Source organism: Sturnira hondurensis, unplaced genomic scaffold (genome assembly GCF_014824575.4).
Source record: "Sturnira hondurensis isolate 20B ecotype Veracruz unplaced genomic scaffold, ASM1482457v3 Scaffold0006413, whole genome shotgun sequence".
NCBI classification, from domain to species: Eukaryota; Metazoa; Chordata; class Mammalia; order Chiroptera; family Phyllostomidae; genus Sturnira; species Sturnira hondurensis.
In genome coordinates, this window is record NW_028079044.1 from 51,562,146 (window position 1) to 51,691,000 (window position 128,855).

At 57.8% G+C, this 128,855-nt stretch overlaps 1 protein-coding gene across 1 annotated transcript; it reads right to left on the minus strand.

The window, feature by feature from the left end:
- Positions 1-53,201: 53,201 nt before the first annotated feature.
- On the minus strand, positions 53,202-111,587 carry KCNK9 (potassium two pore domain channel subfamily K member 9). Its single transcript, XM_037049019.1, has 2 exons — positions 111,305-111,587; positions 53,202-54,711 (listed from the first exon to the last, which is right to left on the minus strand). Exons 1-2 carry the CDS (start codon positions 111,585-111,587, stop codon positions 53,873-53,875), a joined length of 1,122 nt encoding a protein of 373 aa, XP_036904914.1. The 3' UTR covers positions 53,202-53,872.
- Positions 111,588-128,855: the final 17,268 nt, after the last annotated feature.

Sequence of the window (128,855 nt, forward strand, 5' to 3'; positions counted from 1 at the left end):
CTCTGTGGACCCTGCGGGGAGTGGACCTGGGGGCTAACGTCGATTTTGCAGCTGAGCTGGCCTGGTCATCATAGGCAACTGGAGTTGACTGAATTTGACATAATTGGACATATTTGAATCTATGTCAATACTCTATCTTTTTAGAAGAATTTTGGAATTTTCTTTATGTACAGAGAGTTAAAATTACAAATCCGTTCCATCCCTCATGTTAAACAATGTATGTGAAAGAGTTATTGCATTGACTTTATAGATCTAACGAGCTTATTAAGGAGAATAAGCATATTGAACTACTGACATACAGAATAGGTTTTACATAGTCATTTCTGATGACAAGAAGAAATAATAAAGCTATTAAAGATGCACTGATAGGTATGCAAGACAAAAACAATCCAAACTAAGTAAAATTGGTGGCTCTGAGGTAAAAATCCAACGAAAGGTACAGAAGACAATTGAAAGGTAAAAGACAAGGAAATTTCCCTAAAACACAGAAGTTGCGACACGTGAGGGTCAACCTGGAAGGACCCCTCAGGGAAAACTGTCTCCCACCCTCCACTCTCTAGGGCACCCTCCCGGGTGTGCCAACCTCCACCATGGAAAAGTTTTCCAGGCCGAAAGAAATAAGTGACAAAGACAGACAGGACATCAGGCAGGACCTAAGCCTCTTCAGATCAATAGTGAATGTCAAAAAGCAATGGAGTAATGTCTACAAAATTCCAAGGTAAAAAGTTTAAGCCAAGAAAATGATTCAATTAAAGATAAGGTTGCCAAACTCACAGCCAGTCCTCTCGTTGCTGGCTAACGACAGGAGGTTTTTTCCGTGCAGTGCTGTGCCCGTCGGCCCAGGAAATGGGTCCCAGCTGGTCCAAGGTGGTGACAGCAAATGTAAGGGATAGATGTGGTAGGGGTCTGTGGCTCACTTCTGGTTACTGAGGCCGAGGGAGAGTCTGATTAAACTTCTAAGAAAGGTTCCCCTCCAAAGACTGGTGAGGGAGAAGTCCCTTTACCGCTGCCCTTCCCATTCTTCTCTTGGGAGCTATGGTGTGAAGACAGGTGTCTTGGAGCTTCAGCAGCTACTTTGCAACCGTGAGGGAAGAAAGACAAGACCTCATTGCATGGGGGTGACAGAGCGCACAGGCTGCAGAGCCTAGAGTTTAATGACATCCTTTGATTATGAGAATCAATAACGGGATGGCTTGCTTCTGGGCTTCTTCATAAGTGACTCATGAGCCTTCACATCTGAAGCTACCATTAGTCAGCTCTCTGTTTACTTGTCACTGAAGTTATTCTAAGAACCTTCTTCCCATTAACAACATTGTTTGCATGGCCGTGAAATCTAAGCTCCTTGTTGGGAGGGGGGCAGGCATGTTTTGTAGATTTGGTTTACAAATATCTCTCCAATGCCTACCATGGTCAATGGCATAGTAGGCACAAAAATAAATATTTGTTGAATGAATGAATAGCAATGAAAAGCAAAGCAAAACAAACATGTTTTGTGTAGGAATTTAAATAGTAGAAGCATCCCTACAGGGGAATTGTCTTAAAATTTCTTTAGAATGATCACTCCAAGCAAGCAAGCAAGCAAGCAAGCAACCAGCTTACTAATTCAAAACCCATCGTCCACCATCGTGGTAAAAGGCGAGGATGTGTGGAGAGAACCGAGGGACTGGTGAGTGATGTTCCATCCGTGCCGCACACTCCACGAGGGTCAGACCGCACAGACCAGCAGTGCCGGGCTTCTCGCACACTTCACACGCGCTGCAGCTGCTCCAGGTCACCCACGTGTTTCCGAAACAGAGGCCTTCCGAGACATCCACTGTGTGGTGTCCGTAGGTGCTCAGGGTCCTGGGTCTCATTCCCTACCGTGGAAGAAAAACCAGAGGGTACGTTTGGATGATGCGGGACTGGACTAAATCATCTCGCTTAATTTTTAGACAACTAAACCCTCTTTTGAGTTAACAGGCCCACACTCCAGAAATACTGCTTTTCCAGGGCAGAGCAGAACGCGGGAAACATCCGCTACGGCACCTTCTCGGCGCTCCCTGTGGTCCGGAGGAGCCGTTCCGGCCACGGTCGGCTCTCCAGGCTGTCTGGGTGAGCCAGGAGATGCATCCCCGGTAACTGGAGCTTAATGACCGTGAAATGACTGATGGACTTCCAATGAACGATGCACTTCGTAAACAGCATGGGGAACGTTCAAGGTTACCTCCAGGAAAGCATCCCCTCTTGCTGGCATTCTGATGTTTTCTTAAAGTGCTCGGCGGGATATCGCCCACTTTCCGGGGCCTACTCTATGCCCTGAGGCTGACCTGAGTGGCGGGAGTCCACGGATGGTTCGGGAGAGCACCAGCAATGGCCGCAAACTCCTCCCTTCCCCATATCCATGTCCTTTTTGCAACGTGGCTTCACTGCTCTTCCCATCAAAATGTGGAGTCTTTCTCTCCACCTACTCCTCCTTCATCAGCCCCCGGAGTCTGAGTGGGCTGATGACTCAGCTTGACCTTTCAAATGTAGCAAAAGCAATATCTCGGGAGTCCCAAGGCCGGAAGTGGGGGCGGGAGGGGGGGAGGAGGCTGGAGCCTCTGCTCTCCCGGAGAACCGGAAACAGGCCACACAGAGGAGGCCTAGACCGGTGTCCAGGGGATACAGAGAGGGGCCCAGCTGAGAGATGTGTGAGCCAGGCCAGCAGAGACTCCCCTGCCTCCCAGTGACTGTCAGCTGACTAAGACCACACGGACAAACTTGGGAGAAACCAGCAGAACAGCTCCACGGGGCCCATTCCAAATGACTGACCTACAGAATCCTACGTTCCCAGCCATGTTTAGAGGGAAGCTGGACATCACTGACCATCAGGGAGACACAAGTCCACACACTTCACGCTCCCGGGAGACAGGAAACCCAGGGGAAGGGTGACACCCAGGGTGGACGAAGGTGCAGAGAAATCAGAGCCCTTGCACCTCACTGGGCCACACGGACCGTGACACAGCCACCTTCACAGACCGTCCAGTCGCTCCTCGAAACGTGCGGCACAGAACCACCCCGGGACCCAGCAACTCTTCCCCCGGTCCGTTCCCAAGGGGAATGAGAACCCGTGGCCACGCTCAGGCACAGCGGCATCGCTCCGGAGGCTCAGACAGGCCTGGGCAAGTGGCGTGCGACTCACCCACACAGGACACGCGCGCTGGCAATAAGAAGGAAAAAAGAGCCAATAAATGCCACGACATAGATGAACTTGTAAAACATCACGCCAAGTGAAGGAGCTGGTCCTGAAAGACCACGTATTCTGCAGTTCCATTTCTCTGGAACATCCAGGCAGACCGGTGCAGGGCGCGCCTGCCGGGGGCTGGGGGAGGGCCAAGGGGATGTTATTGCTCATGCATGTGGGGTTTCTTTGGGGGTGATAAAAATGCCCTAAAATTCCATGGAAGTGATGGCTGTGGAACTCTGTGGATGTACTAAAAACCACTGAACTATATACACTGGGAAGGGTGGATTTTATGAAACATAAATTATATCCTAATAAACCTTCTCTGTCTGAAAACCAAAGCGTGCCATCTGCTTCCTGCTGGGACCCCGACACTAAGGGTTGGAACAACAGCTGTCTTGGTCTGTCTTATCGTGAACCGGGTCTCACCCACAGGAGTCATTCCCAACCCACATCACCTGCGGGACTGTCACAGCGATAAGAGGTATTGCAAAGGGTCAAGTCCGCCTTCTCAGCCGAGTGATACAAGCGCAGATTGATTTAATACAATCTAAGCTACCTAAAATAATTGTCAATACGGCCACCCTTCCGCAGGCACGCGTGCTGGGCCGACGGGGCTACAGAAGGGGCGGTGCGGTGTCGCAGAGAACCGGGAACCGGGGGTGTGGAGCTGGGGCGTTCGTTTCTTCTCTCAACGCCAAAGATTGGGCCACGGGGTGCAGGCTGAGGGGAGGGTGCAGGAGGGACCCCGGTGGGCTGGGCCAACACTTGGGGCGTTCCCTACGGGGATCAGCGGGGAGGCCCCCGTGCCACTGGCTGAAGGCTCTCCTGCACTTCACAGTGGGGGCTCTGTGGACTGTGGCAGGAAGCCCAGGTGACAGTGACCTGGGGGATCCCTGGAGGCAGCGTGTGGTCTGCTGCCTGCCGCTCACTCACTGGGTGACCTGGGGCAGGTTCCAGTCCCAGCAGGACCTCGGTGCCTTTCTCTGTCACCCCAGTCAATACAGGTGCCCTTACAAAACTGCGAGGGAGACACCATGAAACCCCCCCACATGGGGTCCCTGGCACAGTGTGGGAGCCTCGCTTCTCGGCCTCTCCAACAACAACTCTGGGAGACCAGAAACTATGTCACCAGCTACCGAGCTGAACTCGCATCGGCCTGGGCATCACCCAGGAGCGGGCCTACATCAGAGGCCCCTGGGCCCACACCCAGGTCTGCAGGCCTGGGATAAGCCCGGACAGGAGCTGGGGGGGTGAGTTTGCAACCCAGCCACTAGGACAATTCTGATCCTCAGCTCACCCTACGGCTGGGATTAGAAGCTGCTGCGAAATGACAGAGGCTCCCGGGGCCCGGGCTGCAGCCAGGCGCCGAGGTCACCTCTGCAGTGGTCTATTTTGGGGTCCGCCTCCAGCCTCTGGCAGAGTCGGGGCAGATTACCTCTCCATCTCTCTGCCTCCTAATCTAATTATCCCAACGACCAGATGTGGCAGGCTCCCTCGAAAACCCATTTAACCATCTCCAAAGGCACCTTGGAGTATCCAGGCCTTCTCCAACTGTCCCTGCCTCCTCTCGCCGGGCACCTCAGCTCCTGGCACCCACCCCATGCCAATTAGCAGTGAAGTACCCTTCTGCCGGAATAATCCAATTATGGGGCACTGAAGAGCAACCACAGACTTTCCCAATCAAATCCTCATCTCGGAGAAAAGGAAACCCACCCTCTTAGCCTCCGGCAGGGTCAGCCCCCTGGGCACAACGACCCCTTCCTCTGGTAGTCCCACCTCGGAGCGCTTCTGGGCGTCCGCATCTCTTGTGGTTTCTTTGAAAACGGGGTGGAGGCCAAAGTCTCTTTCCCGGAAAAGTGCACCTGGGCTGATTCATATCGCATCTCCAGAGCTCAGGGCCCCTTGGAGACCATCCCTGGGAACCCTGGCCTTCCTGTGTGCCCTCAGCAGCTGTCGTGACCTGTCCGGGTCCCGCCACCTGCCACGACAGCTTTTCCATTCCCTTCCATGCCTTTCCCCATTCCGGAATTTTGTTTCTAGAACAGTCGGTGGGACCTTACTGTGGCCATTCCTCCTCACTGTGGTCTTTCCCCGGCACGTCAGCCTACCGCCCCTGTCAGGAAGGCCTCGGTCTGTCACTGTTCGTGCTGGACCGGTCCTGCGGGTGGGTTTTTCTTGACTGCTCTGGACCATTCAAGGGCCTCCCCATCACCACCACTTGCAGGCAAACCAGGCATCCCTGGAACGCAGAGAACTAGGAAATCGGCATCAACCACATCCACTGGGGAAGAGAAGACAGTATTCCAGGCCCAGCTGACACAAAGCAAACCATGTGACCCGCAGACCTGCCCCTGGTCCCCATCACCCGGCACACAGCGCGGAGTTCTGGGGATGGCCTGGCGAAGCCGCCCATAACCTCTCCCCATGACTTAGGATTCGAGGTCCTGAGCGCTGTGCCTCTCCCCCATCTGGAGTGTTGGCCCTCCCTGTCCCTGTCCCTGTACAGCCCCACCAGACACATTTATACATCAAAGGCAGAACCACAGGAAAGGGACAGATGCCACTTCCTCCCCCCTTCAGTGGTCTCCTTGCACAGCCCTGGGCACCTTGCCTCCTCGGCGCCACCTCGGGGCCAGGAGGGGGAACAGGCCGGCCTGGCTCCTGCCTCCCACTGCCAGTCCGTCCCCAGAGCCAAGGATCTGCACAAGGGGCAGTCCCGGGGCTGCTCAGCGCCCATCCTGAGTCAGGGACGTCCTCCGGTCAGAGGCATTACTTTCTATCTGTCCAGCAAGCTGGGCCCTCCTCCTGTTCCGAGGACGGACCTCACCTCCTTCGCACCCTCCTTTCCTCCACCGACAGCCACACTGATGGGCTTAGCAAGGCCGATCCCTGGAGTCCTGCAAACTGGTTCGGCCAAGGGTAGGTCACATGACCCAAGTGGCCAATCAGGATTCACCCCCAGGCCCCAGGCACTGGGCCCTAGAAAACAGTGAAGCCCCTGCTCCCCACCACGAGGTCCAGGCCGGGACTTGCCTATGGGGAGGATGGAGGCTGAGGCCACCTTGCAGAGACCCGAGGCAGGTGGGAAGAGGGTGGGGACAAGGCAGGTCAGGTGGGAGGCTGGTTCCTCCAGCCTCCTGGACTTTCCAAGCTGCCCAGACCCCCTCCAAGACATGGGGGCAGAAATTGGAACAATTTGAGTCGTTGGATGTGGGGTCCTGACACTTGCTCAGACATGCATGGCAAACACATGGAGTTTAGCCGTCAACTGGTCTGGGAGCTCGCTGCCCACCTTCTTCACCCAAACCTGGGAGGGCTGTCATCCCTGACAATATGCAGAAGGACACGGCAGGCGCGTGCATCAGCCCGCCTCGCCCAGACTGTCACAGGCTGCGGCTCCAGCATCTAGAGCAGCGCCTGACCTGAGGCGTGGAGCCAGGACAGGTCTGTCAGCGAGCGAGTCTGCGAAGGACTCAGATTTTGAGAGACGACCTAAAATCACATCGAGGCGGCACCACTCAGAAGCTCAGTTTTCCTTGGGGGAAAAAATCGTTTTCTGAGGCTCACTGTTACTACTGGCAGTGGGGGATTTGTTCCTTGAATTAATCGATCAAACATGTGTGCAGTGTTCATCCCAGAGTCCCTGCTTGTAATCAGTGTCCTACGAGTGGGCGAACTTGCGCCCCCTTTCCCAAGACTCGGGTAACTTACCTCCAATGTGAGGATATGAACGCAGTGCCCTCGGGATCTGTGAATTTCTTCTATGGCATCCATCTGTTCGTCCGTTCATTTAGGGAGAAAAGCATGCTTGAGCGTGGGCAGTGGGCGTGGGATCCACAAAGAAAGGGGGGCTTGAGTGCTTGGTGGTCCCCGGGGAGCAGGGAAAGAGAACAGGGAAAAGCACTTGAAACGGCACCAACCAGGAGAAGCCCAGGTGCCAGAAAGGAGCCCCCCCCCACCTGCCGTTCTGAAAGGCGGCTCCAAGGAGCCGAGTGGAATGCCCAGGGTGATGCGTGTCCTTCCCAGAGGGGGATCTATGGGTATGCGCTCACACGTTCCAACATGGGTGTTGCCTCCTGGAGGTGGTGAGCTCTCCATGAATGGAGGCATGGCAGTGGGGAGAAGATGTTCACGGAGGGGATCATTCCAATCTGACTCACCTGTTTCAAAAAGAGAAAAGCTGACTCATGGTTATAAACCGCGTGCCCGGGGGAGTGTGGGCCCCTCCTCCATCTCCCCTGTGAAATCTCCATCCAAGGCTTTTCTGCAGGGGGCCGATTCTGGGTGGCAGGAAGCCACCCCCGATTCTCTGTGCCGGTAGGGATGGGAGACACTTGCACAGTGCCTATGGAAAAAAGGTGACCCCAGTGGGCTGACCTGCGTCCCCCTGAAATTTACAGATTGCAGCCCTAATGCAGGACTTCAGAATGTGACTGTGTTTGGAGGTGGGGCCTTTAAAGATGCGGTTTTGATAAAATGAGGCCATCGAGGTGGCTCCTTACCCAACCTGACCTTCGTCCTTAGAGAAGAAGAGATTGGGACACAGGAGAGACCATGTGAGGACACAGGGCTGGGACAGCTGTCTGCCAGCCTGGGAGAGAGTCCTCACAGGACACCAGCCATCCGAGACCTTGCTCTCGGACTTCTGGCTCTCAGCACTCCGAGAAGTGGTTTCTGTCGTTCAGCGCTCCCAGCTCTCCCAGACTTCGTTACAGCAGGGTCACAGTTGAACGCAGAGATGGGGCGTCTGGGCGGCCTGGGCTTCCTAGCAGGAGAGTCAAGGGCTTCAGCAGAGGGAGCAACTTGCCCCGAGGCTTTTAACAGGCTGTGCCTGTGTCCTGTCTGCTCCTCCAACCACCGTCTCTTCCATGTAGAAGACCACAGCCCCGAGCAGCATGGCTCAGTGGGGTGGGTGTCGTCCCACAAGACCAAAGGTCGCTGGTTCGATTCCCAGTCAAGGCACACGCCTGGGTTACAGGGTTTGGTCCCCATTCGGGGAAACCGATCAATATTTTTCTCACATATTAATGTTTTTTCCCTATCTTTCTCCCTCCCTTCCCTTCTACCTAAAAAGAAGTAACTTCTTTTAAAAACTGCAGAATAGCATACTTGCCACTACAGGAAAGAAGAGAGCTGAATCCCAACCCCATTATTCTCTCAGCAAGCATCCCTTGCCTACTTAAATACCACTGTTGCTAGAGAGCTCACTACCTCCCAGGCCATTTTCACGTGTGAACATCTGAGTTTGTAAACAGAAATATTCCTTAAAAAGAAAACACGAACCCTAGACTGTCCACACATTTCTCTGTGGTTCTCTCTTTGGAGCAGTGTGAGAAGTATCTCTTTGTATCTCCAGGATGTCCTTGTGGCTCTGCTAGAGGACAGCCCCCGTGACACCTTCTCAAGACAAAAAGTACAATATCATGACAGCATCTTCATAGCACAATTATTCCCAGTTGCCCCCTTGTTACGCTAAAATCAAGCTAACCGAGAGTCACCCTGTCCGGTTAGCAAAACCATCTTTTAGACGTGGACGAGCACGATTCGAAATAAGTGGGATTTGGCATCTTCCACAACTCATGGGCCCAGGAAATTATTCACCAACCGTTTGAGCCAGAGACATATTGGAGCGACCTGGAGCCGGGACACGGCCGCCGGTGCGCGAAGCCATGGAGTCAACGCCGCCATCTGTTCCCTGGAAATGAGAGCACCTGGGGGCCGGCCACCCGGAGAAAATGCCGTGTCTCTGAGCAGAGCCGCGAGACTGGTGCCCACACCCCCCGTGGCGAGGGGGCCGGGCGGCTACAGCCCGGTAGGGACGGGGGAGCTGCCGAGGGGCACTAGAATTCCTGGGGGACCTGGCTGTGGTCGCACGGTGGACAGCAAGGAGGGACATGCGGCACCCTCCCCCTCTTTCCTGGGCCGTGGCTGCCATCCCCTCAACTCAAGACTCCAGTCCTTTCTAATCAGTGTCAAGGCCATGTCAAGACGCCTGCCAAGGAGAGGAAGGACAGGCGGTGCTCCCTGAGCCAAGTTGGAACCCAAAGAGGCCGGTGACCGCGGGGATGATGGAGGGGTCACAGAAGCATTTGAGCGGATTCAGCAGAAAACACCAGAAGGTGCAACCTAGGACCACAGGGTTTACTGAGAAGGGTCGGCGGTGCCAAGAGGAGAGCAGGAGAGACAGCTCCACGGGCATTTAAGGAGGGTGACGTCAGCTACAGTTTCGTGCTGCTCGGGCCGTGGGGCACGTGCATCTTACGGTGCTTGTGGGAGGCGTGTGACTTCCTGCTTTTAAGTACATGCAGATATGCAAAGAGAGCCACCAAAGGGATATACAGTCGAGAGCCTCGGAGAACTGGCTTTAATTAAATGACCCCGTTAAGTGTGGCTGAATGGCTTCTTCTAATGCGCCTGAACGTTTACTATGAAGTACATGAAGACATTTTTCTCTCGTAAGAGCAATGAAAAGGATGAAATACCTTGACACACCTAGAATAAATGAACACAACTTATTGAAGAAGAAACCGAATAACAGAAACTAGAAAGACTACCTTCCCACCCGAAAATGTTGTAGAAGGTGATGGGTGGGCCAGCAACAGGTCCAAATGGGGAGGGAGCCGTGCTAGGTGACTGCAAGAGACACGCACCACATGACACAACCGTTACCTGTTGTAGAGCCAGCTTACGTGCCCACCGCTCCAGCTGCCACCCCCACGAGGGACCCCGACATTCAGCCGGGGAAAAGTAAACTGAGGGTACTCACCAAGATGCTTTGAAACAGAAGTCTGTGGGGCAGGTGGGACACGCCCTTCCAGGTGGCAGCGAACAAATCTGCCACCGTCCCGGTGGTGCCGTACCTACACAGAGTGACTCACCAGTGTGGTCACCCACCCCAGTGCCCACGAGGCCCTAAAGTTCCAAGGCGGTGCTGGACGGAGGCTGGCAAGCGTTTCTGTAAAGGGCCAGGTCGTAAGCGTCGAGACCTGGCGGGCTGGCCGACATCCGCAGCAAGCACCAGCTCTGCAGCTGCCGCGTGAAAGGCAGCACGGGCAAGGACACAGAGACCGTCTGCACCCGCTGCTGCGACCGTGCTCACAAAGGCTCAGTCTGGCCCACGGCTGCAGTCGGCCACCCTGAGCTCGGAATATGAGCAGACTGTCCCTCATCTAGGATTCAGAACAAACAGGCACAAAAGGCCATGGAGCTGAGAACGTCCCAGACTTCAGTCGGTAGACCGCGCTGGTCCACTGGTGGGGAGAAGCCCGGCGGTTTGTGACACCGCCCGTCAAAGGCACAGTCCACACCTCCACCGGCCACCGGGTTGGGCCACTGCACTGCTCTGATGGCCTGTCATCCGAAGCCTAGGCCCCGGAAGGAACTGCCAGCCTCCTCTCTCACACTGAGAACCTGGTTTCCATGGCAACGGACCTACTTTTCTGTGCTAGAAGTTGGGATTCCACATGGAGGAAGACCTCAGAGGCCTCCTCCTGCTGCCTCCACTGCTCCCCAGCCATTCTGGGAGCTGGACGCTGGACTCATTGGCAGGCCCCAGGCAAGACCGGCTAAGGACGGACGGAGAGACACGACCACCTCGCGGAGCCCAGCGCCCGTAACGAACCTTGGACTCCCACGGTCAGCACACGATGCTGGGTTAGGCTGCTATGTCCAGAGATCGCTCGTACGTAGCAACGACGAGTGGGGACCATCCTGCCTTTGGGCACATGAAACAAACTTATTTTATGACGCAGACTTTCCAAGGGAAGAACAATCAGAAAATCCACTGTGCTATCGTTTATGTATCTGATATTTGTTCTTAAGGCCTCTTTGCCTCACTGGGTTCTTNCGGACGGAGACACACGACCGCCTCGCGGAGCCCAGCGCCCGTAACGAACCTTGGACTCCCACGGTCAGCGCACGATGCTGGGTTAGGCTGCTATGTCCAGAGATCGCTCGTACGTAGCAACGACGAGTGGGGACCATCCTGCCTTTGGGCACATGAAACAAACTTATTTTATGACGCAGACTTTCCAAGGGAAGAACAATCAGAAAATCCACTGTGCTATCGTTTATGTATCTGATATTTGTTCTTAAGGCCTCTTTGCCTCACTGGGTTCTTCAGTTTTGAAATCTGATTTGACCGCACGCATCGACTCACGCTAAATACTACGGGGACACAGGAATATGATTGGAAAGCTAACCCACAGAGCCTGTTCTCAAAGCAGGATCGTTTTTGGTTATGACCACGGCGACTCCGAGTGGCTGCTGACACTGCACGAACCGCCTCGGACCAGTGGGAGAACAACGAAGCAGGCTGGCGTGTAAAGGGTGTGTATGAACCAGTAAAGGGAAACAGTGGCTGAGTGAGCTGTGTGACATAAAGTTTTTCAGCGGTTTGGCATGAGACAAGACAGAGCACGTTAAGTCACCATGTGGCGATGAGAAGTGAAGGCATGGACTGGTCACCAGAACTTGCCCTGTAACACCCATGGCGATCGGCCCTTAGCCGCTTCACCGTAATGGGCAAACACCAGGAAGCAGCCCCCATGGCCACAGACGGGAGAATGAGGAGGCACGTGTGGGTATGTACGCTAGAGACACGCCACTTAGAATGAGGAGACACGGACTACTGTGTTGTCACACGCAGCGCCATGGATGAATCTCAAACTCGCACACCGAGGGAAGAATGGCAGATGCATGCTACCATCCCCCAAATTCACTGCGCTGGCAGAAGGCAGACCCGCAGCTGGCTGGGAGCTGAGGGAGTGGGGAGAAGGAGAGGGAGTGATGGGAACTCACCTGCAGGGCTTGGGGCGGAGGCAGACAGTGCAGGTGCCGGTGCGGACAGGCAGGGAGGGGTGGGAGCAGGAACGTGGGGAATCGCTTTCCTNCTCAAACTCGCACACCGAGGGAAGAATGGCAGATGCACGCTACCATCCCCCAAATTCACTGCGCTGGCAGAAGGCAGGCCCGCAGCTGGCTGGGAGCTGAGGGAGTGGGGAGAAGGAGAGGGAGTGATGGGAACTCACCTGCAGGGCTTGGGGCGGAGGCAGACAGTGCAGGTGCCGGTGCGGACAGGCAGGGAGGGGTGGGAGCAGGAACGTGGGGAATCGCTTTCCTGACTGCTTCCACCTTTCGAACTAGAAGCAACACTGTCACCTGAGAGGGAGGCGGGGCGGGGGGGGGCGGAGGGGGGCGGGGGGGAGCCCTGAGCACAGAGCACAGAAGCAGGCTGCTGTGCAGGCAGAGGGACAGTGACCACCGCAGGGCGGAGTGTGACGATGCAGAAGCTATGTGAAAGGCCACAGCGTAGAGGTTCATGGGCACCACAGAGAGGGGTGGATTGGGGTGTCCCCTGCCACCTCAAGCTTTGTGGGTGCAGGCACAGAGTGGGGGAGAGCTCTTGTATGGGCTTGGGGACCTTGCAGTCAGGTTCTCATTGTAGGAGGGGTTCTAACAACAGGGAGGGGCTGGCCCTGGTGAGAGGACAACTGCAGAAGCTACTGGAAAAAAGAGAATGGGGAAAGCAGAGGCTGTGGAGCCCCCGGGCCTGACTTTGACCTTGACAGCTTCACTCGCTCACTACGCGACCCTGGATGCTTTACTTAGCCTCCGGGAGCGTCCTTCCTTTATCTGTGAAATGGGGATGGTAACCCTTCTACCAGTACGGTGTGGGGATGAGCTGAATGCCTCACTGAGCCGGCATGACTGGCACTTACTGACCCGGTCCCATGCAGAGCGCTTTGTCTGCATTATCTGAAATGCAGAGAAAACCCCGTGGGGGCGGGCCCTCGCCCTCCAGCCCAGAGGTGTCGCCTGGTGAGGAAAGGGGCTGAAATCGCTGACTTGCCCAAGGCTGATTGGCGGGTGCACCGTGGAGTGGGCACCTGACACCAGCCCCTTCCAGCTCATAGCCACAGGGAAGCTCTTACCTCACTATTCGGGTTGCTCGGACCAGTCTAAAGGGAGACAGGGAAGAAGGTGACTGTGGACCAGACAGCGTGGGGACAGCAGGTGAGGACAGCACAGGGGCAGAGGTGCCTCAGGGCGGGAGGAACAGGGGATGAGGAGGCTGTGTTCCCAAGCACAAGGCACACCAAACCGTCTGCTCTGACCAAGAGCAGAGGGCCAGGCTTAGACCCAGGTGTCCATCTGGGCACCTCGGACTCCCAATGCTGGGACTCTGGGGCAGGCCGTCACTTCCCGAGCTCCACAGGGTTGCTGAGAGGATGAGATGACATGGTGAGGTCCGTGGGAAGGCACCCAGAATGGCACCCATCGCAGACAGGGAGCAGCCGGGGCTCAGACCCCGGTGCAGTCACCAGGGAGCTCACATCCCCCCACCCCCGTGGAGGAAGCCCCTGGCCCTGACCTCTGGGACAAGCAGGACGATGCTCAGAAAGAAGTGGCCGTGTGGTTCCTTCTGCAGCAGCTTCACCCCCCAGCTGCCCTCATGCCCGGGTGGCGAAGCCACGTGGGAAGCCGACGAGGAGGGCGGAGCAGGGCTGCCTCTCCTCCAGGGTCTCTTCTCTGTTTTCACGCAATCTCATAATTCAACACAGACTCGAACGATAGAAACCAATCATTCATGCAGATTGATCCGGAATGAGATGGAAGCGGGCCAAGCTTTCATTTGCCGAGCTCCCGGGAAAGCGTACAGTGGGCGGGACAGAGCCCTGGAAAAACAGGCCCCCTTTCACCTGACACAAGCCCGAGCATTTCACTCTGGGCTCAGGCTCGTGAGCTTTGCGTGTCTCCCGTATGACGGGAGCAGTTTGACGTAGCAGTTTGTGTTAAAACACAATTGCCCATCACAGGCATGCAGGGTCACCCGTGAACTCCCTTCCACATAGCCCAGACTCTTCCGTGGCCTCTTCCGAGACCCTGGAAAAGAACTTGATGCATGAACGACATGTAATCAACACACACACTAAATGCAACCGTAACCGAAGCCCCCAGATTTCTGTGCACGGTCACTAGCTCACTCTGACGTGGGCAGAAGGGTGAGGCACATGTCAACTCTGGCTGAAGCCAAGAGGAAAGCAGTTCAGACAAAAGAAGAGAGCCAGCACATGGGAGTGTGACGACATATGACATGTGCATGACCCAGAGCGACTGTGTGGGCCGTTCTCCTCTCCATACCAGCTCCTCTTGTGGGGACACAGGCAAGGAGGTCGAATAAGTTCAATTTCCGGGTGTGCCCCTTCTGGAGCTCCAGTCCTCCCAATGGCCCGTGTCTTTCCCCTCAACCATGAACACTAGTTCCCTCTATGAACAAAATAGGTAAGGAACCAGTGTGACTTGCATGCAGAACATCTGGGTGATGAGTCGGGGGTTTCCCAAAATATGGCCCCTACCCCGTGACGATTGCAGCTCAAAGAGATGTATCTGGGGTCCCCAAGATACGTCCCTAGGAGGACTCACAACACTCATGGCTGAGGGGTGTTAGAGCAGACAGATACAGAGAAGATTAGCAAAGGGGGAAGGTACATGGGGAAAATCCAGAGCAAACCAGGGGCACCCTTACAAGAGCCTCCGCCCAGGTGAGACACGTAAGAGGCAGTCACTCCCCCAGTGAGGGGATGTGGCCCATGTGCAGTGCTGTCCACCGGGGAAGATCACCAGGGACCAGGATTGTCACTGGGCCAGGTGCTGAGGCTGCTCTACCTGGCACGGGCCGAACTCTGGGCTGCCAGGAGGGAGGTGGGCTCAGCATCCACCGTGTCGTTTGCACAGTCTGGGCACCTGCAGCTCCTCTTATCTGTTCTGGGAAGGCGCCCCTGAGATTCGAGTTCCCATCTGCAGCCACAGACCAACCTTGCAAGAGAACGATGATAATGTTAAAATGAGACCAATTTCTGTATGTTCTTGTGGGATTTTTTTTTTGAGAGAGAGAGACAGACCCATGGAAGAAATACAAGACGGCACTGCCCCAGTGTAAGTCAAACCCATAGACTTACGCAGATGAAGGTTCAAATGCTGGATCTCACACTAATTACCGGGGTCAACTTCTGGCTCGGCTGGCTGGGCGTCGTCCCGAAAATCCAAAGGTCACCGGCTTGATTCCCGGTCAGGGCACAGGCCTGGGTTGCAGGTTGGGCCTCTACTCGGGCACATGCGTGAGGCAGCCGCACATCGGTGTTTCTCTCCCTCCCTTTCTTCCTCCCTTCCCCTCTCTCTAAAAATAAATAAATACACATTTTTTTAAGTTTCCAAAAGTAAATTGTGGTACTATGTATATAACGCTAAGAATATACTAAGACACACGCCTCTGCCTCTCGTACATCACACAGAAACGTCTCAACAAATTTCAATGTATTGATAGTTTACAATCTCTTGTCGCACCATGATGATATCAGAAACCGACTTACAAGAGTAAAACACAGCAGAACCCCCAAAAGTGTGTGCTTTGAAGTCACAGAGGAAAGAAGGTGAAAATAAAAGAGTATGCGTAAGCAAGATAAGTGTCCAACAACCTAGAGAAAGTAGTTAAAGAAATGGAGGCGGTTAAAGAAAGAAATGGCGGAGCCTGGTGAAAGTGCAGAATTCAGAGTCTACCAAGGTTTTGTTCTAAAATTCCCTCCCTAGTTGCTCCCACTGGTAAAATGGTATAACTTTTATTTTTATGCATACACTCAAAATGCTGTTAAATTTATTAAAATGGCGGGACTCATGCCATAAATAGTGGACCTGTGCGTACGTGCTGGGAATACGTAATAGAGATGATAAATTCCAGGAGGAATGGATTATAACTTATTCACTGTCGTGTTCCCGTTCTGTGTAACAGCACTTGGCACCTAGGAGAGGGGTACATATTTATTGAGTATTACAGTGGAATAGGAAGTAAAATGAATCAGAAGTGAACTCTCAGAAAATTTTGCAGAGTGAGACGGAACCGGATTATAATCCTGGTTCTGGAAGCTTCCGGCTGAAGTCTGGGGAAGCTGAATATCTCTCAGCTGCAGTTTTCAGTGACATAAAATGGAAGTGACAATAACTACTTGGCCAGGATCTTGCAGGACTTGGAAACGAAGGCCATGTGCCAACTACGAGATTCTGGGGTCTCCCCTGCTAATGTTCTGTCCTGTGACTCGGACCTGGGATCGCAGTGCGCACGGCTGCTTGGCCGCCTGGTTCCACGTCAAGCCTTGGCCGTGAGGACACTAGGGCAGGACCATCAGCTGGAGGAGGGACCTGTCCCCACCTGTGTGCTGGCCATGGACTTCTGTCTGTGTCCTGGCCCCACAGATCCCTCCACCCTGCACTGGCCACACCCTCCCCTGCAAGTGGCTGAGTGCAGACAGCAATCTCCCCACACTCGCGAGCCAGCTCCTTTGGGACCCCTCACACACACGGAGGGTGAGTTCCAGCTCCAGGACCTGTCCCCCAAATGTCCATGTTTAGTATCAGTCATTCTGGGCTTTTCCCTTTGACTCCAGAACCCTGCGGTTGCTGTGGGCACCTTAGGGCGCCCTTCCCCACCTTTTGGTTACGTGATTGACAGTACTCTGCTTTAAATTCTCTGTGTCCCAGCTGGTCCCACAATGACAAAGTGCTCAACGCCCAGACATGACAGCCACGTCATCACTCGTGGAGCACTTGGCACGCCTGGTCACAGAGGACCCTCAGATCAGCGCGGGAAGAAGTCCCTGTGGGTCGTTCCCTGTTTTCAGATGAAAAATAAGACCCACAGAACCAAATTCCAAGCACTTGCCGGGGTTCGGCCTGGCCCCTGGTTAGGAGATTTCCTTTCCAAAAGGTACTGGTGATGGGGGGGGGGGGTTGCCATTCAGCTCGCTACACCGAGCCACAGGGCTGCCTCTGCACAGCGTCCTTCCAGTCTCCAGCACAGCCCTGGCACCCAGGGAGCACGATAAATATTGATTGGAACTTAATCCACTTATTCATCTCGGCAGCCTCGGCTGGCACTGGGCTCATACCCGTGCGTTACGTCCTGGGCTCCTGGCAAAGGCCAGCCTCCCCACAGCCTGAGCAAGAAGAAAGGGAGCCAACAGGACAAAGAGGGTGACCATGGGGTGGAGAGGGAAGTACAGGGTAGGCAGGTAGACCCAGATGGCCAGGCGGTGACAGCAGGGCCGGGGGAGGGGACAGTGTGGGCCGCAGAGGGGTGAGCGCAGGACGGATGGCGGCTCCGAGTCACCGCTTCCCTGAGTCCCGGCGTGCGCTGTGACTGTCTTCACGCCTGCAGTCACGTGACAGCCCCAAGAGAGCAGAGCTCCTTCCTCCTGAGAAGTTCGCCGTTGCACAGAGGGCACACCTTGCACACCCTCCCCCTCACTCTTCCCAGTGCCCCGTTTTCAGACAACGCGCCAAAGCACTGTCCTCATTGTTCTGTCTCTGGCTCTCACACAGGGGCGACGCTGACATTTCATACTCGCACGTCACCCTCCGACCACGTCCCGGCCTTTGGAATCGTCTGTGTCCTCCAGAGGGGGACTCTGAGGCTGGGAGATGCCGAGTGACTGGTCCGAAGTCACAGTCAGGGTCAGGAGGGAAGGCGTGCTGGGAACACAGGACAATGTCCCCCGAAATGCAGATTGTCAGGAAGAACTGGAGTGCGGGGTGGTGACTCCATCACCCCGAGTCACCAACTCCAGTAAAAGTTGCTGTTTTCATCCTTAAATTGTCCTGATGGGTCTTCACGTGATCCCATTCACCAAAGTTGAGACACTGGACTGTGGACGGCTGGTGGCCCCCATTGCAGGGACCCTGAGCAAGCGGAGGGAAGCGAGGGCAGGAAGTAACAGGAGCTGACGTCCTTGATGATGGCGGCCGGTGTTCCCCTGACCACCCTCTCACTCTGGTCCCTACTCAGCTCACCTTTCGAAGATTATACTCCCCCCTCCTCCTGGGAAAAAAGCCAGAAATGCAGCCCAATATGATGAATGGAAGAGGCTGTGGAAAAGCAGACTTGAACTAGCCCATGACCCAGAGAGCAGGGCAGCCCACGCTCTCCAGCTGCCCACGAGAGAAGGGAGGCCCAGGGACCTGGAGTGACTTGTCTGTGAGAGCGCGTTCAGTGGTGAAGGCGCAGGCCGGGGACTTCTGTCTCCTGATGGCTCAGGCTTCCCACAATCCTGCACCGGGACTCCCAGCGTAAAGTGGCCTAAAACAGAAGTATCTGCCCACAGGCTTTGGGAAAATTGCAAGTAGAATAACTGATTTGGCAACAGCAACAGAGTAATTGTACCTGTCCAGGCTGGGTCGGAGACCAGAGCCCAGAGGGTGTGAGTGTGTAGAGGGTGGGGACGGGAAGAGACGGGGGTAGAGAGAGACCGAGATGGATTTATCACAAGGAACGGGATGACACAGCTCCGGGGGGGGGGGGGGCAGGGGCGGGGGGGGGGGGCTGCACACCATTCTGAAAGTCTTCGGGTGGGCCATCGGAAGGGGAGGCCCCAGGGGGGCTGGAGCCACAGGCACCAAAGGTGGAGTCTCTCCCCGAGAAAAGCATAAGCCCCTTGTCAGGTCTTCCAACTGATTAAGCCAGGCCCACTCAAGGTAACCCCTACTTCAAAGTCAGCTGACTATGGACTTGAACCACATCGGCCAGATTCGTTCATGGCAGCCTCAGAGCAATATTTGCTGAGTGACGGGTGACTCGTTCGGCCCGTCCCAGCCCAGCTGACTTTCCTCCACTGCTGGGCGGGGAGGCAGCGTTTGGGGTTCAGCACGCCTCGTCTGCAGGCGAGAGAAGTGTGACTCCGACACATTAACACACACGCGGGCGGAAACTAGCAGGGCTCAGGGACGCAGAACCCTGGCCCCCATCTTCCTGGTTCTCGGCTGCCCCTTTCCCGCCCATGCCAGACTTCCATGGGACGATCCCACAGACGCCAGGCCCCTTCATGGCTGGGGTCCCCTCACACTGAGGAAACAGGTCCGCCCTTCAACACGCCCTTCCGTGTTGTGGGGAACTACCAGGGACTTTGGAAACGATGCGTTAATGAGGCCTCTTGGGTTGTTTTGCAGACCACCCTTCTCAGAAATCGGTGATACTTAGTCTTTGGCTGTTTTTCTAAGGATGAATTCTTCAGAGGTAATACGGTGCAGCTTTGGGACAGTGGAGGCAGAAATAATTCATGTTGTGAGCCAGGGAAGAGTCCAATGGCCGCCAAAGGCGATCAACTCAGACACCCTAAGATGAGCCTGCTAAGACGGCGGAGCATGTCCCGATCGGGCCCCCTCCAGAGGGGAACTGGGCACCGTGGCCCCAGGAAGGCCAGGAGGACCGGGCGGGGGACAGCTGACCACCCCCGTTCGCAGACAGAGCGGCCTCTGTGACCGGAAGACAGCTCCGAGGCTCTGCCCTCTGCCAGGTTCAGGGGGAGGAGGACCTTGTGCCCCTGGGTCTGGGCCTGCTTCCTCCTTCCCTCCAATGAGGGAAGACAGTGAGAGGTCGAGTTCATTTTGGATTCGTTTCCTATTGCTGTTACTACACACACTTCTAGTTCACTGGCTTCAACAATACAAAGGTGTTATCTCACTGTTCTGGAGGAGGAGGGGTCCGAGATGCACCTGACAGGGCAAAAATTGTGGTGTTGGCAAACCACCTCCCTGCTGCCCTGCCTGCTCCAGCTTCTGGGGGCCGCCCACACCCCTTGGCTCACGGCCACATCGCTCTGGTCTCTGCCTCTGACAACAGTCTCTCCACTGAGCCCGACTCACCTGCTGTCCTCCCTCCCACTGCTTTAGGGGCAAATCCATCACCTTGGTTCCCAGAAGCCACCTCATCTGTTAGCTGGTGGCCCCTTCCTCCGACTTCCAAGGCAGCAGGAAGGTGCTGGTGGCACCTTCAAACCAACCCACCCCTCTCCCCACCTGTCTACCACTCCCACCCCGCTGCCACCTCCTCTCCGATTCTGACCCTCCTGCCTCCCTCGGACAATGGTCCTTGATTACACTGGACACACCCATCTCAGCACCTTTAATTACATCCATAAAGCCCCTGTCCTATAAAGTGACACCATCACAAGTGCCAGGGTTAGGACATGGACATCTTGCAGGGAGTATTATTCTCTCTAACACTCGTCTCAGAAGTTCTCCGGCCATACGGAGGATAAGATGTGTGTCCCACAGTTTCTCAGTGCCCGTGAGACAGGCTGGGATACTTAGGAAGATGTCACACTTGCCAAGGAGAGGAAGGGAGAGGTCACCAGAAAACTCGAGGCGCGAAGAGGCTCCTTGTACACCATGTCGGCTTCCTGTCACACACACCCAGTCACTGCCACGTCAGGAGGTCCTCAGCCTTGACATGCATCCCACTCACCTGGAGGCAGGGTTGCCAGGTTTGGCAAATCAAAAGCTGGCGCACCCAGTGAAGTCTGAGTTCCAGACAAACAGGTCCTTTTTAGTATAAGGATGCACTGTCGCATGAGACATCGTCATACTAACGATGTTGTTTTATAAGGTGTTGTTTTATAAAGTAAATACAATTCTTGAAATTTAACAGCATTCTGGGCTCTGTCTCCCCCTCAGGGGGCTTGCTGAGATGGGGGTGGGGGGCTGCTGTTCCTGGCCCACTGGGCCTGGGATCTGGTCAGCAGACGCCCCTTCCGGAGCATTCTCCGGGTCAGCAGAGTCAGCTGGCCCAGGCTCCCACGCACGTTGAAAATCACTCTTGCAGTGTATCCTTTAAGAATACAAGTCAGACTGCATTGTGCAGAAACTTCTCAGGCTTTCCAGGTCTCGTAAAGGAAAAACCAAAGCCGCAATGAAGACGCTCGAGGGCCCAGGTGCCCTGGCAGCCGCCTTCCCTGCCCTGTTCTCTGATTCCTGCCTCCACCCCCCGCCCTCCAGAAACTGGCCGCACAGCCCGCCCCGGACCTTTGCGGAGGTAGTTCCCCCGATTAAATGACGCCGCCCTAAACAGACACAGGGTTCTGCCCTTTCCCTCCTTCAGCCCGGGCTCAGCACCAGCTTTTCTCCCCATTTTCAGCCTCCTCTGCGCTGCGAACCTCTCTCTGAAGTGCTGTCTCCGGCCCCCAAGCCAGAAAGCGCATCCTTGCTCATTCCCTCCCCCTCTGCTGAACACAGAGGGGCGGGTCCATCCCGCTCCATGTTGTTCCTGTGCCTGCGAGGTCGCAGGGAGCGTGTGGAGCTGTGTGTGAGGAGACGCCCCCGTCTGACCGTGGGCCCCTGCTGTGGGCACTGGCACCAGCCGCCCTGCACTTGGGCCTCGAGGAACCACTGACAGAAGTGATCTCTTTGGCAAAAGGGTCAAGTCACCCACGTGTGTATAAGGGGGATGGAGGAGGGAAGGGGCAGAATAGGATTTCCAAAACACTGTTGAAAAGGCCTTAAAGCAACTTGACTGTTCCCTCATTGCCAGCTGTGTGCTGTCGGAATCCATAATCAGGCAAAGAGGCAAGTGGAGGGTGCGTCCCCTACGCCAGGGAGTTTCCCCACCGTGGTGAGGCTTAGAGTCGATCAGGTAGGCAGACAGGGGCTCACCAGCAAACAAGCCCCTCGAAGCCTCTGTAAGCTCCGAGACGTCCCTGCACTCTGTCCCGAGCATTCCAGAGCCAGGGCGAGAATCCCACCCCCAGGCAAAAGTGTGGACATCCTGGAGGCAGACCCAGCCCAGCTCTCATCTCCCTGGGGGCCTGGCTTCCTGGGCCCAGGCAGGGTGGCTGGGAGGGCAGCGGGTCTCCAGAGTAGCTCACTCTTGCCTCAGGGCTCCAGGGGCAACACCGGCTCCTGGGTAGCTCCTTCGTGGGACCCTGTGGCAGCCACACGGTGTTTCAAGCCAGTCCTGTGGCTTGGCCAGGGCTCCTTGCTCCCAGGAGAAGTTACTTCTCACGTCCCTTAGAAGCAGTTGAAGGTATTTTGGGTGCTTGGCAGTCTCAAGGGTATGGAACCTCATTAACGTCAACGTTAGCCAAAGGCCCCTACAGCATACATAGGCTAAAGGTACACAAACACCTTACGCTGTTTGTAGTCCAATATTTTCATTTAAACTACATGTGACGATGTAGCAAATGTGTATATTAAGTTTAAAATGCATTAGCTAAAATTACCCTCATATGTGTCAGCTAAAATAAAACTTGACAGATGAAATCATTTCAAGATGCCGTGATTTAAACCGAAGCTGACAGCTGAGGCTCATTGAATCAGTGGATTCCTCGTCCTGGGGACAAATAAAGTGCAATAAATAAACCCATGCCCATCGCAGAGTTAAAGGTCCCGTGTGTGAACGTTCTCAGCTCCGACCCTTTCCTGCTTGTTCGCAAGGCTTCGCCTTTGGAATGGCCTCCTCTCTTCTCTGCGTGGACCCAGCCCCAGACACCCGACGCCTGACTCCGCAAACAGGGATAATCAAAGTTCTAAAAAAGCCCCAAACTCATGGACACAGTTGGCGAGTTTATTCATAACTAGCACACAGAGGTCCACATTTAACAAAACTCAGCCTTCCTACCAAGAATGAAAGCGATCTGAATGGAAGTAATAGGCAGCACTTCGCATGGGGATCCGCAGCTAAGTTAGGAAGACCCAGGAGGGTTTAATTGACGCAAAAAGTCTGCTTCCGGCTCCCGGCAACGCCTACCGACCGTTCGGGCCCCAAGCCTGCACCGGCGCCATGTGGCTCCCAACCCTGGGGCCTTCGCCCTGCCTCCTCTGCTAGGGTGACCACGGTCCGGTTTGCCCAGGACTGCCCCCAGGCCAGGGAGGAGCCCCCTGCAAATGGTTTTCTTGTTCAAGGTGAGCTGCTGGCCCTCTGAGGGCTGTTTCCAGGACTCCCCCGAACCCCTGTTTGGCAGTGGCCACAGCCTCAGCCCCTGAGCGCCCCAGGTGCCCCAGGTGCCCCTTGTCAGCCCAGAACCAAACAGGGGATGGTGGGGGCAGGGCAGATAAGGGGCCACAGGACCAGGGGGCTGTCCTTCCCCCTGACTTGGAGGGTGGGGAGCAGAAGGAGCATAAAGAGTCAGGGCGTGCAGCCCCTCTCCTCAGTCGGGCCTCGTTGGCCTGAGCTGCCCCGGGGGCTTTGTCCCTGGGCTACTGGGGTCCTCAGTCTCCCAGGGGTCAGGCTCCGCTGATTCTGGACTAGCTGCTGGGTGGGCAGTGGAGTTGTTTCAGGGTTTTTGAGCTTCACAAAGTGGCTCTTCCTCTGGGTTCCCTCTTCCTGAAGAGTTTCCCGTCTCCCTCCCTCCTGTCCTCCTCCTGAAGCCCCAGGAGACCGCGGCCAACAAAGCCCACCTCGGGCACCCCTCCTCACCCTTTCTGCGGCCTCCTCTGCTGGAAGGCCTTTCCTGCCCCCTCAAAAGACGAGAAACAGCACCTCTGTGGCTCAAGGAGCCAAGGTGCTGCCTTGGTTACTTCATCTCTGATAAAAGAAAAAATGGAGAGGAGCTGGCCGAGGGCCCGGGGGCCCAGCCTCAGTGGGGACGACTGGAGAGGCTCTCTAGTTGCTCTGCCCTCACTGTGAAGGTTAAGGCTAAGAGAGCCTGAGGCAGGACTCTAGGAGGCGCCTGGGTCAGAGGCAGGAGACCAGGATGGGGTCTGTGTGCGACCATTTGGCAGCTGGCTGCCCACCATGAGAGTCAGGCTGCCCAGCAGCCTCTGAGCCCCAGGCCATGTCTTCCAGGTGCCAGCTTGTCACCTCCTCTTGGGGCTGGGGGTGAGGTGTGGGGGGGTCTCTGAGTCTCTAACGAGCCGCTGGGGCCTGAATTGATGACGCAGCCCTCCTGTGGCCCACCCAGCCTCAGAATGAGGTGCGCAACAGAACAGAGAGAGCCCTTGGCCCACCACAGGTGCAGCCTGAGTGTCAAGATGCTGGCTCCTTTCTGGGCAGCACACGGCTGTCACAGAGGCTCTTGCCCTTGGACCTCCTAACTGATCGGACCAGCCCAAGCACGCCGGGTGAAGGAGCTATGAGGGAGGGAGGGGCCGGCACTGGCTGCCCCTGGCCACTCAAGAACCCGCAGGACACACGTGCTAACTCACAGACCCTGGCGGGGGCCACCTCCTGTCCCTGAGGCCCTGCCTGCAGGTCAGACCACTAGCATGCACAAGCCGAGGACCTTGGGTGTCCTTGCAAGTTTCAAGGCCACCCTGCCAAGGCTGAGCATGCAATGAGCCACACTTAATCCAACCCGAGCAAGAACTCTTCACTTCACCCGGGAGCATGCGCGCCCCTTCTCAAACCCAGGGCTTCCCTGCACAGCGCCCACCGTCACACGCTTGAACACTTCTGCCTCTCTCTTCCTTGCAGTTAGGACACATGAGTCTCACCTTAAGAAGGGAAATGTCCACTGGACATTGTCCACTGGAACTTGTTCAAAGCAACCTGGTTGCTGCTGGAGAAGGGATTCAGGCCCAGGTCTGCTCAGCTGGCTGGCTTTCCTAGACGCTGGGGGCCGCGTGCCTTCGCTTCCAGCCTGACTCCTGGCCCCTGGAGCCCTGGGCTCTCCCCACTGCCTTCCTGCTGCCGCCCAAACCTGTACAACAAGGAGCGGGGGGCACCTCCAGTGGGGCTGGGAGTGGAGGTGAGCCGCCAGCTAGGAGGCTGGAGTTGGCCTGGACACTGCTTTGAAACAGCCAATGGGGGAGCTTCCCTGAAGAGCGGGTGACGTCAGTGTCCCCTGAGAACTTAGAAACACCTGGAGGGAACACACCTCTGTGCCTGCGTCCTATAGGGCAAGGGACACCCCCCCCCGCCCCGCCCCGCCCCCGGGGCAGCAGAGCTGGCTCCTGCCCTCCTGCTGCAGGCTCCGCCCCTCTCTGAGACCCTTACAATGCGCTGAGGCTGCCGTCAGAAGCTACTCGCTAAACAGCGCCCTCCCCAGGCCACAAGGCCAGGCATCTACTCCCACCATCCCACTGCCGAGAAGGCCCCTTCAGTGCCTTGCCCACCTGGCAGAACAGCCACTGCCGACGGACAGTACAAGGCCCCTTCTGCAGTCAGACCTTTCCTTCGTCCTCCCGGGAGGCCAGTAGGAGCAGCACCTCTGGCTCCAAGAGCCAAGGTGCACCAGGAGAGTTTCTAACTCCGGGTGAGCTCACGATGCACAGGCTGGGTAGAGCTGAGTCCCTGAGTCGCCTCTCATTTCTTCAGACGGCATTGCCTCACGAGTGTGGACTTGCACGGTGATCGAGTGTGTTCGGACATCAAAGTCTGGCACCTTGCGTTCTCAGAGCGTGCTCCACCCCGCTGCAGTCTCTGTCGTGTGTGACGTGTCGAGGTTCAGAGACGGCTCACGGGAAAGGCAGTGTGCAGTGCGAGGCCCACATCACCGGTGACCTGGCATGACGTCTCTGCTGGGGCCATTTAGCCACTGTCCCGCGGGGGCCAGTGGGCCCAGGGGCCCTGGTGGCTGACATGGGGAGGCTCTGGGTGCCCCAGCAGGGATGCTCCCTCTCCAGGAGGGATGCAGCTCAACCTTGGGGTTCAGGCTCCGTCCCAGGCTCAGAGGGAGAGGGACTTCTGTGACTGTCATCCCCTCCCCTCTCCCATGGCTTCTGGGCGTCTCAGTTCCCTACCGAGGGAGTCTTCGGGGTGTGAAAGACACTGGCCAAAACAGGGTGCCACTCCAGAATGTCCCTCGCTGGGGGGGAGGTCCGAAGGCGGGTCAGTTACAGCGCTCTGCACCCCAGCCGGGGGCTTGCTGGAGTCGGAAGGATGATGCCGGCCGGCGCTCACGGGCACGAGGCTCGTCCACGACCGCTTAGGCCGGCCTCTGCCCCGACCTGTGCTCACTGCCGTTCTCAGGAGCAGCGGCGCTTCCAAGACAGGAACCCACCCTCACGTCGCCTCCAGTGGGACAGAGCAGTGGCCCATGCCCCGCAGAGTCCTGAGGCCACGCTGGAGCTTACCCTCAAGGTCCCTTCCACAGGCACACGAACACCTGCCCAAGAGGCCACGGGGCCTTTTACGAGCTTGTCTTTCTGCATAGTCAGGAGTGTGCCTTTGGGGTGGGTGGCAGGGAAAGGGGCATGACGCCTTAAAAGGACAAAGCGATCCTTGTCAGACCTCCTTCACCTCTCACCACGGGGCCACCTGGCCTCTTTAATCGAGAGCTGCTACTTTTAGGAACCGGGTGTTTTAATCTCAGCTGGGGCATCCAGACTCCCTACGGCCAAGGGGTCGGGGACGAGCCACGTCCCCGGATTATGAGGGTCAGGATTCTGCGTCGAAGGAAAGGAAGGGCTCGTGCTGACAGCAGCAGAGGCCTGTGTCCCAAGCTCTGTGTCCCTGCCTGTGACAAAAAGCTCTAAAAATGGAGAGAGTCAAATCACAGAAGAACTGGTTTAGCAGGTGGACCTGCCAGTCTGACTGTCTCCTTTCCCTGGGGCAGTGGGACAAAGTGCGACCCGACCCGTGACTTCCATCAAAGACCCCAAGTGGCTTCAGATGTGTTTTATAATTTAGAAAGTGGGAACTGGTGTTGCTTTGAAGTCAGGGACAATGTGAAGAAGCCAGAGGCACAATCTGTGTGTATCAGTGACTGGAGCTTAATTTTTTTATGGTAAAAAACAGGGAGCAAAAATGGTCTAAATCTCTCCTGATGGGTCCCGGTGAGCTGCCTGGGTGTCCGAGAGGAGCACACCGTTCGTAACGTCAAGGACCACGTGATCCCACCCCGGAGCAAGTTAGTGCTTGCTTTAGGCGTCTGCAGTTGCTGTTCCTGACTCGGGGCTACAGCACTGGCCGCAGGAGCTCCTATTTACTGTGCATGTCAACTCTAGTAACAAAAGCAGATCACAAGGCCACTGTTCCCAGTGTTCTCACTGTTTCACGAGCGACCAGTGGAGCATGGGCCACCATCTGGAAGAAGAGTCACCGTCACAGCGGCTTATTCTTGGGACGTCACCACCCCCATTCACCTGTCCAATCCCCAGCAAAGCTTGCGGGGAAGGGGGGCAGGACGAGCCCTGTCTCCCAGCATCTCAGCTTAAGTCATGCCCCTCCCAGGAAGATGAGGCAAAATCCTGAGAGGGGCGGGACTCCCCCTGGGGAGCCTGGGGACCGTATTCCACAGGACCTTAGACTGGCATGACCCCTGTAGGAAGTCAGGCTGGGGCGTCTTTATGGCTAAAATGCCACTGTTTCACAGGTGCTGGCCTGAGGGTCGGTGGGCCGAGGAGAGCCGAGAGGGGCCTCGGAGGTCCAGCTCTAAGCACCCCCCCAGTACACCTGGCTGGCACCACTGCGATGGCCAGCGACCTCCAAGTCCAGCTCTGGCGCCTGATTGGAGCTTCGGAAAGCTGGAACCTGGAACGGCTCCAGGCCCCTCTCTCCGGGCTCCGCCGGGGACAACTGGTTTCTTGGTTGCTTGCTCAGGAATCTGGTTCAAACCCAGAGAAGAGCCATGGGTGGTGACCCAGCATGAAGGTGGAATTGCGCAGCCTGGTTCCAGGCAGGCACTGCAGCCAAAGCCCACATTGGGTCCCTTGGCCGGCTCAGGTCAGCTGCGCGGACTGAAGTCCCATGAGTGGGTGCAGCCTCCTCCCACCCATAGCCTGAACACGGAGCCCGTGTTTTAGGGGAGGGGGCAGCACTTCTGGGCAGGACCGCTCCCCAGAATGTTTCTGCTGTAAGCGTGGCCAGGCTCCTGATGGCTTCACTCTGCTGTTTACAAGTTTTCAGCCCAAATCCCAGCCTTCTGGGTGGCCCTAGGACCTAGCTGAGGTCACCTGGGAAAACTGCTCATGCCCCCAAGCCCTCGAACTGCCCAAGCTGTCACAATAGCTCCGTGCACAATCAACAAAAGCTGACAGCTCTCTGCCCCAGAGGACCCCCAGCCAAGCCAATATATCCTCGGTCCATGCCCAGAGCAGACAATTGCCTACACCAAAATTCGGCTGGCTGTAAGCGGCTCACCTTGACGCCCCACTACCCACCCCGGAATTCAGTTTGTCTAATCATCTTTATGTCCATGTTCTCTGACTGCTGGAAAAGTATGATTTAAAAAAAATCTAGCCCTGGCTGGTGTGGCTCAGTGGACTGAGCACCAGCCTGTGAACAAAGGTCACTGGTTCAATTCCGGGTCTAGGGCACATGCCTGGGTTGCAGGCCAGGTCCCCAGTAGGGGGCGCTCAAGAAAGAACTGCACATAGATGTTTCTCTCCCTCTCTTATCTGCCCCCTTTCCCTCTCAAAAAATAAAATAAATAAATCTTTTTTAAAAAGACAAGCAATCGTCACTTAAAAAAAAATCTAGCTCTTTCTAGTTTCAGCAAAAGCTATGACCTCTGTGTTCTACCTAAAGCTCAATAGATACTTTTTAAAAAACAAAACAAGCCAAAGAGACGTGTATTCAGCAGTGTGTGGGAGTGGGGGAGGCGGTTTGCTGAGTCCTGGAAGGAGAGCTCGCTTTCCTGGTTGCTCTCCCTGGAACCCTCCCCATTAGCATCCCCTTCACCGGGCCTCTGTCACACAGCCAAGTCCTGCGTGGTCCGGCAACAGCATAAGCAGTTCTCTCAGCCCTAAACGGGGAGATGCAGACGCGACTCTGCTTAGAGGCCATCTCTCCCTCTGTGCAGTGAGGACACGAGTGCCGCCCTGGTGGTCCCCACAGAGCGCCAGGCGCTGTCCTGGGGTTGTCACTGTGTCCCATGGTTTCCGCGGGTCTGCTGCATGAGCAGGTTCCCAGGGTACGAGGTCCCAGACTTACGGAGACCCCAGGAGGGGTGGCTGCTCCTGTCCCTCAAGGAAATGTCATCGGTCTGTTTCAGTGCAATTTGACGAACTAAATTCTGGTTTTTGTTAGTCTGTCCTTGGCTGCATGGCTTCACTCTGCTGTTTACAAGTTTTCAGCCCAAATCCCAGCCTTCTGGTGAGTTTGGTGGGACTCACAGCGCCGTGAGGACTGTGGTCCCAGAGACCCGGGGGCTGGGGGATTATTCTGTGTGGTGTTGATCACATCTCCTGGTTCAATCCAGGGACATTTAATGGTTGCATAGCTCTCATTCCAGAACTAGGGGCCGAGGGGACTGGGCCTGCCGACTCCCCGCCTGCGTCCCACGGAGAGTCTCAGGCACCCCAGCCTTTCCACTTGTTTGTTTTTCCTTCTCTCCTGAGCCCCGGAGCTGCCGTCTCGTGAAGATTTCTAAGCCCACGGAGTCACTCACCCCTGACTGTTTTATTTAAAAATTCCATTTCCTACCAGGGAAATTAAATTTTAATTAGGAGTTCAATCATATACCTTGTCTCGAACACCGAATATTCAATTATTCAGAGTTTATTTTGTTCTAGGAGGCTTGGAAGCCATCAATCAATGATTTTTTCCTCAGTAAACAGTTAGACTCTAAGATTGTGAAATGTTCGACTTGTCCAAGACACACACGTGTTATAAATAGGAGATTCTAAAATAAGCATCGGACAAATTTAACCGTGGAAACTTCACATCTCCAATTAAGTATCATAATGGATTGTTGAGAAGGCATCTTTCCAAACAATTACTTGCAAAACTCTGCAAGTGCTGAGCGCTAATTTTAACCCAATTATCTCTACATATACTTGAACAACTCCAAGTCCAAAATCAGTTCTTCAGGAAAAACTGTTCTTTTCCTATCCACTGGTCTTGTCAAAACCGGAACCACTTTCCCCCTATGACTTCAGAACCTCTGCATTTTCAAAGCCAACCCACTCAGGAACACATTTTTTATGGAAGCCTTTGTTTCTGTGTGTTCTGAGGGAAGTATGCCAGGGTCCACCTGCTGGGAGTCCAGGCACTGTCCTGGCCGAGTCCCTTCCCGCCGTGCTCCCGGGAAGGGGACCGGATGCAGCACCCACTTCCCCGTCTCTAAGGCGGTCCGTGCCGAGGGCAAGCGTGAGCAGCATCCTCCGCACCCCGCAGAAGAGCGGCAGAGGTTGGGGTGACCTCCGTGAGGACCCACATTCTGGACCGAGTATGTAGTGAGGAGCTTGAGACTCAGGTTCGTGCCTTTAGTTGTCGTGGTGATTCTGCGAGTCTATGATTCCCTGAATTAGATCATGTCTGCTTGAAGCGCCTACAGAGATTTTCTGGTTTTCTGAATTATATGGTATTTGACACCAACAAGGAGGCCGTCTGGCTACTTCTGATTGTGCCGAGGAGATTACGGAACGAAAATGACAGGTTCGGACCTCTGTGTTCAGTGCCCCTGAGAGCTCATCGGAGAACCGAAGGGCATCTGGAACCTAAAACACCCCTGGAAGAACGCCCCCCGCCTCCCAGTCATAGGGTCGGTGGGTCGTGACACCGAACCCACATTCTGATCCGTCATGTGGTGGAGTGATTACAAGGCCAGCCTCACAGCCACATCGGGGCTCGTGTGTGAAGGTCAGAGCCCTGAAAATATCCCCACTCCAGTTTTCAGATAATTGTGTTCAAATCAACCACGAGCCTCCAAATCCCACTGAGGAACGTTTCTGCTGGTGTAGTGCCCCCCACCCCCGCCCGTCTGAGGGCTCAGGCCGCCCCTTCCCTGGAGCCCCTGCCCCAATGTCACCCGGGAAGTCGCCTGGCCGCATGCTCTGAACCTCCGCAAAACCCATCCGGCCTGCCCTCACTTCCCCTAGAACAGTAAGTGCCCTTAGACCCAAACCCGCCGGGGGCCGGAGGCCGAAAATGAGCAGCAACAGCTCACACACCTTCGGCATGGCTGCTGTGGTTGTCTCAGCAGCCACACCCGAGGCCTGTGTGTGGAAATAGATTTGAAAGGGTGTCAGACCAGGGAAGAGAACACGGAAAACTGCGCTCGCCCAAAATGACCAGAAATAGAACACTTGGAAGGAAGGCTCAGACTGAACGTGTAACCTAAGCAGCCAGGAGGAAGCCAGCGGTTGGAGCCCAGATCTCCGTCCACCGACGCAGGCATGATGTGGAAGGGGTCGGTCTGTGCAAGGGGACGCTGGGACGCAGGAAAGCAGTGAGGGACTGACTCGGGCTGCCGCCGAGACACTATGCTAGACAGGGAAGCCAGACGCGCAGACGACAGAGGGTATGGTCCCATCAGTGTGAAGCGTCCGTCCCAGGCACAGCAGTGAGGAACGCAGATGAGTGCTCATCGGGGTGACGGAAATGCTCTAAAAGTCCATCGTGGCGGAAGTGGTGACTTCTGCACTACTTTATGTCAGAAGACATTGAACCGTGCACTTGAACCTGAATCTTATGGTGTGTGTGTATTCTACCTCGACGAAGTTATCTTTAAAAAGCCAACTCGGAAGTATTTTAAGGATTCGAATTCACACAATTTATGTAGATCCTGGGTAAATGAAATTGTTTTCAGATTAACAAAAATCAATACCCTCTTACACTCATCAGCGGTAAGTGTAACGCACGCAGATGTTGGCTCTACGTGTGCGTTCCCCCTAAACGGATACAGTTTCGTTGGTCAGAGGAGCTAACACATTGCAGGTGACCAAGTGTGATCTTCAGCTCCTGATTTGGCTTCTCATTTTTAACTGCTACAGAGAGGCTGCAGTGTCGACTCTGCCAAAACGCCAGCTTCTGCACCGAGAAGCTGGTGAGGGGCGCATGTGGGTGGGCCGGCAGTGTCCCACATCCACGGGCGCTGACCACCAGCTCCATGCTGGTGTGGGACCCCTCCCGCCATCCGCCCCGCCCCGTGTCTGCTCTGTGACATAGTAACTACTCTGGTGTCGAGTAACGAACGTAATCAGTATAGGCGGCTGAGACTGTGCTCAGGAAGGAATGGTGTCAGAGACCCCTGCTCCTGGTCTTCGAGGGCAGGGGTAGTTCTGGTCCCAGACCCCTGTGCACTCCTCAGCACCCCTGACCCATCCGTGGGAAGTCCCGCCCGAGAGTCCTTCGTGAACCCCTAGCGGAGGAAACCGAAGGTGTGCATGACAAATCAACCCTTGGCGCATCTATGCACGTAATCGGGCCGCCGCCCCGGAACGAGACCAGACTTCCTCTGCGATCAGGGATAATTGCTTTAGAGATGAATGTTGACGAAAAGGGGGAGACAGTCAGAAGCAACTTCACAGGAAACAGTGGAAAGCCACGGGTGAGCACGTGTGTAAGCGTGCCCTGCTGAGTGTGAGTGCGGCTTCGTGGGAGCCATCCGACACCTCAGATTTGCAGATAATTCCTGTTGTGAAACACAGCTGACCCCTCTACTCCCCCCCCTTTCCTCAAAAGAAGTGCCCTTTGGCTCCATTTCACATCCATTTCACCATTTCTGGTCTATAAATGTGCTCTTTGAGTGGGCTGTACCAACTCGCCAGTTTTCTCACTATTTAGTTAAGCCAAATAAGTAATAAGTGTATCTTTCTGTCTGTATGACAGCCACGGTTTATTTACTTCTTTGGAAAATCCTTTCAGAGCTTTTCTGCCGTGGGGGCGTGTGTGCCTTGGAGAGCCCACATTGTGGAGAGGCTGCATTTCCGTTCAGCGGGGAGAGGCCTGTGTGGCGTGTGTCTGCTGCTGGTGAAACCGGCTCCCATCAGGAGAACGTGAAGCCGAAATAACTGAGAGTGAGTAGGAAGAAAGGTAGAGAAACAAAGTTACTGACACCCACAGAGGCACTGGCGTTCAAACGGGATGCTGTTTTTCAGTGGGAAGGACATCAGAATGGAAACCTTCTGGGGTTTGAAAAGGTATGCAGACATGAAAAACTCATAGAATGGCCACAAACCAACATTTGAGGAAATCTTCTGGGAGTGCGCAAAAAACAAAGATTGAATAATAGATGAAAGAAGAAACTATTGAAGGCCATCCTAGGAAACACAAGATGGGAAGACTAGGCATTCTACAAACGGAAACCAGAAAAGCCATTGGAAGTAAGTGTTTGAAAAGTTCTCCCAGAAGTGAAGGGCGTGGCTCTCTAGACTGAGAGCGTGGCCGCCGGCTGCACGCTGCTCGCCACGCATCGGCACGAGGTTACGGGGCAGCCGGGCGGGGAGACCACTGTGCGCACTGCCGCCCGCGAGAAAGAAACAGCCCACACAGGGTCAGCTCTCAGAATGTCTTCTCGCTTCCCGGCAGCCACACTAGAGGACAGAGTTGGAAGAATCTGAATAAAATTCATTTTCTGACCAATTCTATTGCCACTCAAATTACTATTAGCCAAATACAGCAGTAAAACCGGCACCTCGACACAGAAAAGTTCTCCGAGGATGTGCGTGCCGCAACCGCTCTGCTCCTAGAAGACACGCCCTGCAAAGCCATGGAGGAGTGCACGGTGACGGGGACTGGGGCGGTGGGATTGGTCTGGGCGGAGGACAGCAGCTGGGCCCCATCAGTGCCAGGCGCCCTTCGTGGGAAGGGGTTTTTGTTCTTCGTGGTCAGGAGATCAGTGTTGCTGGGTCCCGCGTTCTGAGTGACAGATCATGTCCCTCCAAAGTCTCACGAGAAGTGCGGAGCGGGCGGAGCTGAGGCGTGAAGGTCGCGGACACCGCCCTGCCCCTCTGCTCCCTCTCTCCTCCTTCCTTCCGAACCGAAGCTGGTGGCCGGCTCACCGGGCTTTGCCGTCTCAAACCACCTGTGCACACAGCTTCGTCACAACAGTTATTTTTTTTAAAAAAATGGTCTCACTCATTGTTGAGTGGATTGTGTGGTCTACAGTGGCTGTAAATTTTAATGAAGAAAAAATTAGAGAAACTTACAGCTTGTAATGAGGCCGAAAGCTAGTGCGTGACATCTGCAATGCAAGGATTGCCACAAAAAAGGGGTGCTTAGGAAGACGCCTGAACCCCTGAAGGGGTCAGACACCCCGAAGAGTTTGGTAGACTTTTGATTCTGTCCACACACTGCAAGCGCCCACCCCTTCGCTCCCCTCCTATGATCCTGGGGTTGAGGAGCTGAAGAAACCGCCTCCTCTCCTCTCCCACTTGGCCGAGCTCCTCGGCCTTCTCAGTTGCATAAGGTTATTTAAGGTTCCTGTGCCCGTGTCCTCCTGTGACAGTCAGGGACAACAGCACCGACCTCAGAGTGGTGACAATTCAACCAGAGGATGCCGGCCACGCACTGACAACAGTGCCCGGCGCATAGCAGGCACCAGAGGAGGGTTTGCCGTGCAGGCGGTTCGGGAGCAGCGGACGCGCGAGAGGAAAACGTACTGTCCGCAGCGCTGGCTCTGTCCGAGCGTCTGCTCTCCTCCTCCCGGAGGGAGTCACGCTTCCTTCCCGTGTGCAGGCATCTAACCCCAGGGGCACTTTCGTGCCTGCCGAGCGGCAGGTCGTCTGACACTAAGCAGGCCGGATGCAGCAGTGGTGACAAATCCGGGCCTGCTCTCAGAGGGGGGCAGGGGTGTCTTTAGTGGTCCAGGTCTCTGCTGAATGTCTTCCTACAAACCCGCACAAATGCTGTCAAAGAAAAGCTCGGAGCCTGTGAGAGTGTGAGAGGGGTAAGCGGCCCAGGAGGCCCTTGCAGACCCGAAAACTGAGCACGTGCTGACCAAGCAGCAGGGCCCAGGGCCAGAGTCAGAATGCGCATGACCTAACGGGGCCAGGAACAGGGGACTGTGGCTGGGGAGTGGGGGCTAGGCCTTACAAGGCCTTGTGGTCCTTAGCAAAGACTTCAGGCGACAGCCTTCCCCGCCCAGGACTCGTTCACGGGTTCTCAATGATGGAGGGTAAGAGCACACCTGTGGTGGGCGTGTCTTTGCCCAGAGGAGGCGGGCTCATGCGTTGTCGCTGACTCTGGTTGGAGGGCCCCTCTTCAGAGCAGACAGTCGTCCTGGTTCCCTGAGTTTGACAAGTCCCTCAGTGTGTGGGCCCCAAGGAAGGGTTTGTGCCCCTGACACTGTTCTGGTGGGTCTGGGTCTCGTAGGAGCCACGGGTGTGACAGGCTCAGGGCGGTCCCTGGAAGTACTGCCTGCTGCTGGTTTGCACCTGCACTGGGTGCCCAACCTGCAGGACCCCGGGCACAGAGTGAGCCCTGAGCTGCGTTGCTGAGAGTAGGTGCCAGGTTGATCAGGGAGGCGAGCGCTGCCCAGGCAAAGGGGCAGCGCAGGCCAGGGCCCAGCCTGGCACCGGCACCGCTGGCTCCACTTCTGCTCAGCCCTCCCTGTCAGGACTTGGAGGAGGGGAAGTGGCTTGTGAGATGACATTGCTGTTACAGCGATTACACGCCTAGGGGATACAGACCCAATAGCGAGAGGTGCGGAGGAGCGCTTATCTCCTCGCATTTTAATTATTATTAAGTACTGGGTAATTGGGCTGGGCCCTGGGGGTGCAACCTGCCAGCAATCAGACCCAGCCTGGCCTTGGCGGAGACTCACCTGGGAAGTGGCACTTCCAGACAGAGAGCTCCCAGGTGTGGGGGGGGGGCACAGAGAGGGGCCTGCCCCGCTGCCCCCTCCCCTCTGGGCTTGGTCTCAGAGGGTTGAATCACTCTCACCTGCTCCATGAGACTGGCCCAGGGCTCCTGATGACCAGTGCGGGGACCTCCCAGAGTGGTGAGACCAGTGACCATCCTGTCCAACAGCAGGGTGACTTCCCTCTAGGGTGGCCACCTGTTCCCATCTGCCCTGGGTTGGGGGGTAGAGGCAAATCCAAGAATGAGGGATGTTCTGCATTAAAACAGGAAAGCCCCAGGCAAACCGGCATGACTTTGGCTTTGGCACCTAACTCTCTCCCTTCCACGTCCGTGGTGGGAGACCTGGCTGACCCTGCCAGAGGGCCGTGAAGCAGGTGGCCCTTCCACAGGCTGGAGTGGCCCCGCTCACCTCCCTGCCTCCACTCTTGGCGCACACCTTCCACCACCCTCAGTGGGCACCTCCCAGCAGATCTCAGACCTACGGGTCAGACAGGGCTCCAGCCAGAGACAGACGGACTCTCCAGAGGGCATCCTCGGAAAGGGTTTCCTGAAGGGACAGTTGACAGAGGAGAGAGTCAAGGAAGCAGGAGGGGGAGGTGAGACTCCCAGGCCTAGGAACTGTGGGGAGCGTTCTCCACTCTGAGCCTGGAGAGGTCTGGGCGCAGATGGAGATGGAGCGCAGTTGCTCCATGGCGAGGGATGAAGGGGTCAAGGTCAGCACATAGCCTGACACCCCTCTTCCCATCCCCCCACCCCCACTGACCAACTCCAGTGAGAGGCCAGACGGAGCCTGGAGGACGCAGCCCAGAGGTTCCCCCCAGGGCCAGGAGCGGGGCAGCGGAGGACAGGGGTTAGGCTGGAGGACAGCCGGCACACACGCCCGTGGGAGGTGGTCCCAGAACCAAGCCTTGGAGATGGAGTGCAAGAGCCCCGTGTCCAAACCAGGTGCTTCCTCCCAAGTCTTGAAGTCTCCAAGTGGGCGCAGACCCCACGTCACACAGATCTTGGGGGAACGCCTCGCCTCACCAACAGCCCAGTCTCTGTCCTTGACAATCACGTAGGATAGTGGGACTCACGGTTTGGAAGCTCGGAGGGCCAGGGGAGAGGACAGGCACAGCAGGGTGAGGTGGGGGGCTGCCCCCCTGGGTGGGGAATGAGGTAGGAGGGGCCCCACAAGCACAGGGGATGGCTCCGTGCTCATCACTGGAACCCTCCTGTCTGTCTGCGAAGTGACCCTGCAGCACTGGTGGGAAAGGTCACTGGCTTTGACCCTGGCCCCTGCGGCTTCCTGTGGGATGTCAGACCAAAGTTGAGCAGTTTGACTCGGTTTCCCCTTTGATAATGAGGATCAGAAAGTGCTGGCCAGGCAAGTCCATTGTGAGGGTTAAAGCGCCACTCAGCAGGCACTGGGCCATCACCACCTTCATCACCATTGCCAGCGTGAGGTTCCAGTGAGACACTGCCTGTCAATCACACAGCCAACGCCCCCAAACCACGAGCCCCACGGCCAGGGGCCACCTGTGAGGGTCGACTTGGCCACAGCCCCCAGCTACTCAGCCGGACCCTAGTCTGGGTGTGGCTGGGAGGACAGTTTGCAGATGTGACTGGAGGCCACGACCAGCTGACTTCAGGTAAGGCAGGTCGTCCGCGGTAACCTGGACTCAGTCCACAGAAGCGCCGAGCAGGGGCACCCTGATGGAGAGAGAATCCTCCCTGTGGGCAGCACGCCCGAGTGCCGGGTCTGCCCTTCCTGGGCGCTTTCCCTTAGGGTCCCAGACTGGCCGAGCCATGCCCCACAACTGTGCAAACCAACTTCTTGCAATAAGTCTCTTAACGCCTTCTCCTCCTGGTCCTGCCTCCCTGGTGGACCGCTGGCTGGTAAGGCATCGGAGCCTCTGAGGGCCCAAGGCATGTGCCTGCGGCTGCTCAGCAGGAGCTGGAGACCCAGGCCCATCTGACCCCAAGCCCTGCACATCCCCGGGGAGTATAGAAGGCCCAGCGTGGGCCCCGGCCTCCAGGACTCGGGGATAAACGGCCCTGATTCAACCCCCCGGGGCCCTGCACTTCGCACCTGGCTCCTCCTTGGTGCTCAGCTCTGTGACCTGCACCCCAGGTGGGCAGTGGGCATGGGTCACAAGAACAAAAGGCAGAGTGGCAGGTCAGGGTGGGAGGGGACAGGCCTGCACAGGGGGCTGCCCAGACCCGGCACCCCTCAGAGCATACCTCAGGGAAAATTCCCCCCCCAGCCTGTTAACACTTTTTACAAGACACCACCCCCCCTTCAAAAAGCATCTATTCCTAGTGCTGTACTGAGGCGTTGCCATGGTAACGGGGCAACTGGGAGGCCTGGCAGGCTAGCTGGCTTCTCTGATGGTCCTGTGGGGACCTCCTGGTTCGCAGAACCTTCCCTGAGCAGGGAGTGCTGCCCCTGTCCTGCTCCCTTCCTCCCTGGCTTACCTGACCCCACACCCAGGCCCTCAGGCCCAGGCTGACGGGCCAGACCTGAGTAGAAGCCACACAGGTTCGTTTCCATGGACACGGAGCAGCGCGGAGGAAGGTGGAGGGAGCTCAGTGGAGGAAGGAGAAGGCTCACTGCACAGAGTTTGACTCAGGACCCTGGAGGTCCCATCACAGACTGGGAGGTCATGCCGCCGGTGCAGGGAAAATCAATCAGCTTGCACCATCAGGCAGCAGAAAGGGCAGGGCAGCCCGGGCCTCCAGGATGGCTGGATTTTGGACACAAGCACCCTCAGGTCTTCCACGAGGTATCTGAAGTCCGATTTTGTCCTCTCAGCCCGCCCATCCATTCTGAGAGGCCCCGGCTGGCAGCAGACAGAGCGTGTGTCCCCACCGGCTTCTGTTGGGGAGAAAAAAGGCTCAGATGAGACAGTCTGGGCCTGGTGTTCCTCCCTGGAGCCGCCACTGTGCTGGCTCGGGGACATGGTACTCCAGTGAGCCCAGCCTGGGTAGCAGGCCACCCCGTCCCTGGGGGCACGGCCCCCCGGCCTGGTGGGGATCCTGCCAGTGGCTGTGCGCATGTGTCTTCCAGTTCTGCATCCCAGAGCCTGAGACACCCCCACGGCCTGGCTTGGGGGACCTACCGGGCCCACCATGGGACAGCCCTGAGCTGAACTTCTGCAGCCAGAAGAAGGGACAGGCGAGAAGCCACTGGGCACAGCAGCCAGATGGCCGAGGGACCGTGTATGGCATGCAGACAGCAGCTGAAAGTAATAACCCCACAAGCAGCATCTCTGGGCAGAGCCCGGCCCTCCGGGCTAGCTTGTAGCTAACACTTGCTACAAGCATTTTGTACATCGTGTTAGCTAGCTTGTAGCTAACACTTGCTACAAGCATTTTGTACATCGTCTCAGTGGGCACCTCGGCTCACTGGGAGGTGTTGATAACGATAATTCCTCAAAAGAGCCCAGATTTACACAGGAGAAATCAGCAGCAAGCGGGATTAAGCCCATCTCCACCTAGAGCTGTGGGTGCTGAGCCAGGAAGCCGACCTGGTGCCATCTGGGAGGTCCCACCTGCCCTGTGCCTCCATCTGGCCCTGCAGGTGGGCCAGGTGAGGAAGCCCCATGCTCTGGGGTCTTCGGGTTTGTTTATCAATGCAACAATTCTTGGTCTGGCTGGGCTGAGCCCCTCAGAGCTGCCAGGACAGTGGACTTGAGCTTCTTGGGCAATTCTATAGCTGAGTCACTAGACCTTGATCTGGATTTGTGGCGGGGGGCTTGAAAGACTGTCTGGGCTTTGCCCGTGACCCTGAAGGCTCTTGTGAGGCCTCAAGGGACCGGAATCACAGCTCAGACTCGGCAGCTCCCGGATGCTGCCAGCTCTAGGCACAGGATGAAGACCAAACCTGGGTTTTTATCCGCAGCCAGTGCATCCCAGTTCACCTCTGGCCACTGCTGGTTGGGGGAGGTGGAGAATCCAGGATAGCACGTGGCTTCTCAGCTCCATCCTTCGCAGATGGTGACATGAAGTGGCCATCCCTGGCGGGGGGGGGGACGTGCTGGACGTGCCAAAGAGATTATCTTTTTAAAAGTCGCTGAAACGGGGAATGGGCCTGGAGTGGGCAGTGCTGACCCAGACAGCAGACCCCATTGTGGGCACAGTGTCCAGGAAGAGGCCGTGGGCCGGTCATTAACCTGCGGGTGTTCGGTGTGAAGCAACCACGCGCCAGGCACCGAGAGCCTGAGGATCCGGGCCGCCTGGGAGAATCTCTCATCACCTTAAAATAAAAGACGTCCCTTCAGCGGCACCCCAGATATTCTCACATCGCAACACAGAGTGGCAGCTATGTCAAAACACTCCTGCTGCCGCTCCCTTTAAATCACCAGCGTTGGTAGACCTCCTGCGGAGTTGTTTGTGTATGGCTTCCATCAGGAAGCACATGGATTACCATGTCAAAAGTCTGGTTTTCAAAAAACTCTGGTGTTCGGAATGTGCTCCCTGCTCACTCTGGGCAGGGCCCAGGCTGCCCGGGAGGAGCTGCTTCGGAGACCCGGCCCCTGCGTCCGCCCTGTGGCCTCCGCTTAGAGCCCAGGGCTGAGGGTCAGGAGACCGGCCAGCAACCTCTGAGCCCTTCCGAGGTGGATGAATAAAATAAAGGGACTCCGTCTCCGGCACCGAGGTCACCCCGGGTGGGTGCTCCTGTGAGTAGCAGGAGCCCTGGCGCTGGACGGACGGCCTTCAAACCGGGCCCTGTCACGGCCTCCCACCAATGAGAACACGGCGGGCGGGGTGGGTGGTGAATTACCTTCCATGCAGGGCATGGAGCCCAGGACAGGGGTCTGCACAGCGGCCTGAGGGAAGGAATCAGAAGAAGGGACATGGCATTCCAGCTTCCGCCCACATAAAGGAAGGGTTCTTGGACTCAGCCACGTACTGCGTGTGGTCTCTGCGGCTTCCCTGCCCCAGGCAGCGTGGGGCAGCTGCACAGTCCGCAGCGCATCCTGCCTGGCTCTTTCCGGGAAATGCTTGCCCGCACCTGGCCCAGAGGACCCAGCCCCCAGCACAAGGCGCTGGGCCAGGGACTAGCTGCCCAGATGTAGTGTGAATGACTTTGAGTTAAGGTCCTGGGGCGGGGCCTGTTTGCCGCTTGGGCCCCTCTGGGTGCTGGGGGGCGGAGAGCGGCAGGCGGTGCCCCATGAGTGAGTGCTTGTCTCAGGGAACAGGCAGGTGGGCTGCCTGGAACAGGGGCTCCTCAGTCTCAGAGCTAGGATGGTAAGGAGAGGGACCGTGGTTCTCAAGATGTGCCCCCCCACCGACCGCAGCCACAGCCCTTGAGGCCTTGTGGGAAATGCTCCTCACGGCCCCATCCCAGGCCTGAGCCACAGGTGGGTGGGTCTGCACTCTGTCTCCCTCTGGGAAGCCCCACCCCTGGTGTCCCGGGAATGCCCAACACCCTGACTCTGCACAGGGGTGAGGTCCGAGGCCCCCAGACACCCGACAGGCCTACAGGTGCATCCACAGACTGTGCCCTCTGTGTAGAGAGAACGCTGCACACGTTTGCCTGCCTGCTTCTTCTTTTTCTCTTTCCAGACTCAGACAGCAAAAGGGTTTGTCTCTGAACTGCATGTTCTGAACTGCGATTCCCCAACCAAGGAAGAAAAACAAACATCAGCGTAGCAGGTCTCAGCACAGTGGTGGTCTCAGCCAGGGTGAGTGGGGCGAGGCTTCCCAAGGGACATCCCCAAGGACCCAGGGCTCTCCCGCCCCTGCCCACCTGCCCTGAAAGGTCTCCCGAATGAGGCTGGGGTGGAAAGTACCACACCTAAGTGCTCAGTCCCTCTCTTAGTGAAGGAAGACCAAGACACATTTGCAAACGTGCCATAGAGATTTTAATGAAAAAATTAGAAAACGGCATTATTTTACAACACTACCGTAAGTGATTCTTTTTCTGTAAAGACGTTGTAAAATATATACAGGGTTGCTTAGTGCATTCGTTACAAAAGAAAGGTGGGACCTCTTGCATAAATTACATATTTTACATGGGCGGGATGTCTACTTGGACTTGTAAACATTGGTGATACCGTTTGTTTGTGTCATTCTTCAGGTAAGCTGCGACAGTACACACCACGGGTGCTCATCGGAGGGCCACCTCGTTCTGGTCGGCTTCAGAGCGGCATTCTAAGGCCATTTGTGAAGGCGCCCCCCGCGCAGGCGGAGAGGCCGGAGAAGAGAAACGAAGGAAAACAGACAGGAACAGGAACGGGGGGCTGCTTGGAATTTGGTTTGCTGCGGTCCAGTCGGCATCCCTGGTTTTGCCACATCCAGTGTGGCTGCCCACCCCACGCCTGGTGCCTGGAGCCCGGAGCCCAGCCGGGCCTGCCGTCCACACCCCAAGCTCCCACCGACATGGAGGGGTGACTCCCTGCTAGGAGCTTGGGACGACCCCTTCCACCTTCCTGGAACACGGCCAAGCGGGCCCGGCTTGGGGGAGAAATTCCCGATCTCTGTCTCCCAGCCCGAGAGCGTGCCGCGGGACCGCTAGCAGCGGCAAGGCCATTGGGACAAGCCCAGGTCCTCTACCACAGCCACAAAAAATGCCCCCAAAGAGAGAAAAACCCAGAGACCCAAAGATACCCAGTCAGCGCACACACACATGCCCCAAATAAATACATGAGGGTCCACACCCCCTGCCCCGCCCCCCAGAAGGAACCCCTGTGCGTATCTGCCCGTCGTTTCCGTGGGTGTGAGTTCAGAGCTCCTCCGAGCTTCACCTCCATGCCTGGGGTCCCAAACGACACTCGTTCTCCCTGTTCTGAGGTACGAGAGTACGCACCTGGCTGAAGCTCCACCTGTACGTACGCCTGCCTGCGTGGGAGACGTGCAACCTCTTGGCCTGCTGGGAACAGACTGGGGACTCTCCCTCCTTGTTACTCATCTTGGTGCTTTGAAACCTACTTGTCATCTTTGGTGTCTGTGTCACCTCTGCCTCTCTCACAGCGAACCTAGTGGGCACGTACAGCGCACGGGACAACCTTAGTGCCTCCGTGGGTCTGTGTCCCTCGTTAAACATTGCTCAAGAAAGCCACCAGCTCCCCCGAACCCCAGGCACCGTCCCTTCCCCGGAGATTGCTGCCAAAGCCGAGGGTGGACTCAGAGGGCCTCGGCTGGGTCCCCCCCGCCCCCCGGGCCCGAGCAGCCGTTGAGATGCTATTTGTGGGCTGAATAAACAAATATGCAATTAGCCCTTTTCCAGGAGTGTGCTCTCCTCTGAGGGGCCATCAAATTATAGAGAAATCTTGTTAATTGTGGGTTCTGCTTCACTGGGTTCCCACAATTCGTGTTTTTCCTTTCATTGCATTTTTACGTGTCCACCTCACTTCAGCTCAAGAGAATGCAGCGGTTGCCAAGGTGGGCTCTGGTTCCAACACCCGCTCACGGGACTCTGTGCTCTAGACCCCCTGCCTCTCGGGAACATGCGGCCCCTGGGAATCGTGGCCTCAGGAGGCCAACGGCCTCGACACCCAGGTCACCCCAGTGGCCTCTCGCCGTGGCAGCTACAGCAGGCGCCCAGATGCTCTGAGAATGGTCACTGGGATGGTGGGCCCACCTGCAGGCCCCACTGCCTGGGGGGCCCTGTGGACACCCAGGCCCCGCACTGTGGCAGCTCACCTCTGACTGCTCCGTTTCCTCAGGTGAAGGACAGGTGAAGATATTCCATGAGGTTTGTCATGGGAACGGGGGGCTCAGGCTTGCTGGAAAACATCCCACACTCACCATCACCAAGCTCCCGGTCCTTTGGGACCGGACAGCTGGGCGGCAGAGACCCAGAGATGAAGGGCCGGGGGTGCTGGGCAGAGACAAGACTTTTTGGTGTGAAAAGGTCTGTAGACAAACTGTACCTGAAAAATAAGAGGTCCCCAGGAGGGAGGAGCTGGCCCACCCAAATGCCAACCGAAAGCCGAGTACACAATGGCATGAAGTCCTCTCCTCTTTGCCAGCCCACCTGGGATTCATCTGCTTCTCACCTGGCCACTTCATCCTTTGTAGAAGGGGGCAAAAAGTGACGTGCCCGAGGCCATGTGGCCTGATGACGAAGAAGAAGAAGGAAGGAAGTCTGGGCTGGGAGCTTACCAAGGCCCAAGGCCCCCCGACCCAAGGCCAAGGAGCTGGACGGGGCTCAGACTGTATGTTTTCAGTGGCCAAGGCTCACAGCCAACTTCATGAGATGCCCCTGCCTCCAGCCANGTGGGCCCACCTGCAGGCCCCACTCCCTAGGGGGCCCTGTGGACACCCAGGCCCCGCACTGTGGCAGCTCACCTCTGACTGCTCCGTTTCCTCAGGTGAAGGACAGGTGAAGATATTCCATGAGGTTTGTCATGGGAACGGGGGGCTCAGGCTTGCTGGAAAACATCCCACACTCACCATCACCAAGCTCCCGGTCCTTTGGGACCGGACAGCTGGGCGGCAGAGACCCAGAGATGAAGGGCCGGGGGTGCTGGGCAGAGACAAGACTTTTTGGTGTGAAAAGGTCTGTAGACAAACTGTACCTGAAAAATAAGAGGTCCCCAGGAGGGAGGAGCTGGCCCACCCAAATGCCAACCGAAAGCCGAGTACACAATGGCATGAAGTCCTCTCCTCTTTGCCAGCCCACCTGGGATTCATCTGCTTCTCACCTGGCCACTTCATCCTTTGTAGAAGGGGGCAAAAAGTGACGTGCCCGAGGCCATGTGGCCTGATGACGAAGAAGAAGAAGGAAGGAAGTCTGGGCTGGGAGCTTACCAAGGCCCAAGGCCCCCCGACCCAAGGCCAAGGAGCTGGACGGGGCTCAGACTGTATGTTTTCAGTGGCCAAGGCTCACAGCCAACTTCATGAGATGCCCCTGCCTCCAGCCAGAACCACTTTCTGGATGCAAAAGGCCCCCAAGAAGCCGCAGAGGAGCCTGCGGCAGCCAGAGCAAGGATCCGGGAGAAAACGGGAAGACACGAAGAACAGAAACTTCCCAAGTGAAAAGTCACCTCGTCCTCACTCACCCACTCCTGCCCTCCCTCCAGGCCCGATTTCTCCTACACTGGGACTGACGGTCACCCATCCAGAAGGGGCAGGTGACAGGAAGGCCAGGGCCTCCCCGGTGCAGATGGGGAAACAAAGGCTGAGGACGGGACAGGCTCATCGGGATGACATACGGGAACATTACAGGCCTCCCCTAAGTTGTTCTCGTTTCTACCTCCCAGGAGAGGGGCCCTGCCCAGAGACATGGCATAGCCTTGGGGGGGGGGGGGGTTGGCGGAAGCTTGTTCACCCCCTACGGGTGGGCCCTTTGCCCCATGCAGGGGACACTCTGGTTTCCTGGGTCTGGGGGTGCACCCTGGGGTCCACCGCTGTGGAAAGAGCTCCGGAAGACGAAGGACTGTGTGATGCACAGCCCCCAGAGGCCTGGTCTGAGTGTGGGCCCATCTCGGGGTGTTGTCCCCGGTGCTCTGCACAGAGCCAGCTCTCAGAACCAAGCAAAGAAACAGGGTTCAGCAAATACACTTCCTGAGGGCCAGGTACATTCTCCTTTCCAGCACTCAGCCACCAAAACACACCCCTCCCAGAGGATGAAGCACCCACACCCTGATCTGCCTGACGGGTTCCCCACACCCTCGTCGGCAAAACCAGAGGGACCCACCCTCCCTTCGAGCAGACGCTCAGAGCCAGAAACACGCCATCGGGACGCACTTGGCTTTGGGTTCCAGACGGGGGACCTGAGTCATGTGGGGTCTCTGCCGGGCCAGGGGCTCCTGTAGGTGGAGGACATGTCCTCCCAGGAACTAAAGAAGGCCATGGAATAAGGACACGCCAAGAACGAGGTGGGGAAGGACAGGGGTGGGTAGAAGGACCACTGGGGTTCGGGTTTCACCAGAAGGCCCATTCTGGGGACCCACACCCTCTCCTCACAACTGAGATGAGCCCTCTGTGCAGGGGCAGCCCTGGAGGCCATGGGTCCGAGGGCCAAGGCTTTCTCTCCAGAGCAGGGCACCTCGGGCTGGTGGGAGGGACCACCGCCTGTCAAGGAAACGAAGCAGAGACACGGCACACAGAGCTGCCGCCCAATTAAAGCTCCGTCTGTCACTCATAAACCTAAATGGAGGGGACCACCCACCACAGGAGGCGTCTGGGGAAATGCTCCCAGAGGGTGGCTGACACCAGCCTGACAGTGGTCCCCAGGCTGGGGTGGTGGCAGGGGGAACCGAGCACACACGGGGCAGGGGCAGGTCTTGGAAACCTTGGCCAAACCCCTTCGTCTGGAAAGGAAGAATCAAGGGCCCAGAGAAGTGAAGCAACTTCCCCAGGTCAAACAGCAAATCACATGGCCAGGGCTCAAGTCCTGGTTCAACCGCGTTCCCTCCACTGGCCACATTTCTATGCAGCCAGTCGAGCCTCGGCCTCCACCAGCCTGGCCCTCATCTCAACATCGGAGCCCACGCCACGCTGCCTGGGGGCAGCTCCACCCCACAGATGCTACCGCTTGGCCTCGGCAGTGAGTCCTGGTGTGCCGGTGACAGGAAAGGTGTGGAGGACAGACAGCCAACCTTCATTCCTGGGTCCCCAGCACTCACAACAGCAGACTCCCCAGCTCTCCTGTCAACGTCCTCACGCACAGGACCCTGTCTGTCCTCGGCACCAGACCCACCAGAGGCCCCATGTCCAGGGAGAAACACAGAACGAGGGTCAGTGGTCATCCAAGCATCTCCAGCTCTCACGAGGCCTTCACCACACCAGTCCCTGAGGCCCTGGCCGCAGGCAGTCACAAAAGCTCTTGTTCTCGGAGGTGATCACGAAACCGCAAATCCTTCATGCCAACTGAGCCCGAGAATCACCCAGTGTGTTCCTGTGGTCGGTCCTGTGCTGATCTTGGGCAAAACTGCAGAAGACTTTAGGGGAGCAGCCCCCACCCAGGTGGCTGGAGGGAAAGGCCACATAGGTCTTACCCGGAAATAGTTCTGCATGCAGATCAGAGCTCATGTCCAGGGAGAGAGCAAACAGAAAAACCCATGTAACTCCAGCTGAACAACAAGACCCCACAGAATTCAAGTTCGCTGAGACTCCAGGACCTGCTTCCAGCGTTCTGCTGTCAGAGGAAGACCCGTGGGACAGCCAGGGTTGGCGACGCCCTGTGGGAGCCCGGTGCTCAGGCCGTCAGAGTGAAGGGCCTTGAAGGAAGCTTCCCGTGGGGCCCCGGGGAGCCAGGGCAGGCTCTCAAGCAGGAGGACGGCCTGAGTGCCAGCTTGTGAATGGCCTTGACAGTGGTGCGGTCTCGCCTCTGCCACACGTGGCTCTGCGGCAGGATCCCACCAACCACGGGGCGGAAGCTGTCCCCTGCCCTCCCATGCCTGTGCCTTCACCGTGCCTGGCCACTGCCGAAGCAGCACCCACCAGCCCCCTGAGGCTCTCCTCAAAGGTTGCCCAAAGCCACTTCCTCCACGAAGCCCCGCCAGAGGTCCTCCACCAGGATCAATCACTTCCTTTCCACGGTCTGATTGCAAGTCACGTGCCCCAGGACCGACCTCACAGAGGAAGCATGGGCCTGACCTCTGGGGCAGGGGGAGCCTGGGAAGAACAGGAGCCTGGCACCAGGGGCAAAGTGGATGCGCAGTACCTGTCATCACACGCTGTCTCCCAGCCACGGCTGAGGACAGAGGCCCAGAGAAGCAAATATGCCACCCACTGTGTGCAGCCGAGGCAGGTGTGTGAGATGCCCTGGTCTGAGCAGTGCCACCTCCCCCACCCACAACACTGCACCATGAAGGTGGGAAGAGACTGGCCTTCCTCTGCCCAGGGCCCAGAGCCACCAGTGGGCAGGCACAGGGCTCAGGCCAGGGGACCTTCTCAGTCACTGCACCTGTTCCCACACTGCTCAGGTCCTACCAGAAAACTGCTGACTGGGCTCCTGATGACCTTCCCCTCACAGGGCCCACCCGCTGCAGGGCGAGATGTCACCAGCAGACTTCAGAGTCACCTGCTTTGCGGGATGTGCCCAGCTGTGGACAGCTCGTGGCTCCACTGCCCACAGCACACGCAGCTCTGCCCAGCATGCACCACTGACCAGCCAAGGTGGGGCTGACGCGTTTTTGTCACGTGGGTGCGCACCGATTCCCTGGGGTGAGAAGGGCTCGTGCTGACGCGAAGGCGTGCCTTGGCAACGGTGATGAGCAGCCCCTGGAAAGAAGCTAGGTGTCCAGGGTTGGAGGTGCTCCCCTCCGGCCACTGCCCAGCCTGCAGCTCCCAGGCAGGACCACTGGCCTGCTCCCAGTGTATTATCCACGAGAGACAGAAGGACTACAGAGCAGAGAGGGCATCGCTGAATCCACTGGGGCCAGAGGATCAGAGAGCCTTGGAAAGGGTGTGTGGGGTGCTCCCGTCCCGGCCTCCTCAGGGCAAAGCAGCAGGGAGACCTTCCAGGTAGCAGACACAGCCCGGGCGGAGGCTCAGAGGTGGAGACTGCATGGACATCTATTCTTGATCGAGATGGGCAGCTACTTAGCCACAGCAGGTGGACTGCTTTGTGTCGTCAGAACTGAGAAGCTTGCATAGAACTTGCCTGCACAAATGTCTCCAAGGCGCAGGTCACAAAATACAGCCCGTAGTGTCCCAGAGAACTTCCATGGCAACGAACCCCATTTTGCTGAGTATTCAGGACAGGAAGGGCTTGGCAATCACCACCACTCACGGAGAGGCTCCTGGGTGCCCACGTGGTCCGACTCACTTACGGGGACCCTTACAAAAGCCTCCTGGGCCTGACAGCTTGTGACCCGTGAATGCAGAGCCCTGCACTTGGGCCTGTTTACAGCTGGACCACCCGCAGGCGTTTAGGGGCGGACTGCCGACACTCAGCCCAGGAGAGGGGCCCACGTGAGAACTCAAACAGCAGAGCCTCGCTCGGCCTCGGCAATGGGACCCAGCGGCGAGATGTGTGCACACCTGTCCAGAAGCTTCTCCAGCAGAGGAGAACATTTACTGTGACATATTCATCCCCAGTGACATGAGAGAAGTCACCGCGGAGGTCTCCAGAGAGACAACCCTACCGAATGCATTAATCACGGCCAATGTTTTCTTGCCTAAAACTCTTTAACCTGAGGCAACCAGCAGACAGAAGCAGGTCGTGGGCCATCCCACAGGACAGTGGCCTCTGGACTCTTCAAAACGGCAATGTCATGAACTCGAAAGTGTGGAGGAGGATGTCCCAGACATGGGGGGCGGGGGCCTTGGGCACCCAGACCAGCAATGCAGCAGGCGATCTCAGACTGTCTCATACTCACCAAAACCCCCGGAGGACAGTTTTGGGACAACTGAGGAAAGGAGTAGAGGGGCTGTATTCAGGCAATAAATGCTACTACATGAATGTGACATTTTCAGGGGCGATGGTGGCCCTGCCATCTAGAATGCTCCTGTTCCTGGGAGGTTAATTTTGTCTTTGGAGGGACCACCTGAAAGTGACAGGCATCACCTCATCCTCCAAATGCCTCTGAGTGGGAACGGGGGGCGGGGGCAGGTGGGAGAGGGTTAAGCCAATGAGGCAAAGTGCCAGCAGCCAGCAAGTCTCAAGTCTCGGTGGGAGTCCCTCATAGGGTCCTTTCGGCATTTCCGTAAATCCGGAACTTGCAAAACAGAAAGTTGGGGGTGGGGAGGGAGAAAATGTGGTCATAGATTTTTTTTTTTTAGCCTCTACCAAGGTGTGGTTGAGGAAGAGAGGAAGGCCCACATAAAAACGGACCCCTGCCCAGGGCTTCGGGGAAGCCGGGACGCATCGCAAGGAGACCCACTGCTCCTGCCGCTGTTCCCTCCCTCGCCACCTCCGGGCTCCCAGGGCTCTGCCGTGTGGAACGCTTTCCAGTTTTCTTTTTGGTGGCTCCCGCTTCAGATGTGCCTGGTGACCAGAACATCCAAGCCAAATGCCTTCCTGGGTCAAGTTCGCTTCGTGCTGACGCTCATAAACCCTGTCCCCACTGTCCCCTGTGGCTGAGGGAGCTGCAGAGGCTCCGGGAGGGCAATGACTTCATGGAGCCCAGGGACGCAGGTGCTACGGGCCGGGTCCCTGCCAGGGGTGTTTCCAAGGTCCCCCACAAACCGCGATGTTGGGAGAAACACATTAGACCTCCCCCTACCCAAGCAGCGGGCCTGCACGTGACAGGTCTCAAGTCACACTCCTCCACTGGCAAAGCCACAAATGACCAGCACGTTTCTCAGACGATGGCCTCCACAGTACTAATAGAACAGACACACCCCGGGTCCCTGCCTCGCACCTCTGCAGACACCCCTGACAGGCTTCACCTGGGCTTGTCACTGAAAAAGAAGATCGGACACAGAGGCCGGACCGTGAACCTCAGGGTGGCAACTCCCTTCTTCGTGCACTGAGCTGAGAGGGAGCTCCGAGAGCAGACAGCCAGACGTCCTCGAGGTTCCACCCAGCTCCCCGGAGCTGCAGAGCGAGCATGGAGGAACCAGGCCCTGCAGGCTCCAGGCCAGGGTGAGGGAGCAAAACGAGCTGCCTGGGCCTGTCTGTGGGTTTCCGGGGGACTGTCCAGATGCCTCCCAGTCTGGGGCCCCCGCGTGGTGGGGAGAAACGGCGATCGGGTGGCAGGCAGCTTCCCCTTGTTCACAGATGGGTTGTAAGGACCACCTGCAAAGGAGGGCCTCCTGGGCAGCCGTCCGCATCCTCCTGCTTCCTCTCCTGGAAAAACTAGGCACGGAGTGGGTTGTTCTGGGCGGCAGACGTTCTGCTGAGACCGCGCCCAAAGTGTGGGGCACCCCCATCTCGATGCAGCTGCAGGGCAGCGAGCACAAGTGGAAGCTTCAGAGAGGCATTTACAGGCAGAGAAAGTGCCGCCCTGGAAGGGCCTGGACCGAAGGGCGCAGGTGGAAAGGAGATCCGATCCCAGCTCTGGCGCTAAACCAGGTGTTTCAAAACCCAGACAGGTGGGTTTGCTCCTGGGTGAGATGGAGTCTAAGGGCCCAGTGGCATGACAGCACCTTCCACCCAGGGTGGGTGTGATGGAAATAAAAACGGAAGGGTCTCTACAAAACCTTGAGCCCAGAGCTACCCGGGGCCGTCAGTCCCATGGGCACCTTCTCCTGTCTTTGACGGGAGGAATGGGTTGAGGGCTCAGCTGGAGAACACTCAGCAGGAGGCTGGAACCTCTAAGTAGCTACGAGCCACACTGATTGCTGGGCACCCCACCGCCGTCTGAGGATGGGCAGCTATGCGGCTCCTCCCCTGCTTGTCCTAAGGGAGGCAGAGTTCCATGGCCGCACAGCCTCCCCGAGTGGGCGAGGGTAGCTGGGCAGAAAGACAGAAATCGCGGGGCAGGAGCTCAAGGGAGAGACACCTGGGCCCGAGACACTCAGAGGGATGACGGGGGTGTGGTCAACGGTGACGAAGCAGCCATAATGGCAGAAGGGACCATGAGGGACAAGCTGGTTCTGGTCCTCTGATCTGAGACACAGGTGAGGATTCTAATGCCGACCAAGTGGGCAGGTCTCGGGGGCCAAGCTCTGGATGGAGATGCCCCGTCCCATTTTACCATGAGAGAGGATCCCTGGGGACCCTCGACTCTGTGTCCCCATGACAGCACCTCATGGGTGTGCCCAGAGAACTCCCTGGCCAGAGACCATGGTAGGGAACAGACAGGTCACCTGAGAAAGAGATGGCGTCACAAGGGAAGCAAACCAAGGTCCGCCTGCACCCCTGAACACTCCGAGTATAAACAGGAGTGTTTGACTTCCAAAGAGAAGACCCAGGGAGGGTCCTCCAGGGGCAGAACGGGTCACGAGGGCGGAAGAACAGGAGGAAGGCAGAACCAAGACCACTTTCAAGCTGCTTCAGACACCGAGGTGGGTGGTGGCGACACGCACAGGAAACAGCCAGCCTCCTGCGGTCCTCAGTCCCAGGAAGAAGAGCCACCTCTGTGCAAGTCTAGGAGACGGGGAACTTTCCAGACCTCCGTACCACTGGGGGCGCTCCAGCGAAAGCAGGCCCTTCCTGAGCGACTGTGCAGGTATCTCAGCAGGAACCAGCCTGCAAAGGCAGGTCAGGCAGGCATCCCTGGAACTGACTCCAAGGGCCCAGCCCCCTTACCTGTACAGAGAGAGAAGCTGGTTCCCTTCACTGGGGGCCCAGTTAGGAGGCTGGAGTGGGGTGCAGTCAGCTTCTTGGACCCTTTTGGGGTCTAGACTGAGACCATTCTCTCACCTCTGGGGAGGGCCAGCCCTGTGACACCACACAGATCGCTCATCCTCTGGGTGCCTCAGTTTCCTGCAGACCAAAGATCATGGCGTGCACCCCACAGGAGGGCAAAGCCGGGAAGACAAAGCCAAGAAGAATTCCGGGAGAAAGCCTGCCCTCACCCCCAGCAGCCTCCTGCAAAGCCCGGAGCTCTGGGAGAGCACACGGTGGTGTTGCTGCCCCTCGGACCCCTGAGCCGACAGCCTCCCCCACAGGGAAGAGATGGAAAGCGGGACGCTTCTGTCCTGGGCACAAACTTTAGAGCCCTAAAATGGGTGCGTGGAAAAAAAACAAAATCTTAAAGCCAAGTGAATGGATACAGACTGTGAAGCTGATACCTGTGCACCTTGACACAGGGCATTGAGGTCCCCAGACTCCAAGGCCCTGTGTCCTGTACCAAGGGGCCATTTTCAGCACAGATGTGACGTAAAGGACACTCATTTCCACAGGGTCTTGAGGGCTGCATTTCAGTCCAATGGCCCAAATACTTGGGACAGTGGCACTTGGTGATGTCTCCTTTCAGAAACTGTGCGGGTTTACTCTTCCTGGGCGCAAGCCCCCACCCCCACCCCCCCGTTCTGGGAGAGCCCACCGGGGCTCCCGCTGCACCTTCCGAGTGAGGTGGCCAAAGCGCATTTCCAGCCAAGAGGCACAAACGCCCCTTTCATTGAAGGAGCTGGAGGATGTGGATTGTCGGAAATGCAGGGGCGGTGACCGGGGAAGTGAGGGTCCCCTCCGTGAATTCGGAGAGGAGGCTTCCCTCTATTCCTGTCATTGAAAGGGCCTCCAACAGACCATCTACAGCCGAACTTCCCCCAGGAGACAAGCAGGCCTTCCCTTTCGGGTCATCCCCTAGCGGGAGTGGGGGGCATGTCCCCACTCCTCAAACAATCGTCCCCTGAGACCGCTAAGTTCCCAGCAGGCCAAGACACGGCTCCTCACCTGTAAACTCTTCCTGAGACCGACGTGACTTTTCCCTTATTTACAAATCAAATGCAATTACAGACGCTCTTTCTTGAAATATACGTAGATACAGATATAGATTTTTTTTAATGAGGAATGCCCTGTCTTTTTGTGTTTTAGGAGAAGAACCCACATTGACCAACTAATCCACCCCCGTCAGCATCCACCTGTCCCTCACGGCGATCCCTACTCATGCAGGTGAGATGCTCCGCAAACCGCCATCACCACCATCATCGTATAAATCAGAGGGCAATAATAGAGTATTCCGCCGTTCCCACAGTTTTCCGGTGTACCCCGACACTTCCGGTGCACGGGAAATCGCCGGAACTGGAGACGATAAAATTAAACACGTCTTTAATACATCTATGCCACTGTGAGCTTCCGCTTACTCCTCCACTAGCTCTTCTTGTGTTGATAATGCATACCAGTTTAACGAAGTGCATGCTTGTAAAAAACTGTTTTGAACGGGCAAGCGAAAATGATCCATGTTGTCTTGCCCACCCCACCCCCCCAAAAGAAGTTAATATAATTTAGAACCTAGCATTTTAAAAGTATGGGCATGACGCATCTGGGGTCAAGGTGGCTTGTGGAACATGCTCGATTTGGCGAGATGGTAAATCAAAAACCTCGTGGGTTTTGTTTTTCCCTTTTGGTTTGGAAGCAGCCAAAAGCAGGCTATTAACAGAATCGTATGACGGAAAAATGAAAGGAATACACCTGATACTTTCCACGGGGTCGCACAGCACACACGCACGCGCGCGCACACACACACTCGCAGAAGCACGCATGCGCACACACCCACACGTACACAGCTGCCCACTCCTTTGGGGGGGGAAATGAGGGGAGTCCAGTCAGAGACATCACCGTGGGTGGGCGCTTGACGACTCTCAGCCTGGCGTGCAACTTTGGGTCTGTGTCCTCTCAGCTCGGTCTGGTGGGCTCAGCCTCACACCTGTCGCACGGGAAAGTTGCCCCGCGACAGGCCAGCTGGGGGGGATGTAAGGCATACGTCGGGGGAGGCAGGGATCCATGCTTCATGCTCACCTGTGAGTTTTGGAGCAGGGCTTTCCCGCTCCGTCTGCTGGGAAGGTGGGGAAGAAATAAAACCAAGAGGGAGAGAGAGTGATAGTGAATGACAGTACTAACAATAATAATAAAGGACAATAAATAACCAAGGAGGAAACGCCGAGCTGGGCCAGCGTGACAGGCCAGCATGACAGGCGACTTGTGCCGCCGCTGCGGCCCCTCCTGCTCCCTAAATGGACTTGCGCCGCCGGGTGAGCCTGTGGACATCGGGGAAGCTGTGGAGCCCCGGGGAGACGGAGCTGATGGGGGACGGGAAGAGGCTGTTTTTCAGTGTGCTGGGTGAGATCTCCTCGATCTTGTACGAGATGGAGTGGAAGTACTGCGGGCCGAGCTGGGCGCCGAAGGAGTTCCGGTGCCCCACAGGGCGGCCAGCACGCCCCTGCGGCCGGTAACAGGAGCAGGAGCACACGGACTGCAGGTCCCCGTCCGCCTTGCAGCGCGCGCGGCCCTGCAGCGCCTCCTCGGGCACGTGGATGACCATGCTGTTCCGTGTGCCCGCCAGGGATGCCCTCTCCTCCGCGTCCCGTCGCTCGTCCTCACTGTTCATGGTCAAGAACCTGAGGACCACCAGGTTGAGGAAGGCCCCGATAACCGTCAGCCCCACCAGGATGTACATGAAGCTAAAGGCCACGTACAGCGGCTTCTTTTGCAGGGCGCCCTTGGTCTGCAGGGCCACGTAGTCCCCAAACCCGATGGTAGTCAACGTGATGAAGCAATAGTAGTAGGCGTGGAAGAAGCTCCACTCCTCACACTGGGAGAAGGCGGCCGCCCCGATGCACAGCGTCCCCATGCAGGAGAAGAAGCCCACGGTCACCATGTTCTCCATGGATACATCCGTGTTGCGCATGCCACAGCACTTCTTGATGCGCTTCAGCAGGTAGCGCACGAAGGTGTTCATGCGCTCGCCCAGGCTCTGGAACATGACGAGCGTCAGTGGGATGCCCAGCACCGCGTAGAACATGCAGAAAGCCTTGCCCGCATCCGTGCCCGGGGCTGCGTGCCCGTAACCTGTGGAGGGGCAAGAGCACAAGGAGAACCAGTGAGAGGGTTGCATGAACGAGCTCTGGGTGGGGAGGGGCTTGGGGGCACTTCGGTTACCAGATGGGGTTTGGAGGGTCCCCAGGGGAAGAAGGGGTTAGAGCCCACCCATGACCTGGGAGGAGGGGAGAAGCACAAAGGCACCCTGAAGACTGGGGCATGTCAGTGGGGAAGGAGCATGGAGTATGCCCAGACCCTGAGGGGAGTGGGAGAGGACAGCAGGGGAGAATCTGTGAAGACAGGTCCTTTGAAGTTCGGGGCTCTGGGGCAGGGGTGATTTGAGCATTTCCGTTGGAAGGGGAGAAGTTTGGGGGCCATTTCACAGTTCTTCTTAGAGCAACACAAGGTTTTTTAAAAAACTAGAAAAACAGCATATTTGCTCCTAAGAAAATTGCAAGGGTACCAGGCCCAAAGACGAAAATTAACCCTGCCCCCCGTGGACCCACATCAACAGTGAGGACCAGAGCACGCTCAGGGCTGCGCACCAGTCACCCATCACCTCTTTCCAATCTCTTCAGGACCCTACAAAATAAGAGTAATGAGGCCAACCCCACTGAGGAGAAAATTGAGTTACTTAATAGCAGGGTAACTTGATTTCTGGAGAGCTGAGATTTGAACCCATAGTTTTCCGCCACCAAATACAAGGCTTCAATGTAGAGGCTGTGAATCAAGGGAGGTGAGTTCAGAGTGCAACCCAAATACCATGAGTACAGGGACTGTCGTCTGCTCTGTCCCCTGCTGGGTCCCTACGGCCAGAGGAAGGCATCCCATGTGAAACATTCCTCTCATGAAGGAATGAAGGAATCGGTGCCACTGAAGAGCACAGACGTGTCAGAAAAGAAACAACGAATGACCCTGAAAGACCTCGGGTGTGCAGAGCTGTGTGCACACACCTTCATAGCACATCCCTTATTGATCTCCCACACCAACCGTGCAAAGTTGGTCCTGTTTTCCCATGTTCGAAATGAGGACAGTGGTCACAGAAAGGTCATGTTACCTGCCAGGGTCACCCAGGTGGTCAGTGATAATGTCAGAGCCAGAATAAGGTCTACACAACCAGGCAGAAGGAACCTAAGATTTGGTAGGTTCTGGTTCAAGTTCGGGGATTAACACCACCTGGGTCATGGGCATTTTTGGAAGGAGGATTCAAAGGATGAGCATGGCCTTCCAACGTCTCAAATCCTGCCCTATCAAGAAAGGCTTCCCACGCTCTTATGGGTTCATGGTCACTGAACCAGCTGCATTATCTTGGTCTGTTGAAGACTTCTTCCAACCCAGGGTTCGTCATCTGTTAGATGGGGTATATTATAGGATGGGATGGTGTTTGTTTCCAGGAGGTTGGGTTGTTTTCTTTCTCAATGCTTTTACTCTGAGATATGGGGAGAATACTACAGACGCACATGAAAAAGAGCACCTAGCCCAGGGCTGGCACACAGTAGGGACCTACCAGACCCCAAGACCTCCATCCCTCCCACGGTCTCCCACAGAAAGCCCACTCCTCTCTTCCAGGACATCAGCACTTATGTTCAGTCTGCTTGTCTCCCTCTTGGCACGAACATGTGCCCCTTTTCACCTGCCCCAAAAGCCACAGTCTCTCTCCACAGGTGACATCACATGTTTGTCTCCAGGTGGCCTTCTCTTCATCCTCTCTGGCCCTCAGTCCCCCTGAGCCAGCACTGAGCTCTCACCCCTCAGCAACCCCAGGAGACATGACATGGCACAGGGGGTGTCAGGCCAGGCAGAATAGAATGGGGATGTAGAAAGGCTGAAGGGGAAAGCAGTGATATGTTCATAGAAATCACCCAACCTAAAGAACAGACAGAAGACCAACAATAAACAAAGCTTCAGAGAGCTGCAGAACAGTATCGAAAGGCATCATAGAAGACAAATAGAGAATAAAACAAAAAGAAACAGCCAAAACTAACCAAATTTGGTAAAGAAAACAAATGTACAGATTTGAGAAGCCAAGTGAATCCCAGGAAGAACACGAGGAAAACCACTCATCAGAATCAAACTGCTGCAAACCAAAGAGAGAACATCTCGAAAGCAGCCAGAGAGAAACAACGCATCACATCCAGGGGAACAACTCTGAGCACTGCTTACTTCCAATCATGAACAATGGAGGCCAGAAAAACATGGAATAACATCTTTTAAGAGCTTTTTTAAAGGCCTTCATCATTGAATTGTCTATCCAGAGAAAATATTCTTTAACAATGAAGGCAAAAATGCATTTTCAGATTAAAGAAAATTTAATCTACCAGCTGATCTGCACACCATCACTGCTAAAGGAAGTTCTTCTGCCCAGAGGGAAGTGATGCCAGATGGAGACTTAGGTCTTCAGGAAAGAAGGAAACACATCTTGGTAAACAAGTGGGTTTATATTTATACACATTGCAGGGGTGGAAATCCCACAACATCCCCATATAGCTCACCTGTGTAGATGGTGCAAAAGCCAGGTGGATGCTGGAGAACAGCAGGCTGCTAGAAACTTAACAAGGTGGTTTAATATTAGCTAACAGTTCTAAATGTGATATATTTACTGGAGGAAGTCAAAAACAGCATTTTCTGGGTCAGAAACTGCACCCACAGTACCCAGGCCAACCCCACCCCCACTGTGGTCAGTGAAGATGACCAGAAGCAGCCTCTTTCCCATGACCGGCACAGCAGTACACCTGGAAGCCTGTCCCAAGGATGTGTCACTTCTCCTGTTTTCTGTCCCACTACAGAATGACAGACCTTTGTGGCAGTGATGCCTCACGGTGTATCTCCCTGGCCCATCACAGTGAGGACATCCCTCACCAAGACATGTTCAGGAGACAGTGTGAGAGGGGACACCACCCACGTTGAGGGCCTTCCCGCCGAAGTAAACCTCCCTGTGGTCCAGGGCACAGGACTATTCCTGCCACAGTGAGAGATGAGCTGCCGTGTCTTCCAGAAAAAGCAGGCCGGGCAGGATGTCTTCAGCTTCCCACCCAGAGGCACCTTCTCCCCCGGTCCTCTGCCCAGGAGGCCAGTCTATATGAGCCACACCAAGTGGTCCTTGGTCCTCTGGTTTCCCGTTAAGTTCACCAGTGGACAGCCAGCCCCAAGAGCAGGTCTGAGGAAGGGAGGAAGTAGAGGGCCCTGGTAATGAGCTGTATCAGCCAGTGGGCTCACGGCACGAGCTACTGTCCATGAGTTCTGGGAACTAGTTCCCGGACAGCCTGCTGGCTCCAAGTTTGCTGGCCCTGGGGTACTGTGCCCTCCTGTCCCTCCACCCTGTCTGCACATTCCAGAAGATGTATGAACAGCCCGATAAGTAACTGCTCACACTGCGGGGCTGCTTCCTGCAAAGACCCTGAACGATAAACCACACAGGTCCTCTGTTCATAGTGTCTGCCAAGATGCTGATGGAACTCCGTGGGCCCTGTGTGCGCAGGGGTCCATGCACACCCAACGTTTATAAAGCAACTGTGTCGGTGTGGCGTCTATGGGTCCCTCATAGGAACACCCACGTGTTCACTGGAACTTCACGAACACAGAGAATGTGCCAGGTGGAACACCTGGATGTGTGCACATGACATGCGGGCACAACACACACGCACAGCTCCTGTCCACTGCCCCCTGGCCAGATCTGAAGCTCCAAGGAAGGCAGAGCCCCCTCTGGACTCACCTCTGCGGACCCCAGAGCCTCGCAGAGAGGAAGCACTTGGAGGGATGCATCACGTGCGAATGATATCCATCTCCTGGGGCCTGCCTGGAAGCCCCAGCCGACCACCCAGCCCGGAGTGGCCGGGGCAGCTCCCCCAGGCCCTGCGGTGCCCAGCCTGCTGTGCGTGGCCCCTTTAACACATCTGGTGGGTCTCTTTGGTCTGTTGCGGGAGAAGCTGTGCGGAGAAGAGGCCTGCATTTCTGGGCTGCAGCTGGCTAACCAAACAAGACGCATGGGGACGCATGGGCCCCAGAGGGGAGAGACGCAGAGTGGGAGGGCATCGCAACCAACTGGGTCTGGGCCTCCCCAAGGAGCCAGCGGTGGCTCCTCGCTGGCTCCTGCACGATTTTGCAGAAGCGTAACAAGGCCACACTAAGAGACACATCCCAGGCCTGGCTCAGCACCTCAGTGAAGAGGCCCCGAGGGTCCAGCAGACCCTCCCCACTGAGGAGAGTGAGGGAGGCCACGGGGCCACAGGACCCTGACACTGCGCTGCTCGGGAGCAGTCTGGGGCCCCTCCCTGCCCTCTGGGAACCCGGACCCGTCCACAGCTGGGAGCGAGTTCTCCGGACTCGCACAGCACTTCAGTTTGTGAAGCTCCCCTGGCTGTGGGCGCCCCTCCCCCAAACCTGCCTGACCCCAGCTCCAGCAGCAACCCACCCAGCTCTGCACCCCCACTCGGCACTGCGCGTTCCTGGACAAGGCTGTCCCCGGCAGCAGGCCAGCCGGCTGTGAGCACTGACTCTGCCCCTGAGGGACTGTGGGTGGTCACCTCCCCGCCTCCGGGGCTCCCCAATTTCTGCCAAATTCGCCCCAATCCTGGTGTCCCTGGGATGCTCGGGTGCTCCCTGAGCAGAAGCAGCCGCCAGGGCCAGGTGCCAGGTGTGGGTGGGCATGACTGTCTCCTCCTGCCCACGGCCATGGGGCGCGGNTGACTCTGCCCCTGAGGGACTGTGGGTGGTCACCTCCCCGCCTCCAGGGCTCCTCAATTTCTGCCAAATTCGCCCCAATCCTGGTGTCCCTGGGATGCTCGGGTGCTCCCTGAGCAGAAGCAGCCGCCAGGGCCAGGTGCCAGGTGTGGGTGGGCATGACTGTCTCCTCCTGCCCACGGCCATGGGGCGCGGGGGACAGACTGTCAGTCCAGAAGAGGAGAGGGCTGCACAGGCCTCTGGGCATCAGGAAATCTGCTGCCATAAGAGAGTGAAATATTTATAAAGGACACGCAAGGATTTTGTGCTGGTAGGAATTCAGCAGCACAAATTCCATTACAGAATGACTCAGGGCAGCTTCGGAGAAGGAGGTGCAGGGGCAGAAAGCTGCCCTCAGCCCCACGCTTCCTGGCTGGCCCCCCACTCCAGCCCGTGGCACGCACCGGTGCATCCTGTCCAGCAGGGCCCCGCTGCACCCCCGAAGGAACCACACGTGATCACTGACTCGGTTCACAAAGCTTTTCTGCACTCATCCTTTCATCTGAATGGACTATCCAGTGTTGTGGCTGCCTTGGGTCAAGTCACCCTTCTCGAAATACAACAGACCCTTGAATCCTGTGGGTACCACCCCTTGGGCTTCCAGGCAGGTCTCCGTTCACTCCCAAAGAGGGGATGATGCTTCTTGTGGGCTCTGATTCGGTCACCAGCCAAGCCCTGAACCAAGGAGGCTTTGTGCTTTTCTGCCAGAACTAAAGGGACTCAGAGTGTGATGTCTGGAGCCACTGGAGTCATTGCAGCACCATGAGGATGTGCCCACCCACAGAGGAGGAGGCTATCCTGAGACGGGGTGGGGCCATTGTTCTACCCCACGCCTCAGCGCAGCAGCCGAGAGTCAGCCCCACTCACAGACATTCCAGTCTGTCTCCCAGTAAGTCTTTCGGCTTCAGCCAGTGGTTTTGGTGGCAACTGATTACCACTCAACATGTCCTACGCCTCAGCGTGACCACAAATAATAAGTTTTCTATTAGTAACAAAGCCCACTGCTATTCAAACCCCACTGCACCTTACAAGGTCTCTCTCACAGGCCACCCCAGATCTGAGGAGGGACGGGCAGGTAAGGGGAACCAGGCAGGAGAGGAGAACCGGGTGTTCGGGCAGACAGGGGCAGCCCGGGGTTGGGGGGGGCCAGGTCCCCTCGAGGGACTGCTGTTCCCAGCCAGGCAACAGGGGCTGCCAGCCAGGGTGAGCCAATGTCCTGATTTTAAAAGACAAGCTGGAAATACATTTTTTTTAACTGTGGGATCTAATTGGTGTCTAATTAGACATTTTTAAATGTGGCACAGGCCAAACAAAATAAGACAAAACAGACCATCTGTTTGCCTAAAGCAAAGGTCTCCTGCAGTAAAGAAAAGGGGGAGAGCCCAGGAGAGACAGGAGGGGAGGGAAGATGGTAGGGGGCGGCGGTGGGGCAGGGCCTGCGGGGGGGTGAGTGAGCTGCCCGCCAATGCTGGGCTCCCCACGCCCGAGCCCCTCCCCATGCCCCCTCGTTTGCCTCCTCTCCACTGCTGTGAGCCCACAACCAGCTCTACACAGATGCACAAACAAGGGCAACAGGAGGCGACTCACGCTGACCCCTCCCCCAAGTGGGCTGAGGTCAGCCCTGCCCCACTGAGCACAGAGCAGAGCCACACCCAGGCAGGCTGGGTCCTTCTGGGTAGACTGGGGCCCCTTCCCACAATTCCCGCGGGGAGCTGCACCCCACAGGATGTGTGAACGCATCTCCCTGATGAAAAGCCAAAGCTCTGCCCGGAGCCCGCAGACTCCAGGCCCCAAGCCTTTCCTGCAGTGCCTGGAGGCCCCAGCGGCCTGCTGGCAGGCAGCTGGGTGCGCTGCATTCTCCAGAGCCAGCTCCGGAGCCCCACCTAACAAAAGAGCAGCCCCCTCATAGCCTTTTCTATTACTAATTCCTCCAAACATTCCTTCTGGTTTCCCTTCATTTTATGTCTTAAGGGGTAAAGGGGACCTAAAAATATTTTTTTTTTAAAAGATGCACAAGTTTGCAAGGCAGGGGTTCCTGAGACCGGCCCATGATAGGCCTTTTTCTCCTCTGTTCCCTGGGAGGCTGTGTGTGAAGCCCCCTTCCTGGAGGGCCGGGGATGCTGGGTGGAGGAGCACCAGGTGAGGGCGCCATTAGCTGGGGTCCAGACTCCCCAGGGCCTCTCCCTGGGGCTGCATCTCCTGGGCCCCGTGTCCTTACCACCCTGCAGATCAAATCCAGTGTTATTATCCCCATTTAGTGGATGAGCACACTGAGCCCTGGAAGCCACATGGGCTTCCCCTCAATCCCCCACAGTGTCCCCGCCAGGCAGGCATTGGGAAAGCCCTCAGTTGGGGGTGTAGACACACCAAGGGGCCCCGAGGGTGGGAAGGATGTCCGACCCTGGACCGTGCAGCCACCACAGACGTCTGGGAGAAAGCCAGAGGCAGGCCCTCACCGTGTGCTCAGCCACGTGCTCCACTCCCAGCTCAGACCCACGTATCGAAGAAAACGCTCTTCTAGAAGTTTCAGGGACCCCACTCCTCGGTGCACAAAAGGACTAACCAAGGGTGTTTGTGTGCCTCACCCGACTTCCCAGCAGCCCTATCCACCACCGCAGTGGGGAGGCAGCACCCCCCGATGGGCACCTGGACAACAAGCGTGGCTCTCACATGCAAGTGGGGCACCACAGGCCTAAAACGAAGATGCTGACAGGCCGCACTGTGGACAAGCCTTGGAAACACTATTCAAAGTGCAAGAAGCCAGACACAGAAGACCATGTGTGGTATGCTTCCGTTTACAGGGAATGCCCAGGAGAGACAGATTCACAAGGACACTAAGGGGTTGGTGGCTGTCCCAGGCGGGGGAGGGGGAAGAGCCATCACTTGAGGGGTCCAGGCGTCCCTTTGGGGGGAGGAGAGTGTCTGCAACTAGAAGGAGGCCAGCAGAGGCTACACCACACTGGGGATGTGCTCGGCGCCACTGGGCTATTCGTTGCAAAACACGAGTTTCATGTGATGTGAATTTTACTTCAGTGGAAACTGGGGAAAGCTGCTGTTTTAAAAGCCAAGCTCTTTTGCATTCAGGGAACTGAAGCCTTGAAGGATGAGGGCACTGGGGGATAGGCCAAGGTCCTGGGCTTTTGGGGGGTCCTGGAAGGGGCCAGCTGCCTGGGCTTCTCCACACATGGGGGGCACTGAGGCTGCTCTGCGAGGTCCAGAGTCTCTGCCCCTCCCTGCAGGTCTCTCTTGGAGCGCCGGCTCCAGCCCTCCCCCGCAGGGGGCACTCCTCACAGGGACTACTGTCCCAGAGAGCGTCCACAGCTCACGGCCCTCCCTTGACCAGCCCCCCCACTCTGGCTTCTGGACACAGGCAGGGGACAGCAGTCATCAGCCAGGGGCCACCTGGGAGGCCTGCGGAAGCCCACACGTGGGCTGGAGTGCGGGGTGGCCTGGACACAGGCCGGACCAGCCCCCCAGCCAAGCCCTTCGGGGCAGGGGGTGGAGGGTGGCAGGCCGCCAGTTTTTCCACCCCTGAGATGCTGAGGTAGCCTGTTCCGAAGGCCTGTGGGGCTCCTACAAGGCACCCACTGGGATCGGCCCTTCCTGAGTGGGCCGGCCCCTCCCGGCCCCTCCCGGCCCCTCCCGGCCCCTCCCGGCCCCTCCCGGCCCCTCCCGGCCCCTCCCGGCCCCAGCCATCAAATATAGGAGACGTGAAAACACAGAAGCCACTGGAAGTCCTCCGTGCACCAAATGAATTTGCTTTTGAAGAGGTGCGCATGTGTGGCCCATAAGGAGTTTAATGGGCCGAGACGCTGAAAGCCCAGGTCCCCAGCTCTTTTCAGGCCCTCTGGCTCCTGGAGACCGCGGGCGTCAGCGACCAAAGATGCAACAGCGCCCTCTGGCGGGCGCTCGGGCGACTGCGGAAACCCCTGCCTGCGGCAGAGCCAGAGGGAAAAACCATCCATCCTGGTCAGAAATGGTGCGCTACGTGGAGAGTCCTTCCCTGGAAGTTGCCATCCATCGATGGCAGCTCTGGCAAAACATCATGATGATGATGAGGATGATGGCCACAACCATTTCCTGAGGGCTCCCACTGTGCCAGGGACTGAGCCAAAATCTTTAGTCTTTAAGTCATTTACTCTCAGGACAAAGGGACCTCCCTCCGCAGGTGAGCGGTGCTGCCCCCGGTACACGGGTGGAAAACGGGGCAAGTCGTTACCTCTCCAAGCCCCAAGGTGAGGCTGACCTGGTGCCAGTCCTCAGTCCCTGCTGCCCACCAGCCAGATCCCAGCAAGGACCATCTGCATGGGGCCTGGGCTGCAGCGCCCCCCCCCCCCCCGACAAACCCTCCACTCTCTCCTACCCACAGGGCATAACTCTCCCACCCAAAAACTACCAGAAAATAGGGGGAAACACGTCTAAATTTAAAGTTCACGGGCCCTGGCTGGTGTGGCTCAGTGGACTGAGAGCCAGCCTGCAATCAAAGCCTTGCCGGTTTGAATCCCAGTCAGGGCACATGCCTGGGTTGCAGGCCAGGTCCCCAGTAGGGAGCATGTGAGAGGCAACCACACATCGATGTTTCTCTTTCTTCCTCCCTTCCCCTCTCTAAAAATAAATACAATCTTTAAAGTTCATGGGGAAAATTATATAAAATGTGGCTGACTTCTGAAGTCTATGGCAGAATGAGGAAATTTTAAGTCAAGCTTAATAGCCAGTAATACCCACTCATTAATTATTGACCCTTGTGGTGACGGAAGTGACGCCGAGTCTCTGAGGGATAAGTAACCTTGGCGTGTGTGAGAGGGAGCTGGGGGGGGGGGGTGACATTCACACCAGAGAGACCCTGGGGTCTGCGATCCTGAAGCTGCCTCCCTCCCTCGGGGCCCATCTCGATACCATCCTCCCCAGACGGCTCCATTGTCTTTCTCTGAACTCCCAAAGGGCCTCTGGGCACGGGGACCTACATGACGCGGCATTAGAGGCCTGGCACCAAGCCCTGCCTCCTCGTCTGTGAAATGAGCGTGGTTCAAGCCCATGGGGTCAACGGGGCCAGGAGACCGAAGGCCATGGCGCTGTGAGCACTGAAAATGATAAACTTCTAACGTCCATGCCCCCGAGAGCCCGGACTCCCGGAATGGAGGTAAGTGACGCTGCGTTTGCGGGTTCGGAAGCTGTTTCCCCAAAGGCGGCTCCCACGGGTGGGTGGGACTGGCTGGGTCGAGTTACAGGACAGGTCCTGAGTCAGCGGCCCAGGCCTGGGACTCTGCATTGTAATGAGCTTCCCAGACCTCCTACCACATGTGAAGGGATCAAAAAAGAAGCAGGGGCACGTGGAGCTGATCGGGGGCATGTGGAGCTGATCCAGGGAACGTGCAATCCTGGGCAGGGCTTGGCCCCTGGAGAGGCACCAGCCTGTGCGAAGCACGTTCAGGCAGTTAGAACTGAGCTCACTTCCTGCGTGCCGGGTCAGCGCGTAGTGGAGTCTCGGGGCAGCAGGCTCGCTTCCACGGCCTCGCATGTTGAAAGATGCTCGTTTGGTCAAGAAGCAGCAGGAGCAGGTAGTTCTAGCCAAGACTGTCAGTGGCCACCCACATGTTGGACCCCCTCCTGCCCCACCCCCATCCGGCCACAGCAGGACTCTGTGCCAGCCAGCAGGGCTCCAGGCCTGGCCCACAGAACAGCCTCATGATCGCTTCCCCTTCCTCCCACCCCTTCCCCACCGACTCCCGCAGCGCCCCCCTCTCTCTCTGCCTGAGGGCAGACAGGTCTCAAGGAGCAGGCGCCCCAGCAGCCATGGCAGGAGCAGGGGTCCCTGACGGCACAGCTCCCAGCACGCACTCAGGGAGAGGTCTCTGCTGGCAGGGGGACCAGACACACAGCAGGTCTCTGCAGACTGACATCGGGACACTGGTCATTGCATCCAGCAGATGCGGAGGAGACCGTGGGCTTCAGCACAGATGCGGACAGCCTGCCAGGCCCTGCTCTAGACCGCCCTCCTGGCCACCAGGTGGGGTCGGGACAGGGACAGTCACAGCCCCACCACAGGTGAGAGAACTGGGTCTCGGGAACATGCCGGCTGTGCGGTCTTGCAGGCATCCCATCAGTAGTGGGATGAGGCCTGGGACTTGGCGGTGACTGTACAGGGCAGCCTGCTACACAGGGCTGGTGGTCCCGTGCATGTGCGTGAGCACATGTGCACATGCGTGTGCACACAGGCACACCTGCAGACACACTTGAACACCTACACAGACCCAAGTGCACACAAATAGACACACACAGAGATACAAATGTACACAAACAGACACACCCACACCCCTCTGTGGCCCAAGACTCTGCTGGAAAGTCATAAAAAAGAATGTGAGGGTGAAGAATATTGGAAGTGGCCTCACTCTGTGCCTAAATGTTAACAGCACACAGTAAACGTGCTCATAAAAACCGGGGAGCAATGCTTGGTGCGCGGCCTTCGGTCCTGTGTTCCCTGCTGGAGAGGAACAAGAGTACGGCTCCTGGACTGTGACGAGTGACTGATTTTGGCCCAGTCGCTTGCCCAAGGACACACAGGAATATGTGGCCCCCTGGGCTGACCTCCCTCTGCAAGGGCTGCGGCCGGCACCTGCAGGGACATCCCCTCTCCTAACCATGGCCCGGTGCCTCTGAGTCTCAAGGCCGAGTGCAAACACCAGCTGAGAGGCAGACCCGAGCGGCCAGCTCCTGTCCCTCTGCGTGACCCCAGGGAGACGCCTCAGTCCCTCACCCCAGGTCTGCCTTGCAGACCGGCTGGCTGTGAGCACCGCTGGGGACAGACACCAACCAGCAGGTACGGGCCTTCCTAGCACCAAGACCTTTACACCATTTTTTTTCTTTTCCCTTTTTTTTTCTTTTCCCTTTCCCGCACCCTCTCCTTCGGCAACCATCAGCTTGTCCTCTGTATGTTTCTGGTCGATCTGTCTGTGTGCTTTTTTTACTTTAGATTCCATGTAGAAGTAAAACCATATGATATTTGTCTTTCTCTAAATTATTTTACTGAGCATAATACCCTTTTTGGTCCATCCATGTTTTTGTCAATGGTAAATTTGCGTTCTCTTTAAGGCCAAGCAATACTCCACTGTGTAAAGGTACCGCAGCTTCCTTACCCACGCACCGATGGGTGGGCACCCAGGCTGCTTCCTGGCTGTGGCAGCTACTAAAAACGCCGCGGTCAACAAAGGGGTGCAGCTACCTTTTCGAGTTATGTTCCCATTTTCTTGGGATAAATGCCCAGCCGTGGAATTGCTGAATCAGAAGGTAGTTTGGTTTTTAACTTTCTGAGGAACCTCCACACTGCTTTGCACAGCGGCTGCACCATTTTACACACCACCAACCGAGCACGGGAGTCCCCTGCTCTCTGCCTCCTCGCCAGCGCTTAGTTTATCGGTTTTATTGAGGAGGGCCCTTCTGACAGGTGTGAGGTGATAGCTCACGGTGGTTTTATTTTGCATTTCTCTGATGATTAGTGACATGTTGAGCACCTTTCATGTCTATTGGCTATCAGTATGTCCTGTCTGAGAAATCTCTATTCAGGTCCTCTGCCCATTTTTTAATTGAATGGATTGAACTTTTGGGGTATTAAGTTTCGTAAGCTCCTTCTCCATTTTGGATATTAACCTATTACTGGATGTATTATTTGCATACATCTTCTCCCGTTCAGTTGGTCTTTTTGGCTTTTTGATGGTTTCCTTCACCATACTAATATTTTTTAGTTTGATATAGTCCCATTTGTTTATTTTCCATTTATTTTCCTTCCCCAAGGAGACATTTTCAAAAAGATATTGCTAAGAATGATGTCAAAGAGTTTACTGTCTATTTTTCTCTTCTAGGAGTTTTATGGTTTGGTTTCAGGTCTTACATTTAAGTCTTTACTCCATTTTGAGTTTATTTTTGTATATGATGTAAAAAGGAGGTCTAGTTTCATTTTTGCACGTAAGCAGTTTTCCCAACATTACTGATTAAAGAGACTGTCTTTACCCCATTGTATATCCTTGCCCACTTTGTCATCAATTAATTGCCCATATAAATGAGGATTTATTTCTGGGCTCCCTAGTCTATTCCATTGATTTATGCCTCTGTTTCTATGGCTGTACCATACTGTTTTGATTATTATAGCTTCACAGTATAGTTTGCTTGTAGGAAGTGTGATACCTCAAAAATTTCTCAAAATTTCTTTGACTGTTCAGGGTCTTTGTGGTTCCATATAAGTTTTAGGATTAGTTGTTCTAATTTTGAGAAGCACGCCATTGGTATTTTAATAGAAATTGCATTGAACCTGTGTATTGCTTTAGGTAGTAAGGACACATTATTAATCCTTCCAGTCCATCGATGTTTCTTTTTTTTAAGATTTTATTTTTAGAGAAGAAAGAGGGAAACATCAATGTGTGGTTCCTCTCATGTGCCCCTACTGGGGACCTGGCCCACAACCCAGACACGTGCCCTGACTGGGAATCTAACTGGTGACCCTTTGGTTCACAGGCTGGCATTCAACCCACTGAGCCACACCAGCCGGGGCATCGATGTTTCTTACATCGAGTGCGGGTTTTCAGAGTGCAAGTTTTTCACCTCTTCAGTTAAACTTATTCCTAGATGTTTTATGCTCTTTAATTCTTGTTCTAATTGTTCATTATTGCTGTAGAGAAAAGCATTATTGGTGTATAGATTTCTGTATAATAATTCTGTACCCTGCAACTTTACTGAATGTATTTATTAGTTCTAATAGTTTTGTTTGTTTGTTTCTTTGTTGGTGAAGGCTTTAGGGTTTTCGTGTCATCTGCAAACACCGAGACTCTTCCTTTCCATCTTTCCTCGTCTCGCTGCTGTGGCGAGGACTTCTGATACTGCAGTGAATAGAAGCGGTTACGGTGCGAACCCTCGCCTGCTCCCCAGTCTTCGATGGACAGCTGTCGAGCGTCGATGTTCGCTGCGGGCTGGTCAAACATGGCCTTTGTCCTGTGGAGCTGTGTTTCTGCTACACTGGCTTTGTCGACGTCGAATCTTGTGAAATGCTTTGTCTGCATGTGTTTAGAGGATCGTGTGGTGTTCTGCCCTTTCATTTGTCACTCTGATGCAGCTCGCTGACTCATCCAGATGTCGGGTCACCCCCGCAGCCCCGGCATGAATCCCACGTGGTCGTGATCTGCATCCACGTCCTTTACCGTCGAGTCCAGCTGGCTCGTGCTTTGCTGAGCGTCTGCGTCTGTGCTCACCGAGGACACCACCTGCAGTCTCCTCTTATTGTAAACTCTTTACCGATGTTGGTATCGGGGTGGTGCTGGCTTCGTGGGGTGGGTCCGGAAGCATTCCTTCACGTTCAGTTTTTTTAAATAATTGTTTAGGAAGGATAGGAAGTTTAGGGAGGATAAATATTCATTCTTCCTTGACTGTTTGGTGGAATTCACCCGCGAAGCCTCCTGATCCTCCCGATCCTCCCAACGCTTATTTCTTGGGAGGTTTTTTCATTGCACTTAATAAAGAAATAATGGCCTTAAATGCCACCTTAATATTCTGTCTGGGTGACCTACCCACGGATGTGAGCAGGGTATTAAACCCCGACCACCACGGGCCTGGGGATCCCCGTCCACCAGCAACTGCTCCAGCCCCACAGCCATCCCTCTGCCGTGTGCGAGGGTGTTTCCCGTCCCCACCTCCTCTTCTGGGACTGGCCCCTTCCAGCTGTGGGAGGTCCTTGTCTTTCTCACATTTGTTTTTGTTTGTTTTACAGTCTATTTTATCTGATGCCAGTATTGCTACCCCCGCTTTCTTTTCACGTCTGTTTGCAAGGGGGTCACCTTCAGCCCCCACTTCCGGTCTGTGCGAGTCTTTCAACTTACAGGGAGCCAGCCTCCTGCAAGCAGCGTGCAGACGGGCCATGTCTGTGCTCCAGACGACCTCCCGTGCCTTCTTATTGGAGCGTCCCCTCCAGTTGTGTCTAAGGTAATTATGGACAAGTGTGTACTTACTGCTGGTGTGTTGTTTTTCGGTTATTTCCTCACCATTCTCTGTTCCTTTCCTCTTCTCCTGACCCCTTCTCTTGTGGTTTGCTGGTTTTCTTTTTTTCCTAAGATTTTACTTATTTATATATCTTTAAAGGGGAAGGAGAGAGGGAGAGAAACATCAATGTATGGTTGCCTTTCATGCGTCCCCTGCTGGTAGTTGGCCTGCAGGGAACCAGCCTGCAACCCAGGCATGTGCCCTGACTGGGAATCGAGCCGCGATCCTCTGGTTCGCAGGCCCGCGCTCAACCCACTGAGCTACACGAGCCAGGGCAGTTTGCTGGTTTTCTTTGGCACTTGGTTTGGGGCTCCTCTGCTCTTTGTACGTCCTCTTCGGGTTTGTGTGCAGGTGGTTTAGGCAGGTGGGGGACAAGTGGCAGCAGGAGGCGTGCGGGACCCTGGCCTGAGGAGCCACGGCTGTTTTGGGTGGGGAGGCCAAGTGTGCACAGGGACGCCATGGCTCGCCCGCCCCCTCTGCTGAGCAGAATGTGGGCTGGATGTGTCCCAAACCACTGCACTGGCCTTGCAGGTAGGCCGGAGCACTTGGGTGGGGCCCTGCCCACCCTCCGGCTATAAGCAGGGCACTCAGCAGGCCCTCCCACCCAGAACATTCCTGCAGCCCGACAGCTCCCATGGCTCCCAGCCTTACTGACATGGCTCTGTCATGGCTGCTTAGAAAGTGCCCTCCGCGTGGGCTTCGGGTCCCACGTGGCTCGAAGAAGCTGGGTAGAGCCAGGCAGGGACTTCCTGTGCCTGGAGCAGTGGCCTGCTGGGCTGGAGCGACTCCAGGAGGGAAGCCAGGTGCCCCTGCAGCACCCTGGTGTTCCTGCTTCCTCCCGGGGTCGGGCAGCGCAGGCTCAGTCCTGCAGGTAGATCCGGCCCCCGTGGCAGCCTCCACCAGCGCCAGAGCTGAGGGGACAGAGACGGCCCACTCCCCAGCCTTCTCTGTTCCGCAATGTCTCTCCGACATGTGAGGCTGGGGAAACAGGCCAGCGCTCTGACACCGCACACCAAACTGCCGCAAAAGGGGCTTGAGACTCGACCCTAGGACCTGAAAGAATGCAATGCATAGAAGAAAACATAGGCTCTCAACTTAGGGAACTCGGTTCTTGTGGCCTTGACCCCAAAAGCAAGGAGAGCAAAAGCAAAAATGGGTGGGCAGGACTACATAAGCTAAAACGCGTCTGCTCAGCAAGAGAAAGCAGCAACACAAAAAGGCGGCCGCTGAGTGGGAGAAGGTGTTCGCAGCCAGTATCTGGTGGGGGCTAATAGCCAGAACATACAAAACTCACACAACTTAACAATCTGATTTTAAAATGGACAGAGGAGCTGAACAGACGCTTCTCCCAGGAAGACGTACAGAGGGCCGGCAGGCACCCGAGAGGATGCTCAGCGTCACTATCAGGGAAATGGGACCCAAAGCCACAGTGCGGCACTGCCCACACCTGTTCGAAGGGCTGTCATCACCAGACAGAGAGTGAGTGTCAGAGCAGATGTGGAGAAAAGGGACTGTCAGCTGGTGCAGCCGTGCTGCTTAACCAAGACACATCCGGAGGAACAAGTCCTGGGGCAACTCCACTGCCGGGAGCACATCACAGCACACACGGCACAGGTCTGCAGGGCACAGGTCTGCACGGCACAGCCCCCTGCACACCGGGCTGTGTGCTGGGGCCCTGTCCTGCGTGCCGGCTGTCATGGACCCCAGTGTTGCTCCATGATGCTGAACTGGGTCCCTCCCCGCCTCTGTAGGGACAGACAGTCCAGGAATGCATCTCCCTCCATGTCTCGGGGGATTAAAGGGTTGCCTCTCACCTGTGCACGCCCGGTGCCTGGACACCCTGTCCGTCCCAGCGCTCAATCAACAGGCCTGCTCAGCCCTGCCGAGGGTTGGGCCCTGTACTAGGCACCAGGGAGCCCAGGTGAGTGATGACAAGACCACGATGACGAGGGAGAACACCCACAGGGGCTGTGAATCTGCAGCCCTCCCAGCAGGAGGAGCGGTGACCACGGAGGTGGCATTCGGGCCGTGAGAGGAGCCTGTTGGCGTGCCCTGCCATCGCCCGGCCTCACAAACGAGGCCCGGAGACACAGAGAGAATGCCCCTGGCCCAGGGCTCCAGTGCGCCCAGCACAGGCGGGCGGTGGGGACCCAGCCCTGGGCTTGGCCTCGGGAGAAGGGGAGGTGCCCGTCCCCCCCATTCTGTGGAGCGGAGCCTGCGTGCACCGCCACTGCTGCAGGGAGTGTCTGCAGACGGAGCTGGCCTCGAGTCCTGTCCCCAGAGCCATGGAGCCCTTTTAATTAAAGCGGCTGCCCAGCTGTCTGCGGATGAGGAATGGCCCTTGAACCACAGAGCGGCCCTGCATCTGTCTGGTTAGCAACTCAGCGTCCCGAGCTGCTGCGCTGGCCAGGAGGCAGCCTCTGCCAAGGCCGCCAGGCCAGAGAGCCGCCTGCCCCTCGGGGTGAGCTGGCTGGCCTCCCCCACAGCCCTGCTCTCTGCCACAGGGGGTAAGGGGGGAACTCTGCACACTCAGCCCCCCAGGGAAACGCAGCTGGGCTCAGCCTCTTGGCTGCAGCATGGGGCCCTTCCCAGCTGCCCAGCGGTCTGCTGGTAACTCCTGAGCACTCACCACCAGGAGGCCCCACGTGCAGAGGTGGCCTCCCATGGACAGGCCTGGGGAGAGCACTGGGCTTAGCTCACAGGAGGGTCACCCACCTCTCAGGGACTCAGTTTCCCCTGGCACATGAGAACGAGACTGGTCCTGCTGCCGGAGGTAGCAGGACAGCCCAGTGGGGTGACCCAGCAAAGCACCTGAACCCTGATACCACGGTGCCAGCTCTGCAGAGATCGCTGCATTACACCGACTGGTACAACGCTGCCATCTGTCCCGTGACCCCTTCCTCAGGGTGCCGCAGTCCACGTGATGTGACAGCACTGGCGAAGAGAGCTCATAGTAGGCCCTCAACAAACAGGGTGGAAACCTGATTCCCTCCTCCCCACCCCCCGTTCAAAACCTGTCCCCAGAACACTGTGCCGCCCCAGAGGACCAGCTGCAAGAGCCTGGTCAGCGCTGCAGGAAGAAAGCCTGTCCCGCCATTGCCAACAGAATGGAGGGGTCGTCAGAGGAGGCCTGCGCTGGCTGGCCTGAGTGGGACTCGGGGGACTCGCCCGTCACCTGACTGAGCCACGCTGCCAGAATGAGCCTCCGTTTCCTCCTCTGTCACAGCAAAGGAACCCCACCCCCTTTCCACAGCTGTTGGGCTGCAGGAGAGGGAGATGCTGTGACGCATGCAACCCAGGACTGAGCACACGTCCCCACGGGGGTCACCTTCTCTCCCAAGCCAGCCCCAGGCCCCCCCCATCTTCCCGCAAAACCATGTCCCTTCCTTTTGTAGTGCCAACCGCTCACATGCTCCCTACCAAGTGCTTCTCAGAGCACAGCCAGGGACCATTCATGGCGCTCCCTGGGGTGCCAGTCCAATGCAGATTCCGGGCCCTGTCCCTGACATGTGGGATCAGAACCCCTGGGCAGGCCTTGGAATCTGCATTACAGAACCGCACAAACAGGGTGGAGAGTGGTGGCTGAGAAAGGGAGGTGGCTGAGCCCAGCCCTAAGGCTGGGCTCCCCTTTCACACCCATGTCTGGGCCTGGCGGTGAGCGGGGAAATGCTGAGTGGACCTCCGAAGGCTGTGCCGTTTGGACGGAAGCCCACAGGGACCCCCGAAGGCGAAGACCCATTGGTCTGTGCTCCTTCGTCCCAGCCCCACGGGGAGCAGCCATTCCTGCCCTGAGCCTTGCCCTTGATACCCCTCCCAAAAAAGTCACGTGGGACCTTCACTGGGGTGAACTGTCTCCTGAATCTGTCGCCTCCCATTTTCATCACTGTCCAGCATCAGAACAAGCTTTATGCTCATAATTACCGTTGTAACAGTTAGAAAAGCCCAGGTCCCAGCCCCACCGTGTCCTTGCGACCTTGGGCCAGTCACCGAGCCCCACAGAGACCAAACTCTGAAACACAGAACAGACGGAAACTCCACACCGATCTGCTCCTCCGTGGCTCAGCCCCTCAACTTCCGGCCACTTCACCTGTTTTATTTTCTACTTCTTAGAGGTTTCCATTTCATAAACTGCTAGTTGTAGGAATGGCACTCGCTCACTGAAGAGAATCACACAGTCCTTTTAAAAAAGTCTGCCGAAACAGGAAACCATCCCCCACAAGCCCACCACCACCCGCTGACATGTCCTCCGACCTCTTCCTCCAGCACCTCCCCGCGCGGCCGGGAGACCAGACATAAGCAGTGACAGCCTTCTCTTTTCTACTTAAAGTGTTTGTGCCATGATTTGGCCATGAAAATTTCTCATGAATATCATCTTTCATTCTTCATAAACTTCAAGTGGACGGGCTCTAATTTCTCCAGGTAACCAGGCAGTCACCTGCCCCCCACCCCATCGCCAGTGTGTCTCTGAGGAAGACAACGGCTGGCGCCCTGGCCACAAGCACCCCAGCTCCAGCCCCTGGGGAGATGGTTTGAACAAACACAAAGACCAGACCAGACACACAAAGACCAGAAACCTAGGCAGCACCTGGACTAGGGCAGCGATTCATAACTGTGTCTCCTTCCCAGGGGCCGGCCAACAAAAGCCTCGCTCCCAGCACGCCCCCCTGCAAGCATGACCTTCATCCTGGGGTGCTCGAGAAGCCCAGTGGTCTGCCCTGGCCGCACGGCTAGTGACCAGCAACGCCAGGACACCGTCCTCAGCTCTCTGGCCTGGACGCCCCAGTGGTTTTTGGGCCAGGGCAACAAAGGTCACAGCCAGGGTGCCGACACCAGGCTGGGGCGAAGGGGCCGGCCATGCACACCAGGGCAGTACCAACTCCCCGGCCTCCTAGCCGGTCGGTGCAGAACCTCCCCTCTCCCGTGCAGTGCCGCCCTTCCGCCAACATAGGCAGGTCCTGCCTCCTGCTGATGAACCGAGCCCCCCTCCCGGACGGGCCTCCTGCTGCCACAGAGCCTCATTGGCCAGCAGCCCGCCACGCAGACAGCATGGGGAGGGCCTCCAGAGACCTGCGTCTCGGTAAAAGCCGTGAGCGTGCCCAGAAAGGTGTCAGCACCAACCCTGCCAGTTCTGGAAAATCGCAAAAGGCTTGCAATGATCCCATAAAGAGTTTGCTCTAGAAAAGTGAGCAAATTTCAGTGAGAAGGGAAAGCCTGGCGGTGTTTGAACGTGTCCTGGTCACATCTCCCTGTCCTCAGCCCCACGGCAGCCTTGAAAACCAACAGCCCAGCGATCACGATGGCTGTGAAAAACCGCATCTGAGCAGCCAGGGATGGGGGTGGAGTAGCCCTGGAGCTCCCGGAAAAGCCTGCCACCGCCCAATCTGTTCGGCAGCTCCCCGGCCGGCTCCACTCCCATGGCGCATCCTCACTCAACCTGACTCAGAGCTTCCCCAGCGAGAACCATCCCTGGGCAGGGGTTGGCCACAGAGGCCGTTCCTGACAACTGCAGCTGCCCAACGCGGCATTATCAGTCGGAGCTCGGGAGAGGCTGATCAGAAAAACAGGAAGAAGGAAAACCCAGGAATGGGAGGCTCGGAAGGGTCTGCCACATCCCGGGGAATCCAGAAGGCTACGTACAGCACTGTGCACATTACCAGGAGACACTCAACATGTCCCTGTCGCTCACTTCCGCTGACCTTGACATTCTGCACAAGCAGGAAGTCAAGTCTGAGCTGGAGCTATAAACAGCCTGCCAGAGCACTGTGCACCCCAATACACACAGAGGTGCCCTCAACAAATACTGGGTGAGTTACGGACTCAAGGCATCCACAGAAATCTCTGTCCCATAATTAGCTGACCCCTGAGCTAACAGGGCAGAGACCCCTCTGGCCACATGTGAACCAATGAACCGACTCCCTTCCAGGAAAGTCTCTCAACACGGACTGTGGTGGCGGCGGCGAGAGCAAGCACGTGAAACGCTGCGGACAAGGGGGGTTTGATGTCCAGAGCTGCCGCATTGTGTCATCTTAAACATCTGGTTTTCACAGGAAATTCTAAGACAAGAGACACATAGAAAAGTACAGCCCATCAATGGGAATAAGAAGAGGTCAGGGAAACTGTCCCCAGGGAAACTGTCCCCAGGGAAGCCCGAGATTAGCAGAGATACTAAGTCAGCTATTACAAACACGTTCGAAGAATAAAGAAGTGGTGTGGAAAGGATGAAGGGGAAGTGTGGGGACCATGTCCCACTGAATTATATCAGTAAAGAGACAGAAATTACTAATCTGAAAAAAAACCCCAGAAACTCTGGAGATGACGAGTCCAAAAACCGATGTGAAAAACCCACCAGAGGGCTCACAGCAAATTGGAACTCACAGAAGAAAGAATCAGTGAACTTGAAGACAGATTGAGATTCCCAGTTTTGTCCCCCAGTCTGAGGAACAAAAAGGAAAAAGTATTAAAAAATAAACAGAGTCCCCAAGATCCGTGAGACTATAACATAAGATCAACCATTTACTTCATTAGCATTCTTAAAGGAAAAGACAGCAAAAGGCAGGAAATATTTCTAAAGAAATAGTGGCCAGCTCTGACTGCTTGCTATAGCTCAGTGGATTGAGCACAGGCTGTGAACCAAAGAGTCACCAGTTCGATTCCCAGTCAGGGCTCATGCCTGGATCACAGGCCAGGTCCCCAGTAGGGGGTGCTCGAGAGGCAACCACACATTGATATTTCTCTCCCTCTCTTTCTCCTTCTCTTCCCCTCTGTCTAAAAATGAAAAATAAAATCTTTTAAAAAAGAAATAGTGGCCAAAAACTCCCAAAATTTGATGAAAACATTTATCTGCACATCAAAGAAGGTTAACACATTCCAAACAGAATAAACCCAAAGAGCTCCACACCTAGACACATCTTAGTTAAGCTACTGAAAGTCAAAAACAAAGACTTTAAAAGAGGCAAGAGGCAGTAACCCATGACGTACGCAGAATCCTCCGCAAGTTCAACGGCTGACTTCTCAAATGGAACCGAGGAGGCCAGGGGCCTCAGGATGACATGTTCACAGTGATGAAAGAAAAAGACTGTCAGGTAAGAATTCCGTAGCCATCAAAACTGTCCTTCAAAAACAAAAAATAAATTAGATGTCCCAGATAAGCAAGAGCTGAAAGAATTCATCGCTGGCAGATGTGCCAGGCGGGAAATAGCACAGGGGTGCTTCGGCTGAAACAGAAGACAGGCGCTCAGATCCTCACAGGGAAGAAAAAAGTGTCGCTGTGGCAGAGGCCAGTCTCCAAGGGGTAGGAATGTGTTCTATTTGTAACCTTTTCTTCGCCTAACTGATGTAACACATCGTTAAAGAAAACAGTGTCGAAAGGGCTGCCAGTACTGTCAATGCCATGTCAATTTCCAGGATACTTACATGGTATTAACACAGCAGTAACAGAACAAAGGACCAGCGAAGGAACCAAGTTACGAGTTACGATGGAGCAAAGTTTCGCTTACCACTGAGTTAAATTGGTATCAACCCAAAGTGGACTTTTAGAAATTACACGGTTAATTATAATCCCCAGGGTGATCACTGAGAAAATAATTCAAACACATAAATATAGGAAAGCAGTAACCAAGGAATCAGCCAATTGAACACTGGAAACTATCTCAACACCACATACAATGATGGGAGAGTCAAGTCAGGAAAAAGACATGGCCCATAAAGAAAACCGAGGGACAAATGGTAGGCTCTACTCCTACCTTGTCATTAGCCCTGACCGGTGTGGCTCGGGGGTTGACGGTCGTCCCACACAGCACAAGGTCGTTGCTTCCATTCCCAGTCAGGGCACGTGCCTGGGTTGCAGGTTTAGTCCAAGGTTGGGGTTCACACAAGAGGCAACCAATTGAAGTTTCTCTCCCTTTCTCCCCCAAGCCCTTCCTCTCTCTCTAAAATTACTAAATTCTTTAAAAAACAATAATTACATTAAATATAAATGGATACACAGCACAATCCACAGGCAGAAGCTGGCAGAATGGACCACCAAAAAGTGACCTAACCATAAGCTTCTATGGGAGACACGCTTTAGATTCAAAGACCCAAACTGGCTGAGGGCCGAACGGACTCGGGGAAAAGGCACAGCGTGCGAACTGACGCACAGAGCTGGCGGGCTCTGCCACCAGCAGACAGAACCGGCTCTGCGAAGGCAGTGGGGCACCCCCGGCAGAGCGGAACCGAGAGTTGCCACAGGAGCCGGCAATTCCTCTGTAGGTCTGTACCCCGAAGGGCTGAACACAGCTCAAGTGCCTGGACGCGCGTGTTGCTGGCAGCACTGCCCACCACGGCCCAAAGGTGGAAAGGACGTCCATCTGCAGGCGATGGCCAGGCTGAGAGCCTGGTCCGGCCCCACCGTGAGATGTCCTCCCGCCACAGGTGGGATGGAAGGTCTCACAGAAGCTGCCACGTGGACAAGCGCGAACCAGGACACCGAGTGACAGGGGCCAGATGCAAACGGTCATAGTGTACGACCCCATTTACATGACATGTGCAGAACAGGCAGGTCCACAGAAACAGACAGCAGACTGGAGGGGGTGCCGGAACGGGGGGCGCAGGAATGGGTGTGAGTGAGTGTTCCAGGGGCCCAAGGCATCGCTGTGGGGGTGACGACATCTGGAAGTAAACAGAGGTGAGGATGCCTGACACAGTGGACACACTGGGTGCCACTGAACTGTATACATTGAAACTGGTGAGTTTGTGTGAATTCCGCCCCAAAGTGGGGGGAGGGGAGGCCACGTCACCCCCAACGTGGATGTGGGCTCCGCCTCCCACCCCCTAACGAAGGGTGGCCACTCAACCCACGAAACCAGGAGCTCCACTGTTCCCCGTGAACCTGCGATGCCACCAGCAGTCCCTGGAGCCTGGTGACGGCAGCAGTTCCAGCCATGAGCACACCCCCGTGCTGGCCACACTGGCCACCTGGTCCCCATCTTCCCCAAGTTCAACCTCTACCTCCCGCTGCAGCCAGCGGCCACCTACTCATGAGGGGAAAGCAGCCCCCGTACACCCAGGGAATGACTTCGGCTGCTCTGCATGGGTCACTTCTGTGAGCCGTCCCCCCGACAATCGAAGGCTGAGGCGCTCCCCTCCCCGAGAACAGGCATCAGCCACAGACGGGCCGGCGGCTCGCTTCGACGGGGGACGGAGGCACTGCAAAAACTGTCCTTTCTCACTGTTACTCAGCTGGTGGGGAACAATGGACTTTTCAAGTAGGACCCGACCTGGAAAAGTGGCCAAGGGGCGGCGCATCGGGAGCGTGCGTTTCATCACACAGACGCTGCCGCTGGGGGCGCAGAGGCTGTGCCCGGGGCGGGCAGCAAGCAGACGCTGTGAGTGGAGAAAGAGCCTGCATTCGACACAAATGAAGAGCCACCGGCAGGGGCCAAAGTCACTCCCAAATGTGTCCCACACGCATGCCGCCCCCCATTGGCCCCCCTGTCTTCCCCCTGTACTCGGCTGGCGCCTCTGATGGCTCCCCAGGACCTGCAAGTCAACCAGCCCAGTTCCAGGGCTGTGTGTGTGGCTTCTGACTCCTCACCCCCATCCCCCCTTCGCTGTGTGACCCTGGGCCAATCACTTAACCTCTCTGCTACAATCCTTCCTTAAGAGAGCCTTTACTGGGCACCTAGTCTGTTCTAGATCTGGGGGTACAGCAGAGAACAAAGCAGCACCTGCTGTAGGCATTAAACATCGTCCCCACAAAAATGGGGGACCCACACATGCTGGGCAGGGACTCTACAGTCACCGGGGATGGGGGGGAAGCAAGGCCCCTCTGTTCTCAGCTCCCTGAAGGTGGTGAGACAGCAAGCCCGGCAGGTGCCTGGGGGAAGAGCACACAGGCAGAGGGATGACATGTGCAGAGGCCCGGTGGCAGGAGCAGCCTCGCCAGGTGGGGCAAGACCCCAATGGGGCTTTGTGGTCACAGAGGAACTTGGCTCTACCCTGGGGAGTGGTCTCTCATGTCACCCAAATAAGATGCAGAGGGGTGACTCTGAGCTTAATTTGCCGGGGGTCATTCTGGCTGCCGTTTGAAGGAGGGACTGCAGAGGGCAAGGTGGGGGCACCTTCCGTTCCCACAGGTAAAGCCTGGCTTGTGCCTGGTGACAGGTCACTGCACAACAGCTCCACGGGACACCAGCAGTTCCCAGCCCTCCAAGCCTCCATCCTGCTGTAGCCGGGCACAGACGATGCCCTGCAAAGCCCATGGGATGATCCCGGCCCCAAGAAGCCCAAGTGTGGACAGGGTGGGGGCAGGTGCTGACCTAGGACAGGGGAAGGGGCTGAGCAGAATGGGTCCCCTGTGCTGGCCCTCTGCTCACCACTCCTCCTCCCCATCCTCCCCACAGAGGGGCCAAACCCCAGAAAGGAGGGTGAGCAAAAGGACCACATCCCCTCCTGCCTCGGGGTCCCTGCTGTGTGACCAGAGCAGCAAGGGACAGACTGGCTTTGGACGGATGCAGAGTGAGCGTCCGCCAGTGGCCCAGAGAGACGGTCGATAGCCAGGGTCCCTCGGAAATGCCATGTCCTGCCCGAGATGCTGGTGAGGATCCTCGGCCCAGTGGGAGGCAGACAGCCCGCCACAGCTGGGGACAGCCTTTGGGAGCAGCCTCCCCTGGGCCCCGAGTCGAGCCTGGACACCCAGCAAGCCCCTCAGCCCCGCCTAAGGGGTGAACCTGGGTAGGTGGCCGTCACTGTCCACCCGACCCTGGAAAGTTTTGCTCCTGTGAACATGCAGAGCTCCCTGCATGGTGGGGTAAATGCAGCAGCAAGAATGCCAGGCTGCGGGTAAGCGAGCGCCTTTTAATTCTATCTGTGCTTCTTTCCAGCTGCAGGACCCAGGGCCCCTCTGGGGCAGGGTGGAGGGGGGGCTGCACGTGGCGTGGTGGCGTCAGACTCCCTCCAATCCCACACGGGCTCTGCGACCAGGTGCCCCTGTCCACAGGGTCAGAGACGCACCCCAAACTGCTGACCTGACCGGTGGGGGCTTCCGGTGGCAGCCGGAGCCTATCCCTGGCACTGCCCAGAGGATGCCACCTCGGCACTCCAGAGCCGTTCGCCGTGATGGACTCGCTGGGCGAACGCCGGGCTCTGAGCCCTGGAGTGTCTGTCCTACCTGCCAGGTCCTCCCGGCGGCACCCAGCTCCCCTGAACCCCCACCTCACAAACCACCCGCATCCCCAGTGGGAGTCTCCCACGTCCTGCCCTCTCTCTCTGGAACACCACAAGCTGGTTCACACAATCCGTTTCTGAGATCAAGGAAGGTGACGGGATCAAAAGCACAGGCCTATGGGGTGCAGGTGACAAAAGCCCACCCCAGCCCCAGCGGCTGTGGCTCAGTGGACTGAGTGCCAGCGTGCGAACCAAAAGGTCACTGGTTCGACCCCCAGTCAGGGCACGGGCCTGGGTTTTGGGCCAGGTCCCCCGTCAGGGGGCCCCGAAAGGCAACGACACACTGCTGTTTCTCTCCCTCTTTCTCCCTCCCTTCCCATCTGTCTAAAAATAGATAAAGTCTGGAAAAATAAAATGCCACCCCAGATGCCCCACAAAGTGCCAGCCCTCCCAGAGGACCGGCACCAGCACAGTTCAGAACCAGGCACACGGGGTGCTGAGCCCCAACTTCCCGAACGTACAGCTGTGTAGGTTCATTCGCTGGTCTCCTGACCCCACGCCCACCCGGCCCCCAGCCCTGGATCCTCAAACGTGAGAACACGTGTCCAAGGGCGAACCCCTGAGCAAGCTGGGCGCAGCAAGCCAACCACGTGCACCTGGGGGCCGCCCAACGTGGGGGAACCGCCCTCCCTCCCTGGTCCCTCGGCTGTTCCAGGGGCCTAGTGCCATTCCCAGCTCTGCTGCTGGCTTGCTGCCTGTCACCTGCCGCCAGCACCCTCGCTGTGAAACACAGGGCACTTCCTGGGACGTGGGTTGGGGGGTGGTGCCCTGGCATCGTCCTAGGACCCAAGTCTCATGCTGGGAGCTGGAAGTCAATTAAACGGTTGTTTCTTCTGCTTTGCAAAGAGGGGAAATATGGGCCCTGAGAGCTTTCAGGATGGAAAGTGTTACGTGACGATTATTTAATGTCTCACAAGTCCATAAATACACCGAACGCTGCGCGGCCCAATGCTGTCAGCCGCTGGCTGCCGGGGCGCCGGCCCACCGGTGACAGGCAGGCTCTGGACCGTCCTGGTGCCTGGTTGTCAGTGGGCACAAGCAGAGGGTCCCTCTGAGGCTGGTTCCATCCACACCTCTGCTCCCGGGGTGGAGAGCTCAGTACCTGGGAGCCAGGGGTGACCAAGCCACAGCCCAGGGGCGCAGTGGGCCCTGAGGAGAGTTGCTGCTGGTACCTGGGGGCCACCTGGGGCCCTCCTTCAATGCCCCCACTCAGTCCGTCCTCAGATGTCTCCGTGATGCTGGGGGGGCGCCCCGCACACCCCTGCTGCTCTGTGTTCACTGCGTGAAGCGGGATGAGCAATGACAAAAGCCACCAGCCCTGTGGGCCTCTGACTCCAAACTGATTTCCAAGGGGTCAGCAGCCAAGACTCTTAAAAATATCTTATTCTAAAATGAGATTACAAATACATGCCAGGCAATAGAAGATGTTATAATTTACACACATGCGGCTTTACCTTAACCTCAGAGGAAAAACATCCCAAATCTGTTATTTCTTTGTGCTCCATTTGCCTTAAATCACACAGACAGCCCTGTGCCCGGGGCCCCTGCCTGATCTCCCCTGCCCTCTGTACCCCACCTTACAGGTGACCCGCCTCCCCATTTCAGGGTCCATACTCAGAACCACCCACGAGGGGCCCACCCTTACACTTGCTCTCTGCAGACATTTCTGGGGTACAGCTAAGGCCCCCATGGAAACTCGAGGCCCCGGGGGCAGGGCCATCCCCACCCCCTCCAGGACCACGGTCCACCAGGTGCAGACGTTTGTCCGACAGACACTTAGAACTCCACCCAGATGACACAGGGGAACTCCTCTAAAACCCACAAATCGCTGCACAAATACAAGGCAGCATTATGGCTCTCGGAGGATCAGGCGCGCACGCCAGAGGCCGGGAGCTCCCTCCTGCCCACGCCAGCCCCGTTCTCCGTCCACTCCCTCCCAAGAATGCCGGCGAGGGACTGCGGGGGGCCTCCCCGAGCCCCAGGCCCCAAACCCAGCACCCCAAGGCAGAAGGGCCAGATCTAACCCCATGCCCCGCTCCCCAAGGAGCTGAAGAGGCCCAGAGTGGGCAAGTGTGCACCCCCAGGCGTCACAGCAGGTCAGAGCCCGGGCCAGGCTGAGCCCCGGCCCACAGCCCCGAGCTCGGGCACGGCTTTCCAGTATAATGTACTTCGGGGGCAGAGGATGGTGCTTTTGTTAAAGAGGGCCATAAACACGACCAGGCATAACCAGGGGTGGCTGAGGTGCACCTGCATGTTCTGCTCCTGGCTCAGGGAATGCTTGGCGTGTGTGCACGTAACACCAGATCGCCCCGGTGCCCCAGGGTCCCCGGGCCCCAGTCCCCTTCGTGCAGGGACAGCTCTACCTGGTCAAGAAGCATTTACTCTGAGCAGGAAGTGGGCTCAGAGCATGTGCCCACATGTGCAGACCCCTCTAAATGCCTGCATCCCAGGGGCAGGCAGACCCGCTCCAGCCCCCAGCACCCATCCTCCGCCGCGGCCCCCAAGCCCCAGGCCCAGGGCTTTCCAACCACAGCCCCTTCCCCTCACGGACCCCCAGGTGACCCCTCAGCTTCGGCCGCAGTGGCTGGAAGTCCATGCCAGGCAGACCCCTGGACCGTCCTCGGATCACAGCGGAAATGCCACTTCCCCCAAAAGCCTTTCATCTCTGTCCCCGTGCGGCTCCCTCTCATTGCTGCTGGTTCAAATCCTTCTAAGCACCCAGGGACACGCCAAGGTCCCGCGGGACAAGCATTACATGCTGTTAGCCATTCGATCATGGCCGGTGGTGGGTCCAGCAGGCAGNGACCCCTCTAAATGCCTGCATCCCAGGGGCAGGCAGACCCGCTCCAGCCCCCAGCACCCATCCTCCGCCGCACCCCCCCCCAAGCCCCAGGCCCAGGGCTTTCCAACCACAGCCCCTTCCCCTCACGGACCTCCAGGTGACCCCTCAGCTTCGGCCGCAGTGGCTGGAAGTCCATGCCAGGCAGACCCCTGGACCGTCCTGGGATCACAGCGGAAATGCCACTTCCCCCAAAAGCCTTTCATCTCTGTCCCCGTGCGGCTCCCTCTCATTGCTGCTGGTTCAAATCCTTCTAAGCACCCAGGGACACGCCAAGGTCCCGCGGGACAAGCATTACATGCTGTTAGCCATTCGATCATGGCCGGTGGTGGGTCCAGCAGGCAGCCTCGGCGAGTCCTGTTGCCCTTCTATCCTGCCAGCGCACCTACGGCATCTCCCACGAAGGGGTGGACAGCTGGGTGGGCCGGTGGGGAGACGGAGGGGTGGGTAGGCAAGTGGGTGGGTGACTGTGAAGAGAGCAGAGGATGACTTGGTGGGTGCTGATGAGGTGGGCGGGCGGGTAGTTGGATGGGTGGGGAGAAGGCCACCTGACCGGCAGCTGGATGACCAGGAGGAGGGAGGGGTGGCTGGGTGAGTAAGAGATGGGTAAGTGGGTGGACGGGGCGGGGGGGGGGGGGGGGCCGGGCGGACAAATGGATGGATAGCGGATTAGGTGAGTGGGTGGTTCAGATCAACAGCGGGCGGGCGGGTGGGCGGATGGGTAGGTGGCCGGCAGGACACCTGGGCAGGGGACACAGCTGGAAGTACAGCTCTGGAGCTCTAGGGTCCGAGTTTCCTGCACTCTCCCCCCGCCCCTCCTCCACTCCCCTTTGCTCGGGCACAGCTTGAGAACAGGCTGACAGTGACAAGTGACGGGGCCAGGCCGCAGACCCATGTGGCCTCTGGCTGTCAGGAAGTCTGGCGGCCCTCCGCCCCTTCCCATGCCACCCAGCCCCCCCTCAACGTTCAGGGGGGCAGGGCTCGCCACCTCTTGTAATCATGAGCAGCAAACAAAACAAAACACTCCTTCCCGGCTGGCTCCCAGAATAGCCTCTCCCGCCGCCCAGACACTCCGGCTGGCTGGCTCCCCTCATTCAAACCTGACGAGGCAGATTTTCTACAGCCCTGGGCCTGAGGAGGGGGGTGGGAGAGGCTATGATTCCCCCCCAGGTCCCAGGGAGAAGATGGCAAGGGTGGGCGCCCCCTCCAAGGGGGAGCAGGGAGCTGGGCAGCACACCAAGGCCCATGCTGGGGGCTTCTCAATCAGCAAACCCCAACTCCGTCCTGTGAGGAGGTGGCGCCATCTCCACTCTCATGCAAGCACATTAAGGCCCGGAGTCGCTGCTGCAGGCCCTGCAGGCCTGGCCTCCCCGTACCCTGGGCTCCAAGTCCCAGGGCTCGGCCACCCAGAGTTGAAGCAGAGAAGGCAGACGTGGGAGATCAGCCCAGAGTAGTCCAGGAAGGCTGCCTGGGGGAGGAGGCAGGGTTCAGAAGAGGATTCCACCTACAGCACATGAAAGGCAATGCACCAGAACCTCTGCAGGGCCTTGGGGAGTTGCTGGAACACTGAGCCTCAGCTTGCTCGTCTGCATGATGGGAGCGAGAAGCCTGGGAGGGCACCAGGGAGGCCAGTCCGGTATGACTCAGACAAAGAGCATAGGGGGAGGGAGAGCAGAGCTTTGACGGCCACTTCCCGTGGGCACAGCCAGGGAGTTAAATGCGCCAGCACTGGGGCTGACTGATGACCCCGTGCAGCTGAATGAACCCTGCCGGGTGCCAGGCCTGAGCCGAGCGGCAGCCGCTCTGGGGAACAGGGAGAAGAGCACAAATGGGGCCACCTGAGATGGTCTGGCCGGCATCTCCCCGTGCCCCGCTGTCCAGGTGCAGCAAGCTTTCTCCTCTCTGGGCCTTCACCCGTGTGGTCCCGTGCCCAGAGTACCCTTCCTGCCCTCCTGGGCACACCTGCCTCTCCCCTAGCACCTCAGGGAGGGCCGGCCGCAAATGGGCCCGAGAGGCTCCCGGCCCGGAGGAGCAGACAGGGGAGCAGGCAGCTGGACGCACAGAGCCCCGTCAGAGGGCCCCTCTCTAGGAAGACGTCTGCTCCCCGCCCAAACCCCAGAACAGCAGATAACTTTCTCCTATGGGCCCAATTTTGGAGGGGCTCAAACCCACCCACTGCTCTGCCCACCACCACAAATACTTCCAACATGGTCAGGACCCTCTCCCAGACCCGCCTCTGCTCTCGGTTTCCACGGGCCAGCCTGGTGCGGGCCAGTGCCCCCTCTCCCTGGGCACAACCTCCTCATGGCCTCCCCTTGCTGGACCCCGACACCAGACCAACCTCTGCCGCACAAACCGGGTCATGCCCCGGCCCTGCTCATCCGCTGCCCGCCCCTCCGCCCTGCACTGTCATCGGGACCACCCTTCTTCCCCTTCCCGGGCTCAGCCCCCACTCCCACCTCCACCCCAGCGCACTATGGCCCCCACCCCCTGTTCCAGCCACACCTTCCCACAGCTCTCCGACCCCGGGGTCCATCCAAACCCCCATTCCCCGTCTGCACATGCGCGTGCTGTGTCCTCCAGTGGAAACTGCCCGTCCTCTCTGGCCTGGTCCTCCCAGACAAGTCCTGCTCTCGTCGACCTGGGACTCAGCGCTAAGGCTGCTGCCTCCAGGAAGCCTGCCCTGTGTCCCCAGGGAAGCCAGGCTGCCCAGAGCCATGGGAAGTCAGGTGGTGGTGTGAGCCAGGACCCAACCCGGGCATCCTGGTGCTCTGAGTGAGTTGCGTGACCTGGGGCAGGCTGCTCAACCTCTCTGAGTTAAGCCTCTCACGGGTCTGATCAGGAAACAAGGACCCACAGGTGTGCACCACGCAAAGCCCTGGTCACAGAGGAGCCGGGGAAGCTGAGGCAGCCAGGAGTGGGGAGTGCAGAGGCTTCCGTGAGGCATGGGCTGGGCGAGGAGGCAGGCTGGGGTCAGGCCCTGGGGCTGGAGCAGGAGCCAGGGCATCCCAGGGTGGAAGGGTGGAGTGTGCGCCCTCTCAGTGCCCGCCCTTGAACTTCAGGCTGCCTCCCCCAGGCTAAAACCCCAGGCCACAGTGTGAGCCAGTGAGCCCAGGAGGAGTACCTGGGCTGACGGACGCAGGAGGAGGGGCAACCGGGTCTGAGGGCCACCAGCCACGCAGTCCCTTCCCCACCTGCCGGGTGGAGGCAGTCACCACTAACAAGGCCAGGCTGGGAGCTCCGTGTGACCCGCCTGTGCCGTCCTGTGGGGTTGAGGGCCTCTCTTCCACCTGTCCCACCGTGGCCATCCCAGCAGCCGGACCAGCTGGGCTAAGGACAAGAGCCAGCCCTGTGGCGCGGTTACTCCAGGGCGCTGGGTGGACACAGGCTGTGGCTTCCTGGTGGGTTTAGAATAACGTCAAAGACCTCGGCTGTCTCCAGTCAAGGTCATGGCCTGAAACAGGAATCCGCTCAGATGGCCCTTGAGTGACGCAAGCCAGCCCAAGCAAGGGGAGGGTCAGAGCACCATGGAGGCGGTGAGGCCCAAGGGAGGAGTTGTTGCGAAGCTGTGACCACCTGCGGCCCCGACTGCCAAGGGCAGCCCAGTGAGAGCTGGAGGGACAGGAGGGACAGGAGGGCCAGGGACACGGGCGGGTACTTGGGGTGGGGGGCGGGCAGGAGCAGCCTGTCTCCAGGTGGGATGGACCTTCCTGGGAACCACCCCCAGCTCTTTCTTCTAGAGCTCCCACAGTATTTCAAAGAACACACTGGAAGCTGGATGGGCACCAACCCAGGCCTCTGGCCACACGGGCCCAGCCGGCTCCCTGGCCACCTGGATCTGCGGCAGACCCTCCCACACGGGAACGTGCCCACGGCAGAGCACAGCTAGGCTCTCACCTCCTTGGGGTCAGCCATTCCTCCCAGGAGCAAGGCCTCGGCTCCGGCCACGACTGTCACAGTCCAGGGGGAACTCAGGGGCAAACAGACTCCAGGGCCCAAGTGCAGAGAGAGGCACAGCCTCCCCGGCTCCGAGGGGCGCGTCTGTGACCGGTCACCTCTGTGTGCCCACCAGCGAAGGGGGCAGCCTTCCCTCTGGCCTGTCCTACCAAAGTGCCAGGCTTGTTGCCGCCCTGGACCTGCCCTCTAGGTCCCACCTGACTTGGGGGCTGTCTGAGGTGCTGAGACCCCCAAGTTTAGAGATTAACACAGGCTGGGAAGGCCTAACATTCTCCAAGGAGGGGAGGAGCAGTCCTGGAAAGCTCCTCAAGGGAGTGAGACCAGAAGTAACTGAAGATAAAAAACTGCAACATCCAGGGAGGACCGGCTACCGAGGAGGGCATTTTGGGGACAGGAGCGGCGTGTGCAGAGCCGCCTCAGCTCGGCAGCCTCGGAGGGGGGCGCCAAACAAGTTCACGGACAAGGGACTGCTTGTGAGCCAAGGTGCCCCATGTGGGTAGGGGCCCTGACTGTCACAGGGGACTAGTCCAAGGTCCCCAACCCCCTGCCAAGGGCAGCTCCAGGCTGGAGCCAGGACCCCTGAGACAGACCCAACCAAGCTCACCTCCCCAGGCTGACCTTGGGAATGAGGCCTGGACCCCACTGTCCCCAGGGGGCGCCCAAGAGCTGAGCCTGAGGAGGCTGAGCCCATCACCCCACCCTCCAGCCCTACAGGAGCCTGCCCTACAGAAGCCGGCCCCACCTGCTTCCCGGTTGCCCTGGAAACCACTTTCCAGCACCCTGCTGCCCAATGGGAGGTGGCAAGGTGGACACAGCCCCCACCAGAGGGCCCAAGCTGAGGCTGCCTGGAGTTCAGAGCTGGTACGGCAGCCCCAGGCGGACATCCCGCACACAGCAGTCAGGGGCCCGTCCCTGGGGGCCTGGGCTCAGCACCCAGCAGCCTGTCTCACCACCTCCTCCAGTCCCTGCCCTCAGACAGTTCCGAAGCCCCACCCCCTTGTAGGGAGGGACAGGAGGGTGGCCCTGGGGCAAAGCAGGCAAGGCTGGGTGCTGCCCTCCCTGCCCAGGGACTGGGCTCAGCATGGCCCTAACCCTGCCCTATGGCTGCTCCCATCCTGTGGCCCTCCCAGCACCTCAACCTGAATGTGCTGAGGACCCCGCCAGGGGCCCAGAAGGGCCCAGAGTGTGCAGGCCAGCACAGGACAGGATCTGTGGGCCCAGGCCCTGTGCCCTCCCTAGCGTGGCCTCCAGACACACCTCACACCCTTCCCACGGTACTGCTGTGGCTGGTATCAGCCGGGAATGCCTGGACCTCCCATCAGGCCCATGAATGGCACCGGCACCCAGAGTCCTTCCTGGACAGTGGGCAGGGCTGGAACCAAGGATGGCTCACCACCTGGGGGCACACAGGTGTGTGAGCCCCTGACTCCCCACCTCGGGGGGATGGGGATGCCTGGGCCATCAGAGCCCTGACCTGTCCCCGGGGTCCCCACACTGCGTCTACCTCTTTCTCCTCTTTGGGAACAATTGGGCCCCCACCAGCGGCCCCCACCTTTCCCTCCTCAGTGAAGGCAGACCAGCAACCCCAGACTCTCGGGCTCCAGGGGCCTATGACCCACCCCAGTGATGACCCCATTTTTGCAGCCATGGACCCAGCTGCCCAACAGGGCCCCGTTCGCTCTCCTCTCTGAACAACCTGTAGGAGCCCCGGGCGGCCCCAAAGGTGCGGATGGGGATGCAGCATCTTCCCCTGGGACCCACCCCCACAGGTCATCCTGGCAAAACCCCTTCGTGGTAAAATCGGCCTCAGACCCTGAGGGTGCCGAGTGGGGTGAGCCACTCCCAGGTCAGCCCTGGGTGGGTCGCCTGTGCAGATTCCCTGTGGGCCATGCTCCGTCTGGGGCTGGAGGAAGTGAGCGCCCAGCGCCCACCCCAAGTCAGCACCTTGTCCTTGTCTAGAGGCGGCCCAAACACTCTCCTTAGAAAGGCCAGCCCCTGACACCACGCAGACCCAGGTGCTGGGAGATCCCTCCCACAGGGGAATGTGCAAGGTGAGCCACAAACACCTTGGCGGAGACTCTGGCTCTGGGTCACACGCATGGCTGCCCTGTGGGCCCAGAGGCTTCCCAGCTGCTGGGGGAGGGGCCCCTGCACCATGTGGCGAGCCCCCCACACCCTCCCTGAAAGGGTCCAGCAGAGGGGCCCAGTCCAGGTGGCTCCCTAAAAGCCTCTCTGTGACGCTGGAGGGGCACGGCTTGCAGGGGCGGTTTGTGACGCTGCAGTTGCACCCCTAGGAATGTGTCCTGAGGAAAATCAGACACTGCTCGAAGTGCCCCACCCAGGTGGCCATCGCTTCATTCCTCACAATGGCGGACCGTCGCATGTCCATGGCGCTAAGTGGCGATCGTGGCTCAGATTCCTCCTCGCCAGTGACCGCCAGGGCCGCACTGCAGGTCTCAGCACGGACTTAGGTCTGGACACAGTAAGAGGCAAACAGCAAAGTCACAGGAAAGTAACTGTCATAGGAACCTGGTTTCAGTCGACTAAAGAAGCAGCGGCAACAGCCGCCGCTGACAGGGACACCAGCCGTGTGTGTGTCTGGGAAGAACAGTGGACCAGTATCACCCGGGGTCGGAGGACATCAGTGCTGGGAGGGAGCGGTCAGCACACCTTTCTCCTTCACTGGCATTTACCAACTTTTCTTACAATGATGATGTGCTGTTGGTTAAAATGTTTCGTTGTGAAAACTTGGGACCACCTCAGTGGGTCATGTGCAGGCAGCCTGACCTCCCGCCTCCATCTCCCCCAGCTCTGGGAACTGGTGGCCACCCTGGGGACGTGCCCATGGCCAAGCGGGGACAGGCCGGAGCTGGCCAGGGGCACTGCCTGCAGCCATATGGCCTTCATCCCTGACACTGCCTCCTAGGAGCCACCAGACGAGGGTGCGTCATCACCCTGCCCAGCTGCACGCCCTGCTCATTCGTGGGTCTCCCTCCTGGGTCCGCCACCTTTGCCCTAATGAAATCAATAATGAGAAGAAAGTCCGCCCATGAGAGCAACAGCCAGTGGTATGGGCTCAGGTGGGTCACCTGCCATTGGCTCCCACAGCCAGAGGCAGCAAATCCAGCCCCCTGACAGAGGGCACCCAGGCTTCTGGCCCTGACTGTCTCCACAGGGTCAGTGCCCCTCCTTCCCTCCCCCTCCTGGCTCACCCCTCCCAGGGGACCCACTCCCTGACCCCCCTGGGGTGGGGGTCTCTCACCGGTCCCAGAGGGTCCAGGCCTGGCTCACTGATGTCACCCCACAGGCCAGAGGCAGGAGCTGGGAGAGGGGCATTGTGTCACCCAGGCTGAGCGGGCTGGTCCTCACCAGGCCCGTCACCTGTAACCTGACCAAACCCTTCTGTCTAGGCAAATTTCGTTCACAGGGCAAAGTAGAAAACTCAACAGCCAACACCAGGCAATATTAAAAATCACGCTACAAAATGGTCTCAAAATAGATTCCAATATGCAATTCCCATGGCAACGGCCCGAGCCTGAGGGCTGCCTCCCAAGAAGCACGGAATAGAGGGGACATGGGGCAGGGTGGGCCCAGGCTCTTGGGACCCGGCCAACCCTGGGAACAGAGAAGGCACAGTCCCCTTTCCAGCTCCATGACCCAGCGGGCACGGGGCAGAGCCTGGGAGCCCCCAGTGGGCCTGCATCTTCACCCTAGAATATGGGACTGGGAAGAGCCTCAGGGAGCAGCTTTCCAAGCCCAGAAGCCGTCATGGATGTTCCCTGACTGATCCTGCCGACATGGCCGTCACAAGGCACGAAGGTGGGTCAGTCGGGAGGCAGCCAGTCCAGTGGTGGGGGCCAAGGAGGGGGACACAGACAAGGTGGGAGAAACGAAGAAACAGACATGGATTCCACCAGACCCCACGGACAGGGCCCCGCACCCCACCCAGCGCGGAGTAGGGTGCAGGCACAGAGAAAGCCCTGGTCCCTGGCCTTCGGGACTTGATCCCCCGCTAAGTGGCCCCGTGGACTACTGGCAGAAGCAGGACCCATCCTTGCCGGACAGCAGCAGCCTGGGGTGTGCTGACTGCTCTAATCTGGGGGGACGGGAGGCGGGGCGCAGGGGACAGCTAAAGGCACACAGTCTTCTTTCTGAGTAGGCTCCCGAACTGACTGTGGAAACAGAAGAAATAAAACCCCGCCAGGCCTGTGCCAGGAATCAGGAGGGGCCACCTGGGCAGCACCTAGCAGGTGAGCACCTTCGCCTTGACAGTCAGTATCTGCCCACCAGCCCTGAGGCGGGAGCATCTGGAAACAGCTGGAAGGAATGACTCGGGATGGGGCGAGAGTGGCTGAGGAAGGGAGACAGCCCTAACCACCTGCACGCCACCCCCACCACTGCCCTGGGTTCCTTGTCTCCCCAAAGGGGCTGATGCCCTTTCTGGAGAGTATGTGTCCCTTCCCCACTTCCTACCATGTTTTGTAGCCACAGTCACCTCCGTGACTCCCAGGAAGCCTCCTGTGACCGACCCTGCTGGTATTGCCCAAACCACAGGGGCTTCCCCTGGGCACACAGCCTGACTACATTTCCCAGGCTTCTTTGCAGTAAGGCAGGAGCATGTGACTGTGTACCGGCAAATGGGATGTGAGAAGAAGTGAAACACACCAATCAGGCCTTTCCCATGACGAACACCCTACATAAGGCTCCATGCTCTTCCTCCCATTGACTGGCTGAATGGAGAGGACACCAGTGACGTGAAGGAGGGCAGAGCCACGAGATGGAAGGAGCCTGGGGCTCTGAGCACCCTGGTGGAGCACAGCGGAGTCTCTCCCTCCCTGCATCAGTTTGACAGTCAAACAAGGGGATGCTGAGCTGAGCCGCTGACATGCGGGGGTGGCTGTCACGGGGTCGGCCCAAGTTCACAAGTGCGCATCCCTGACTCCTCCCAACAAACGAAATGTTGGGGCGTGGCTCCCTCCTCAAGCCCCTCCTAGACCTTGGCCCCCCCAGACGGTCGTTAGCCGGGTCCTGCCCGATCCCCACCCTGGCTGTGAGCCCTTGAGGACCGACCTCCGACCTGCGCCTTACTCACTTCTGCCCCGCTTGCTGGGGTTGGTGCAGTACAGGCCCTCATAAACTTTGCCTGATGCATACATCAGAATTGCTCAAAATAGGGCCACCTGTAAAATGAGACGTTTGTCCCCGGAGGGCCCTCCAGCCTTAGTTTGCCCCGGTGCTCCAAGAGTAAGCGATGACCAGTATGAGCCACACGCCAGGCACCACTGTATGCTACTCCCAAGGCCACGTTCACTTCACCCTTCATAGACCCCAGACATGCGTGGCCGCAGCGCACGGCTGGCAAGTAGCAAAGCCAGGGTGCAGGCCGAGGCCGGGGCTCCAGGGTGCCCGCGCCTCCCCAAGAGGTGGGCCAGCATCATGCTTGGCCCCTCCGTCCCACCTCCTCCTGTGGACACGCCCAGGGGGTCCTGGGCAATCGAGCCCGAGAGCTGACGGTCCCCAGAGCCGCCCTCGTGAGCTGCTTGCCCACAACTCCGTGGGGTGTGGATTCTGGGAGGTAGGAACAAGAGCCGCCCCCAGCCGACCAAACGAGAGGCAGCCAAGAGAGGAAGGGTGAGCCCCCGACCCTGGGCCCCTCTGCCCAGGGTCCCATGGGGCTTGAGAACAAGGACCCTGCCCAAGAGCTTAGAGACCAAAGGGGACCTACAAGGACCCTGCCCTCTGCATGCAAGATGCCTCACAGGCACCGCTGTCCTATCACGGCGGGCACCATGTCATTAGCAACTCTCTCAAAGCAGGAGCCCCACAGTGGAAACGCTGATTCCCCGCACCCCCGGGAACAGCCACCCCTCACCTGCCCTGGCCCCCGCCCCTCACATCCGCCAGCTACAGGCTGTCACTAGGCACGACAGGTCGCACAGCACCTGTGCCGGCCCTTAGCTGCTCTCATCATCACTGTGGGCATGTGAGCCCCCTTGCAGCAGATGGGGAAACTGAGGACCAGGCGCTGAATCTCACTTGTGAGCAGATCTGCCGAACCCCAGGGGCCACGGCTCTTTTTGTAGCATTTGTCCTGGGGGCTGGACTGACCCCAAATGCTGAGAAGTGTCCACCACCAACCGACCAGGCTGCTGGTTTGCTCAGACCCCAAGAGGCAGCTGGAGACCAGCCAAGGCCACGATTCTTCTGAATGTCAAGCACTCAGCCAGGTGGGGAATGTGGGTCGGACCTCTTGGAAGAAAAAAAGCAAAGCAAATGCTCCCAAGTCCCCGTGGCCACTCAGCAGCTCCAGGGGCCCTAGCCAATCGCCCACCCATTCCTGCTCCACCTGCTCCCTGTATTTCAGGACCACAAGAACCCCTTGGAAGCCTCTGGAATCGGGATCCCACCCTAGGCACGAGCTCCCCTCCTTTGGGGTGGAAGGACTCCATGGCATCTTGGAGAAGCCTCTCCTGGTGGGCACACCTCTCAGGCCAGAACTCCCAGCCGCAGGGCCAGTAGTAGTGCCTCGGACCCCTGCTCCATGGGGACAGTGCCTGCGGGCTTGGGGACGCCGAGCTGCCCGCTGGCCCACGGGGCCATGCTGAGCCCACCATGAGGCCCTCGCTGGGGTATCAGCTCCCGTCCTCGATGCAGCCACGAATCCCGTCCGCAATGCAGCCACGAACAGCCTCTCCCCAGAGCACGGCTGCCCCACGTTGGACCTGCACAGCAGCCAAGGCACAGAGCCACAGCAGCCTGGGACAGCACACGGGCGCACTTGCGGGGTTGTTTTGCGAGGAGCCCACTTCAGAGGTGCGAGCATTCGATTCGGGGGTTGCACACAGGCCGTCTGCCCACTACCTTACCCCGTTCCCCACTGAGAGAGCCCCAGTTCCACGTGAAGCAGCCGTGGGCCCAGCCAGACGTCCCAAGGGTGGCCACGTGGCCCCAACCTGGCCAGTGACCGTGGAAGTCTGTGCCAGATACACAGGGCTGGCCCCAGTGGCACCTGCCCTTGGTCCCCCACTCTTCCCACCGGGAAGGCAGGACAATGAATGGCCAATGAGAGTCACTCCCTGAGAGTGGGGGTGCAGGAGGCCTGGGGACCTGGTCCTGGGCAACTTCCCCGAGGAGCTGTGATAGCCCCACCTGCTGACACCCAAACTTCCTGTTCTAGAAAAATCCCAACCGCTTAGGCCACTGGGGCCAGAGTTTTCTTAAGAGAAACTTCGGATCGGCCATTGGGCCTGGGGCCTGATGGAGCAACTGCCCGTCAGGAAGCCACAAAGTCACCACAAGCCTCACACTGAGAAGCCCACCTTCCAGATGAGAAAATGGCTCAGAGAGGTTCCCGAGCTTGCCCAGGGTCACACAGCCTGTGCAGGCAAAGGTCAAGATTCAAACCCAGGCCCCCTTCACAGGAAGGGGGACAGAAGCAAGGAGGGAGGTCGCTCACATCCGGAGCACGGCCGACTCCCAGCAGAGTCCCTCATTCACAGCAAACATTCATTAAGCCCTGAAAGAGGACCCAGGGGCAGGAAGAGGGTAGGATGGAGGCTGCAGCCCCCAGCGGCCGGCACGTCGCCTGCAGCCAGAGGCTCTTTCTCAGTTGTGCCACCTGGTGGGTGACAAGTGTCCTGGGTGAGGTGGGCACCCCACAACCTGCCAGGTTCAGGGCCTTCCTGGGAAGCATGGTCAGGGGCCTGTGGCTCCTGGGTCTCATCTCCTGTACTGCCTGGGCCCCTCACGGCTGCAGGGACTCGGCGCATCACACCCAAGGCCATCGAGAGCTGGCAGCTCCCCTCCCGGCTGGCACGGCCTCTACCCAGGGAGAGCCAAGTGTGGCTCCTGGCTTGGCCAACAGTGCAGACATGGAGGGGCCAAAGTCCCAGTGCCTGGTCCTCTGGCACAGGGTGCAAGCAGGGCCCGGCTTCAGGGGGCAGCCTCCACCCAGGCCTCCCGACTCCAACCCCCCCACTCACATCCCCAGGGAGTCAAAGTGAGTGCCCTGTCCCAGGGAGAGGCGGCAACTTCAGAGGCGGGCTGGGGCCTGCACATGGCCAGAGGGGCATGGTTGGACAACACGAGGGCCACCCCTGGGATGGTCCTGGGACAGGGGGAGAGGCAGGAGGCAAAGACCCCTCTCCTGGGGGAGCTGCCCTGCCCTCCTGTGACCAGTGTCTCGGGACTGCCTCTGTCCCCCCCCTACAGCCGCCACCCCACGCAGAACCCCTGGTGGAACTCACCCGACCGAGGCGTGAGGGCTGCCGCCCCACTGCCTCACCCCAGGTGTGCTTAACACAGCGGGTGCCACTCAGCCGAGCGCTGTGAGCCTTTAGCGGAGGCGAGGCTCCGCACCTGTTCTCTCTCTCTCTCTCTCTCTCTCTCTCGGAACCCACACCCAGTCCTCTAAGTCGATCCTCCTGCCATCCCACCCTGCAGCTGAGAAAACGAGGGCAAAGGGAGACAAAGTGTCTCGTCTGGGGCCACTGGGTTAGGAATGGCCCAGCCGGGATTTGAGCAGAGCTGTGCGCATTCTCTGAGCCCAGAGCTCCGCCACCTCCCCCTACTCCTCCCAGGCGCCCGGCCCCCAGGCCAGGGCTCTCTCCGGCCTCCTCCCCATTCTTCTCCTGCTCCACCACCTTGGCACAGCCCACACTGGTCCTCGTCCTGGCAAGAAGCTTCTCCCTCAATCGCCGGCCCCCAGCCTACACAGCTCTTCCCCAGGCCACCGTCCTGACCACTCGCTCTCTGCCCTCCACAGTGCAGCCCACAGCTTGCAGCTTAGATTGTGTCCTTACTGTTCCATAACCCTGTCCCCAAACACATCCTCGGGGCCTCCCGTCCGCCCCACCACCTCTGAGCCGCAGCCTCTGCACATGCCCAGCACAGCACCTCACCCAAGTACCTGCCAGTCCGCCATGTGCACCTGGTGTGGGCCTGGGCCAGGGCCCCCCCCCCCCCCCCCCGAGCATCCCGTCTACTCCTCCCTACTCGTCCAGGAGGCGGCCCCAGCTCAGCTGTGTGGCCTGTGACAACTCGGGGCTACACAGTCCGTTCATGCCACAGGACCAGCAACGAGGACTGCGCCTGTGCACACAGCAGCTCCAACCATCGGGCTGTGCTCCCCGTCCACGCCAGTGAAGAGAAGGCGGAGTGGCCTGGAAGACACGCCGGGCAGAGGGACAGGCCTGAGCCAACGGGAGCCAGGAGGCAGGGACCAGGCTGAAGAAACCAGAGCTCAGCGTGAAGGAGAGCAGATGCTAGCGGAGGGGCAAGTGGGGCGGACCACGCTTGTTGGACCCTTGGACTTGACCCTGCAGACCTGCCAGAGCCCCGAAGGTTTGGGAGCTGGGTCAGGGGCTGCTGGCTCTAGGAAGGTCACCAACTCCACAAGGCCTTAGATGGTGCAGCTGGAGCCCAAGCTGGACCACTCCCTTCGTCAGAGTGAAGGACAGTCCAGAACCTTCCCTGGTGCGGCAGCAGTGGGTAAACCCTGCATCGAGGGGTCGGGGGCCGGCAACCTGGAATAGACGCCTGGACCCACCTGCTTAGAGAGGTCAGCCCGAAGAACTCTGCCCACCTGCCCAGGGCTGGTGCGGGGTTCAGGAGAGGGGGTCCCTGGACTGGGACCAGCCACAGGTGGGAGCAAGGGCTCCCTCTCCAGGCCACTCACAGAACAGCTCCTGGCAGCCCCGGGGGAAACCAGGTCAGGCCCTGCGGGCTCCCTGGGACCTGGGAGAAAAACAGCAAACAGGACAGGCCCCAGGGAGGGAGCAGGCGGCTGCGGGTGCGGGAGAACCCTGACGCCCACACAGCGGGACTGCCCTCCCAACTGGAGTGCCCACCACTTCTCCCAAGCACCTGCTGTTCTGATTTGTGGGCTGTTGCTTTTCAAGCGTTTGCTTTTCAGAAAGAGCTGGAGAATATTCCAGAACAATTAAATATAGCTCCCATGAACCTGTTCCACTTACATGCCTGTGTTCATTCAACAAACACTCTCCGAGGCCCTGCTGGGTGCCAGATGTGGGCGGACCAACGTCTGGGCCACAGCGAGGAGAGGAAGGCAGTCCCGGCCCTGGGGGCTCAGGGGGAGCTGGGCACAACACGGGGTGACAGGCGCTGAGCTGGCGGGGGCCCTGGAGCTGGCGGCACACAGGAGGGGCACCCGACCGACCAGAGGGGGTTCTCAGAGGGGGCTCTCTGGTGGTTGGGTGGCTGGGTCTGCATGGAGCGGGCACGGCACGGTGGCAGCCAGGGCACAGATGTCGGGGCTCCTCTGCCATAGGCCCCTGGGAGCCATCGGGGGCTTCGGAGTGGGAGAGTGACTCGGTCTAACCGGGGGGGCGCTGGGCAGTGGGGTATGCAGCAGCTTGGCCCAGCAACCCCCAGAAAGGCACGCATCAGGCACGAGGCCCCCCGCCAGCCCTTTGAAAGCAAACGCTGAGATCATTTCACTGCCAGTAGAAGCCAAGCTGGAGAGGGCCGCTCCGTGCACCCAGAAAGGGCCTCAGCCAGGCTGGAAAACACCACCTGAAGGACCGGGCACCCACGGGTGAGGGCAAGGTCTGGCAGCCGGCCAACGCGCACCTGCGGAAGGAGGGGAAAGGCACCGAGCCCTGGGCAGGCTCGTGTCAGGGCTCTGCTGGGCGCTGGTGGACACAAGTGAGGAGGTGAGGCCCCGCGGCACCAGCACCAGACTCTCCGCTGCCGTAGGTGGGGAGTCAGAGTCCAGAACCTGCGGGAAGAGACCAGCCCTGCTGGTGGCTCCCTCCTGGCCAGGAGCAGTCCCCGTTCCAGCCCCGTCTTCTCCTCTGAGTGCTTTTCAAGGGACTCTTGGGATACCCTGAGACGCCAAATAAAGCAGCCGGTGGCCATGTGCCGTTCAACAGCAGGTCCAAGGTGGCGGTCCGCTGGTGGCCATCCGCTGGCAGCCTCTGGAGACCTCGGAGCCACCTTCATCCTAGGACTATTCCCCACATGGGCGATGAAGGCAGGACAGGAAGGGAGACCTGCCCAAGGGGCCAGAGAGGACCGAGTGGCACCAGGTCCCACACCCTGACACCTGGGACTTGGCCATGGCTGAGGGCTGAACAGGTCACAGAGTGTGCGCAAGCAGAGCCTTCGGCCCCTGAACAGGCTACCAGGGGGCCCTCAGGCCCCAGGAGTCCAGGCTCCATGTCTCCTAGGCCCCCAGGCATGCAGCCACATCCCCCATCTCCATCATCTTCCAATGACAGGTCCAAGTGTGGCCATGTGACCCACTCTTGGCCAATGAGGGAGAAGCCGAAGTTGCTGGGTGGGGCTTCCAGGAATGCGCTGAAGGACAATCCCGGCTGGCATAACCCTCTGACCTTTGCCCCATCTCACTCCCTGCCTAGACCAGAGATGTGACCCACAGGAGTACAAATGCCAACACACGAAGGAAGACGAAGCTGGAAACCAAAGGCCCAGCTTTCGGTGGCCCTGGACACCACACCCCGAGACAACTACTGTCACCCCTGGACAGTCCACCCAGACATCCCCTGGGAGCTCATGACCTCTGGGTGCCTCCAGGTCAGCCACGCCTCAGCGTGGGTCTCGGCAGTACCCCTGATGCCACCGCAGTGCTCAGGGCGTCCCCACTGAAGGCGTGAGGGCAAGCACTTCCAATAACGACCCACAACATTTGACACATTCTCATTTGTCCTCTCTCCTAGGAAGCTCCCAGTCACGGCGAGCTCCCGGCACAGCCACCACGAGAGTTAATACATGTGAACCACACACACACAAACATCCCGGATTTGGGGAACCAGGCTTTATACCTAATTTTTATGACTTTTGTGATAAGCTGTCTCAAAATCTCCCTAGAACAGAAAGGGCAAAAATAAGCCAAAAACATAAAGACACATGTATAACAAATGCTGACAAAAGAAAGGAGGCGTGGAAACAGTAACAGGAAAGAAAGGGCTCAAGGCAACGGTGAAGACGCCCGTTCCCTGAGGAGGAAATGTGCATCTGACAAGAGGGGACGGCACACAGGGACCTTTCTGCGTCTGCCCACGGAGCTTCGAAACGTCCGCAACTGAAGGATCCGAAATGCACGGACAACGGCAAACCAAAGTGACGACGCACAGGAAGAGGGTCCAGGAGATGTCCCCGGAAGTTAAGTAGAAATAGGAACGAGAATCAGATCATCCTACAGCGAGGGCGTCACTGAAAGACGCAGACGCGGGCAGCAGCACCGAGTGGGCGAGGTGGAGGGATGCCGAGGTGGAGGCCGCGGCGAGCCGAGCGCAGAACAGTTAACTGAGCAACAATCACTTAAAACTACGCGCACACACACGGGTGCTTAATCCAACATGTGTGCAGGGCGGTCTAGCCAGCGGTCACTGTGTTCCTCCCATGAAAAGGATATAAGTAACAAAAAGATAGAGGCATATAATAGACCCATTAGATGTAATAGATGTAAATAAAACTTTATGCACGTGTGTGTGTGTGTGCACAACAAAGAGGTCAGCGTTCTTTCCGAACATCCTTAGAACTCTATGAAAGTGATCACTGAGCCGCAAGGAAAGAATCCGTTCAACTCTGAAATACGGAAACTGTGTGTTCGAGACATGCTCACAGACAGCGAACGCACGGGGACTATTCGCTATTTTAAATGTTTCCAATGAGACAACTTTGAGAGCTATTCCTTTTTATATCAATTATTTATTTATTATTAGAGAGGGGGGAGGGAGAAAGGAAGGGAGAGAAACATCGATGTGAGCGAGAAACAGCTACTGGCTGCCTCTTGTCCATGCCCCAGCTGGGGACTGAACCCGCAACCCAGGTTCGTGTCCTGTCCGGGAATCTAACCGGTGGCCTTTCACCTTGCAGAATGACACCCAGCCCACTGAGCCACACCCCTCAGGGCAAGAGGGCTATTCTTATTGTCATCCCTGTGATGTTATTGCCATTACTGTGATCATCCCTATTTTCCAGGGGTCAAAGCCAAGGCAGAGAAAGGCTGCATTATGTGCCTGTAGTCACACAGTCAGTCAACAGCAAGACAGGGTAACCTCCAAGTAGTCGAGATCCGAAGCGTGTGCTCCTAATCACTGTGCTAACAAAAGTGTGCAGGTGTGTGTGCACAGGAATCACCACACTTTTAAAGTGCACACTTTGATTAACTCCTGCATTACAGAAAAAATTAACTCCCGTGCAAAGTATTTGCAAATAAGTGATAATGAGGGCCCTAATGTATAGCCTTTCACACAGGTGTTAAAAATAGAAAGCCCAGTAACAGTCAGTGCACTGATGCACACAAAGGAAAATAAACCTAAAGGGAGTGAAATAAGTATTTAACAAATACAAAAGCAAAATTGGTAAGCTAGAGAACCTAATATAATGAAACCAGGAGCTAGTTCTTTTAAAAGATGAATGTATGTTGGAAACTAATTCCAAATATTTTCAAGCCATGGGAGAGCCAAAGAGAAACTGAGGCACGGACCAGAGCCTGCCTGGGGCCACGTGTCTCTTCCACGACTGCACAGTGACCTGCTGCAACTGCCACCTCCCAGAAGCAGGGCCAAGAGGCTGGACAACACCCGGAGAACGCCATTCTACTGGTTTGATTTTCTCCACTTTTCACTATGCAAATTTTCAAATACACACTAATACAGAAAAAAAAAGTATGAAAGACCCCAGAGACAAATAATTAAGCTTCAATAATTAACAGCCCATGGCCAATCTCATTTCATCCGAACCCCCACCCACATCCCCTGCAATTTGGGTGATTCCATCTCGTCTCCGAGATTCAGCACACCGATCGCTCTAGGAAGTAAGGGCTCGGTCACTACGCGTGGCGACAGTAAAAGTCGTACCGAGGACTTCACGTGGGTGTTTCAACTCAGGAGGACAGCGCGCTCTCTGCTGGAAAACCCTGTCGAGAAAGTCTGAAAGAAGTACATACTCCTGCGAACGCGCTGCCGCAGGCCGGAGCACCCAGGGTCCCCACCCAGGGAAGAGGCCTGGCCACCATCCCCAGACAGCGAGCTATGGGGACTTGAGCTCGAGTCTCTCCGTGACACAGCCCAGGCGGAGTCCACGCCACCAGGGCAGCCTGCCGACCCAACGTACAACCAGAGTTTGAGAATAATGACAAAATAATGAGCACATGGGGGTGACAAAATGCCCGTAGCCAAAATTTAATGGTCTCACACTCACACACATGGCCCAGCAGAGAAGTGACATTTGCGGGGTGACTTCTACGTGACAAGCCCTGGACAAGGTGTTTTCACTCATTTCTCACGAGAGGTTCACGGCAGCCCTAGGCGGCTGTTTGGGGCTGAGCTCTGCTCCCCCCACTTCCTGTGTTGGAATCCAAACGCCCCGCACCCAGCCGGTGAGTGCACCTGGAGAAGGGTTCTTTAAAGAGGTGATCGAGTTAAAAAGAGGTCCCTGGGGAGGGCCCTGACTCCACAGGACTGGTGTCCTTAGAAGAAGGACATGCACAGAAGGACGACCGTGTGAGCGCACAGGGAGAAGTCGGCCGTCTGCACACCAAGGAGAGAGGCCGCGGGAGGGGCCGCCCTGCAGACTCCCAGGTCTGAGGCGTCCAGTCTCCAGAACGGTGAGAAAACCAACGCCCGTCATGGACGCCATGTGGATACGGTGCTCCGTTATCCAGCCTGGGCTGACTGTGTGGAGACGGACGGGCGGTGCCCCGTCTGTTTTACGAATGAGGAAACAGCTGTGAAATGCACCACACCGAAGCCCAAGAGAGAGTCCCAACCTGTGCCCGGGCCACTGCGGCAGGCGGCTCACCACGCAGAGCGGACAGAGCTGGGCCAGGGAGTGGACAGGTGCTGGGTCAGCAGCAGCATGACTAGACTGTACCATGGCCTTGGCCTCATTGTGGGCAGGGACAGCTCCCAGGCCTTGACTCTGGCTTTGGTCATGTCGCTTGCTTCGGCCAATGGCATGTGGGTGAAATACAGCCTAACGGGAGGCTTGGCAGGAGACCTCGCTTGCTTTCCCTGCCCTCTTGCCCCTCTGCCTTTGCCAAGAGAAAAATCACACAATGGTTTGGACAGAGCTGCCCCAGGCAGCCCGCAGACCAGCAGCGGAAAAAAGCCACCCGCCAAGCTGTCTGGAGCAGCCAAGTCCAGCTGAGCCAGAGACACTGAGCCATAATAAATGGTTCTTTTCAGCCTCGGTGTCGGTGGGTGATTTGTTACCCGTCACTAGCTAGCTGCTACAGAAGGTCAAAGAAGCAGCATGTAACGATCCAGTTACGAGCACAGGCTCTGACGTTAGACTGCCTGGCCTGACTTCCATCTCTGCCATGATGTCGCTGTGCAACCTTGGGCAAGTTGCTTCCCTCCTCTGATCTGCCATGTCCTCTGTAAAATGGAAACACATGTGCATAGCTACCTGACAGGGTGAGTGAGAGGAGGAAATGAATGGAAAGTGTGTCTGTGGAAACTGAAGCCCAGGGACAGCCCACGAGAAAGGGCTCTGCCGTGGGGTCCAGAAGAGAGGCTGACTTGCCCCAGGAGCGACAGTCAGCACGGCTGAGAGAAGCAGATTCGGCCCGTCGTCTTCTTCTTTTGTTTTAACGCTGATGCCACATTGGCCTTCCCTACTAATTCTGTGAGGTAGTGAGCACCCTGTCACTGGAGGAGCAAGCAATGATGCCATCCTAAGAGAGCAGAAACAGACGACCTCTCAGTCCTCTTGAGGCTGACGCTCCCTGTCTCCAACCCAACACCCCAGGTAGGTGGACGGCATTGGGGCAGCACAGGGAGAGGCTGCAGGTATAATGGCCAGAACACTGGGCTGGAAAGCAGAAGGCTTGGGTTTAAGCCCCAGCTACACTGCGGGCCCTGGGCCAGTCACTGGAGCTCTGAGCCTGGCCGGCATAACTGGGTTAGTCCCGGGCCCTGCCTATTTCACAGGGTTGGCACCTGGGTGAACGATGGAAGTGGATGGAGTTGGCCTGCAAGCCAGATCAGGCAATAAACAAGCACTACCCGTATGCAGTCCATAAGGACATCCCTCCTGGGACGCTGGCAGGAGGGTCTCCCCTCTGAAGCTCTCTCTTTCATTCGCCCAGGGTGGGCGAGTGTGTGGCAAGCGTGCTATCACTGCCCAATCCCCACCTGGGGCAGACATGACCTATCAATCACACGCAGCATGCTTCCTATTGGGTACCCACAGCAGACATAGCTAATCAATCACGCACGGCACTCCTCCCCACCGGGGCTGCTTCTCAGTTCAGCATTCCAGTGGCCACAGCCAACTGTCCCGACCGGACAGACCAGGGGAAACCTCTCCATCCCTGGAGCTAGACCAAGACCCAAGGGCTCCCCACCCCACCAGATTCCATGGTGCCCAGGAGGTTGTGGGTTCCAGGTGCCTAGAACTGCACCCACAGACCCCTTGGACCAGGCTTCCAGCCCTGATTGCTAAGAAAACCTTCTGAAACATAAGGACACCAAACACATTCCCAACACCGCTGAGAAGTAAAAACCCGGCAGAATTCATACACTGAGAGGCCCAACTCTCTAGAACTGGCAAAAAGGGGGGGGGGTCCTTTAAATAGTCATAAACAGAAGAACTGTTACGAAGATGACTGCATGTCCCTTTAGTGGAGGTACAGCAGGTAAAAGACACTTCCCTGAAGGACATTCCACTCTGCAGGTCGACACACAGCACCGTCCACTCCACCGGTGTGGGAGTCCCTCCGGCCCGAACACTGTCCCCAGTGGGCGTTAGGCCTCCTTGGCAGCCACCAGCACCCCTCAGCACTCAGGGTGCTACCAGAGGGATGGTTACCGCCCCACAAACAGCACTCACATCAGCAGACTCCTTCTTGTGACCAGACTCGGCAAGAACGTGTCCTCAAGCCCACAGCATCCCTGGGGCCCAGACAGGGCTGCGTCCCCTGCAGTCACTCCACACAGAGGCCAGGAGACACCAAGACCTCGACTCGGCAGGCGCAGGCTGCTGGCACGCACACTGCGCCTCACAACCGTCTGCGGCAGGACTGTGCACCCCCACGTGCAATGCCACCAAGAGCCTCTGTTTCCAGGGCAACAGAAGTGTCACCGCAGTTGTCCCCAAGCCCCCTGAGCAAACTCACCCCCATCCCACCCGAGTGGTCCAGCCAGCCCCACCTGAGCTCTCATTTCCCGACCACCTGACGACAGGGAGCCTGGCTGGGCCCTGGGGCCTGAGGCCGGTGAACATCCTGGGGACTCAGGTGTCTCCTGGGGACGCTGCCACCTGAACACAAAACTGGGCTCTCATGCAAAAGTTGCTTCAGGACAGAGTCACTTGGCAGGCTGGGCCCAGTCCTCACCCATGGGGCAAGAGGCAGGAGTGGCTGCAGGGGGCCGGGCAAGATGGCGGTGTGGGCCTTGGAAATAGCACCATGGTGGCAGAGCAGAGAGTGGTGTCCCAGGAAGCCACATTTTCCCAACAGGGCCAGGTTGAGGAGGTCTACCAGCCAGGCTTGGACTGGCAGCCCCCAAAAGCCCCAGCCTGGCATCCCACTGCGACAGTGTCCTTCCGCCGGACGACAGAACTGTCCCACCTCTGAGGATGCTTCCTAAGTGCAGGGAGACCCTGCAGGGGCGCTGGAGGGGGGCGCTGGGGAGAAGCAGGGCAAGGGTGCGCCCAGAGTGGGGGGAGGAGGGCAGGGCTGGGAAGCCGAGAAAGACAACTTCCCAACTTTCCCAAGAGCCAACGGGGCCCCAACGGCACCCACCCATCCACGACCCTGGAGACAACGAGGGGCGGGTGTGAGGGGAGGGGCTTCTCCCACACACATCCTCTGATGCCACGGCCACCCCACTCCACAGCCCTGCTTCACAGACGAGGAAGCCAAGGCTTAAGGACTACACCTGGAATCAGGTCTGCAGGACAAGCCCAGACTCGGACTGCCCTAGGATGTCAACAGCCCTGCTCTGGGCTGGGGGCCCTGCAGTCTGCCTGCTCCCCTGAGTTCCTGGGATCACAAGCCAGAGGCCAGTGGCCAGGCCTGGCCCTGCCCCCTCCACTCTCCAGACACCAACGTGGCCCAGGGCCCCTCTCACACTGTGTCACACTGACATCACCTCCACCCCCAGCCCCCACACCAGCCTCTGCTCAGCCTGCTCTAGTCTGGCCATGCCCCCCTCCCACAGCCACTCACTGGCTCCTCCCGGGGCTGGGGGCACACCCCCGCCCCACAAGCCGCAGCAGCTCAGGGCCGGCACCCAGGAAGGGGCAGTGCTGGGAGAGTGCCGAGGACCTCGAGCTGTGCTCAGCTTGGGAACCCGGGTCTCCCCAGGCCCAGAGGCTGTGATCCGTGCACAAGGTCTCCCCACCAGGCCAACCTGCTCACAGATGCTCCCCAACTCTCTCATCTTCCCCAGCTGCAAACGTTCCATCCGCCACCATCCCTCCTTCCCCGTGTCCACAGCACGTCATTCTCCTCTGTGCTCAGAGAACACATTCAGGGCCTGAGCTTGGGTTCCCGACGACCCGAGACAGGGCCCCCCCAGCTCAGGAGCACACGGCAGCTGGCCATGTGACCCCGCTCAGGGTGCGGTGACAATGGGCACCGGCCCGGACTTGGAGAGCACCCACAGACCAAAACCGCCCGGAGGAAAGGGGATCAGCTTACGAAGGGCATTGCTGAACAGACTCGGGAGCCTGGGCTGTGACGGCACTCGGGGTGAGCCACCGCCACTGGCCCTGCCTGTGAAGATGCCACAGTACGGGGGGTCCACTTAGCTAAAACGAAGGACGTTCCACAGGCAGGAGTCCCAGATTTGGGAAAGGCGGGTAAAGGGACCCTCTAACAAAACCTCTTAAGGAAACGAACACCAGACAAGCCACCCCAAGGCCAGCATGGGGGAGGGTGGGCCACCGGGCAGAGGGGAGGCCCTCGCGAGCACCCTCGCGTTCCAGAATTCCTCTGCCTGCAGACTCTCAGGAGAGCCTCCGCCCCCGTCCCTGAGGCCAGCCAGTTGGGGTCCCCACCTCCTATTCCCCAGGCTCCACTGGGACCAGGCGTGACATTTCTGCTGCCCATGTTCTCCCCGGTGCTCCAGCAAGGCCGGCGTCAACAGGGCACGGGGCTGCTCTGGGCTCTGACCAGAGGGACAGGTCCCCAGGGCTGGCAGCTGGTCTGTCTTAGGTGCCCACACCAGCCATGCCCGGGACCACCTCACCAGACCCTCCCTCTGCAGACCCACCCGCACATCAGTGTGCTGAGTTCCCTCTCCTCTCCCAGACCTGGGCCCCCATTTCCAGTTGCTAAATGGAGCCCCTCTGTCTCCCCCTCAGGGGAGCACACAGTGCTCCTGTAAGAGAAGACCCCCCACACCCCTCCTTTCCACCAGGTCAGAACCTCACGAGATAAGCTCAACATTCATCCAAACATACACCCCCTTTGCCACATATGAGGTGATGAGCTCCCTGTCTCTAGAGACATTCAAGAAGACACTGACTGAGGAGGGAGGTCCTGGGCTGCGGGCACTGTTCTGTTTGTGACCTGAATGCAGTCACATGGGAATGGTTTGTTTTCAAGAACCACTGACCACTGCACTTGTGACGTGAGCGCTTTTCCACATGAACGTGACAGCTCGTTAATAATTTCCTAAGTGGAAGTGACTAGGAGCTGCTGACCATTTGGCAGGGAGGAGACGAGGTCGGGACGCCTTGCAGGGCCTCCCAGCGGGGCCCTGAGATGCAGATGGAGGGCCTGCACTGGGAGCCACGCCTGAACGCAGGGCGGGAGCGGGCGGAAACCGCTGGAGGGAGGGTGGGATGAAGCAGTGAGTGGAGGCCAGTGGCCGCTCACAGGAGCGTGGGACTTCGCAGGACCGCAGATGGCTGCACGCGTCATGCACGGGTACCTGTGGACAGGAGACCCTGAGTTCAAGGCCCACTGCTGCCTGAGTCTTGGTTTCCCCACCTGTCCGTCCAGGGGGCTGTATGCTCTCAGGCCTGGCAGCAGAAGGTGGAAGGGCTCTGTGCCGGGCTCTGTGCTGAGCCAGCAGGTGCAGGGAGAAGAGACCCAGTTTGGTGTCAGCTGGAACCGAGGGAGACAGGGAAGGGGGCACAGCCCAGGGGGTGGCAGAGAGGAAAGCCTGGAGGGCGAGGACGGCTGCGCGGGGCGGCAAGGGAGGGGTTAACTGGGCTTAGCTGTCCCTGCTGTTCACGCTGGACTGGACTGCAACCAAGTGCTTGGTTTCCAGCTCCTCTCCTGCCTTCGGGCCTTATCTTGTCATCTAGACTCTCCCCAGAGCCTCCGCGGCAGCGGGGACACGGCAGGGGCTGGTGCGGCGCAGCCAGAGCGTAAAGCACGGGTGGAAAACGACACCCCTGCGCGCGAGGCAGTGGGACACTCTCCCGGTCTGTGCCAGGACAAGATCAGGGAGGCGTCGTCTAAATTACGGACTCAAGCAGGTGCAGAATCCGATCCAGGAAACCGCGGGAGCCCCAGATCCCTTCCTCGGGGTGAGCCCTCCCCAGCCAGCAGAGCCTGGCTCCTAAGGCAGTTAGCTCAATTCCTGCAGCAGCCACCCCCCACCCCCCCACCTTGGCTTCAGATGGGCCAAGCAGGGCCTGGGGAAACAGGGCCCAGGCGGAAGTCTCCCCTCCATCCCGGCCCCAAAACTGCAGCTCGCCCTCCTGGCCCCAGCAGGCGAGCTCTGAATTCTAAGCGTGGTTTCTTTTTCTAAACAACTTTGGTCACAGATGCTGGATTCAAAAAAGAACCGTCGTGGAGACTTGCTGTCATGAGGGGCAGCTGATGGCAGGACCCAGTTCTGGCCTCAAGCGCTTCCTGCAGGGGAGTGACCAGTGTCCGGGGGCGGGGGGGGTCCCAGGCAGAAACTCAAGTCCAACTTCACACAGCCCCGCCAGGCCCCAGGGAGCACAGCGGATGCCCTGGCGTCCACCACACCGACCCACAGCCTGGGGCGGGGGCAGCGGGGCAGCTTCCAGCGCCCTGCTGACTAGACAAGCACAGAAGGGCACGGGTGTGAGAGTCTCCCCCTAACACGGTGGAGAGTCCGGAAGGTCTAAGGCTCCCCAAGCCTCTTCAGAACTCAACAACGTCATCTCCGGAGAGTGGCGACAGGTGGTGCGGATGTCAAAGAAGCAGGAGGGGAGGAGAGGCACCCTGCACTGGCTTCCCGGTGGGGCCAGACCTGCCCTTTCACAGAACCCCCACCCCGGACCCCACACCCCGGGTCCTCCCTCCTCCTGAGAAGGGGCGGCCAGGCCCAGCACTCCGAGGAGAGCTGGACGGGCGTCAGCATGACGTCCCTCCAAAGCCTTTTGCAAAGGTGCGGCCGCAGACCCAGCGCGAAGTGGTAATTACACGTGTTTGAAATCCACTTCACAGAGGGAGCTAACAGCTGCCTCGGAGACCTGCGTTCACCCGAGGACAGAGTGCCCAGGGCTCCTGCCCCACCTCGAGCCATGAGCTGGAAGCTGAGGCACGCTAGAGGGATAGAGGGACAGAGGAATGAGGGACGGAGGGACAGCACTCGGGGTTAGGGCTGACAGAAGAACGCTGTGAAGATGCACCTGCCTCATTAATATTGAGGTCCAATAAGAGACAGGTCCATGGAGGGCCAGGCCTAGGGCTGGGTTTTGTTCTAGGCCTAGGAGCCCCTTCATTTGCATTTATATTAAAAAGAAAAAGAAAACAAACATAATTAACTAGAAAGGTGTGTTGTTTCCTGTAAATTCGAGGGCTTCTGCTAAACTGCTTCCTGGGGCAGAGGGCGGGAGGCACACCCTCTAAGCACTTTGGGTGCCTGGCAGCTGCAGCTGCCAGGGCTCCCCCAGCTTGGGGTCAACCTGGCAGGTGGTTCCCGTGCAGCGTCCCTTTTTCCCGGTGAGGAAACTGAGGCCCGGAGCTGCGAACTGACCCCCTCATGATCTTCCAGGGTCTTCCACTGGCAGGCAGCCAAGTGGGGACGGCCTTCTTCCCCAGAACCAGCTGACCACTCAGCAAAGGCAGTGAGAGGGAGCAGTGCATCCTGGGCTGACTCGAGCGGCACCCACACCACCCCTGCTAAGAACCCTCAGGGGGCTGCTCATTCCCGCTGGTTTCTCTTTGGAGTCCGAACCAGCCCAGGCCTGCGCCCAGAACCACAGATCAGAACCCACACCTCTCTACATGAACTTTATCAACAGGCTCACAGTTTCTTTATGCAGGCAAATTGGAACGTCCCTGGGTTGGACTTGAACTCCAGTCCTTTCCTATTGGAGTCCAGCCCCGGGACCTGCCAGACTTCCCCTGTCTGGGGTTGGGGTCACCAATGACTGGGGAAGGACCGCTGTTCCCATGCCCAGGGCGGGCAGCTCGGGAGGCACAGCCCAGCTCTCCGGCACACAGGCGCCCCCACCCCAATCATTCCTGTGCAGCTGCCTGTTATGAGCAGAGCTCGCCCTGGGAGTTTAAAGACAGACGGGCGGTGACGACCAACTGGCCCTTCCAGGCCCTGGAAGCACATGGTGTCAAAGGAAGGATTTTCTGGGCTTTGGCCGCGGGGCCGCGGCCTGGGGCAGGCAGGAGCGGAGCTGGTTATGGAGACAACAGAAGGCCAACTTCCTTCCCAAACCATGAAAACCTGCGGCAACGAATTAAACACTGCAAACAAGATGACTCTCCAGAAGTATTTTCACCCCAGAAGGAAACACAGGCCGTCCTGCCCAGGACTTCCTGTTGCATATGGCACAGAGGAGCCCCGCTCTGCCAGCTCGCAGAGACGAACGAATGCCAGGGGGAAGTCGGGGGAGGAGGCCTCGCCTCACCGGGCACAGACAGGATGGCGGGGAGCAGGAAAGAGACCACCCCAAGCCAACTCGGGGCCCTAGCCGGACCCTGGGGAGGGCTGGGGGGGGCAGACAAGTGGCAGAGAGACACCACCTGCCTCCTGCGCTGAGGGCACCCCTCGTCCACTGGGACGAAGTGCCCTGCTGGAGTCCCCAGAGGTCTCTCTCAAAGTATAATGTCTGCGATCCCCCTGACCCCAGGCCGTAATGGGGGTGCTGCCCTTGACACCCACTAGAGAATGAATGCTCACTGCACAGCACCCTTTGGGGAACCCACGGGAGTCCCCAGGGCGTCCCAACAGGACTCTCCCCAGACTGGGGCTGAACTTCTCCCGTTTCCAGGCAACATGCAGACTGGTCCTGCCCCCTGTCTCAGACTCGGGGTGGGCGGGTCTTGATGGCCCTCTGTCCTCGACCTTGCTTCCAGCCCCGTTTCCGGGTGGCCACCCCCTTCCATCACCAGACAGCAAACTCTCTCCCCCCTCCAGGCCTGGCATGACGGGCCCCAGAAGGCAGGAAGAGGAGCCAGCAGAGAGGATGACTGAGATCGGCCTCAGCGACGCTGGGGGCTGGTGAGGGTCAGCGCCCCCCACGCTCCAGAAGCAGTCGCTGGCCACCTGAGCCCCTGTCCACGCCGCGGGCGGCAGGCCGGGCCCCTGCAAGTCCCGGAGGGGTAGTAACTGCAAGCTTGGAGCCCCGTACAGCCCAGCCGCGCCGGGGCGGTGGGTGGGTGGGTGTCTGCTATAGGATTATTCTTAGCGCTCCACTCTCTTCGCAAAAGTGGCGCCTCCGCCCTCTGGGATCCGGCACGCTCGCTCGGGGCTCGCACGCCCGGCCCAGACACAGACACCGGCGCGGAGAAGCCGCGGGTGGGGTCCACGCCGGGTGAGGCGCAGAGGCGCCAGAGAGGAGGGGGCTCCCGAGGAAGAAGGAGGCGCTGCGAGAGGAACCCCAGCGACTGGCTGCGTGGACCACCCCCCGGCGCCCCGCACCCAGCCCCGCACCGCGCGCTCGGCCGCCTTCCCGGACGCCTCCAGGGCGCAGGCAGCCGGCGGCGCGCCCAGCCCTTACCTATGGTGGTGATGACTGTGATGGCAAAGTAGAAGGAGCCGGCGAACCTCCACTGGACGCCGGCGCGGTGCGGCTCCGACTGCAGGATCACCAGCTCCAGCTGCCGGTAGTCCTCGCCGCTGATGTTGTACTTCCCCTTGATCCGGGTCTCCTCGGCTCGGAGTTTCTCCTCCTCGCGCATCTCGTGGTCCGACTCCAGGGCGTCGAAGACGGCGGCGCCCACCAGCAGGTAAGTGAAGGTGCAGACGATGAGGGACAGAGTCCGCAGGTTCTGCCTCTTCATGGCCGCCAGCAAGGAGCTGGCGCGGGGGGCATGTCCCGCAGGCTCGCAGCCGCGCGCGTCCCACTGCAGCGCCCGGCGGCCGCCGCCTCCTCCGCCGCCGCCGCCGCCGCCTCCAAGTTGTAAGCGGCGGCGGCAGCAGCAGCAGCAGCAGCAGCAGCGGGGAGGCGGGGGGCGGGGAGGCTGGGGGGGCCCCCCTCCGCCGCGGCCGCCACAGCCGCCGCCACCGCGAGGCGGCTGGCGGGGCAGGGGCGGCGCGGGCCCGGGCCCGGGCTCCGGCGAGAAGGCGGACAGGCACAGGAGGCTGCTCGAGCGCCGAGGCCAGGCGTCCGGGAGCCCCGACACCCTGCGCCAGACCCGGCCGAAGCAGCCCGCCCCACTGCGCAGGGCCATGCACGGCGGCGCCGCCGGGCACCGCGCTGCCCTCTGCACCCCGCCCCCCGCTCCCGCCAGAAAAGCAGGAGCAGGAGCGGGCGCGAGGCCCGAGGGCGGCCGCCGGGGCCCGCGCCCCTCAGGGTCCGGCTCCGGGGCGGTGGCGCCCCGCTGGGAGCCCACAGGTTTTCGCGCGCCCGGCGGGACCACCTTCTCCTTTTACCCCTCTTCACACACCCCCCCAGGGGGTGCGGAAAAGTTTTCGAAGTGGCGGCGTCTCCGGAGTCCCCAGGAAGCGGGGAGGGGCCCGAGCAGGTGCAGCGGGCGGGGCAGCCAGATGCCCGAAGGTCCGAGCGCCCGGGGCCCACCAGGGCGGGCAGGGACCTGGCGGGGTCCCCTCCGGGCGTCGGGCGGTCCGCGAAGTTTGCTCCTCTCAGCCCCCGAGGCGCAGGAGCGGGGCGCGGCCTCCGGGCGGCAGAGCCCGCGGCGGAGCAGCCTCGGGGGCGGCCGGGGGACCGCGAGGTGGCGGTCGTCCAGCCCGATCCTCCGAGGGCGGCGGGCGCGGCGGCGGCGGCGGCGGGAGGGGTCCCGCGGGCCTCGCGGAGCTGCGGGGCGGGCGCGGGCGCATCAGCCGCGCCGGGGTCGGGGCCCTCCGGCGTCCGGGCGTCTGGGGAGGCGGCTGCGGCGCTGGTCTGCCCAGGGCGCTGCGTGCGTGCGCGCCGGAGGGAGCCCGAGTGTGTGTGTATGTGTGTGCGTGTGCGCGCGCGTGGCAGCCCCGCTCCGGCGGGAGGGCCGCGGGGGGCGGGGGCCAGGCTACGCGGAGGCCCGGCCTTCCCTCCTCTCTTCTTCACTCCCTCCCGCAGCCTCCTGGGCTCGCCACCTCCCTCCTGGCCCGCCGCCAGCTGGCGAGGCAGCCGCGGCAGCTCCGGCAGCAGAGCGAGCGTGGCGCGGGGCGCACGCGGAGGGAGCCCAGGAGGGGCGGTGGGTGCCGCGCGAGGGGGCGGAGGCGAGCGGAGGAATAGGTGTCTCCGGAGTGAGGGTGGGGGCGGAGCCACCAGCAGGTTTCAGCGGCGGGGGATGGGAAGACTAAGGCGGCTGCTTGGGTCCTTGAAGCCCGGCTTCCTGAGAGCGCGCGCAGCCACGCGAGGCGGAGAGTTTGAGAGACCCGGGGCTGGGGGAGGAAAGGGGATTCACCCCGAGAATGCAGACAGGCGGCTTAAGAGAGAGGAGAGATCCAGAGGAGAGTGGAGAGCGCGATCAGAGGAACTGCGGACACCCGGGAGCGCAGCAGCACACGCGGTTCCCCCAGGGCCAGCCACCTGGCGCTGGCGCGTGTCCCTGGCCGGGGGCACCTCCCCATCGCGTGGCGAGGTTCCGAGGGTTGCCTCAGCCCCAGCGAGCGTCGCAGACCGGGTGGCTCGGCGCCTGCAGACCCGAGTTGTTCCCCCGGAAAGTGCCGTGGATGGAATGGACCGCCACTGTTGGGGCCCGGGCCGCAGGAGAGGACGCCGCACCCCCCTTTCCTGTTCCCTCCCTGTGGCTTTTACAAGAAACACTCCTTGGTTCCCCGAGGCTGGGTGCACCGTGCACCCAGAACGCAACCCTGCCCTTACGTCGCCGCGCGGCTTGATGGCCCCTCTCCCGACCAGCCTGGGGAAGGAACGCGAGGTTCGTGCCGGGGCACACCTATTTCTTGGGTCCAGAGAAGGGACCTCGCCCGGCTTTACCCCCTTCCCATTTCAGCCGCATTTGCCGTCTTCCCCCACCTCCCTTCAGGTCATAGATGGGGTTTCGCTCGACCACCGGACCCCTGACCTCTTGGAGCTCAAAATAGGCTGGTTGAAGCTTCGGAGACCTCCCCCGCCCCCACTCCCGACTCCCCTTCCCTGGGTCAGGCGGCCTCTTTTGGACCCAGCCAAGGAAGAGATGGAGACTTGAGGGAAGGGGCGCCCCCCGGCGGCGGGCTAGGATCCGGGGCAGAGGTGGCCAGGGGCGGTGCGGAGTAGGCCAGAGCACCAAACCCAATCTTGCTCAGCTCGCGAGCTCCAGAAGCCACGACACCTCCGAGCGCCCCCTCCGGCGGTGCTTCAGTTCCCAGTTGGGGGGGGGGGGCAAGGCCGAGAGACTCCAGGGACCCTGGGCCTCACCGAGGCTCACCGGCTTTCCACACCTTTGCAGGGACTCGCCAGTGCCTGAGCCCCCGCTGCGCCGGGGGAAGGCCCCGCGCTTTGGTCTGGGCTGTTCGGTCTCCACTGGGTCTGCGGGCGACAGTGAGCAACTAGGGAGGAGGATGGGAGCGAAAGCCCCACCCTAGCGGGCGCTCTCCCTAAAATTCATTTTGGAAACCTAGACCCCGGACTCGGCGAACGAGCCGGGCCGCTCAGTGAGTCACCACGAGCAGGCGGAAAGGACTCCAAGCGGCCGGTAATTAACTGCGCCCCGGCCAGACCCACGGCGGAACCCCAGTCGGACCTCCGGAGGCTCAGCGGCAGCGGCGCCACACCAGAGCCACAGCCGTCCGGCCTCCGCTGTCCAGAAGCATCGGGCCCGCCAGGGGGCACTGGACTCCGACCCACATGCTCCGAGCGAACCCGGTGGGGGCAGTGCGCGCTGGCCCCACTAGCAGGTGCAGAAACGGGGGTGGGACGCTCTCCACTGGCAGAGTCCAAGCTCTGAAGAGAGCCACTTTTGCTGGGTTTACAAACAGCCTTTCAGGAAAACGGAACCGTTTTGTGTACGTACTTGAAGGGACCTCAGAGATAAACTAGTCTCAACCGCGGTTTTACCGAAGGGGAGAATCACTGTGCAACACAGGCAACTCCGACCTGGAGCCGGCACTAGAGCCTCCCCTGGCTCTGTCCAGCGCTCCTTCAAGGCCCTGGCTGCCTTCTGATCTCGTTTACAGTGCCTGAAGGCCCCCCCCCAAATGGTGGTTCTTCCTTTTCACCCCCCTCAAGAGAAACAAGTGGGGGAGCCGGGCCTCAGGGCGGGACCTGGGGAAGGCTGGAGGAGCAGGGTGCCCTGGTCTGTCCGTCTGCACCCTGCCCTGTCCTTCCATGGCCTACGCCTACAGGTGGAATGGAGCTCCTCAGAGCAGAGCTTGACATCTTCCTAGGGTCCTTCGCACTCATCCCCAAGAGGCAGTTGCCGAGCCAGCACGGGAGGGGGCAGCGCCCTCTTTGCCGGAGTCGTTTTGGAAGCAACAACTCCAGCCCAGCTTGGAGGTGGAGTCGGAGCTCAGGTGTGGCCAATCAGAGCCCAGGATTCTCCTGGCTGCAGTGATTGGCTGGGCGTGGCTCACCTCTCCCCCAATGAGAGCCCTGGGAAAGCGTTCCGAAGAGGAGGGAGGCAGGTGCTGAGCGTGCAGGCCCCGGCAGCCCACTGGGCGAGCAAAGGCGAAGGCAAGCTGCAAGCAAGCTCTCTTCTGCTCAGGCCACCGTGGGAGGGTCCTAGGCTGGAGGCGCTGCTTGTGGGCTGACTGGCGGCCTGGCCGCGCTCCTGGGCCTCCGTGAGTAGAAACAGGCGAGTCTGAAGAGATACCGAAGAACACATGGCTCCAGAGATCCGTTCTGCCTCCCTGTTTGCTGGGTTTTTACCCTCGCTGTGTGTCCATAGCCCCAGGTCTGAGGATCGGTGCCCCACCTCTCCTAGAGAGGCCCCGCAGCATTGCTGTTCCGCAGGGAGTCCGCGTGGACCCGACTGCCGGCCGCAGCTGCTCCCACAGCGCCCTGCATCGGTGAACGGACTCTGCTGCCCCTGAAGGCAGCGAGGCGCGGCTCTAGGCCAGGTCCCCCAGCTCAGGGATCCCCAACCTGTGGCCCCTGACCGGTACCAATATGGGCCTGTTAGGAACGGGGCCACACAGCAGGAGGTGAGCTTGAATGTAATGTCTGAGAATCATCCCGAAACCATTCCCCGCCCCCGGTCCATGGGAAAACTGTCTTCCATGAAACAGGTGCCTGGTGCCCTGAAGGGTGAAGGGTGGGGCTGATGGCCAGGGCAGGCCCTTGTGGCCTCTAGCCCCTCACCGGCCCCTGCCTCAGCCTGCAGCCTCTGCACTCCATGCCGAAAGCCCTCGGGAGCGCCAACCCGCACCACCACCCTGGGCATTCCCACCGCAGACCTGGCCTCTGTTCGTGCTGCCCTCCTCCCCGCCCTGCCCCCACAGCAGGCCAGTGCTATCCTTTGCTCAGGCTGTTCCCTCCTTCAAGCCAAGGACAGCCCCCCCTCCCCCATGCACACGCATGCTCTTGCTTTATTAGAGGAAATGTGATTACTGGGTTTCAGGCTTCTTAATGGGGCCCAAACCGTCTCCACGCCTGATCCATAAACAGCTCCGTCAGGTCTCGAAGCCTCTGCGCTGCCAGGATCAATCGGGCAATCGGCGGGGGCTGACAGCTCCCGGGGGCTGCTGGAGGGGTGCCAATGGTGCCCGGCAGGAGGGTCTCATTAACTGAGGCCTGAACCCCAAGGTCGGCACCCGGGGAAAGCTGCTCCACAGCCAGCAGGGGAGACGGGAGGGTGCCCCCAAGCCCACCGCCCAGTGCCTGAAGCAAAGAGGCTCTCACGGAGAGGGGACCTTTGTGCGACCCGGCCAGCTCTGCTGCCATCTTAACATTACCAATAATAAATTAATACGTGAAACAAAAATTAAAAATAGGAATCTTGTCCCTCAACAGTCAAAACAATGGTCATCAGAGTCGGTCATAACTTCAGTGCCACGGGAAAGCAGCCCGAGTCACTCCAACTTGAACTTGGCGTGAGATGGGGATCCCTCCCTCCGGGCCTAAGTTGGTGGGATGATAATGCCCAGGTAGTGTCCACAGAGGAAGGGGCACAGCTGGGCGTTGGAGGCAGGTGTGGGGCTCTCTCCGCAGAGGCAGCCTGCCCCTCACGCGTTCCCCTAAGGTGGCAGGCCATCCTCGTCCAAGCTCAGCTCTCCCAGTCTGGCCCGAACTGCTCTCAGGATGAGCAATAAGTACAGGTGGCCGGGGTCTCACTTTTTCCCGGGGTGACCTTGGGCAAGTGAGGGACCCTCTCTGCGCCTCTTTCCTGGTTGGTTAGGCAAGAGCAAGAGAGCCAGCCCACCTGATTGGCCCCTTCCGCTGTGCAGAAGGCGAGGCTGCCCTCTCTCTCTGCCTACCGGGCAGGCCGGGAGCGGGGCCAGCCGCCACATGCCCGCACGCGGGGGGGACGCTACCATGCAGCCAGCTCCCTCCGGGCGGGAGCTAACTTTAGCCTGGTCACACGGAGCGTTCCTGGTGTCTGTGCCCAGAGTTTACAGATCCCTGCGGAAGGTGTTTAAATATTTCTCCTTTTCAGAAGCCTGGTTCTCGCCTCTGCCATTTTCACCTTTGTGTGGCAGAAGGTATTTTTGCAAACACAGCCGAGGTGGCAGCGATTTCGCAGCGTGACACTGCGTCCCTGCACACACCACTGCTATTTCGGGGACTCGCAGGTGTGTCCTTTGTATCCTAAGGGGCCTGTCAATTCCCAGCGAGAGGAAAGGGGGCAGGGTCTTTCCAAGGCCCCCGAGGGTCCCTGAGCCCCTCATCCACAGGTACCTCCCCTAGGAAGCCTTCTTGGCCCCCAGGCTGGGTCTGGGCCTGGCCCTGTGGGCCCCTTTGTGAACGGCATTGTCCTCCATGTTCACGGTGGGCCCAGGGCTCCTTCAGGACTGGCCCTGTCTACCTATCTGTGTCCTCAGCAGCGAGTAGGGCTCCAGAAACATTGGCTGAGTGGAACCGAGGCCTGGAGGCCTGGGGACCGCCTAAGAGGCTCTCTACCTCCAAGCGGCCCTCTACCCCGAACAGGGCCTGCCAGGCCAGGGGTCTCCGAGCCGGCGCTGGGGTGTGTGCAAGAGGTGGACAAGAGACTGCAGGCTGTGGAGCCGGAGACCTGCGGGCCACGTGGGGGCTGCAGAGCCCAGACCAGCTTAGACTAGGGGAGCCCAGAGGGCTTCCCGGCTGAGGGGCCGGTGCCTGCCAGTGCCTGGGCTGCAGAATGGGCTGGTCCCCCAGCTGTCATGGTGGCTGTGAGCTCGGAGCAGGCTCAGCCACGCCTGCCCTGAGGATGCCACACCGCACAGACAGCCTGCCCATGGAGCTGAAGGAACTCTAGCACCTGGTGTCCTTCCTCTTCTGACACAGGAGGCAGCCATGGCCCAGAGAAGTGGCAGAGCTGGGAGGCATGACGTCACCATTGGCAGAGCTGGGCCACCACCCGCTCCAGAGTGCCCCATGCTTGGGTCCCCAGAGGGTCTTCCAGGAGTCTCCGCAGTTCAGCAACCCAGCTCCTGCCACCAATGCCCCCTGAGGGGCATCAAGGCTCCAGCAGCAGGCACCTTGTCTCGTGAGGTCAAGCCCTGCTGAGAGACCCCGTGTGGGCTCCCCAGCCGGGCAAGCCAGAGATGGGACTGCAAGAGGAGGAGAAAGCCCGGGAGAGAGAAGAGCGCAGGACGGGCAGAGAGGCACTTGGGGGTGGAGGTCAGGGACGGTGTGCCTGGGGAGATGTCATTTGAACTGTGACTTGGGGTCCGGGGAGGCTGTCCAGGCAGAGAGAGCAGCTTTCGCCCTGGTTCCCGGAGTAGGGTCTTGGCTTCAAGTTCAGAGAAGACCAAGAATGCAAATGTGGCTGGGGGTGGGCCCAGGGGAAGGTGGCCAAGGTGAGGTCAGAGGTCAGGGCTCCAGGAGGGCTAATGGGAGACAGGGCTAGGGTGGGTGTCCGACTGGCGCATTCTTGGAAGCCCCTGCCGCACTGGACAGGGCGAGAGCCCGCCGCACGGGGAGCACGTGCACGGGGCCGGGGAAGCTCTGCAGCCTGGAGGGAGCTCAGCCCCGAGAAGCACCAGTTGGAACAATGACCACTCCCTCCCTGGTGACTGTGAAGACGCTGGGTGGGGCTCATGTCACCAGCCACCCAGATGCCACCACTGAGGTCTGTGAGGAAGGGAGGTGGCGAGTGAGCAGGGCAAAGTCACCACAGCTCTGATGCTGTGTGGGGCCTTCCACCCGCCCCAGGACAGGGCTGGTGGGCACAGTGTGACTTCCACAGCCTCGGGATGGGTCCCCATTCCCCAAATCCCTCCACCACCTCCACCCGACACCCCAAAACATGTCTGCAATGGGGGCAGGCTGAAACACTGGCTTTTTTAAATCAGTTTGTCCTTTTCATTGATTTATTCTTGATCATAAATAATACCCTTTAACATAAAACTGACATTTAGAGGAAAATATAAAGAAACAGAAGAACCCCCCCAAACCTAAGAATCCCACGCCCCTGCCCCACCCCCCGCCCGGTCCTGGGAGGGCAGCACCATTCGGACCTGGGGTCCAGCCCTGGGAACCATGGCTGCACAGTCGAGGCCGACAGTGGCAGGAGTCAGAGACTCCTCGAGAGGCAAGTCTGAGGGGGCAGGTGGGCACAGAAAGGTGCTGGATGCCCAGGACGGTTCAGGGAGGAGTGGAGAAGGGGAGGCCTCCAGGCTGAACCCAGAACCACCTCACAGGTGGAGCTGGATCCCCACGGTGCAGTCCCGATGGACACACTCTGTCCCCTGGGTGTTGGTGACAACTGTGCTGTCCTAACACAGAGGAGCAGACCTCCCTGACTCAAGACTGGCTCCAGCCCGGGCCTTCAGGGCCGCTGCACTGGATGGAGGGGAGGCTGGAGAGGACCTCTGGGTGGGCGGTGGGCCGCCTCCTCCAGAGCTCAGTCTGCACGTGGGGCGGAGCCGGCTCACATCTGAGCCGGGACCTGGCAGGTGGGCCAAGTGGCAGCTCCTGGCTGGTCAGCCGGTGGCAGCATGGACACCTTTAATGTGCACCACACGGTGCGCCCGCACAGCCTCTGGACCCAGGGCAAGGGCAGTGCCAACACAAGGCTGGGAGTTGAACCCTGCTGCACCACACACCGGCTGCCCAGCCTCGGGCCGGCTGCCCCATGAGCGTCTCCGCACCTGTGGAGTGGGGACGCGGTGCCTGGTGTGATCTTGGAGGAGCGCCTGGCACAGGTGCGCGCCGATGAAGGTGAGCTGGTCTCGGCTGTCTCTGTCCCCAGCCGCGAGCCTCACCATATCACAAGCCTCCACTGCTTCTCTACACGCAGGAGCACCGGTGGCTCCCATACAACAGTCCTGGGAGACCCCAAAGCCGGCAGAGCAGAGGCAAACAGGAAGGGGGTGCAGGGAAGAGAGAAGGTGGTACGGATGCTGGGTGGGTCAGGGGAGGGTGGATTGCGGTTCCCTGACTCCCATCCAGGTGGCCCCATCCTTAGTGTTGGCGCTCCAGGGTCCATCCCCCCCAGACTCTGTCTGAGAGCCCGAGAGCTGTTTCGCTCTGCGCAGCCAGGCCCCGACGCAGGCCCGGAGGCTGCCGTGGCCAGCCAGGGCGCCGACACTGGCAGACCTCGTGTTCCTGCAGTTTCCACGGCCATCAGCACCAGCGGCACCACTGACTCAGCCCCAAATGCATCCCGCTCCCCTTTCCCTCCCCTGCGGCCCATGGGGCCACCCTGACCCACAGGTCACCCGGCACCTCGCTGGCCTCGGCGGGTAGCGGGCCAGGCTCTGGGAGCCGCTGCTCCCACCTCCAGTCCACTTGCCTTTGCTGAGCAGGAGCCTGGGGGAAGCTGAGGCCCTCCCGCCTCCTCTCCATGTGTGGTCAGCTCTGCACCCATGTCCTCCTTGGTAAGTCTCTTGAGTGTTCGATCGCCTCTCAACGTCTGTCTCTTGGGGCGCCCAGACCAACATAGGGACACTCAGCAGTCCACCCGAGCCCCAAAGAGCCAACAAGGAAACCCATGGCTTCCAGGGGGCCCAGGGGCGGGCCAGAGGGGAGCAGCCGTCACACCGAGAGGGAGGGAGAGAGGGGGAAAGGCACGGTGCGGGGAGGGGTCCACTGCCCTCTGGTTTCTGCATCAATCCAGAAGGACGGGTTGTACCGCACATTAGGGACTGAATGTCTGTGTCCCCCTGCACGGGACGGTGTTTGGAGGTGGGGTCTTTGGGAGAGGACACGAGGGTGGGGCCCCTGCGGTGGACATCGAGTCCCTGTGCAAAGAGGAGACCACAGCTCGCTCTCCCCACCATGTGAGGACACAGCAAGCTGGAAAGAGCACCCTTGCCAGGTCCTGATGCCTTGGCCTTGGACTTGCAGCCTCCAGAACCGTGAGAAGCGCGTGCCTGCTGTCAACGCCCCCAGTCTGTGGCGTATGTTAGAGCAGCCTGCAGTGACTAAGCGCAGTACCAAAATTTTCAGATGAAACACTCCACGGCCAAACCTGACAAAGGCCCTTATGTGCGGCCCCTGTGAGGTGACAGGCAGCTCTGGAGGCCTGGGCTGATGGACGCTCCCTGCCACAGACACGCATGACCCCTGGCACGGCCCCATGCATCTCGGCCCAGAAATGTCCTACATCTCCTCTGAACACACTTGGTTGACCAGAGCAGGCCGCATGGCCACGCCTGGGGGGTCCGGTCCACGTGTGTGTGGCAAAGGCCTTCCCCCGAGGACCCTGGCCCCGGGCCAGCCGCCACTCAGCTGTGAGGGTAAAAGGACGACATTTGAAAGGGCACTTCCGGAGTCCCCATCCCTCCGCTGCCTCCCTCAACTGAAAAATTACATGAACAGGAATGAGGACAGACCTGCCTGAGACTGCCACCTGAACGCCGAGCAAGGGGTCTGAAACAGAGGGCTCATACCAGGAGAGTCCCTGAGATGTAAAAGTCACAGGTCTGTGTGTAAAAGTCACAGGTCAGCAACCCCCATGGCTCTGGGCAGGACAAACAGCGAACACTCCGAGGGTCTCATCCTTGAGGGGAAAGAACAGAGAACTCTGGAGATGTCACTCTGGACTGAGGGGGAGGAAGGAGGGAGACAGAAAGCAACTTGTTGTGTGGGACAGTAGGTACCCAGCTCCAGAAACAGGCTGCAGACGCCCATCACCTCGCTGTGGGCGCCCGCGGCCTCTTCTTTGTGCACGCTCCGTGGGGCGGGGGTGGGGGGCTCTGGTGTCTTTTCTCACAGGGACACTAACCCTGCGAGGTCAGGGTGGTGCCCTCACGGCCTCCCTCAGCCTTGACTTCCTCCCCCTGAGAACCCCTGTCCCCAGGTGCAGCCACGCTGAGGCTCAGGACACCAGTGCCTGTGTTCTGGGGGGACCCAAACAATCAGCCCATAACAGGGGAGCATAAACGGCACCTCCAAATTGACAAAGGAAGAAAGAGAAGGAACCGTGACTGGATCAAACCGTCAAATGAGGAAGACACGGTGAGGCAAAACGAATCATCCACACAGACTATTGTAGGAGCCACGCTGAGGAGTTCATAGCTTCCACGGGGGGAGGGGACTCTCCCACTGACAAAGGCAGACGCTGCCACGCTGGGTCCCAAAGCAAGCAAGCCAATTACCAGCGGTTTATGAGAAATAAACCCGAGACAGAATAGTTTAGCTACTTAAAGTAAATTGCTGGGAAAGTATTTGCAAGGACAAAGCAAGTGGAAATAAAGTAGACCAGGCGGACATCAATCTCCAAGAGGTTAAAAATACATATGTGTGATAAATTAGAACATTATACAATGAAACGATATGCAGCCATAAGCCTGTATTTTAAAAAAGAGAATTAGAGGAGTTAAATATATGCAAGTAAAGCAAAACCTATTAGGGAAGAAAACTTGATAAAAATAAAAGAACAGTGAGAGACGACTGGTGTCCGTCAGAAATGGACAGAAGCACTGGAAATGGGGACGCACCCCCGTGTCCTGCGTGGCCATCGATGAGGCCCTGATGTGAACGGATCCGGTCGTCTGCAGTGACGCTGGGGACAACTGGGGCAATGTGAATACGGAGGGAGCTTCCGAGGATCTCAGAGGAGCACTATGACTTCTCGTGGGCGGTGACGGTGTCATGGTCACGCAGGGAAGCGTCCTCCTTCATCAAAGAAGAAAACTGAGGTGCTTCAGGGTGAAATGCCTCAGTAAAAAAAAACAAATGTGGAAAAATGTACATAGTCACTGCATCTTGGTGATGTATACATTGTATATGTTATATCCGCCTGATTTTCCTGTACCTCCAAAATTTTAAAACAACAAAGTCATAATGCCAGAATTACATAAAGCAGCCCTCAGATGTGCACCTGTGTGTAATACACAATTTTTTAAGTTCTCAAATGGTGACTATGTTGTGTGTCCAAAGGCCACTGATGGAGATCAGTGTACAACAGGCTGGCAGGAAAATGGCGCCCAATTCAGTAACACAATCAGAAAGTTTTTCCCAGGCCCTCTCGCTCTGGCCATATCCAAGACAAGGAAAAATCAAGAACAAAAAGGAAGCCAAAAAACCCTTTAACTACTTGCAAATTTAAAACATTCCTCCATAACTCTTGGATCACAGAGGAAATCGAAGGAGAAGTTACATGTGAGCTGGAAAGAGAAGAGAAGGAAAATGCCTCCTATTGGAGCGGGTTCAGCGGAGCCGGCCCAGCCGAGAAACCCGCGGCCCGCGCTGCCTTCCCAGACACGCGGAGAGACCAGCACCACACAGCTTCCACGCTCGTCTCAGGGAATCAGGGAAGAAGCAACAGAAGAAATGAGAACGAGGAAATTCACAAAGACGAGACGTGAACTGGGTGGAATGTAAAAATTTTTTTAAACTGTGGAAAGAATGTAAATGCACAAGCTTGTTCTTTGAAATGGCTAATAAAAGAGAAAAAAGCCCCTCATGAGTCCAATTACAGAAGATGAAGAGAGAGAGTAAAGTCAGGCGAGATTAGGAGTGGAGGGGCAGACACGCCAACGTGACCACAGATCCGGGGGAGATAAAAGTAATCACGAGAGAATGTGATGCGCGGCTCTGTGAAAACCTCGGGGAAACGAACAATTTCCTAGGAACAGTAAATTACCAAAATCAGTCCAAGAAATACCGGAAAATCTTAACAGACCAGTTACCACAACAGAGATCTGATGGTGACTGGAGGGAGGTGTGTCAGTGAACGACCGCCAGCGCGGGGCAGGCTCACAGCTGAGTCTCACCCAGTTTCGGAAGAACTAACCACTCCGGTGCGGTTTAAACTATTCTGGGTCATAGAGTGAGACAGGAGAGGAAGCCCTTTGTTTATTCTGGGATTTAGAATAACGTGAATATGAGCAGTAAGAAATCAGGAGAACTACAGACCAGTGGCACTTGTGAATGTAAGTGAAAATACCTAAATAAGATACCAGCAAATAGGATCTCACAACTGATTTAAAAAAACAAACAACACATCACCCCGCAGGCTGACTGTGGGAATGGGGAGTGTGGGTAAAGGCCTCTGGCCCCAGGGACGTCTGGAGGCACAGTGCCACCTTCTTCTTGAGCACCTCTTGGTGTGCGGGGGTCAGGACAGGCCAGGCAGTGGTGGGGAGAGCGCCTCGGATGAGCAGGACCGGGCAGAACTGAGACACCCAGGGAGCCTTGACACCCGCTAGCACGTGCCGAGATTCTACACGGAAATCGTATGGAGTTTACTTCCAAAATAGGCTCTGCAAAGTAATATTGTTTCAACATCTTATAAACATTCCATGAGACCGACTGCTTTCTGATCTGAGCCTCACGGAGGGGGAGGCTGAAAGAGCCCGCTTGACTTTAACCCAGCACCAGCGCCTGAGCTGCCGCGGCCACCCTGTGGGGAGTTGATGTGGCGGACGCTGGGGCTTGGAGGTGGGCGGCGACTACCGAGAGCGCGGCCGATGGTGAGGGCAGAGCCCGCCCTCCTGGGCCCTACAGAGACCGGCTGCAAAGCCCCAGCTTTCAATGGCACACACGGCAGCCACAGGTGGAAGTCGCCCGGTGACTTCCTGGTTTACGGAGCTCCAGTCCAACCTCCCAGAGCCGGGCGCAGCGGGAGGGACCCTGGATGAGGTGTCGGGAGACCTGGGTTCCACTGCAAGCCTGCCACCAGTTTACTGGACGGCCGGGCAACGACGCAGAAATCCTCCGACCTGCTTCAAGGCAGAGGGGGCCACTGTCGGGGCAGGCCGCTCTCTGCTGCGCTGGCCTCCCGGCGCTGTCCGCGGTGCTGAAGGGGCTTGGCCCGAGGGCACCCGCGTCACCGTCTCCAGCGGAGCTGGCCGGGGAGGCTGCCAGGAACATCCTGTGATTAATCAGCAGGTTTGAAATGGCAAACTCAATTCTAAAGGTGGAAGAAGGGAGGAATTCTTTATTGGTTTGCTGAGTCGATGCCAAAGGTTCTTTCCTTTTTTACCAAAAGCCACGTCTTTGACAATTCGCATCACCTGGGCCTGAGTCAAACATCTCAATTTTTGGAAAGAGGCACAGAAGAACTGGGTTTCCACTGCCCAGCAGATTAAATGGGACATCACCTAACTCCCAACCCCACTCTTTGTCCCCCTCAGGTCCCATCCTGCTCCTTCCCCCAGAGGGAATCGATGCGAAGTTTTGAGTCAATTGCTGGCCCCTTTGTCTCTGTTGAAGAAGAAAACCCGTGTGTGTCCTTAACAAGCACAGACTTGCTTTGGGGGCGCCACGCCACTACAAGCCCTCTTCTCTGGCCTGCTTCACCCCACCAACACTGAGTCTTGAGGGGCACCGGGCTGCTGTGCAGTCACCAGTCTCCTATTCTGCTGAGTAAATCTGCCACACGACTCATTCTTAATGTGGCGCCTGGATTTACGCCCTTTCATTCTATCACGAACAATTCTGCCACAAACATCCTGGCACGCAGCTCCTGTTGCACAAACCGCTGAGTATTCATCGAGATGGGCGTATGGTGGTGGAATCGCTGGGCCAGAGTGCACAACCAGCTCAGCCTGACTCAGGACGGGTAGGGACTGCTGCTGCTCGCTGGGTCCGTTCTCCTCTCCTCTGTCTGTGGGAGACGCACCCCACCTGTGGTCAGGCGGGCCCTGCAGGTCGCTCTTCTCTCTGATTGTGAGCTAAAGTGACTCATCATTTCCAGGCTGAAGAACCTCATCGCAGTGGCAGACCCTCCTCGTATTTCTCCCAGTTCGTGACTTGTCTTTCCGCCTTCCTTAGGGTATCTTTCCATGCACCAAAGTTCTTAATATGAGTAAAAGTTATCACTTTTATAGCATGTGTTTTTGTGTGTGTCTCACTTAGGGAATCCATTTTTTACTCTAGGTCATTAAGGTATCTATAATGTCTCCTGCATGTCCCATAATTTGCATTTCACATTTCGGTCTTCACCTAGAACCAGTTTTTGTGTGTCAGGGGTCCCAGGTCTCACTTGCCCCGCGGCTACTCGCTTGCATCCCCAGCTGAAAGAGAAGGCATGCTGCCCGCCTACACCTGGGTCACCTCCGGGGTCCCCGCTGGTCCACTTTTCTATTCCAGTGTCATCTTGCTTGCCACCAGAACCCAACTTGACTCTTCTTCAAGAGTATGCTGGTTATTATTGGGTCTTTGCATTTCGACATGAATATTAGCATCAGCTTGCCAAGTTTCACCAGCAGAAATTAAAATTTTTATTGCTGTTGCACTGAATCTGTAAATCGGTTTAGGGAAAACCTACATCTTTGGAACAGACTCCCAACCATTTACTTAGATCTTCTTTAATGTCCTCCAGTAAATGTTTATAACTTGTTCCCTAATGGTCTTGCACGTTATAAATGTCCTCCTGGGTCGCGCATCGGCTGCTGTTGCCACTGTAACAAGGGGCTGCACACTGAGCTGCTCGCACAGCGGAAGTGCGTTACCTTCCAGTTCTGGAAGTCAGACAATGAGTCTCCGGGCACAAGTCAAGGGCTCTGTTCTTTGTGGAGATCACAGAATCTGTCTTCTGGCCTTTTCCGGCTACTAGAGGTTGCAGCATCGCCTGGCTCACGGCACCTTCCCTCAGCCTCAAAGCCAGCAGCATGACGCCAAACTCTCACACTGCCATCCCTTTGGGTCCCTTCCAAGGACCCCTGTGAATGCACTGAGCCACCTGGGTAGTCCTGGATAATCTCCAGGACTATATTTTTAAAGTCCGGTGGCTGACTACTTTCCTTTCATCTGTACCTGTACTTACCTCGCCACATCTCACTCGCAGGTCCTGAGAATCGGGACGTGGACATCTTCGGGAGGCCGTCAGTCCACCCACCATGGGTTCTTTCTATATAGTTTTGTAGTTCTATAAATGGCAACTTTGATCGTTTCATTGTCTAGCCATTTGTTGCTGCGGCTCAAAAATGCTGAGGCTTTTTCTGGAACTGAATTTGTAGCTGACAGCTCTGCGAAGTGCTGGTTAACAATACATCTGAAGGTTCTTTAGGACTTTTTAGGTAAGATGACATAATATACAAATAATTAGGTGTTTTTCTTCCTTTTTAGCCCATGTACCTTTTATCAGTTTTCCCTTTGCATTTCTGTGCTGACACGGGCCCCTTACATACACCACGTGGAATCTCTCTTACTGACCTTCAGTACTTACAACATTGAGACCTTAGAAGCAGGTCTGACCCAGTATTGGTTTTACAGATACCCTTTCACCAGGGCAAGAAAACCCGGCTACCCCTAAATTTCCAGGGGTTTGGGGCAGGGAGGAGAAAGGTGTGAAAGGGCACTGGCTTCTGTCAAAGACTTTCCCACGGCTGCGAGGACGGTCACGTGAGCTTCCTCCTTCAACTCGTTCATGTGAGGGGCTCGTTACTCTTCTTTCCGATGTGAAACCAACCTCTCATTCCCTTGACACAGCTTGGTCACGGTTCGCCACCTTTTTCACACACAGCTGACTCAGTTTGCTGGCTTGTAGATTCAAATTTTTGCAGCTGCATTAATGCATACTTTAGCCTGAAATCTTTTCTTACACCATCTTTGCAAGATTTGGTATCAAGGTCACACTGGCCTCATAAAATATAACTAAATGTTTTTGCTCCTTTCCCACATTCGGAAATACCCTGTGTCTGACTAGAATTTTTTTTTGTTTCTGGAATTAGAATTTACTGGTAAAAACCATCTGGGCCTAGAATTTTATTTTCAAAAAGATTTTTAACTACTGACTTGATTTCTTTCATGGCATCAGGATTCTGTTTTTTCTATTTATTGCCATAAATTTTACAGTTTATTATGTTTTCTAGAAAATCATATTTTATTTATGTCTTCCAAGTTTATTGGTATAAAATTCTTCATAATTTCCTCTTATTATATCCTCTTATCATTGTCGGTAGTATCTGATGTCCCCTCTTCATTTGTCATGTGAGTACTTGTGCCTTTTCTATGTTATTAATCTAGTCAGAGGTTTCTCAATTTTATTAGCCTTTTCAAAAAACAACCTTTAGCTTTTTGTTAGTGTGGGTTTTTCTTCATTCATTACTTCATGATCTTATCTCTGTTATATTCTTCTGTTTTCAATGACTCTCCTGCCACCTTTGTTGGCACCTGGGGATGACACTCAGGTCGTTAACTTTCACACTTTCCTCTTTTGAATATAAGCATTTAAGTTTATAAAATATCCCTCTAAATTCTGATTTATCTGCATCATACAAGTTCTGATATATACTTTCGTTACTGTTTAGTTCCAACATTTCCTTCTTTACATGGCGCTTTCTTCTTTTGACTCTTAGTTATGGGCAAGTGTTTCCGAATTTCCAAACACGTGGAACTTTTATAACTAGCTTTTTGTGCCTGGTTTCTAAGCCCAGCACTTTGCGTTCCGAGATGGTACCTGTGCAGTAACAGTCCTTCAACTGCATGCTGGGCGCAAAGCAAATGGCAACATCTGTGCTGGGCAAAAATCTTTCCACAGCTGTTGAGCACCATACACAAATCCACTAGATTAAGTGTATTAACATTTTCTTTTTTTAGATTTTATTTATTTATCTTTAGGGAGGAAGGGAAGGAGAGAAGGAGAGAAACATCAATGTATGGTTGCCCCTCGTGAGTCCCCCGCTGGGAACCGGCCTGC

Bases quoted from the DNA above. Each gene is read 5' to 3' on its own strand.
- KCNK9 (XM_037049019.1), bottom strand. From the start codon at position 111,587: ATGAAGAGGCAGAACCTGCGGACTCTGTCCCTCATCGTCTGCACCTTC. The intron at 54,712-111,304 runs GTAAGGGCTGGG...GCCCCTCCACAG, and splicing joins CACAGTCATCACCACCATAG to GTTACGGGCACGCAGCCCCG.